This window comes from Quercus robur, chromosome 5, assembly GCF_932294415.1.
Source record: "Quercus robur chromosome 5, dhQueRobu3.1, whole genome shotgun sequence".
Lineage (NCBI taxonomy): Eukaryota > Viridiplantae > Streptophyta > Magnoliopsida > Fagales > Fagaceae > Quercus > Quercus robur.
This window is the reverse complement of record NC_065538.1, coordinates 476,828-609,613: the sequence shown is the minus strand read 5'-3', so window position 1 is coordinate 609,613 and position 132,786 is coordinate 476,828. Positions and strand designations below refer to the sequence as shown.

The 132,786-nt window shown below is 36.0% G+C and overlaps 6 protein-coding genes and 1 long non-coding RNA gene across 20 annotated transcripts; 3 read left to right on the top strand and 4 right to left on the bottom strand.

Moving 5' to 3' along the window:
- Nucleotides 1-2,356: 2,356 nt before the first annotated feature.
- Nucleotides 2,357-6,101, top strand: LOC126724750 (uncharacterized). Of its 4 annotated transcripts, none has more exons than XR_007655112.1 (3): nucleotides 2,357-2,375; nucleotides 5,689-5,805; nucleotides 5,898-6,101. XR_007655112.1 is itself a non-coding variant. In XM_050429126.1 (3 exons), exons 1-3 carry the CDS (start codon nucleotides 4,782-4,784, stop codon nucleotides 6,088-6,090), a joined length of 336 nt encoding a protein of 111 aa, XP_050285083.1. In that variant the 5' UTR covers nucleotides 4,547-4,781; the 3' UTR covers nucleotides 6,091-6,101. The 4 variants fall into 4 exon arrangements, 1 of the variants encoding a protein (XP_050285083.1); XR_007655111.1 differs by lacking the exon at nucleotides 2,357-2,375 and adding an exon at nucleotides 4,546-4,846; XM_050429126.1 differs by lacking the exon at nucleotides 2,357-2,375 and adding an exon at nucleotides 4,547-4,807.
- Nucleotides 6,102-15,020: 8,919 nt separating this feature from the next.
- Nucleotides 15,021-109,286, bottom strand: LOC126724745 (probable disease resistance protein At4g27220). 7 transcript variants are annotated; one of them, XR_007655105.1, is made up of 6 exons: nucleotides 108,926-109,286; nucleotides 108,557-108,712; nucleotides 103,918-106,760; nucleotides 103,774-103,822; nucleotides 16,271-16,399; nucleotides 15,021-15,376 (listed from the first exon to the last, which is right to left on the bottom strand). XR_007655105.1 is itself a non-coding variant. In XM_050429118.1 (4 exons), the coding sequence occupies exons 2-3, from the start codon at nucleotides 106,748-106,750 to the stop codon at nucleotides 103,800-103,802; spliced, it is 2,856 nt and encodes a 951-aa protein (XP_050285075.1). In that variant the 5' UTR covers nucleotides 106,751-106,760; nucleotides 108,557-109,286; the 3' UTR covers nucleotides 17,028-17,209; nucleotides 103,774-103,799. The 7 variants fall into 7 exon arrangements, 4 of the variants coding, with proteins under 4 accessions (XP_050285075.1, XP_050285077.1, XP_050285074.1 ...); XR_007655104.1 differs by having other exon boundaries at nucleotides 108,557-109,286; XR_007655106.1 differs by having other exon boundaries at nucleotides 103,774-103,819; nucleotides 108,557-109,286.
- LOC126724808 (disease resistance protein SUMM2-like) lies at nucleotides 23,802-25,057 on the bottom strand. The gene is made up of 2 exons (XM_050429201.1): nucleotides 24,535-25,057; nucleotides 23,802-24,394 (listed from the first exon to the last, which is right to left on the bottom strand). Exons 1-2 carry the CDS (start codon nucleotides 25,055-25,057, stop codon nucleotides 23,802-23,804), a joined length of 1,116 nt encoding a protein of 371 aa, XP_050285158.1.
- On the top strand, nucleotides 60,056-61,908 carry LOC126724749 (uncharacterized). 4 transcript variants are annotated; one of them, XR_007655109.1, is made up of 3 exons: nucleotides 60,056-60,329; nucleotides 61,208-61,324; nucleotides 61,417-61,908. XR_007655109.1 is itself a non-coding variant. In XM_050429125.1 (3 exons), the coding sequence occupies exons 1-3, from the start codon at nucleotides 61,111-61,113 to the stop codon at nucleotides 61,691-61,693; spliced, it is 408 nt and encodes a 135-aa protein (XP_050285082.1). In that variant the 5' UTR covers nucleotides 60,415-61,110; the 3' UTR covers nucleotides 61,694-61,908. The 4 variants fall into 4 exon arrangements, 1 of the variants encoding a protein (XP_050285082.1); XR_007655108.1 differs by having other exon boundaries at nucleotides 60,057-60,347; XR_007655107.1 differs by having other exon boundaries at nucleotides 60,057-60,389.
- LOC126724751 (uncharacterized) lies at nucleotides 81,384-83,541 on the top strand. The gene is made up of 2 exons (XR_007655113.1): nucleotides 81,384-81,536; nucleotides 82,139-83,541. It is a non-coding gene; the product is annotated as an uncharacterized LOC126724751 (long non-coding RNA).
- Nucleotides 102,712-124,269, bottom strand: LOC126724747 (uncharacterized protein C23H3.12c). Of its 2 annotated transcripts, none has more exons than XM_050429123.1 (8): nucleotides 123,586-124,269; nucleotides 123,430-123,494; nucleotides 123,246-123,344; nucleotides 122,734-122,781; nucleotides 121,909-121,978; nucleotides 121,695-121,766; nucleotides 120,561-120,595; nucleotides 102,712-102,817 (listed from the first exon to the last, which is right to left on the bottom strand). In XM_050429123.1, exons 1-8 carry the CDS (start codon nucleotides 123,790-123,792, stop codon nucleotides 102,721-102,723), a joined length of 693 nt encoding a protein of 230 aa, XP_050285080.1. In that variant the 5' UTR covers nucleotides 123,793-124,269; the 3' UTR covers nucleotides 102,712-102,720. The 2 variants fall into 2 exon arrangements, with proteins under 2 accessions (XP_050285080.1, XP_050285078.1); XM_050429121.1 differs by lacking the exon at nucleotides 102,712-102,817 and adding an exon at nucleotides 119,148-119,494 and having other exon boundaries at nucleotides 120,467-120,595; nucleotides 123,586-124,263.
- On the bottom strand, nucleotides 112,242-118,612 carry LOC126724748 (mediator of RNA polymerase II transcription subunit 9-like). Its single transcript, XM_050429124.1, has 6 exons — nucleotides 118,118-118,612; nucleotides 117,969-118,031; nucleotides 117,757-117,837; nucleotides 117,266-117,324; nucleotides 117,096-117,176; nucleotides 112,242-112,443 (listed from the first exon to the last, which is right to left on the bottom strand). The coding sequence occupies exons 1-5, from the start codon at nucleotides 118,433-118,435 to the stop codon at nucleotides 117,119-117,121; spliced, it is 579 nt and encodes a 192-aa protein (XP_050285081.1). The 5' UTR covers nucleotides 118,436-118,612; the 3' UTR covers nucleotides 112,242-112,443; nucleotides 117,096-117,118.
- Nucleotides 124,270-132,786: the final 8,517 nt, after the last annotated feature.

The following is a 132,786-nucleotide window of genomic DNA, read 5'->3' as shown; positions in this document are numbered from 1 at the left end:
TTTTGTCTGAGCCTTGAGGACTTATATACACTTATTTTTTTATTTGATAAGTTATATATATACACACACTCAACAAAAAAAGAGTTTTGTATTTTTAATCAAAATTTAGTGAAGACACTTGGTGCAACCACAGTTTCTAAACCCAACTTTTATTATATAGTATATGATTTATAAACCACCCTCCTCTCCTGTTTTTCTTTCTTGTAAGTTTTAGAGCAAATTATAACTTACCCATACGAGGTTTGCTCAATTAGATTTCCTTAACCAACATTTATTAAAAATATGACTAAATATGTAATTTTGCTCAATTTTTATGTCTTTCTCCACTAAAAACACAAAAAACAAAAAAAATACGAGATCAAATAAGATAAAAAAGAATCTAACAGAACACTTGCATTATGAGATTTCAAATTACAGATAGACAACTTAAATTTCGATCAAACTTTAAGTGGGTAAAGTGTTAAATTAAATTATAATTGAACTCCAATTTTTTACCAAGTGTCTTTAAATTTTAAATACGCTCTAGTTTCATATTGGTGTCCTTTCATATTTAACGACGTCTTTTGTCTTAGTTTCTTTATCCATGTAAACAAAATCAGAAATAAAGGAAAAATGTATCAGGGCCAACATGAATAGAGAAACGGGGGAAAATACTTTTTTGAAGCTAGTGAATGCCATGGTTTTTTTGAAGCTAGTGAAAATTAAGGATCTGATTCAGTATCTCTATTTATCAATTTTCATCACCCCCTTTCTTTAAATACCAATCATGTCAAGCGTTGTCCTTAATGGGAAGAGAAGAGTTTCAACATCATCATTGACTTTGGAAGGGGTAGATGGGAAGAGAAGAGTTTCAACATCAATGAAGGGGTAGAGCTAAGAATTTTTGTCTGAGCCTTGAGGACTTATATACACTTATTTTTTTATTTGATAAGTTATATATATACACACACTCAACAAAAAAAGAGTTTTGTATTTTTAATCAAAATTATGTTTGATGGCGGTATTTTAGAAAATAAAATTTATTTTTATCATTTTTATAATGAAATTCTTAAAAAGTTTCATTTTCATGTCAAATTATTAAATTTTATACTAAAGTAATTGAAAAATCTTTCAATTAAACTAATAAAATTAAGCATGGCGCAAGACAAATATAGGTGGAGGTGGAGGTGAATTTAGGGTCATAAAATTGTACAGTTGATGAATTAAATCTTCTAACTATTAATAATGCATTATAGACATCTTTTTGTTCCTATAGTCAAACGAACTTTACGTAATTTTTTTAGAGAAAATGATAAAAGTTAGAATTTTAATATAGTATTAATTGAGTTGTATACTTATATATATATATATATAAATTTATTGTGAATTCTTAGAATTTGTTGAACATAAGTCTCTTAAAAACAAATTAAGAATAATTTTGAGAGGTAAACCAATTATAATTATTTGCGTTTTCTTTTGTTGTTGAGGGAGATAAACTAGAAGTAAGTTAAATGATTCAGAATTATTACTGTAAATTACCTAGTTAATTAAATGACAAAATCCCACATAGGATAGAAATAATAAAGATGAATGGTTAATATATGGTTGTGAGTGTTTGTAACATTAACGTATTTATTTGGTAGTTCCCGAACATTATCGGTTAATCACTTAATCGACCAATAATGCGAGCGTCCCTTATCAGCAAAATAAAATCAAAATGAAACGACTACTTTGCTTGGAACGATAAAATCAAAAGAAAATGACTACTCAAAATGAAAATGAATACAGCTACAAAAAAAAAAAATGAAAATGAATACGGAAAATGACTACGGTACCCTTGCCAAGGTCATTTGACTACTTTGCTTGGAACGAGTTGAATAATGGCTCACGGGGACATCACAACTTACAAATTCGAAATAATGACTACGCTACCCTGGAGATAATGACTACGGTACCCTTGCCAAGGTCATTTGTCGATCACCCTTGCCAAGGTCATTTGTCGCCGCATTTTTGATGCTGACCCTTGCCAAGGTCATTTGATGCTGCTTTTTGGATTTTTGATGCTGCTTTTTGGATGCTTCATGCAACATTCCTACGGGGAAACAAATTGGAATTACATTCACACCCTAACTATTATAAAAGAATGGTTCAAAGGTCTGGTCTAATAACCAAAACCCAACGTCCGAACCAAAATGCAGCCTATGCAGCGTTCTCTACTGGGTGAGAATGAATATATCTTTTTAACAATTTTTACTTTTGTTGGTTTCAGCATTTCATACAATTAATTTTCTCTTGGTTACTACAGCGAACGAGCTTAATCCAGAGGTTATACTTGCTGCTCAAATAGTTCTTGGACTGTTCGTTCTCATAATCACACTCCTTCTCGCTTTTCCCAGGTTTTTAATTTTAACTAACAACACTGTTATGTTGATACCTACTATGTGTGTTTTAATTTTACATAACTTGGAGCTTCCAATATAAATAAGTTGAAAGTTGAAACAAAGTGTGCTTTGCTTCATGCTCTGTTTTTATTGGTTTGTTTGAATTGCGTAGCTCGAATTGTCCGTCCGTGGTATGAGGTTTGCATTTTCTTTTTTCATTTTGCAGAATCTATATTGTTTAGATCTATTGTGGTTTGTAATGTTCTTTGAATAAAGTGATTTTAGTTCAATACTTGTTGAGGGCTTAGGAAAATTTGAACCATTTTTTTTTGCGATTGTGTTCGTGCAAGTCATGCCTTGTTTTTCCTTTTTCTCCAAACTTGGTGAGGTTTATGAATAATAGTGTGGATCCAGGCCTTTCTCTTTCTGCTGGCCAGTTTGGGAAGTTTGAATTTTCCTGTGGTTGTGAAATTTGAACTGGTTTTCTGATTGTTTTCGCGCAAGTCATGCTCTGTTTTTCTTTTTCCTCTTATACTAGTTAAAGTTTATGAATAATGGTGTGGATCTGGTTTTATCAAAAATAAAAAATAAAAAAATAGTGTGGATCTGGGCCTTTTTCTTTCTGCTGGCCGGTTTGGGAAAATGTTTTGGGCCTCCATAACCAAATCTTCCATTTTGGGCTCATAAACAAAAAAGATTTGGATTTGGATATATTTTTTAGAAGGCCAAGTCAATCTGGATAAGCCACTCTTTTTCATCCCCTCTTTTGGGAAATGGTTTTCAGTTGTTTTTCTAATTGTCAGTAAGAGATTATGATTGATGCATATTTAATTGCTCTTTTGTATGATTTGGAATTGAGTTTCCATATTTTGGTTTCCCTGACAAACCAAATAAGGGTTGTCTTTTTGAAATAAGTTTGTCTTGTCCATTTGAGTTATCTTTTCTTTGTCCTATTTTCTATGTGGTACAATAGATTACTTTTCAAAAACCAGATTTGGTTATAGCATAAGCTTCAAGTCCAAATACTCCAAACCATTTGGTTGACCCTAACACATGTAGATAATTGGTCCAAAAAATTAACATCTTTGGTGGATGAGAGTTGAAGACGTCTAGATTTAATGGGTTGACCAACATTTTAACCCAACTAGTAAATTTAATTTTGGGCCATTTAACTCAATTAAAAGTACAAATAATTTTTTCCCCCCAAAAAATAATCCAAACACTATTCCAATCAATTAATTGCCAATATGATCATAAAAATAAAAACCATAGTAAAGGAATATATATATTTTTTCAAAAAAAAGTATATATTTTGTTGTTGTGATTAATAACACATTAATTTGTAAATATTATATAATAAAATTCATTGTAACCTTAGCATCACTCGCACAATAAATCTGAGGACAACATTTTTCATGATTTATTTCACAACTCTTAATATGACTTATTGTATAACAAAAGTAGTATTGGAGTATAACAAAAGTGGTATTAGTAATAAAGTTTATTGAAAATAATATTATTCTAATCATAACCGGTTACGTCAACAATTACCAGTTGAAAAATATTATATCCTTAACATTACTCTTTTTATTACATGAACATTAGCAACATGTGTCAAGATGCTTAAATTAGAATAGCTTAAAGGGAGTGCTACTTACTCTAAATAGTAGTATTACTCTTTCTTCTTATAAATATGAGAGTTAATTAACAATTGTGTTACTCTTCCAACTTCCAACATCCATTTTTATTGGATACCTTACTATTGTGTACCATTGGAATGATTAGCATTATTATTATAATCTCTCTAGCAAGGCAGGAATTGTTCTCATAGATATAAAGCCTCAAATAAAAATATTTATTAGTGTATGACATTGTTACGGGTTATAAGAGGATAAAGGTGTGAGGTTCTTTCTAAAATTCAGCTTGTTCGGTATTGTATAAACTTCTTGTCATTCTCTATTTGATTGAATACATTCTTATTAATTAAAAAGTCCCGGGGGGTGGGGGGACATCCCATGACATTGGAAGATATATTTAAAAAAGAAAAAAAGAAAAAAAGAAAATAAAAAAAGAAAGAAAGAAAGAAAAGGGTAAAGGGAACAAGTTTATTTGGATCGTGAGTCTTGTGCCCATTGTTGTTGGGCTTAAAGTGAATTTGCCGCAAATTCACTCTCATTTTCTCTCAACTCAGCTGCCTCTCTCACCTCACCCTCACTCTCATCCGCCCCTTATGGTCTCACCCAGTCACCCTCACTCTCACTCTCATTCACTCACTGACCCACCCTCATCCTCACTCTCATCATGTGGTGGTTGCTGCTTGTCATGGAGGAGCACAGATCTCGTGGTGGTTGCTGTTTGTCACGGAGGAGCACGAGATTGTTTGATCAGAGAGAGATATGATGATCGAAGGAGCTCTTGGTCATGTTGAGGTCAGACGAAACCCAGAGGTGGGATTGATGGCTGAAACCTCCACCGTTGGAACTTTGGTGGTTTGAGTTCTTCCTTTTTTTTTGGGTTCACTTGACATTTTAAATACTCTGTACTGCGTACTAAATCATAATTTGCTTGTTATTGATCTTGTAGTTTAGTGGTAGCGTCTAATCTCTTCCATGACAAATATTGGATTCGAATACCCCTCATTTTTATTTTATAAAAACGTAAAAACAAAAAAAAAATTTATTTGCTTAAAAATCATAGCTGGTGTGTAATTATGTGTATATATACCTATATAAGTGTTAGAATAGATGCATCAAACTTCTTCTTAACCACTTACTACACTTGTGTAGAGCAATGGGGAAAAATGCACATGATATACTGATTTTTTTCCCTATCTAGGAAAATGCATACCAGTGTAAAAAATGGAATATTAGGGATGTAATAAAAGATTCTCATTCACATCAATATTATGAAAGTTTCATTATTCAATTTAATATATATTGATCAACTAAATCATCCGATTGCTGGGTATTTCGTAATTACATTTTGACGATTTGAGACCTCTTAGTCATAAAGACATAAAACATAGCAAAACGAATTTTACATGTTTTTCTTTAAAAAAAAATAAAAAATATTCTTTTAATGCAGAATTTAGTTAGTTACATAACGAATTTCACATAATATATGTTTATTTATTTTTTAACCTTTGTTTTTTGGTAGCTGTTTGTAAATAACTCTTTTTAGAACACATCAAGAATAATTTTGAAAAAACAGATTAGATCCTCTCAATGGCACATGAATTATGATGGGTGAGAGAGTTTCGACTTCTTCCTCTCCACAACCCATTATTGACGCTCTGTAAATTTTTTCTAACAATCTGTTTTTGTTTCAGATTTGAGTTGGTCCTAGAACTCATCTCTGAAGCAGTTGGGACCCTTGTCGGCATTGTTGTTCTACTCCTACAGATAATACACGATCTTCACCAAATAATCTCAATAACACATGAAGGGTGAGAAAGTATTTCAACTTCTTTCTCCCCATAACTCATTATTGACGCTCTGTCAATTTTACTGTTATTCTAACAATTCCATTTTGTTTCAGATTTCAGCAAGTTGTGCTGGTCCTAAAACTCATTGGTAAAGTAGTTGGGTCCCGTGTCAGCCTTGTTGTTCTACTCCTACGGTTGATACGTATATGCAGAAGGATTTGGTCCATTTTGACTGAAAGACAACCTGTTGTTGTTGCTAATGACCACCGGAACGAAGTCCCACTTGCTGATATTAACCATGGCTAGAATGATATCCCACCTACTGATGCTGAAGCTGATGCTACCAATGGGCAAATTCTTGAACTGGTTTGCGCTTATACTTGAGCTCGCTACATTTTCTGATTTTGAGCTGTTAGGCTTCTTGGGTTATATTGATCTTAATTAACCTGTGCCTTGCTACTTTGTGATTTGTCAGTTTGTGCATCAGCAGATAGATTTGGTTTTGATCTTGGTATTCTTAGTTGGGTGTGGGGGTTATTATCATTTTTGTGGAATATATGTTTTATTTTCCCCACCTGAGTTAAACTATTTGATTTTCTGGGTGCTTTATTTATTTACTATTACAAAATTTCATTCTTATATACTTTGTTTGATTCTAGGAGGAAAAATACGTCACTGGTTTTTAATCATTGCAAGTTTGGCTTTGATGTATTGAGAGAATTAAATTTGGGCCGGAAAGTTGGGGTTAGATATATACGTCCCTTTTTTTGGGGCAAATTGTAATTACAGGCTTATTGTGAATTTGACAACAGACTTTTCAAAAAGTAGTCCTTGAAGTAAAAATATCTTTCAACATTAAATTATTTTAACCCTGATACATAGGCTGTTTAAGGAACCATAGCTTTATATGCAACGATTGATTATTTATGGTAGGGAAATGGGTGATTGCTATTTGGTTCCTCAAGTTCTTTTGCCTGTGTCATTTGAAGACTATTGTTTTTGGATGTTGAATTTGTTATTCTAGAGCTTTTCTACTTTGGGAATATTGAATGCCTTGAGCCATTTTAAAGTTTTGGTAAGACTAATTGATGTGCTTTTATGCTTATACATGGTTGTTCTAGAAACACAGACACATCTTCCTTCTATGAGCAAAACATAGGCATTTAAACTCTGTAAGATATGTTTGGTTGTTTAGAAAAGGTAATCAAAGTTCTTAACTTTGCAGTTTGGATAATTTCAGTATGTGAAAATAAGGTACTGAACAAATAGTATAAGAAAGGTCAAGATTGATAGATTCACATATGAGTGGTCTGGCCATGTTATTGTGTTTAGTGGATGGCAATGAGTGGGTTTTTGAGTGTTGTGATGTTCACTTTCCAATTCTGGGTAAATCCTGTTGAGCTAAGTGAACATGGTTGGTTATCTTATATGATACTGATAAGTATCTAGGAAGCTGGTTTTAAGTCTTACCATTGCATGGATATGTGATGTGGACATCTAATTTGGTGTAGTTTAATGGCTGTGGGAAATTTCATTTTTGCGTGGCTTGATGTTGTGGACTTATGGTGATGACTGATGAGTTTACTATAGATTTAGGTTTTCACATATTTCTATTCACAATCATATCGTTGGTCTTGATCTATACGTTTACTGTCAAATCATAATCGTATAATTTGTAGCCAAAGGCTATGTAACTTAATTCGCATCTCTTGGTATTTTCAACGGAGATGTTTAGGGTTCAAATCTCATCTCTCCTATTTTAACTATCAAATTATCATAATTGTAGAATTTGTATGTGAGGAATCAACGGTGGATAGAAACGTTTCTAAAAAGTTTGTGAAAACGGCATCTCTCTATGGGGTTCTCTTGTAGCTTTCCAGATCTAGAAAAATGAAGTCTTTCTGATTGACCAACATGATTTTCTTCTAGCCTTCAATTTCTTGTGGGATTTTGCATTTACTCTTTGCTCATGCTTTACAGTGTTATTGCTGTATGTTTGCATTCTAGATTTGACACGTATATTTGCAAGACACTCTTAATTTGACTGACATGCATAACAACATTTCTTCCTTTTGGTGCCCTCCTTCCCTATCTGTATTCTTCATTTTATTTGCTTGCCAGTTTCATATTTTTGGCATGAATAAATTTTTGCTTATTCTTGAGCTCACTGTTTTTCTGTTTAGAGCTTTTTGGATATTTGGGTTAAACTTATTTTATATGAGCCTTACTTTGCTGTTTATCAGTTTGGGCATCAAAAATAGCCATGGTTTTGAACTTGGTAATCTATGTTGGGTGTGAGAGTTAATATGAATCTAGTAATCTACTTTGACCCGGATAAGTAGCCTCGCTTTAAGCAATTGTAGCTTTTGTAAAATGTTCTAGAATGCTAGTTTTGAACTGTCCTCAAAGTTAATGCATAACCAATCATACTATCCTAATCGTGTTGGATAAGAATTAATATATAACATAATTGGGTTTAAATCCGTAGGCCTAAATTTTTGGGTTAAGGTGTTATCACCCTAACACGCGGTACAACACTCACTCAAAGAAATGGTCTACTCCTTGTCATTTCAAAGGGGACATAGAACTTCAGTGAAAATTGTATGATGAATCAATTTTTCCCTCACTGCTAATGCGTTGCTGCATTGCTTATTTGGAGTTTGAACGTTTGACATTCAGAGAATGATGAAGCTGCTTGCTCATGAATTATCAGTTTCACATTTTGAACGAGATTGTTTTGGATGCGTCTCTAATAACTTGTTAACTTTCAGGAGTATTTAAACCACAAAAATACATATAGAGGTAATCTCTTTAATTTTGGATCCCAAAAAAAAAAAATCTCTTTAATTTTTAGTGTTTGTGTGTGTATATTTTAATATGAAGGAAGGCCGATAAGTATAGTTTACTCATAACTTAAACGTTTTGTTAGCGACTTGAAGGGAGTGGAGAAATTATAAAAATAAAATTAAAAAAAAGGGAGTGGTGAGAAATTTCCAAAGGCAGGGGGACCATGGTTAGCTTTTTTTTTTTTTTTTTTTTTGAGAAGGACCATGGTTAACTTCCTATTGACTTTTACTCAAAATTAAAAAAAAAAAAAAAAAAATATATATATATATATATATATATATTATCAACTAAATGATTAAAGTGCAAATTCATTGTCTGTACTTTATATTAAAAATCATTTTGTGTTTTGATTAGATAATATAAAAGGTAATTATTATGAAATTAATACTCTAAGTTTTAATCTATCATGTCTATTTATTTATTTATTTATTTTTTTAAAGAGGAATAAATAGAGATTTTGAGAGTGCTATCATCCTCTTCTAATTTCGATCCTTCAATGAAAGCCATGGGAACGAACAGAGAAAGTGTTGAAGTTCAATGCTAGATTAATTGATTCTTCTAACGGAAAGTAGTAGTTTTAACGCCCGTTTGCTAATATATGTGAAATAGCCACTTGGCAGTTTTTTAAAGAGGGAACCTAATGCATAGTATGTAAAATACTGTATTTAAATTTTACTCTATATATATATATATATATATTAATAAAAAAAGAAGTACGTTTTGTTTCTATAAAAGGAGCACAAAGAGCGCCGAATGTACAATGTACAAATTGTACATTCGGCCTTTCCTTGTTGGGAATTGGGATTTGGTCCATTTGGACTTACACCTCGGCCTCGCTGACAGAGTCACAAATTATTTGTGATTTTGTTGTTTGTTTCTATTTGTACTTTGTATGCCATGCCCATCTGTTTTTGTTTGGGTTTGCTCTTTTTATAATGGTTCCTGGGTAAAAGTTAAAAATCTATAAATATATGAACTATAGTGCATATATGTATATATATATATATATATATATATTTTTTAAATAATATAGGCGTCATTCATTGACTCATGCATGTAAACTTATTGCGATTATATGTCCGTTGGCGTTTAGTAAATATTATTTTTGTCAATTTATTTTCTTATTCTTTTTTTTTTTTACTATTTATGGGTCTCATTGTAATTTTTTTTTTTTATATTATTCATAAGTCCCACTATACTATTTCAACTAAATTTTACCTTTATCTACAGTACTTTTAGCAAAAAAATTTTAGTTTTAGCAAAATTAGCGGATCCCAAACAAACTTTATAGGTCTGTTTGAATATCGCTTCTTTGCTGAAAACTGAAAACTAATTGATGAAAACACTGCAGTAAAATAATTTTTAAATATGAATAGTGTCATATGGTACCTAGTATTAAAGGTTTTTTTTTTGCTAAATTCCGTACTTGCAAGTTCCGTGAACAGTGCACAAGACCCACCATTTTTCAACAAAACACAGAAACTCATGTTCAACGTGCGTTCCAAACGCACACTATGTGTACTTTTTTAGATATATTTTTACAATTTGACCCTCTTTTTTTTTTTTTTGAAAAATGTATAAAAAAATTATTTGAGTAATACTACGTCAATAAAATTTTTTCAGAATAATTTCACAGTAAATTCCAAATGACAAATTGTTATTGATTCTAATCTGGGCTCACCATTAACATCATTTTTTTATTCACTAATAATAACTTACTATTTATAATTTATTGTGAAAATATTATGGATGTAAATATAAAGTATTAAATATATTTTAACCATTGTCCTTTGGCCATTAATTAACAAAATCTTTGACATAAATATACTTTTGGTCCCTACATTTTGGACCAATTTCTATTATGGTCCCCACTTTTTTTTCCTAGATGAGGTCCCTAAAATCGAAAAAATTCTCATTTTAGTTTCTACCATCATCTTACTAATGAAAATAGACTATGTGTTAGACGGAGTGCACTGCTGGCACATTAGATGCTGATATGACCATTAAAATAATATTAAAATTTTTAATTAACAAAAAAAAAAAAATTTACATGTCAACATTTAAATAAATAAAAAAAGAGAAATGTTATATTCACAGCTTTTTCATAACAAATTATAAGTGACTAGTTGTTATTGATTATTATTGGTGAGCAAAAAAGTAATTTAAGTTATAAATTTAAATTAGAATCAATAACAATTTACCACTTATAATTTATTGTGAAAATATTGTGAATATAACACTTCTCTAAATAAAAGCCACATTAAAAAATTAAAAACAAAATACCACTGGAAAGGATATGCTTTTATTTGCAAAGATCGAAATGGCTCTAGACTATTAAATGGGTGTTTCTCCTAGCCCGTTAAAACCTGGCGATTGTCCTTGCTATCAGAGTGACACTTTATGAGATTTGAAGGAAGGGCTATAGAGAAGCTATAGTTCTTTTACAGATGGACAAGATTTGTAATATATTACACCGTAAACAAAAACTAGGCTGGGAAACTTTGGCGGTTTTTGAAGTTTTTTTTTTTTTTTTTTTTTAAAGATAAGTATCAAATTTTAAACTACAGATAGACAACTTAAATTTTGACCAAACTATAGGTGGATAAGTTACAATTAGCCCCTTTTGTGCTCCTTAAGGGTAATCACATGATTTTCAGCTATTTTCATGCATTTACTTTTCTTCCTTTTTTATCATTTTGCCTCTCCTACTTTTAGTTCTCTATCCTTGTAATTATTAAGTGTCGAACGTTCTACTACTGTTTTTGTTTGTTAATAATAAAAAGGGCCTCAAATACACATAAATTGATTCTTCTTTAATATATTTGTTTCAAAATTCCAAAAAATTGGAAAATGTTGTTGCGAAAAGTGAAAACTCTGTTATTCTACATATAGGGAAAACAAAATTTTTTGTTAAAAAAATCCATTTAGAAAATTCTACAAAAGCAGACCAAAAAATATAAAAGCAATAATTGCGTCTCAAACTTTATCACAAAACTGGGATTTGAAAAATCAAAACTTTACAGAAAGTCAGATGCATCCTGCAATGCACAAGTAGACCGGACAATCACTTCACAGACAAGAAATAAGTTAAAGAAAAAGCTCAAAAGGGTGAGCCCTTACAATATAGGCTCAAATGCATTCTGCATCAAAGAACATGATGGTAGTACACTTATTCAGGCTGAAGATTTTACCATCAATTAGCTTTGTGACTGCACTAGCTAGCTCAGCTGAACAAAGTCCATTAGAGTGATGCAGCCATTACTAAGCAAATTTGCTTATTCAAGAATTATTTTACTGGGTCCATGTGTGAAGTCCAAATGAAGTAAAAGTTGTGAGGTTTTAAAGGTATACGTATGAGTCTTTTAAGGTTATAGTAGTTTTTTTTATTTGGGTATTAATTTTATGGTCACTTTTGCAGTCAAGGGCAAATCTGTAGTCTCTGTAATTCCTGTGAACTAAGGGTATTTGGTAGTTTAATTGAGCCTAAAATTTTCTAAAATCCTAACTATCTCAGATTTTATTTTCTTTGGATCCAAATTAGTCTTTTATTAGGTTTTAGTTTACTAGTCAAACTATGGGTGCTATACTACTAGGGTCTAGGAGTCATTTTTTGATAAGTAATAACGATTTTATTGAAATCAAGACAGACCCAAGTAACCACTAGAGTCCTAATACTACTAGTACAAGAAATGAGATGGAGACGAGTAATAAAATTATTGAGTGTTTTGAGCATTAAGGCATGTTGTCCTTTGTTTGTTCTTTTCTCTCTTTTCTTTTTCGTCTATTTCTTATAGTATTGTTCACGTTTATTGTTCATACAACCCCTGAACACCATAAAAACCTCTCTTTTTCTTCTTCCTTATAACCCCAAATCAAGCCCTTTCTTTTACGTACCAAAACACTGAACCCATCACAAGCATATGTAGGGATGGCAATGGGGCGGGGCGGGGCGGGGCCGAAGGATGGGATCTTCGTCCCCGCCTTGCATGGTTGTTGCCCTTCCCTGACCCCGCCCCGCCCTGGGGTGTGGGGCAGAGTACCTTGCCCCATCCCCGCCCCTTGGGTCCCAACGGGGACCCGCCCTGCCCCGCCTCTAATACAATTTTATATATATAAATAAATTTTTTACTACAATAATATAAATCACAACAAAACAAAATGTTTTAAAATCCAAGCATTTAAATAAACCAAGGACTTAAATAGTCTAATACGTAACAACATAATTCAAAATTTCTTATAACAAAATAAACAATGTCTTTGCATGAACAAAATCATCAAGGATAAGTGACCATCCTTTTTTCTTCCTTTCAACTGTGCTCCTTTAATAGCTACAAACAAAAATACTAATTTTAGATAGAAAAAAAAGAACCAAAATTCAAACTGAAAAAAAATAGATTTAAGAAAGACTAAAACAAAAGGAATGAGATGAACCTAAAAAGTAAAAAGCAACGTCTTGGACTTGGAGACTTGGAGTGGAGTTTGGCTTAAAATTGAAAAACGTGTATAGGCTATAGAGAAGGGAGAAGGGTCAGCAGCAATAGCAGTAGGTTTAGAATAAAAAATATTTTATCTAATGTCTTGTGTTTCCCTTTAAATATTAGTGATTTAGGGTTTACTAAATTTACAATTATAGTCCATATTAATGCGGTGCAGGGATGGGGCGGAGCGGGGATAAAAATACTAAACCCATCCCTGCCCTACCCCGGGGTGCAAGGACAAAATATTGCCCCATCCCCGCCCCACCACCTTTGCAGGGCGGAGAAAACCCGTGCAGGGTGGGGGGGGACGGGGTTGGTCAAAGGGGGGCAGGCGGGTCAAAGCGGGGCGGGGCAAAATTGCCATCCCTAAGCATATGTAGACAAATTCTCCAATTTTTCCTATGTCATAGAGGTTGTACCACGTACCTCTATTCTCAAAAACAATGAAACTCCAACCCCAAACAGCTTTCTTTCTTCATTTATGTTTCAGTTTGTTTCCTAAGAATAACTTTTACGATGAAAAGGCCAAAGTAGGTCATCAAGAAACAAGAAGACCATTTAGCAAAAAATCTTATGTAAATTGGAAGGACCAAAAATAGTCACTAAAACTAAAGCAAAGATTGATGTCATTTACTTAGCATTCATTCCCCATTCAACTTACATGGCCATTAAACAAAATATAACATATATCTTACCACATATAACAAGGGTGATAGGGTTATGGCTCAGACTTGGTAAGTCCTTCAACAGAGCTTCGGTACTTTGCAATCAGATCCCTGGTAATGAAATAAATTAATAAATAGATAACACATATTGAATTAAAGCACATATTTGCAACAAATTTCAAATTATCAAGCAATACAGACCTCCGCTGATTCAACAACTGCTCACTTTCCTCCAGCTTCCGCTTCTGACTGTCAACCGTCTGTAAACAAAACAATAACTTTCAAATTCCCCAAATACACAAACAAACTAAAACACAAGGTAAAATGAACCCCATAAAAATCTTTGATTATGCCCAAAAAAAAAAAAAATAATAATGATAACGGTGCAATGTCATCCTCAAACGTAGAATGAAAACTAAATAAGCCCACATTACATAATAGGTTATATACATGGTTTAGACTTGAGAAACGCATTGTAAATGAACAATTCAACATGGTTCGTTGAACCATTCTCACCACAATTGATTCCAAATAATGGATTCGTATACTCTTCAATACACATAACATGGAAAAACAAACACCATATAATCAAACACCACCAATAATTCGTAAATCACATAAATTCATATAAAACCCAAGGGGATAAAATAAATGAATAACTTTGATTTAAAAAAAAAAAAAAAAAAGGAGTTGGCAATTACCATAGCCTTGGTGGGAATTGAAGACGCAATTGAATTCAACAGAAGCTGGCACTTCTCAAAGTGGGTGTTCAACTCAGCCACCTTTCATAACAATTGCATATACTAATTAAAACCCCCCAAAAAGAAAGAAAAAAAAAAGGATTTTGCAAAATATTAGAAAAGAAAATAGTAAAATAGAAATGAGAAAGCGTAGCAATAGCAATAGCAATAGCAGAGTACCAAAGTATCTGATTGCTAGTCCCTGGTTCCATGGTCAATAACTTCCGCTAAATTCTCCACCATCTGTAACCACCAACATAATAGAGATGTAAATAAGAATGTAAGTAAAGTAAAAGGGGTTATGGTGTTGAAAGAAAGAAAGAAAAGGGGTACATGTACATGTAAGAGGTGGAAGTGATTGGTGCTGATGCTGTTGTTGCTACTCTATTTTATCACATCCATTTTTACCAAATGCAAACACAATCTTACATTATCAAAGCCTTCACTTTAGCAAATACAAAGCCTCAAGTAGATCAATCAAATATTATTCATGAGCCCTCCTCAAGTATCAGGAAAAACCTTGAATGGTTGGATACTTTGATCTAAGCATTTCTTGTATATTCAAAATTTCTTCTGTTCGTTCAAGGTTACAAGACATGGCATAGTTATTCCAACAACAAATGTCAAAAGAAGGGAAAGAAATTGAAAGTGTATTTCATTTCCATGAAATGCCATATGACAATCACAATTCAGATGGCAAAGGATAAAATGATATTAACTACATTGAATCCCTGTACTTTAGAACATCATTGGTGTTCAAATCAAAGATCTTGCAAATATCTGAAATGGCACATTTACTAAGACCGTCATGCCCATCTACACGATGAAGAAGTTCTTCAAGTTCCTTTGATGGTTGCAAAACCTGATTACAAAGAAAGATATTAACAAACTTTAGCAAAAGCAGCCCCAATGGAAGTCTATATTAACATTAATTGGTCCAAAGCATTCCAATTATACATATGCTGAATTGTTATATAGAATTAAGACCAATGCAAATAATCAGCTACCATAGTTGGCATATCAATTGCCTGTTTGGTTTGGTAAATTCAATGACAAGGTATAAAAAGAAGGCTTTTTTATAACAGTTTTTAAGATTTTTTTTATTAGTAAATAAATTCATTAAAACAGAAGGCAATCCCCATACACTGACTGCGTAAAGAAGAAAACACCAAAAAAAGAAAAAACAGCAAGCAACTAAGAAATGTACAAGGACTCCGCAAAGTCTAATAACCCCTGTACTGAAAAGGATATTTCAGCTTCACCACGCTAAGCTCTTGGCCCTCAAAGAATTGAGGGCTATGTTCTTTCTAAATACACCACAAAAGGAGGCACAAAGGAGCAGTGTGTCATACCTCCCTACTACTTATCCCACCAAACTGCCAGATCCAACACACCAGCAACTCCAACACTGAAAAAGGCATCACCCAAGAAACACCCAGGAGACCACATATCCCTCGCCATGTCACAATGAAGAAACAAGTGGTTCATGTCCTCCTCTCTATGTTTACACACATGGCACCACTCGGGAACAAAGAGACCCTTGCTCTGTAAGTTTAAGATTTAACCTAAAAAGTCCTCATCAAACAAGCCTAAAAGATAGTGTGTCAGATCTAACCCAGCATATGGAGACCAAATGAAAATTTCAAATATCAATGGTCAAAGCAACAAAATAATGGACGATACAAAGATATATGTCAAGACAACTGGTAATAAATGAAGGGGTGCCTGGGGCAACCCACAGGGGTCATTAACTTACCCATGGAGTACCAACTGAATTATGGATACCATATTTAGAGCCATCATGCTTGGTTTCATTCTCATTCCCCGTAGAAGAGTTGAGAGTTGAAGAGCTATCTGAGACAAGCTGAAGGAGCTTCTCACTTCCCTGGAGGACAATATAAAAACATAAAATAAAATAAATAAGACATTTTGTTTTTTTGATAGATAAAAATAAGAAGACATAAAGAGGGAAATGTAAATTCATGCATAATACAGCCACAGAACCAAAACATTGATATTAAATGAGCTCCAAAATCTTTTAGAACTAACACTGGGGTCAACAGTGACACCATCCAAAAGAAAAACTAAAAACTAGGGGCAAGGCAAATCATAGAAACAGGAGAGTCAACATCTAAACGCAAGTGAATTGGAATCAGTGCTTTGCGTACTAAGATTTAACACTCAAAATAAAATCTAAATGTCAGTACTCTGTGTCTTCTCTGTAATGCAGAAGAAACACCGGATAATTTGTTTATTGACTGCAAGTTAGCTTTATATAAGTTGTGCAGTTCAGATCATAATTAACTCTCCAAGTGGAAAAATTTGGAACCAAGATCCATCAGTGCTTGGAATCATTCTAGCATGCGTCGTGTGCTCAAGAAATTGGAAACATTTGCGCGCAAACAGTCTATCTAGTTTACATTATCTCTAAAACAGACACATACAAGGTTTGAATCCTTGCACAATTACCGAACAAATTACCATCGAGTATCAATTATTACTGGAGATCATCCACTCAGTCAAAGAGAAGAACACACGTTCATAAATCACAACATAAACAAAGTTCAAATAAGAACGAAATCAGAACCAAAAGAGCTAAGAAAGTATACATAAACACATTTGAGAGCCAATTTCTCATTGCGAATCCACACCACAAAAATTATTTCTTGAGTCAGTTTTGGCTTGGTGACATATCCTATGTCAAACCAACGCAGGAAAACAAACCAATGAAAATAATTTTATAGGAAGAATAACTAAAATGGATATAAGCATGTATGTTCGGGGTTTGACTTACAGAAGAGGAGTCATGTTAAACTGCTCTCACCCACATTGAGATTTCACTGCTGGGCATAAAAGAAAAAGGGAAAAGAGATTAGAAAGAAAGTGAGGAGAAGAAGTAGAAAACAAATATGTAATGTGAATAGAGAGAGTCATACCCTTAAAATAAGAACTCACAACAAGGTTCAAGGACCATCTTCATATCATGATTGTCCCATTCCAGCAATTCCCACCATTCTTTCTCTATTTTGATTTGTAATGAAGAAGGCGGAGAAGATAGTTGTCCATTGATACGGCGCAGAGAAAGAGGTAATCTCTTAAGCTTCGGACACTCTTCTATCTCAATAGAATCAAGAGAATCACAAAGTATTACATTACTGCTACTGCATATGGTATTCAGTTCCGGTGAAATCACTAATGTCAATCTCCTCAATCGGGGGAATATTTCTACAATTTCTTTTGCTTCTTCTTCGTCAACTTCATCAGATGCTTTAGGCCTAGCTATTATTTCCTTTAATTGCAGACACCGAAAGACAGTAATCTGTTCCAGGCAAAGAGCTGCCTTATATTCGGACACTCACATATTGTAAATTCTTTGAGACGGGAAAAGGTGCCAGGTGGGACCATTGTAGGGAATTTAACCAAAAATTCCTAACTTGTGAGAAACAAAACAAATAGAGAAAACACACGTCAAAGAAAATAATCACACGCACAAGACAATATTTACGTGGTTCGGCAATTTGCCTACGTCCACGGAGTTGCAGGGATTTTACTATTATCAGGGAAAATACAATAGTGCACAAGAACACTCTCAAGAAACCCAAATCTCAATTACACCTTAGCACTCTCTCACATAAAAAATAAGAATAGAAGCTGACTGCCTCTCTTTTCTCTATTTTCTCTCATGTGGCTTGCTCACTAGGATTCTATCAACTTATGTGGACTTGGGCTTGACAATTCAAGTCACACATACAGCCCATTTCAACAAATCTCCACCTTGGCTTGAATTGATCAAGCTACACGAGCAAACTCCTCCATCAGCTCCACCTTAGCCCTTAAGGGCTCACAAGCTGCAAGCATTAGCCACAATCCTCCATAACACAGTCCCTCATCCCTGCAACTCATCCTCCTGTCCTCAAGCTAGAAGACCAATTGAAGCTGCGCACAGCTTCAACTTCTCAATAGTGACACCCTTAGTCAACATGTCTGCCGGGTTCTTAGATCCACAAATTTTCTCAAGCATTACCAGCTTATCTTCAACAAGATAACAGATAAAGTGGTATTTTGTCTGTATGTGCTTCGACTTTGAATGAAAAGCCGAATTCTTGGCAAGAAAGATTGCACTCTGACTGTCACTGTGTAGAATGCCCATCTCCTGCTTCTTACCCAATTCTTCTAAGAAACCATGTAGCCAAATCATCTCCTTTCCAGCTTCAGTTGCTGCAACATACTCAGCTTCTGTAGTAGACAAAGTAACAATCTTCTGTAGATTTGAAGCCCATGATATAGCTGTACCACCCAGAGTAAAAACAAACCCAGTAGTACTCTTTCTACTATCAATATCACCAGCAAAATCAGCATCTACATAACCCTGCAGTTTCAAACTTGCACCTGTGAAGCAAAGACATGTATCTGATGAACCCTTCAGATATCTCAGAATCCACTTGACTGCCTCCCAATGCTGCTTTCCAGGCCTACTCATGAATCTGCTCACAACTCCCACTGCATGTGCAATGTCTGGCCTTGTACACACCATAGCATACATCAAGCTGCCAATAGCTGAGGCATAGGGCACCTTGCTCATGTGGTCCCTTTCTTCTTCTGTCTTCGGTGATTGTTCTTTGCTTAGTTTGAAATGACTACCCAAGGGTGTGCTCACTGGTTTAGCTTCATTCATGTTGAACCTGCTGAGAACTTTCTTCACATACTCTGACTGTGAAAGCTTCAATGTACCATTAGCCTTGTCTCTAATGATTCTCATACCAAGGATTTGCTTTGCAGCTCCCAAATCCTTCATTGCAAACTGTTTGGACAATTGCTTCTTCAGATTATTAATCTCCTCAATGCTAGACCCTGCAATAAGCATATCATCCACATATAACAGTAATATGATGTAAGAATTGTCAAAAGATTTAACATAGCAACAGTGATCAGCTTCACATCTCTTGAACCCAATTCTATGCATAAAACTGTCAAATTTCTTGTACCACTGTCTAGGAGCTTGTTTTAGGCCATACAAGCTCTTTCTCAGTTTGCAAACTAAATTCTCTTGTCCTTGAGCAATGAACCCTTCTGGCTGAATCATGTAAAGGTCTTCCTCCAAGTCACCATGAAGGAATGCTGTCTTCACATCTAACTGCTCAAGATGTAAGTTTTCTGCAGCCACCATTCCCAGTACTAGTCTGATTGTTGACATCTTCACAACTGGAGAAAATATCTCTGTGTAGTCAATGCCTTCCTTCTGCTGGAACCCTTTAACAACTAATCTGGCCTTGTAACGTTTGCTACCATCATGCTCATTCTTTATTCTGTATACCCACTTGTTGTGCAAAGCCTTCTTTCCTACTGGCAATTCAGTCAGTTCCCATGTTTGATTCCCCAACAAGGAATCCATCTCATCCTTCATGGCTATCTCCCACTTGCTTGAATTCTCATCTTGCAAGGCTTCATCATAACATTCTGGCTCACCACCATCAGTCAACAGGAGATAATTTAAAGTGGGTGAATAACGCTGTGGAGATCTAATGTTTCTGGAAGATCTGCGGACTTCAGCTACAGGTGTACTCAGATCTACCTGTGAATTTACATTCTCCTTATCTTCTTCACCCCTTTTCTGGACAGTACCTTCAGTCAATTCATCTAAGTTGACAAACTCAGATTTCTTTTGATCTATCTCTGTAACATCTGACACTACAGTTAACCTGTCCTTGTACATAACCTGTTCATTAAATATCACATTTCTACTTCTGATGATTTTCCTGTTTTGTTCATCCCAAAACCTATAGCCAAATTTCTCATCACCATAGCCAATGAAAAAACATATTTTAGACTTTGCATCAAGTTTACTACGAGCATCAGAATCAATATGAACATAGGAAACACAACCAAAAACTTTTAAGTGTGAAAACTTTACCTCTTTACCGCTCCAAACCTCCTCAGGAAGTCTGAACTCCATGGGAACTGAAGGTCCTCGGTTTATCAGGTAAGCTGCAGTGCTAACAGCATCAGCCCAAAAAGTTTTTGGTAGTCCAGCATGCAACCTCATACTCCTAGCACGCTCATTGAGAGTTCTATTCATGCGCTCAGCCACACCATTCGGCTGTGGTGTCCCAGGAATGGTCTTCTCCATCCTAATTCCCTGTGCAGCACAATACTCACTGAACCCTCCATCTATGTACTCTCCTCCATTATCTGACCTCAAACATTTTACTTTTAAACCTGTTTCTGTCTCAACCATGGCCTTCCACTTCTTAAAGGTTTCAAATACATCTGATTTATTTTTCAGAAAATAAACCCATACCTTTCTACTTGAGTCATCAATGAAAGTGATGTAGTACCTTGAACCTCCAAGGGATGCAACCGGAGAAGGCCCCCACAAATCAGTGTGTACTAACTCCAATTTTTCAGCCTTCGGTGTCCTGCCAGTTTTCAAGAAGCTCACCGTTTTCTGCTTTCCTAAGATGCAACTTTCACACATGTCAAAATCAATGGACTTTAATTCTGGTAATTTTCCTTTTGACAGCAGCATCTTCATCCCTTTCTCACTCATGTGACCAAGTCTTCGGTGCCATAGGCTTGTATCAGTACTTGCATCAGCAACTGCAATTGTGTCTCTTGGACTTGAGGTCATGTACAGAGTACCAGTTTTCTTTCCACGAGCCAATACCCTAGCTCCCTTTGTAACCTTCCAAGTACCACCAACAAATAGTATTGCATGTCCTTCATCATCAAGTTGTCCAACAGAAATCAGATTCCTCCTCAGGTCAGGAATATGTCGAATCTTCTCCAGTAACCAAACAGACCCATTGGGCAACAATATTCGAACATCTCCCATACCCACAACATCCAAGGCTGAACCATCAGCCAAATACACCTTACCAAAATCACCTGCAACATAATTCTGTATGATTTCTCGGTGTGGAGTGGTATGAAACGAAGCTCCTGAATCCAAAACCCAATCATCAAGTGGACTGTCTACTGCAAGAAGTAATGCATCCTGTACCTCTTCTGTTACAGCATTAGCAGAATCATCTTCATTCTTCTTCTTAGGACTTTTGCATTGATTCCTAAAGTGACCTGTTTTCCCACAATTCCAGCATTGTACCTGTTGGCCTGATCTAGATTTACTTCTGTTCCGATTAGAATTTCTGGATTTTGATCTGCCCCGATTTGAATTTCTGTTATTACCTCTGCCTCTTGTCTCAAGGTTTAGGGCAGAACCAGATCCTGAGGTTTCACCTGCATCTCTTCTGCGAATCTCCTCAGCCAGAATTAAATCTCGTATATCATTGTACTTGAGTTTTTCCTTTCCTGTAGAATTGCTTACTGCCATCCTCATTGCCTCCCAACTGTTTGGCAAAGAAGCCAAGACGATCAGAGCACGAATCTCATCATCAAAATCAATTTCTACAGACGACAATTGATTTGTGATAGTATTAAATTCATTCAGATGTTGTGCTACTGATGCATTCTCTGCCATCTTCAGATTGAACAGTTTCTTCATCAAGTGCACCTTATTGTTTGCTGACGGCTTTTCATACATACCAGACAAAGCTTTCATCAGATCTGCTGTGGTCTTCTCCTTTACAACATTGTGTGCAACAGACCTAGACAGAGTTAACCTGATAACTCCTAGTACCTGTCTGTCAAGAAGAGCCCATTCCTCAGCCTTCATAGCCTCAGGTTTTTCCCCTAGAAGCGGTTGATGCAATTTCCTCCCATAAAGGTAATCCTCAATCTGCATCCTCCAATACGCGAAGTCTATGCTATCAAACTTTTCTATTCCAGACGCCTTTCCTGCTTCCTCTGCCATTGCTCCCACTCAAACCTAACCCTAGGCTCTGATACCAGTTGTAGGGAATTTAACCAAAAATTCCTAACTTGTGAGAAACAAAACAAATAGAGAAAACACACGTCAAAGAAAATAATCACACGCACAAGACAATATTTACGTGGTTCGGCAATTTGCCTACGTCCACGGAGTTGCAGGGATTTTACTATTATCAGGGAAAATACAATAGTGCACAAGAACACTCTCAAGAAACCCAAATCTCAATTACACCTTAGCACTCTCTCACATAAAAAATAAGAATAGAAGCTGACTGCCTCTCTTTTCTCTATTTTCTCTCATGTGGCTTGCTCACTAGGATTCTATCAACTTATGTGGACTTGGGCTTGACAATTCAAGTCACACATACAGCCCATTTCAACAACCATTGGTGCTGCTGTGACTTTCTCTTCCATAGTACCAGTAACTTATCCAATTTTACGAGTTGTACAATCTCAAGGCTTTGAAGAGGAAAAGTGAAAGAATAAGAAAAAACGTCTTCTATTTCTTCACACTCCCTGATACAAACGGACTTCATGGATTTGTAAAAAAATCTTAAATTCTGACCCCCGAAAATTGCTAGGGCCTGAACGTCCTTTGGGAGCAGTTTTACAGTTTCACCCAACTCGCTAGCTGGCTTTGTTTTTCTCGCGCAATACACGTAATGGCTAGGTCCTCCCTCTAAGGATTCAAGATATGTATTGAAGTCATTCAAGCCACAAAATTTGCCTTTAAAAAAATCTAATTTCTTCAACCTTACTATCTCCTCTCCATTCACTGTTAAAGAATTTGACCCACAATTAAGTTTGAGAACCTGGAGTTGAGAGAGTTTGGGTAAAATCCCAGGTGGCATCTCTTGATTGTATGCACGAAGACTGAGGTATCTCAAATAGATCAACTTTTCCAAACCATGAGGTATTTCTTTCGTTGCAGATTCCAAAAGATCCAAGCTCCTTAATGCTGTAAGCTTTGCTAATGAAGGCACACGCTTTAAATCAAAACAACGGTAAATTCTTAATGAAGTAAGATTCTCCAAGTCAGAGATCGAATTCGGCAAAGATTTAATCCTACCACCAAATACATGAAGAACTTTGAGTCCATGCAAATGCACAAAAAATGAATCTGGGATGGTTGCATATCCTTGTAGAAGCAAGGTCGAAAGCTTAGGACACTTTGGTGATATATAAAGAAACTCTGATTCACGGTTGCTTAACAAAGAAACCTTCTCCACATCCTTTCCCCATTCTTCTTCATCAGGAACATCTTCTGATACCATGAACTTGGGACCTGCAATCTGAAGGGCCATGTCTCTTATTAGATCGTGCATCTTCACAAATTACTCTTTTTCAATAAACTCATCATGAGACCCACCTTCTAATAAGCAGGCATTTTCAAGTTTATTCAACATAGTATGGCCCTTATCCAGCATTGCTTGCCTTTTACTCATGCTTTTTATTACTCCCTAATCAATCAAATGCACTATCAAATTGTCTCTATAAATCTCGTAGTCTTCAGGGTATAGTGCACAAAACAAGAGACAACGTTGGAGTTTCTTATCGTTTAAGCGTTTATAACTAAGTTGAAGCTTCTGAAATACTACATCTACATGTTCGAGACCCTTCACTGGTGTCTTCAACTCATTCAATGTGTTCCTCCACTCTGAAATATCGACTACATTTTTCAAACTTCCTGCTACAGTGATGATTGCAAGAGGCAAATGGGCACATTCTTTGACAACTCCTTCCACAACATCTTTTGGAATATTCGAAACATCACAGCCCACTGTTTTCAAAAACAAATCCCAGGACTCTTTTATTGAAAGAAGCTCCATTTTAACATTTACACAATTCATTCCATTACAAGCATTAACATCTCGAGTCGTCAATACCAATTTGCAACCATTTGCTGAAGTAGGCTCTGGGATCCCTACAATTTCCAAAGGAAATGCTTTCCACATATCATCTAGGATTAGCACATACCTCTTCCTTTTTTTCAATTCTGCATACAACTTCCCTGCCCTCGTTGTTTCATCCTTGAACTTAGAGAGTTCATTCTCTAGATTCAAATGGCATGCAATGTCATTTTGTAGTTTGATAACATTGAATGCCTTTGATACGTAACCCAAATTACACAATTGAACTCGTCTCTCTCTTTTAATAGGCGATTATTGATTTCTTTCATCACAGTTGTTTTACCAATTCCTCCCATACCATAAACACCAACTATTCTAAAATCTTCATCTAACAAGTGTTCCCAAATCTTTTCCAATGTTCTTTTGGCTGTACTCTCTCCCACTAATACTCTTGTTGGCAATTCGTCTCCATTCCTTACAGGTGGACCAATTACCAAACCATCACCGAAACCACAACTTTGATCAATTAATTCTGTCACCTCTAGTATCTTCCCGCAAGCAACTCTTTCAAAGTGCATACGTGAGAGATACTTCCCTCTGATAGCCTCTTGCTCAATCTTTTGTATCTCCTCATTAATCGTTTCTACCTTTTGGAGCAAAGATTTAACTTCTCTTTTTGGTTTCTTTCCTGGAACAAGTTCTCCCCTCATTTCTAATTCTATGTCCGACTTTTTGCATTCTAAATCATCTCGTTTTCTCTTTAGATTTTTCAAATGTTCATCAGCACCTCTGTAATGATTATAATATTCAATAATCGGAGCCAATATTATTTTCCCAAGCTCAAGAATTGAGCCTAAAATCTCCATTGGCAAGTACCTGTATGATATCAATATGTACCAATATGGACATCAAACATTTTCTCCATGTACAAAATGAAATTAGATACGAGGACAGAAAGCATTGTAGTTCCCAATTTTGATTTGTTAAAAATAAGTACCTTTAGTGTTGACAGGGCACATCAATAGTCTTACTGAGTAGATTTTTTTTTTTTTCCTTTTGATAAGTATTGATACATGGATTTTTTTTTAATTTTTTAATTAAATTTTTTTTTTTTTTTTTTTAAAACATAACATCTACTGATCTACAATGCAAAAGAAAAAGGGAGAGATGAAGAATGTAAATCAAAGATAATTCTAAGAGCATTAGCATTGAAGAATTCTAATGCCCTATGTAAGGTGTATTTAGCATTTTAAGCTTAAAAACCCACTGCATCAGAGAATGCTAAAGGCAACTATTGCAAATTTTTTTGCAATACTTAGCAGTATTGTAAAAATAATAATAATATTTTAAGCCTGAAATTTCTCTCTCCTCCCTCATTATTTCTGTTATCTTCTCTCTCTTCATTCTCTCTTTCTCATCTGCTCTCTCCTCTCTTCAGACCCAAATATCATTCTCCTCCCAACATCAACATCACACATCACAGTGGAGGAAACGTTGGTCTGGGTTGATCAACGATGGAGGAAACGTTGATCTCGCGGCAGCAGTCGCGGCGATGTTTGGGTTTTGATCAGGGTTGATATGGTTTTTTTTTTTTTTTTTTTTTTTTTTTTTTTTTTTTTTTTTTTTTTTTTTTTTTTCCTGTTGTGATTGGGGTTGATCGGCGATGCCTAGGTTTTTGTGCTGGTGGAATTTTGGTGGTTGATCTTTGATCAATGATGGAGGAAACATTGATCTAGCGGCGGCGGTGTTTGGGTTTTGATCGGGGTTTTTTTTTTTTTTTTTTTTTTTTTTTTTTTTTTTTTTTTTTTTCTGACCGGTTCTTAAAGGAAGAGGTGGGTATGGCTGAAGTGGGTTGTGGGTCGTGGTTGGGTCCGGTGTTTGGGTTGTGATTGAGTTGTGGCTGAAGTGGGTTGTTGGTCGTTGAAGATCGCCAATGTTTGGGTCCGGTGAGGTCATGGCGAGATCGGCATGGGTCACGGTGATCGGTTTGGTGGAAATCGGCGTGGGTCACCGCATGGTTGGCTGGTTCTTCTAGGTTTCCAATGGGTTTTTTTTTTTATTTTTTTTTATTTTTTTTTAATATGGGTTTTTGTTCTGGTGGGATTTTGGTGAGCAGTGAGCAGTGGGCAGTGGTGGCTTGGGTTTTTCTGGGTTGATCATCGACGTTTTCTGGGACGGCTGGGTTTTTCTGGTTGATCATTGGCTCCAACTGGTTTGATGTATTGTGTGTTGGCTCTGTTTAAGGTTTGATAGTTTGTGTTTGTGTGTGTGGCTGTGTGTGTGGGGTGATGGGTTTGGAAAAGCCAGGAAAATCAAAAGTTACGGTTAGAAAAAAATAATAAAGAAAGATTAAAAAATAATATTTTAATAAAAAAAGAGTTTTAGAACGTGGAAGGTATTGCAAAATGATATGGTATAAGTAATAAAGTGGCTTTTTGAGATGGTAAAATAGAATAGGATATCATTCTTTGATTCTGATGCTCTAAACGGATCCAGGGATTGTTGGACAATAGAGTCATTACTACCTCCACAGTCCACACCCACCAGGCCCACCACCCTAACCAATGCCAGAAATTAAAAGATTTGTTGGGAACTCCAAACCCATGTCTTTTACAAAAAATTGGTATCCAAAACCTACTCCTCCTGATATGCAGTTTGAAGAGAGATCTTTTCAAACACAGTTTTCTGTCTCTGCTGATAAGCTCTATGAATGGAATATTGATGGTTTGTCTGAACATGAAATCATTAATAAAATGAGCCACATGTCTATGGTCGGTATTGCTTATCAAAACAACCATGATCTTGATCAACCTGAAATTGTTAACTTGCTTCTTACTGGTTTTTCTGGTACTCTTCGTGGATGGTGGGATTCATACATCATTGAAGAATCCAAAGAGTCTATTAAACATGCCGTTAAAAAGAATGAAGAAGGTCTGCCTATTTTTGATGAAAGTATTGGTCGTGGTATTCCTGATCGTGGTCCAACTATGTCTGATTACAGATGGTATCAAGATGTTTTTACTTCCAGGGTGATGCTCCGGAAAGATTGCCATAAGCCTTATTGGAAAGAAAAGTTTATTGACGGTCTGCCTCCTATCTTTGCTCATAAGGTAAAACAAGAACTAATGGGTAAAAATGATTCTATTGATTATGATAATTTAACTTATGGTGATATGTTCAACACTATTAAAAAACTTGGTATTAATATGTGCAATGATGAAAAATTGTTAAAACACCAATTAAAGAATAAAAGAAAAGCTAAATATGAAATGAGAAATTTCTGTGAACAATATGGTCTGCCTCCTATTGCTCCTTCTAGGCAGAAAAGTAAAAAACATGATAAAAGCCATAAAAAATACAGAAATAACTTTATTAAACCTAATGATTTCTGTGCTAAGTAGAAAAATGTTTCTAAAAAACATGTTAAACAAAAACCAAGTAAAGGTAAATGCTTTAACTGTTGTAAACCTGGACACTTTAGTAAAGATTGTAAAGAAAAACCTGGTAAGTTAAAAAACAAGTTCAACATGTTAAACATTGATGATAATGTGCAAGAAGAATTATTTAGAATCCTTGAATCAAACACTCCGTCTGATTCTTTGGAAGATGATTTTTCTTCTTCATCTGATTCTTGCTATCAATCTGCTGATGATTCTTCTGATTCCCCTAATATTAAAATTGGTTGTAGAGATTCCTGTTGCAATGTTATTAATGCTCTCACCAAGAGTGAAGAAGATGAAAAACTGATAATTCAGCTAATAAATCAAATTCAAAACCCTGAACTCCAAAAAGATTATTTGGATAGGTTTAAGAAAAACTTGATAAGAGAAGAAATTGGTAAAAAACCAAAATCAACCATAAGTTTTGAAGAAACTTTGGAAAGATTTAATAAAAAGAAATCTAAAGATTTAACTGTTAATGATCTCCAAAATGAAATTCATATTGTTAAACAAGAGATAAATGAATTAAAACATGAATTTAAAAGCATGAAAAGTGATAACCATAATCTTAAACAAGAATTGACAATGCTAAAACTTGATAAAGATCTTAATAAATCTAGTAACGAACAAAATGAGCACAGTGATGGAAATGATTCCAGTCAACAGGCTCTTCTTTCTGATAAAGGTACTCCTGATACTTTCACTAATCCCCAGCTTGCTTTTGTTAATAAATTATTTCCTCCAAAATGGTTTACAAAAGTCAAAATTATTGTTTCTCCTGATTATCATTTCACTGTTATTGCGATGATTGATTCTGGTGCAGATATGAACTGTATTCAAGAAGGATTAATTCCCTCAAAATATTTTGAAAAATCTACTGAAAGATTGGTTTCTGCTAATGGTTCTCAAATGAAAATTAAGTATGAATTGACTAATGCTCAGGTGTGCCATGATAATGTTTGTTTCAAGATTCCTTCTGTTCTTGTCAAAAATATGACTGATAAAGTGATTCTTGGTCTGCCATTTATTAACGCTTTGTATCCCTTTCTTGTTGAACATGATGGAATTACTACTGATCCATTTGGACAGAAAGTAAAATTCAAATTTGCTTCAAAGTTTGAAATTGATATTGATAATCTGTCTTATAAGAAAGACTCTCCCATGAATGAACTTGTTCAAGAACTAATAATGAATTCTGATGATTTTAAAGGTAATTTTCATAACACCAAAATGTTAAAAACTATCCATTATCCTAACAATATTAATGATTCTTTGCAGGAATCGGATAATGATGCGTGGATAAATACCATTAATAAGTGGGACAATAATAATATTCATATTTATACCACTAGTAAGTGGATTATTATGGAAAGGAAAAACAAGGGAAAAGCTCCTGCACAGGACTATTCTCATAACAAAAGGTTCCCAGCGGGACGACCTTTTAAAATGCATGAAGGCGTATCTTCTGGTGTAAAACCCAGTGGATCAACATCCTTTCAAGGAGATGTCCCGGCAGAGGTGACATACTCTAATGGTGATATATTAATTGCTTTACAGGAAGTTTTGTCAAAAAATCTGCAATTCCACAATGGAACCTATTCAGAATTACCAGATTCTATTAAATTCATTCTTGATAACCTTCAGTTTGCTTTTACCAAAAACCACAGTAATGTTTTCCACAAAACCCTTAGAGCCCTTGAAATCCACCTTGTTAACCTTACTGCTCAAAACGAGATTTATATGAGCCATTATGGTAACCTTATTCCAGAAAATGACCTTGCTTCAAATATTGACTTTGTTCCAGAAAATAAACTTGTTTCAAAAAATGAGGCTCTTGTGAGCCGTCTTAAAGCCTACATTAGTCAACTCTTTGGCAAAGAGGAAATCCATTTGATGGATAAAAAGACTATAATGGGCACTGATTATGCTAGATTGAGTCTTAAGACCCAATCCATGTTAAGAAGTGTTGTTGCCAACTTGCCTTCAAATTTACAATCTCGTATTCTGGATAGCAAGGCTATGTCTAGGTCTTTTGACCTATGGTCCAAGTATTTCCGAAAACTTGTTACTGCTACTATTCCTCACCCTGATGAAATAGACGAAGGTGATAATGTCTTTATTCAGCTTGAATGGGAAGATCACTTTGGGAGCAGTCTCAGAGTATATGAAAAGAAACACCCATTTCCTGGTCTCCTTATTAATTTTGATGATGGTTCGTATTTCACTAATGAAGATTCAGATGATGATGATGATGATCCTAATTCTAGCTGGCTTTCCCAAATGTTTGAATATGGCTTTGTTCGGTTTGTAAAGTTGACAAGTCACAAACAGGCCAGCCAACTTCCACAGATCATTCAGAATGCTATTAAAGGGTTTGAAAACTCTTCCACTAGACCTTTTGTTACTATTAGATGCTGGAGCACTCTACCAAAATGGGAGAAAAATAATTGGATGAATGTTAACCCCTCAAAGCATCTCATTCTCATTAATGGTTATACTCACCAAGGGCCATGGTTCAAGGGAAATTCTCAATTGTCCTTTAAAGATCCTTTTGGTCTTGCAAAATGCTGGAGAAATTATTTTAATAATCAAATTCGTGAAGTTGCTCATGATCTATGGAAAAATTATCATTTCATAGGAAGCACAGGTAGAATTGCTGTTTTTGGCCCCAAACCCTATGCTGATGCCTTTGTTCACCTACAAACAAAAGATCATCCTAATCTAAACACTCTTCTTATCCCAGGAAAAACTCCAAAGTTTGAGCCAATTTTATATTGCGGATTCTGTAATAAGTATGCTATTTACCATGAGCATGTTTGTGATTCTCCACAAGGTCTTTTTGATCCTTTTGATGGTTATCCCTCCGATGCTCCCTCTACTGATTGATGAGGTCACTACTATTTCGAGACTGGTGTTACTTTATCTGGCTTACACAACAGCCAAGATAAAATATTGTTGCGGAAAATCCGGTACTGATTCATAATACTCCAGATTTTGCGGAAGATTTTGATTCTCTTATTTGTCTAGCCTGCACAATGGCCAATGCTCCAATGTTTACTACTGATAGAAGCTAGTTTTCCACAATGTTCACGTGAAGACAACAAAATGCATGCCTATTAGTTTCTTTTGTTGGCTTCTTTCTTATTGGCTTCTTTTGTCTTTAAAGGACACCAATAAGGAGGCCTTGTTCCTACACTTATAGGACACTACGGAGGATTCCCATAATCCTACAAGATTCCTCACAAGATTGGGTCAAAAAAGAGGAGAAATTCCAATTTTTACTATTCAGTCACTATTCACCTGTCACTATTCATCTGTCACTATTCACTGCTACTATTCATCCGTTACTGTTCATGACACTGTTCACTCCGAATTTTGCCTATTTAAGGGGGGTTGTCCCTTATGTTTGGGGAGTTTTTCTCAAGCAAAGTTAGAAGCAAAGTTTTAGTTCTGATTTCTCTTCCCTTAGAACTAGCCTTCTTAGAGAGAGAACCCATTTGCTTCCACTACTACTATTGTTCTACTACTACCTTGTTCATCTTTGTTCACTACAAGCCTTGTAATCCTACAAACCTTGTAACTAGGACTAGTTCAAGCTTTGTAACTGTTGAAATCTTGTATTCACTACTACTACTGTAAGTGCTTATCTTACTTTCAATAACAAGTATTTTCAGTTCTATGTTCATTACTTTACTTGTTGCTACCACCACCTTGGACGGATTACCGCCATACCGGATGGTTTTAAATTGCTTTCATTTATTTTGAACTATTGTTCTTATTTACTTTGAATTATTTTGATATATACTGCTTGGCTGGTTCTACCGCCTTATTATTGTTCTTACATTCAAGTTATTTATTTTCAAGCTATTTACTTTCAAGTTCTTTACATTATTTCCATTTACAATATTACTGTGCTTCCGTCTCCTTCTCTTCAGCAGCGTGTCCCCTTCCCCCTTTATAGCACAGTAATATTGTAAATGGAAATAATGTAAAGAACTTGAAAGTAAATAGCTTGAAAATAAATAACTTGAATGTAAGAACAATAATAAGGCGGTAGAACCAGCCAAGCAGTATATATCAAAATAATTCAAAGTAAATAAGAACAATAGTTCAAAATAAATGAAAGCAATTTAAAACCATCCGGTATGGCGGTAATCCGTCCAAGGTGGTGGTAGCAACAAGTAAAGTAATGAACATAGAACTGAAAATACTTGTTATTGAAAGTAAGATAAGTACTTACAGTAGTAGTAGTGAATACAAGATTTCAACAGTTACAAAGCTTGAACTAGTCCTAGTTACAAGGTTTGTAGGATTACAAGGCTTGTAGTGAACAAAGATGAACAAGGTAGTAGTAGAACAATAGTAGTAGTGGAAGCAAATGGGTTCTCTCTCTAAGAAGGCTAGTTCTAAGGGAAGAGAAATCAGAACTAAAACTTTGCTTCTAACTTTGCTTCAGAAGCCCTAAAACATAAGGGACAACCCCCCTTAAATAGGCAAAATTCGGAGTGAACAGTGTCATGAATAGTAACGGATGAACAGTAACAGTGAATAGTGACAGATGAATAGTGACTGAATAGTAAAAATTGGAATCTCTCCTCTTTTTTGACCCAATCTTGTGAGAAAACTTGTAGGATTTTGGGAATCCTCCGTAGTGCCCTATAAGTGTAGGAACAAGGCCTCATTATTGGTGTCCTTTAGAGACAAAAGAAACCAATAAGAAAGAAGCCAACAAAAGGAACTAATAGGCATGCATTTTGTTGTCTTCACGTGAACATTAATCTTTGGAATCCTTCGGAAGCATCATAGTGGAAAATCAACTTTTAGCAGTAGTAAATATTGGAGCATTGGCCATTGTGCAGGCTAGACAAATAAGAGAATCAAAATCTTCCGCAAAATCCAGAGTATTGTGAACCTATTTTTGATGAAAGTATTGGTTGTGGTATTCTTGATGGTGTTAATACCTTGATCTATACCATTCTCAAACATTTTGTTGGTACTCCATCTAATATTTCATCCCGTGTTTCTGATTATCTAAATAATTTGAGTTGTCCAACTATGTCTGATTACAGATGGTATCAAGATGTTTTTACTTCCAGGGTGATGCTCCGGAAAGATTGCCATAAGCCTTATTGGAAAGAAAAGTTTATTGACGGTCTGCCTCCTATCTTTGCTCATAAGGTAAAACAAGAACTAAAATTTCATGTTGTAAATCATTAACAGTTAGTTCTTTAGCTTTCTTTTTATTAAATTTTTCCAAAGTTTTATCCTCTTTACTCTTGGTGAGAACATTGGTTTTAATAACATTGCAGCAAGAATCTCTACTACCAATTTTAATATCGGAAGAATTATCAATATTTAGTATGTTGAATTTGTCTTTTAAATTTCTAGGTTTTCTTTTACAATTTTTATTAAAGTATCCAGATTTTCCACAGTTAACAAATCTCTTCTTAACATAGAAATAATTAGGTTTAACAAAGTTATATCTGTACCTTAGTTGGTGTTTTAACAATTTTTTATCATTACACCTATTGGTACTAAGTTTTTTAATAGTACTAAAAATATCTTCATAGGTTAAATTATTATAATCAATAGAATCATTTTTATCCACTAATTCTTGTTTTACCTTATGAGCAAAGATAGGAGGCAGACCGTCAATAAACTTTTCTTTCCAATAAAACTTAAGACAATCTTTCCGGAGCATCACTCTGGAAATAAAAACATCTTGATACCATATGTATTCAGACATAGTTGGACAACTCAAATCATTTAAATAATCATGAGATGAAATATTGGATGGAGTACCAACAAAGTGTTTGAGAATAGTACAGACCAAGGTATTGACTCCATTACAAACAATACTTTCATAAAAAATAGGCAAACAGTCATCATTCTTTTTATCAGCATGAAGAAGGTTTAACCCGTGTCGGCAATTTAAGATTTCTTTTATTATTCTGACTTATGGTTCGAACATTTCAAGATACTTGTTACAACTGCTATTCCTGATCCTGCTAATTCAGATGATTTTAGTGACATTCTTCAACAAGTTGATTGGAAAGAACACTTTGGGAGTAGTTTCAGAGTGTATGAAAAGAAACATCCGTTTCCCGGCCTTCTAGTCAATTATGATGATGGTTCAGATGATGATATGAGGAGTCTTGATTGGCTCTCCCAAATGTTTGAGTATGGCTTTATTAGGCTCATAAGACTAACAAGCCATGACCAAACCAGCCAGCTCCCACAAATCATTCAGACTGCTATTAAAAAATTTGAAAGTCCTTTTGTTTCGATCCGATGCTGGAGCACTTTGCCTCAATGGGAAAGAGATAACTGGATGAATGTCCAGCCCTCAAAACATCTCATTCTCATATGGAGATCCAACTCCTCTATCAGCTCCAGGACTAGTTGTCCTCCTGATATTGTAAATGAAGAAGATCACACTATTGATGATAATGAGGTGATCCCTGAATTTCGTAAATGGACTATTCCTAAAGTTGATACTAAAACCATTTATAAAACTAGTTTTGTTGAAAGTGCTTTTCATTCTGCTTACAAAGCTAGAACTATTGAACAAATTTTCTCAATTTCAAGAATTCATGAAAAATGCTGTTTGTTTACTAAAAAGAATATTAATGACTTCCTTGCTGCTAAAAAATTCAGTTATTTGCATATTGGTATGGTTCAAGTTGCTATCAAACCATTTGGAGTTCCCAACAAATCTTTTAATTTCTGGGAAATCATCATCAAAGATTCTTTTTGCAGGAACAGAAGAAACATAAGAAACAGTATCAGAATCTGTATTTTCTTCATAAACAATTTCTTTTTTAGAAATAGTTCGAGCAATTGGAGTACTTGTAGAAGTACTAGTACCCTCAGTTTTAATCTTTAGATTAGAAAGCATTTTGTCAACAATTTCAAGAGTCTTGGACTGAGAAGTTTTGAACATAACTTTTTCTCTTTGACTGGGTAAATCAATCAAAGGTTTCTCAGTTTTAACAGGAACAGGTTTTTCAGAAACAGAAACAGATTTTTCAACAAATTTTTCTTCAATACGGTCAAGCTGTTGACCAATAATATGCAAAGATTGATTAGTAAAATTGTTTTGTTCAATAAGGCTAACAATAGGAGTTTGATCAGCAACAATTTTGAAAGGAGAGGCCTTCACTTCCTCTTTTGTCACTTCATCTTTCTTAGTAGTTATCAAAATTGAATCAAGAGGAGGATGACTAGACCTAATAATGGTTTTATCAATCTTAACAAAATTTGATTTCTTTATCACATTTAAATGTTGTTTTGTAACCTCATTATTTGGAACATAATGGTTTTCAAAAGTTAAAATTGTTGTTCCTCCTGATTATCATTTCACTGTTATTAACAGCATGTTTTCATTCTGGTGCAGCATGAATCTTGACCAAGCCATGATATAATCATAATATGAATAGGGAATGGGGGAACTTGGCATTGTTCTAGTAGATGTAAGAGAAGAGCCCCATTGTTCTTCGGAAATAAAATTGGCCAAGTAAACACTGTGGTAAATAATTTTGGAAACATCTTTGTGATCAGAAATGGTGTTAATAATTATAGATCTTTCATGGCGCAGAAGATCAGAATAATAATTTAAATTCTTTTCCCTATGCTCCGGAATCCAATGAAACTTTGGAGGGAAATAACTCCTAGCAAGTCTGAGCGGATCAGAAATAGAGGCTCTGTTGGGTTCAATATAAAACAGGTGTTGGAAATATTGTTTTTTGATGTATTGAGGGGAATTTTTTGGATAAACAGTTTTGATGGGCCGGTTAACAGGGGTTAAGGCATAAGGATCATAAGATGAAGCAAGAACAGTGGAGTAATTAATCCTAGGGATGGTTCCTAGGGTGGTGAAACGGTTGGTTATTTCAAGAGGAGAAGCAGGTTCCTTTTTAACAATTTGTTTATCAGTTTCAGCAGGAGGATTATCTTTTGGTCTTCTACTTGTCATGGTGACACTGCAGGAATTCACGGGTAAGGAAATCAGGGATAAAATTTTGAGAACCCTTAATATATTCAATATCAAAATAAAAAACGCTTAAAATAGCTTGCCATCTAGCGAAAATATGTTTGGAGGCAATATTTTCAACATCTTTTTCAATAACATATTTAGCACTTTTGCAGTCAATACGTAACAAAAATTTTTGGTTTAACAAATCACTTTGAAATTTTGAAATACATAGTACTATAGATAAAATTTCCTTTTTAATAGTACTATAATTTAACTGTGCATTGTTCCAAATACCAGAATAGAAACGAACAATTTGTTCAGATGACTCAGGAGAAATTCTTTGTTTTAGAATACCACCATAACCAACATCAGAGGCATCAGTTTCAACAATTTTGAAAGCTCCAACAGTAGGAATACCAAGACAAGGCAATGTCTTAACATGAGTTTTGATTTGTTTAACAATAGAAGTATGAACATCAGACCAAGGAGGAGGATTACTTTTTAACCGATCAAACAGAGGTTTGCATTGTTTCCTCATATCTTTGTAAAAGTCTGCAACATAGTTTAATGACCCAAGAAATCTTTGGAGTTGTGTTTTGTCAATGATAACATCATGAAACTTATCGGCAAACTGGATGGCTCTATCTATAGGACGAATCTGTCCTTCAGAGATATCATAGCCAAGGAAATGAATTTTGGTTTGGAATAGTTTAACCTTCTTGGCTGAGACAACAAGACCATTTCTTTTGATAGTATCTAGAAACGAATTCAAATGTTTCCAGTGTTCGTCAATAGAGCTAGAGTAAACAAGAACATCATCAATATAAACAATGGTGAAATGACTGAAGGAGTTAAAAATATCATTCATGATATTTTGAAACTCGCTTGGGGCATTTTTAAGGCCAAATGGCATAACATTCCACTCATAATGTCCAAAAGGAGTGGTGAAAGTAGTTTTGTACCTATCATTCTCACTAATCTGAATTTGCCAAAACCCAGATTTCATATCAAACTTAGAGAACACCACGGCTTCATTCAACCTATGGACAAGGTCATTCTTGTTGGGAATAGGATACCGAATCCATTCTAAAACCTTATTCAGGGGTTTGTAGTTAATGACTAATCTTGGGGTTCCTCTTTCAATTTCAGCATTTTTCTGGACATAAAAGGCTGAACAAGACCAAGGAGACTTGCTATTCCTAATCAATTTTTTCTGCAACAAATCATGGATTTCCTTTTTGCAAAATTCAACAGTTTCAACATTCATTTGGATAGGACGAGCTTTAGTGGGAATATTTTTCTCATCAAAATCCTTGACATATGGCAAATCAACAATATGTTTTTTCCTATGCCAGAAAGCATTAGGAACATCGGAGCAAACATCATCAATCAACATTTTCTGAAAATTATCAATTTTGGATTGCAACAATTTATCAGAAATTTGTTCAACAATTTTCTTGTATCTAACTTCTTGCTGAAGAAATTGAAGATGTTTAATTTTAGCATGAATCATGTTTGAAGCAGTATTAGTGTCAATATCAAATTTCGAAGCAAATTTGAACTTTACTTTTTGTCCAAAAGGATCAGTAGTAATTCCATTTTCTGATAAAGGTACTCCTGATACTTTCACTAATCCCCAGCTTGCTTTTGTTAATAAATTATTTCCTCCAAAATGGTTTACAAAAGTCAAAATTATTGTTTCTCCTGATTATCATTTCACTGTTATTGCTATGATTGATTCTGGTGTAGATATGAACTGTATTCAAGAAGGATTAATTCCCTCAAAATATTTTGAAAAATCTACTGAAAGATTGGTTTCTGCTAATGGTTCTCAATGGGAAAGAGATAACTTTGAATAAACTAATACAATTTTCTTTTATCAGAATTGTATTTTCTTTTACAATAGTTACATTTTACAACATCTAATGGAGTGGTCATTTCAGACTGAATGGTAAAATAAGCTTAAGTTTGGTATTTACCCATTCCGTTGCTGATGCTCTTAGCTATCCGCTAACTTTTTATATAACATAATTTAAGACCCCACTGCTACCGGCTACCCGCATTCATAGTCGTTCTCGCACTTCGCACGCTCACAATTAACAGCGCTGCTACTATTTACAACGTAATTTGGAGCATGTTTGGAGAAAATCACGTTCATAAGTTGAAACAGAGTGGAGTCCATGCCTTTGTTGGTTAGTTTGATTACTAAAATAAACCGAGCGTACTACGAGGCTTGCTGTTTTTTGCTTGTTCTGTAGTACAACATAGTAATTTCTAAATGCCAGAATTGGGCCTCAGTGGACATACAAAGTTCATAAAAGTGAGAAGGATGAACTAAGAAGTGTGAGTGTAACCTAGAACATAAGCTTCCAATCCAAAGCCTCTAACTTGTTACGGTGTTACCTACTTTTTTTTTTTTTTTTTAATAGAAAAAATTTAAGTATACTTTGTTAACTTAAATCATTTTGGAATAGACATCTAAACTTGCAGATGAAAGAGCTCTTCTAGACAATATTTTGACAAGATTAAAATTAAACCATTGTAAAGTCAAGGACGCAAGTGCATGAGCTAAACAATTGCCCTCACTTTTAACATGCTTAAATTAAACTATTGTAAAGATCTTGACAAGATCTTTACAATTGCTTAAATTTAAGTTTTTGTAATTTAAAATAATACATAAAATATGAATTTATAAATTGAATGATAAATAACATCTACTTGGTAAGAAAATTTGTGTGTATGTAACATGTAATATAACGGTTAAATTTGCAAAACTAAAAGAAATTTCAATTGGAGTCTAATTTTAAGACATATGTCTCGTATAATTCTTAAATTTTTATGCCAAGTGAGTTATTAGGACAAATGCCGAAAAGTCAAAAATAGAAAATCCAATTAGATTTTTAATTAGAGTCTAATTTTGTGCCACATATCTTATATAATAATTTTTTAATTTTTGTGTCAAGTGAGTTACTAGTGCAAAAACCAAAAAGTCAAAAATAAAAATAAAAATGACAAAGAAAGGTTTGGTTTGACTTTGACCAAGTATTAACGTGATTGTCACCATGGGAATGGTGAAAATTAAAAAAGATAAATAAATAAGGCAAATGAAATTTATATTTATACTAGACTTAGAACATCAACAGCAGTTTTTCTAAATTTTTGCCCGTTTGGAGAGTGAACACTGACATTTATCTTTTACCTACCCACTCTTTCAAATACATTTTCCAACAGATTCTTTATCTTATTTAAATATTATTTCTTCATTCATTGTTTATTCTTTTTTTAATCATCATTTATTCTTTTTTTAACAACTATATTTTTCAATGAGAAGTGTTATGTTCACAACATTACAACATTTTACGCAATACTTTCACAACAAAATTTATGTGGAAAGTTGTTACTAATTCTAATTTGAACCCACTATTTAAATTATTTTTTTACTTACCAATATCAACTAATAACAATTTGTCACTTAAAATTTATTATGAAAATATTGTGAAAATATTGTAGAAATGTTACTCAATTTTGATTTCTTATTCCTTATATTATTTTCCTTTCTTTCTTTAGTTTTTTTTCATCCATACGTTTTTTTTTTCTTTTCTTTTTTCTTGTTTTTTCTCCTCCACACACATACACCTACCCCCAATATCTATCTTCACTCTTTGTTTGACTTTTTGTTTTTCTAGTTATCTCCAGAACATTTCTCCCCTTCTCCCTCTCTCTTTTGTTCTCTTTCTCTTACACGCACACACACACACAAATTTCTCTCCCTGAATCTCACACAAACAAATTCTCTTTCATAAACACATAGATCACCGGTAGAGAACAAAGATTAGAGTCCTCCCCACTTCTAAGAACATGCAGCTTAATCACCATATTGGTCAGATCGGCGTTCTACATGGTTTTTTTTTTTTTTTTTTGGTTGTTCTGGTTTGATTAGTTTTATTTTATTGTTCAGATTTCATTAGGCTTATGAGAAAGATTGTTTTTGTGTTTCAAATCTTTCGATTGGGTTTTTGTTTTGATTGTAACCATTGAGATAGAGAAGCACGAGAGAGTGAAGAAGAAAGAGAAAGGGAGGAAAGAGAAAAAAGTCTTTTTTTAATTCAACCGGTATTATTTTAAGGAGAAATATTCTTTAGATATGCTAAGTCTGGTGGAGGGATTTTTTGGGTTGAACAGTGGCTTTTCTCTCCAAAATTTGGAGATGCCGAGTCTGCTGGTGATGCTCTGTGAGAGTGCCTTTTTTCTTTGGCACACTGGCCCAAGGATTCTGGGCCAAATAGTTATAGTTTGGTGGACTGGGCTTGGTTCATCGTAGCTAAAGGGGCTGTTTAAGAACCAAGTGGTGCATAGGGCAAGCTTTCTACAATACACATAAACTAGCAAAACGAGAATATTTGTATTGAATAACAATGAAAATAGCAAAGGAATGCAAAGTAATCAGGAAATACACAAAACAATTGTTAGGGATCCTTGAATTAATAAGAAATACTTCATTAGTTTTCCTTAGTTATGGTTACAATGCGCTCACTAAGATGTGATACAAGGTTCAAATAAGCTCAAAAATTACAGACTTAGATGGCTATCTAAGCCTCTAAGACTTGCAAAATTTGAATCCTTTTGAATTCAAGTATGTGCTATAGTGGCTGTTTCTAGGATACCAGGAGATATTTCACTGTTTTCCCTTGAATTTGACAGAGTTTTCTTAATGATTTTTTATCGAGATTTTCTATTGCTCGACCAAAAATTTCCTCTTCTTTCGCTGGCTGCCTTCCCCCCTTTTTATAGTGTCATTCTAGGGTCCCAGGGAACTATTGATTCCCCTCATTTGCTCCCTGGGTACCAGAGCCCATTTTGTGCCCATCACCCAGAAGGTTGAGCCTTTCCCTATTTTTTATAATATCCTCCTTTTGGTGCTGTTTCTTTGAAAGCCCATGGCTGACTTTCCATTTCGGAGTGTGCTTGTTCTTAATTTCATGTTCCTCAGAACCTCTTATCCCTTTTTGATTCAGCTTTTGGCTGTCCTTCCTCTTTGTCATTTTTCCCAAGTGAGCGGAATCCATCTCTACTGGGTCGAAGGTCTTTCCTACTACTTCCTTTTTTATAGCTCCTCATTTTGGTTCACCGAGGTACCATTCCCTTGCATCATGAGTGGTTACTCTAGGCTTTCTGCTTTTCTTGCTGCATCTCTGGTGCTTGAGAAGGACATATTTGTCCTTTGTTTTTTGTGTTTCTTTTGGCATTTCCTTTTAGCTGTCTTAATCCTATCTTAGCTGTGCTACATGTCTCGGGGATCCCGACTTAGCTCTTTACATTGGACTTTCTTCAATCTTCTGATCTTGACAGACTGGGCTTTTTTTCTCTTTCTTCCCTCTTTTCTCATAGGCTTTAAGGCTTGTCCCTTTATGACTTTTAGGCTTCAAGTCTTTTAGGCTTACCACCTTTTTTTGTGATAGGCTTAATCTTTTTAAATTCACTTTCTATGGCCCCTTGCATTATTTCTTTGGGCCTGGTTGTTGTGATTTTTTAGACCTCAACATTTAGCCCTCCGAGCTCGTGGGTTGCCTGAAGCCCACGCGTGAGTAATTCAGGGTTTTAGTTTCCGTAGGATTTCCTTCTTCGCTATTTTAATTATCCTTGGGTTCCCTTTTTCCTTCTTCAGGATCCTGGCCTTCCCGTTGCTTTTGGGTATCCTAGTCTTTTCTACATGTTGTGCTTCCTTATTTTGTAATTTCCCCCCCCCCCCCCCCTTTGCACGAGACGTGGTAGTTGAGTTTTGGAGTAAAAACTTCCTCCACCCACTTTTTACGTTCCCCGTAACTTCCATTAATAACTGCTAATAAATCTTTCCCTTAAAATTAAATTTTTTGGCTACTGGCGCATCTTTCCATACATTGTCTTCTCCAACTGCTCTTTGTGTCTTTATTGCAGGCGCTTCATATTATCTCGTTGCTTCCCTGAATCTTCCACTCTCAGGTTTCTTTTCTCTCTTTCAATTAATCTGCTACTCCATTTTCTTTTTCCATTCTTCCAATTCTCCTTACTTCCCAACATACCCATTGTTTTGATGGCTTCTTCTTCTTCTCGAAAAAGAAGAGAGCGAACTCCCAGACCCTCTGAGGGTGAAGGCTCCTCTGGTTCTACTCAGGGCGAGTCTCATGAGGTCACTGAGCTCCCAACCTTTCCCCTACGAGACCCTTGGTACACCCCTAGTCTATTCTTCCCTCAGGTGTCCTATGGTGAGGCCCCTCTATCCCCTCACGCCTGGGTATTCTCCAGTCAGGCAGGTTTTGCTAGTTCTGCTAAGGTCCCAGACCCTAGAGAGATTTTTGATCTCCAGATCAGGCAGGGACTTCGAGAGGCGGTTCCTATCTTCTTTGATTTCGTTCTTGGGAAGATCCAAGGTTGGCCCATCTGGGTGGATATGGAACTCTCTGATGAGGAGTTCGTGAGTCGCTTGGAGCATGCTGGGGTCCTAAAAGCAATGGCGATTTTCAGGAATCTTGAGGGTTTTAGAGACACTAAGGGTCTCAGGCATCTGGTACGCCGTTGGTGCCCTTCTCTTCACACTTTTTTCTTCTCTGTTGGTGAGCTGATTATCACCCTAGAGGATGTGATCAACAACTTCCTTCTCTCGGTGTTTGGGGATGAGAATCCTTTTGATATTAATCCTTTTGAAAAGGATCTCAAGGTAGAAGACAAGTTATTTAGCCATTTTGGTGGGCGCACTACTTCTCTTGGTGGGAAGCCAGCCAGGATGGGGAGATAGGTTATGACTTTCGCGTGAGAAAGATAAGGAAGTCAGGTGAGCCAGTTTCCTGGCATTCTGGCTTAGTAAGTTCCTGTTTAGTGAGTACCCGGGTACAGGGTCAAGTCCACTTTCTTCCCGTTGGCAATTAAGTTGGCCCAAGGCACTCATTATCCTTTAGTCCCAATGTTTTTGGGCCATGTCTATTCTCAATTGGACCAGTTTCACGGAGACGAAGCCGAAAGCAACTCTTGTTATGCAATCACTTCATCTCTTCACTGTGCCATCCTTCAGATATTCATGTGGGACCATTCTTCAGCTACTTTAGCTAAGTGTAGAAATTTGAAGTTTGTGAAAGACAAATTCCAGGGATCCCCCTGATATAATTAAAGGTCTTTGTGGTAGTTCAACTGATACTTTTCCTATCATCTTCTGCTGGATTAGTCTGAAAGGTGGCAGTCTCAACCTAGTTGAGTTGTTTGATCAGGCAGGACATTTACATTGGCGTTCTCCCCGGGAGTTCAGCCCTGGTTTTGCTTGTGATTCTGTGTTTTCTTCTTTTCTTACTTCTACAGGAAACACTTTTGATTTGCGTAGTGGTAATGAGGGTAGTTTAGCCTACATAGTTTGTATTTGTCCCTCTTGGCTTCCCGTGCCCTCTTCAAGTGGCCTCGGGTATACTCATTACTCAGCACACCGGGCACTCCGGCAATTCTGTTTTGATTAGGATATCCCCCCGGTGTTTTAAGACATAGTACCATTTCTTCCTTCTTTGGACCTTTTTCTGAGACTCCAGGCTTTCTCCTACTGGTCACAGAGGAGCCCTCAGTTTGTAGTGCCCAATTCCCAAAGAGGAATTTTTGCCTCCAATGGTTATGCTGGCTATTGGAGGAGAGTACAAAAATCTTTTGTTGACTATGTTAGTTCTAGCACGATTAGGGAAGCCCCTAATCTTAGCATTTCTTCTGCTCCGACATCCAACAGGTGCCTATCCCTCCTTACTGTTGGAATTGTATCTGCTGCTATGAGTAGCAAGATAGGGTTTGCGGAATGGCATGCTTCCAGGGGAGGCTGGGTGACTTATGCACAGGATTTTCCAAAAACTTGGTCAGGATGCGACCTTATCATTGGTACTTCTTCCGGGGTACCCATTAAGAAAGGGGCTGTAGAGGCGATAGGTGTTGCCACTCTCGTAGGTAAAGGCAAGGAAAAAATGATTAAGCAGAAAAAAATTAAAAGAAGCTGAAGTTGAAGAAAGTACAAAGGGCACAGAGGCTGGTCCTGAGGCAAAAAAAAAAAAAAAGAAAGACTGGGAAATCCCAGAAGCAATTGGTGATTTCTGTGGGAAAAGAAGTTGGGCAAGCTTTAGCTACAAGGACCCGGATGAAGACTAAGGTAGAGTCTTCTTTCTTGCAAGTTCCTGTGACTTCTTCAGTCCATGGTCCTTTGGGATCCTCTGATTTTGTATCTTAGTCCCCCTTAGGTCCCTCTGGGTGTACCCGTAGTAAACAAAAAACCATCAAAGGATCTGTAGAGAGAGAGAGAGGGGTAAGACCTCTTTCCTTCTCTCTTTTATGTTTGTCATTGTTGATGCAGCCCTTTCCCCCTTTTCAGCTGATGAGTGGTTGTTTTCTTTGCAATCCAAACGCAATTCGGACTCCAAGAAAGGTAGAAGTCAGTCATCTAGTGATGATGTGGTATGGCCTTTTCTCATTCATGCCTCTTTCTGTTTGCTTTCATTCCCTTCTTTGGTATTGTGTGTTTGTGACACCTTGTTATCTACACTTATTATTGCTTGTTTGTTTTTTTTTTTTTTAGGAGGAAGTACCTCCTCCCACGGATGGTAGGACTTTGGAAGAGGAAACGGTTGCAGCCCTCTTTGTTGCATTTCCAAGTGTGGAAGAGGAGCCCTCTAGTGGTGGCATGACTAAGGAGGCCAGGCAGCCAATGCAGGGTGTCCAGGCTGCCAAGGATCCTGAGGCTTCCCAACTTCCTGCGTCCCAAGGTCTTCAGCCCAAGCAGACTCCTAGTCCCATCAGAACTGTGTTACCTTAGACGGTGTTAAGAATAGAAACTTTGGAAGGCGTGTCTCCGTCCAAACAAATGGGTGAGCCTTGTTCTCCTTTATAATAGTGTTTAACCCTATTTCTCTTTTGTCCCCTTTCTCTCTCCTCCCCCTTTTGAGTTCTTTCTTTCCTTTCTCTTTTTAGGACAAGCCAGTGTGAGGTCTGCTCCTAGCGCTGCCTCTTCTTTAGAATCGGAGGATTCTGAAGGTGGGTGTAGATCATTCTTACTGTGTTTCCTTTTCTTTCCTTCTTTTTATGCCTTGCCCCTGTCTTCTTCTTCTATGGCGAAGCCCCCTGCGTCTTTACCTTCTTTTAGCCATTTTGCTAAGGTTTCCTCACCTTTTCTTCAACTTGCTATGTGTCTTTTCTCAAAGTTTTTCAAGAAGCCAGAGGAGTAAGAGGAGGAGGCTCCACCCCAGGAGGCCGGTACTGGTTTCCCCTCTCCCCCTTTTTATTATTATTTTTTTTTTGCCGCCTTTTTTTTTTTTAACTAAGTCTGTTCCCTTTTTTTTGCGAGTGTTGATACAGGTGTTGGGGATTTTGAGTTTGTGGTTCCTGAGGGGGTTGTGGGATCTGTTCAGGTTGTTGATCTTCAAACTACCCAGAAGGCTGAAGGTTCCCCAACTCCTGCAGGTGGGGATACAACGATGGGGGAGGCCCTGGGAGTAGATGCTTCAGATCTTGATTTAAGGCTTCCCATCTTCTTGGCCCATTCTGATCTTCTGGAGTTCAACAGCCTCCCTGCTAGCCATTTCCATTACTTTGGGTCTTCTTATGACAGCTTCTTGCATTTTTCCGTGTCTGTGGAGGGTCTGCCGTTGCTAGAAGGGTTGCTCAAGAGTCATGGAGACTTTACCAGTGTTTTCAGGGGAGGTGTTTTTCTAGGAAACATCCTAATGGAGCTGCTGTGTGCTGTGCTGATTTCCTTGAGAAATTCTTGTCTAGACTCCTTATCAGAAGAAAAGCTTTTGGAGTGGAGGAGAGTGGAGCAGGACCTTTTAGAAGGTTAAAAGGCAAAGGGTTCTCTCTTCTTCAGCTGTCCCTGCTATTTCCCCAGATAGCTCCTTGTTGGCCGGCCTTATTCCCTAGCTTTTCCCCTCTCTTTTTTTTTTTTAGCTAGTTTAGATGTGTATAAACAATTTGAGGTTGTATAAGTTTCTATTTTTTCTTCTGCTTGAACACTGCTTCTGGTGTTTTTTTTTTTTTTTTTTTTGCATAGATCTGTAATTGTGTTTTGAGACTGCTTCTAAGCGTTTGTGTTTCAAGACTGCTTCTAATTTTCTTAATGGCATGTGGATTTGTTTGTTTCCCTTTTGTACATTGCTTTTTTTTTTTTTTTTTTTTTTATTGAGTCCTGGGCCATGGATCCTACAAATTTTACTGTAAGTCCTGGATCAGGTACCCTGGTGGTTGTTTTGTTGCGTAAGTACTGAACTGGGTACATTGGGCGCTCTCTTTCTCTTTTCTTTTTTTTTTTTTTTTTAGTCCCAGTTCATGAACTTGACAAGTCCCCTTTTTGTCAAGTGCTGGGCTAGGTATCCTGAGCACTTACTTTTGCTCGTGATCCTAGACCATGCATTTGAAACTAATTGTGAGATGGGTCCTAGGTCATGTGTTAAAAGATTTTTTTTTTTCTTTTGCCTTGGCCCAGATATCCTCCCTCAATTCTTTCCAGACTTGGACTTTGCAATATTTAGAACTTAATAGCTGAAGGGGAAAAAGAGATTTCATTGAATTAAAACACGATTACCATTTAAGTAACATAGAAAAAGTCATCAAAAATAGTAAGGATCACAGAGTGTCCTTCTATCATGGGTTCCTGAACAAAATCACTTAAACAAGAATTCATAACAAAAGCAAAGAAATGATGAAAAACACTTAGCAGGTTGGAGAGTTGGCAAAAGGATCTTGGTGTATTGAAACCCCTTCCTTCTTATGCATAATACTGTTTCAGCCACTTCCCATTTATGGGTTCTGTCAGGACTGTTCCATCTTCCTTTGTAAGGTAGTAATACCCACTATCATGGGCTTTTCTAATGATGTAGGGTCCTTCCCATTTTGGGGCGAATTTGGAGGGTCCTGAGAGGTTTTTCCTTACGTGCTCTGCTATCCTCAGTACCAGCTGCCCTTCAGTGAAAGCCCTTGGACGGACTACTTGTGCATATGCTTTAGTCATTCTTTACTGGTACCTCTGGCTTCTCCTTTTGACTAGTTCTCTTTCTTCCTCTACCCCTTCCAGATCTGCCATTATTTGTGTCCTTGGTGTCCTCCTGACTTTCTTCAAGTACTACTCTTGGTGTAGGAACAACTAATTCCACAGGACTGATAGCTTCTGTTCCATAGACTAGGAGAACGGTGAGAATCCCGTGGCTGTCTTTACAGAGCTCTTGTATGCCCAAAGTACATTTGCCAAGTGGTCATTCCATTTCCCTCCATATTCATGCTTCATCTTTTTAAGGATCTTCAGCATCACCCTATTAATGGCCTCAGCCTAGCCATTTCCTTGTGGGTAGTATGGCGTAGACCTTCCATGCTTAATGTAATATGCCTCAGTCAACCCCTTCATGTCTTTGTTTATGAACGAAGTCTCGTTGTCACTGATCAATCTCCTGGGGATCCCGAACCTTGTAATGATATGTTCTCGAATGAAGTTTGCTACGACTACTCCAGTGGTCTTTTTCAAAGGGATGGCCTCTACCCATTTTGTAAGGTACTCCGTGGCTGCTAAGATCTTTATGTAACCATTGGATGAGGGGTTTATAGGCCCTATGAGATTAAGCCCCCAAGGGTGGAAAGGCCATGGTGTTGTCATATCCTGCAACACATTTGGGTGAGTATGGATTGCATCTCTAAGGACTTGACAAGCGTGGCAGGTTTTGACTAGGTCCTCGGAGTCCCTTTTCATTGTTGGCCAGTAGTACCCCTACAGTAGTAACTATTTATAGAGCCTTCTTTTTCCTGGGTGACTTCCACAATCACCGGAATGGACCTCCCTGACTACTTCCCTAGCTTCCCTTGGCCCCAGGCATCTCAGGGGATCCCCACTGTATCCCCTTTTGAATAGAATCCCGTTTTGCAAGAAGTACCTATCCGCAAGTTTCTTAAGTTGGTGGGCTAGCGTCCTGTCAGTTGGTAGGATCCCTTGAGCCAAGTATTCCATGAAGGGAGTTCTCCAATCTTCTGTAACAAATACAGCGTAGCTTTCTTCCTTGTCTATTGAGAGTTGACATTCTTGACATTTTTCCTGTATAGTTGCTGCCTCTTTGTTCATATTTGGCTAGTAATATCTCATGTGTTACATTCTTCTATATAGACTGATCTTTTCTGCGATCCCGCAGGCATGGGTATGTAACTCTTTTAATCTCAATTTTCCTTCCTTCTCGTTGATATACCTGGATAGGATCCCTCCAAGCAGCCTCCTGTATAGTTCCCTTCTATCAGAGTGTAATCCCTCAGCTCTTTAATACTCCCTCCGGGTCCTGCCTCTTTCATTTTTTCTTTGACTTCGCTCCTCTAATCCCACTGCTTGGACTTTCCGGGATACATCTTTTGGAGAATCCTTATGATAGAATGTTCCTGCTTTCCTATCCTTACCAGCATGCCCCTTCCTTTGAATGGTACTTGGGATCCCAGTGTGGCGAGCGCATCAGCAAACTTGTTCTCACTCCTTTGAGTGTACTCTACACTAAAAGTCTAGAATTTCTGCTCCAGCCTTTGCGCCTGAGTCCTGTAGGCTGCTAAACTTTGTTCTCTTAGTGCAAAGTCACCTTTCACCTAGAAAACTACAAGATTGGAGTCCCCCAATACTCTCATATGCTTTACTCCTATACTAAGTACTATAGTTAACCCAGTCAAATATGCCTCATATTCAGCTGCATTATTAGAACAGGAGAACCCAAGCTTGAAAGATAAGGGTATGGTATCCCCATCCTCACAGCTTAGTACGACTCCTACTCCATTTAAGGTCGTTGTAGCTGACCCATCGAACCTCATTGTCCATTTCTTTCCTGAGATCTCTGCCATTGCCACCTCACCCAGGATCTCTTCACTCAGTGAGCTTTCTTTCTTTCCTGGGAACTATGCTAGTAGATTTGTTATGGCTTGGTTTTTGACAAACTTGAGGGTCCTGAGGCCTATATCATATTGAGAGAGCAGGACCAGCCACTGTGCTATCCTTCCTGTTAGAAGGGGCTGATGTAGGAGTGCTTTTATGGGGTGGGACTTAGTCACCAAAAGGATTTGGTGAGCTGAGAAATACCTTTTCAGCCTCTGGGATGCGTAGATAATCACTAGGCAGGCTTTCTCTATCCTGGGGTACCTGGTCTCAGCGTCTTTGAATGTTCTGCTTACATAGTAAATAGGTTGCTCATTCTCGTCATCATCTTCCTGTGCCAATAAGGCTTCTATTACTTGGGAATTTGATGCTAAGTACAGCAATAGGGGTCACCCATGTACTGGTGCTTGGAGAGGGGGCAAATGATTCATGATCTGCTGAATCCTTTGGAAGGCCTCCTGTTGCTTCGTTCCCCAAGTGAACTAAGTTCCCTTTTTCAATAGTTTGGATAAACTAGTTGTGACTGAAGCCAGCCCTGGCACAAATCTTCTAATATAGGAGACCCTCCCTAGGAAGCTTTTGAGCTCCCTTACCGTTGTCGGTCTTTTCATTATGGCAATGGCTGTGGCTTTGGCTGGATCTACACTTATGCCTCCGTGATGTACTAGAAACCCAAGGAACTTTCCAGTAGATACCCCGAAGGCACATTTCATGGGGTTCATGCGTAGTTTGTACTTCCTGCACCTTTCGAAAACTTGTTTAAGTACCTGAAGGTGTCCTGTCCTAGTTTTCGATTTGACCATAATATCATCCACGTAGTCTTCCATCTCCTCATGGATCATGTCATGGAAGATAGCTGTCATGGTTCGCTGGTATGTGGCCCCTGCATTTTTGAAGCCAGAGGGCATCACAGTGTAATAAAAATTCTCGATTGGAGTCCTGAATGTCGTTTTCTCTGCATCCTTAGCAGCCATGCGAATTTAATTGTACCCACTATACCCATCCATAAATGAGAACATAGAGCTTCCTGCAGCTGAATCTACAAGGAGGTCGATATTGGGCAGAGGGAACTCATTTTTTGGGCATGTCTTGTTCAGATTGCAAAAGTCCACACATCAACGGATTTGGCCATTCTTCTTTTTCACAGGTATGTTAGAAAGCCACTTGGGGTGCTGGATAGGTTTGATAAAACCAGCTGTCAGCAGTTTCTTGACTTCTTGAATTATCTGAGCTTCTACCTCGGTGTGAAAGACCCTAGCTGGTTAGACTACTGGTTTGACTCCTGGATCCATGTTGAGAGAATGAACCACCAATCCTAGGTCTAGACCAGACATTTCATCATTGGTCCATGCGAACACATCCCTGTATTTCTAGAGTAAGGCCACTAATTGCTCCCTTTCTTATGCCGTCAGCTGACTACTAATAAAAACAGGCTTCTGGGATCTCAGCTCGGCTCCCAAGTTTATTTCTCTTAATTCCTCCTTAGGCTGAATATGGGCCTCCTTAACTGGTTCTTCTAGGATCTCCCCTTGGGCTATCATGTAATCTAGAGGTCCGAGATCTTTTTGCGTGATGCATTCAGGCCCCGCGCTCCTTCATAAGCGATAAATCAACCTTCCCCTGGGTTCTCGCACAACCACACACTCCTGAGACCTTGAGGAGTTGAGCTCCCTCTTTTGCCTTTTCCTTTCCAAAAGGTTTCTCAGGTCACGGGCACCCCCTCCTTCTTCTTCTTCTTCTTCCAGGATAGGCGCTCTTGGGGTCCCCGGCGTGGGGTTCTCATCATCTGGTTCTAACTCGTCATAAAACATTGTTTCTACGAAGTTCACTTCTCTTTGGCTGAAAGGGTTATGGTTGGCAGGGATTCTCACGGGCCTTCCGTTCAATCTCCCTTTAACACATTGATGGTACGTGGATGGAATAAGGCGGTGTTTATGGAGCCATGGGCGTCCCAACAGTACATGGTAGGACAACTCTGAATTAATTACATGAAACCTTGTCAGGGCGACTATTGGTCCTACTCTTAAGGCCAGTTATACATACCTTTCAGTTGATTCTGCTGATCCTCCAAATCCTGTTATTTCCATTGGAGCTCCCAGGATCCTCTTGCCAACCAAGCCCACGGCTTCCAGGGTACTCGAGGCTATGAGGTTGAGTGATGCCCCTATGTCCACCAATGCTCTTCTGATTTGGACACCATTTATGGTGGCCTTTAGATAAAGGGATCTACGGTGGTCTGGATGCTCATCCTCCATATCCTCATCAATGAAGGTTATTGCATTAGTTGTCTCCAAGAAAGCTCGATTAGCATGTGATTTTGCTGTGAAACATTCCATTCCCGAATCTGCTGCTATATTCATGAGAGACTTTGTGGCCACCCTTCTTACTTTTGGTCTAAATCCCAGCTGGTTGAATACAGCTGGTTGAATAGTGACTTGAACTTGGGATTCTTCTGGAGGGTCTTGACTGTGCTCGGGTGGAAGGATCCTTCAGATTCTTCTACTTCTGCTGGGTTCCCCTGGATTACTACAGCCACCACCCCCTTCCCTTTGTGGTTGGGCAGGGGGTTCCTTTGCACTTCTGACTTCTTTTGAGTGAGCTCTAGGATTCCTTCTCTTAGTTTTTTGTGAAAGATCCTATGGAGGGTCCAGCAATCCTTGATGGAATGCTTAACATAATTATGGATCCTGTAAAACAAGGGGTTCTTCCTTTCTTCCTCAGTTGGTGGCCTGGATACGGTAAATGGCCTAACAACTCCATCCCCGATCCATTTGTCCAGGACATGGTTTAACTCCTTTACACTACATGGGATCACTGGTGGTTCTTCGAACACCTTCCCGTCAGGCCTCTTCCTTTTCTCTCCCATTGATGCTGTCATGGCTTGGGATACTAGCATCCTTTTTGTACTCATAGTTTATACTGTCCTTCTAGTTCTCTATAACAGGTCAGCAAATTGTGTGATGCATAGATTTTCGAGATTGAGTCTGTAATCGAAAAGCATGTTAGATATGCAGGTTTCTATGAGTTCTTTTTCTTCATGGTCCTCATAACAATCTAGAGACACATCTTCAAACTTCTTAATGAACTGGACGGGATCCTCCCTAGGCCTCTGCCTTACCATCTGAAGGCTTTGGAAAGTGATCTTGTCCTCACCGGGGTAATACTTTGCATAGAATCTCTCCATCATTTCATCCTAGGTTTTAATGGACCTAGGTCTCAGCGTGGTGTATCAAGTATATGATCTATCTACTAAGGATTTAGCAAATTCTCTTAAACACAGTTCTCGATCTCCTGCGTAGGGGCCCATAGTGTGACTAAACCTACTCACATACTCCAAGGTACTTCCATTTCTTCCATCGAAAGGATGGAACTTTGGGGGTTCATACTCTTTGGGGTATGGCTTGCTAAGGAGTTCTGGTGGAAATAGGGGATCTCAAGAGAATTGCTTGGGGATCCCAGAAAGTTTTTCCCTTTCTTGTTCCAAGAGGGCATTGACATCTGCCAGTATTAGGTACTAGAGGTTGGCTCCCCCTCTCACTGTTGACCCTCCTTCTGGTTGGGTTCTGTCTTGGTTGCCCACAGGGGGAACATTGTCTCTGATTTCTTGTGTCTTGCCTTCCTTGAGAAGGCGAACTTCTTGCTGCATATCCTTCAACATCGCTGTCGTTCGAGCCATGGGGTCTGGCTCTTGCCTTGCGTGCCTTTGTTCTGACACGACCTCCTACTCCATCAGGGGCACCTCGCCCCTCTACCTGAAGGCTACTTCATTTTCTCCCGCGGGCTCAGAGGCTGCGAGTGGCATATTAGTACCTTTGCTGTTCCTTGGTCTTGGAGGCATGCTCTGCGAAGGGATTGCTTCTTCCCTCTTCTTTACCCAGTCCCCAGTGAAGTTGCCAAAATGTGAGAGTGCCTTTTTTCTTCAGCATACTAGCCCAAGGATTCTGGGCCAAATAGTTGTAGTTTGGTAGACTGGGCTTATTTCACCGTAGCTAAAGGGGCTGTTTAAGAACCAAGTGGCGCACAGGGCAAGCTTCCTACAATACACATAAACTAGCAAAACAAGAATATTTGTATTAAATAACAATGAAAACAACAAAGGAGTGCAAAGTAATCAGGAAATACATAAAACAATTGTTAGGGATCTTTGGATTAATAAGAAATACTTTATTAGTTTTCCTTAGTTATGGTTACAATGCGCTCACTAAGACGTGATACAAGATTCAAATAAGCTTAAAAATTACATACTTAGATGGCTATCTAAGCCTCTAAGACTTGCAAAATTTGAATCCTTTTGAATCCAAGTATGTGCTATAGTGGCTGTTTTTGGGATACCGGGAGATATTTCACTATTTTCCCTTGAATTTGACAGAGTTTTCTTAATGATTTTTTATCGAGATTTTCTATTGCTCGCCCAAAAAATTCCTTTTCTTTCGCTGGCTGCCTTCCCCCTTTTTTATAGTGTCATTTTAGGGTCTCGAGAAACTATTGATTCCCCTCCTTTGCTCCCTGGGTACTAGAGCTCGTTTTGTGCCCATCACCCAGAAGGTTGAGCATTTCCCTATTTCTCATAATTTCCTACTTTTGATGCTGTTTCTTTGAGAGCCTATGACTTTTCATTCCAGAGTGTGCTTGTTCTTAATTTCACGTTCCTCAAAACCTCTTACCCCTTTTTGATTCAGCTTTTGGCTGTCTTTCCTCTTTGTCATTTTTCCTAAGTGAGCGGAATCCATCTCTACTGGGTCGAAGGTCTTTCGTGCCACTTCCTTTTTTATAGCTCCTTATTCTGGTTCCCTGAGGTACCATTCCCTTGCATCGTGAGTGGTTACTCTAGGCTTTCTGCTTTTCTTGCTGCATCTCTGGTGCCTGAGAAGGACATATCTGTCCTTCATTTCTTGTGTTTCTTTTGGCGTTTCCTTTGAGCTGTCTTAATCCTATCTTAACTGTGCTACACGTCTCGGGGATCCCCCTTTGGCAGCTTCTGGGGATCCTGACTTAGCTCTTTTCACTGGACTTTCTTCAATCTTCTGATCTTGACAGACTGGGCCTTTTTTCTCTTTCTTCCCTCTTTTCTCATAGGCTTTAAGGCCTGTCCCTTTATGGCTTTTGGGTTTCAAATCTTTTGGGCTTACCACCTTTTTTTGTGATAGGCTCAATCTTTTTAACTTCACTTTCTATGGCCCCTTGTGTTATTTCTTTGGGCCTGGGTGTTGTGATTGAAATGGTGAACGTAGGCTGGTGGAATCACCGAGGAAGACTCGCACCTTCTATATTTCGTGTGAAGGGTGACTTAGAAACCTGACTCAACGCCTTGTTCATGGTATCGTTCCCCAGGCCTCTGCGAGGCGGGCTCTTATATCTACGTCTATAGTGATACTCCTCGTCGTAGGAGAAAGTCTCGCTAGGTGGAGTTCTGGATCTCCGTCTATAACTAGCACCATCTGTCTCTTCAAAGGACAGCTCGGAGTTAGGCGACGAATGTCTTCGCCGTGCGTGGCGCAATTCCCTCTTCAATTCATCGATTTCACGTTGCATGTCCCTATCATCCTTTGCATGGGAAACACAGCTTTTCCCTCGGGACTGGCTTTTACTAGTACGAGCTGGGTGCATACTTCCCTCACGATCTCCTCTCCGTTCGAGGCTTCTACGTGGATTGCTATGTTGAGAACCTCTTGACTTCGCTTGGTGTAGATTAGCATCCACCTGGTGTGGTCCTGTCGCTGCCTAATATGGGCCTACTTCTTCCATCGTGAACATTGTACCCAAATCTCTTTTAGAACAGATCAAGCTCTCCCCACAGACGGTGCCAATTGTAAGGGCTGAATTTGGATTGGACCCAGTGTAGGATTGGGTTTAAGCCCAACAAGCCCAAACAATGAATTTATAGAGCGTGTGTGAAGGAACTAGTTCTACTCCAAAAGATAGACAATAAAAGCTGCTGAATTAAGGTTGTTGAACACAAGTAAAATAAGAAAATCTGTTATCGACACGGCTTGAGGAGCTTATATTATAATATCTTGTTGAAGAACACAGTTACATGGGTTCGCAATATATTTTTTTTATATTAGGATTTCATGATTTTTTCCGATCCCTTTCTTTAGGCCACCTTCTTATGCTATATACTACAATCTTGGTATCATCCCTACCATACACGTGTAGGTTGGATTCTAGGAACTCCTTCTTATCCTATCCAACACCTCCCAGATTCATCTACTAGTAGCTGTAAGGCTACTTGATCACTGTTAAGGTATCACCTCCACATTAATGCGGCCAGAGAGTTGGTTGAGAGGCATTTAATGTGGAGGTAGTAGCTTTTGAAGATATTTGTTACCACCCTTTGCTCATCGCTTATCCAATACCCAACTCTTAGTTGTGATGCAACCTTGAAGGATGCCTAGGATGATAAAACATTCTTACCGATCTCGGATCCCCATTTTCGAGATGAATTATCTCCTCGGACGTATTTTGGACTATCACATACAATCTTTATTTCTTCTTTTTATACCATTCCCATTATAACCTTATTTAACCATCTTCGGATTGGTTGATATTCATATAGTTTTAATATTACCTTCTAGACAGTTGGCCCCCACACTATTTATTGCTGAAAATTAAAAATTTATTACTGAAAACATTGTAATAAAATAATTTTTAAACTATGAATAGTGTCTGTGTGACCCAGTTTTATTGTTTTTTGCTGCGTTTTTCGTACTTACAAGTCCATAAACAATGCGTGGAACCCAGAAAATAACGCAAAATGTCTGTTGCGTTTGCTACGCAAACACACTAAATAGTACTGCTTGAGGATCCGCACTAATTTCATTTAAAATTTCTTTAACCATCCACTCGGTGGGACCTCAAAGACCACCTTCTTAGTAGTCTTAATCACCTTGCACATAAAATTTCCATCACCTTCCTTAGTTGCACAACAAATTTCCATCACCCCTAGTAAGACAACATTTGCATCATCTTGCATTTTGGTATGGCACATGAAATTTCCATCACCCCTGTAAGACATAAAATATACATAACCTTGCATCTTGGTAGCACTTATTAATATTTTCATTACAATTTCCCCCCATGTGATAATAAAACAACATAATAGAGTGCCGATTTCACCATCTCATATAGTTAGTGCTAGCCTGCTAGGTTGCAATCTTCTTATTCTACTTGGTTCTAGTTTGGGTTGTTCATTAATTCTGGATATAATTTTACTATCTGATGTGATTTTCATTCAATGAAAGAATTTCATTTCAGCCAAAAAGAAAAGTGCTAAATTAAATAGAACTATAAGGAAAAAAGAAGAAGCAATTGTAATGTAAATTAAGTGTCTATTAAAATAGGAGATTATAAAGATAAGCAACTAAAGTTTTAACATGAAATTAAAGTGAATCATCCCACTAAAATAAAGTTTTACCTATTTTTGCAAATACTTTTAGTTGTTACAAGACGTATATTTGTATGGTCTTCGTCCTTGTTTGTTTGGGACAGTTGTCAAATTCAACCCAAATCCTTTTCTGTTTTAAATTTAAGATTATTTTTAATTGTTTCTCTAACTAATGTTTGGTTATCACTTATCACTAAGCATATGTTGCAATTTGTTAAAAACGAAAGAAAAAAGAAGCATATGTTGCAAGTGTTACAGGCAATTTCGTCATTTGGCATGTATCATCCTCGCAACTTACAAGGCTTCTCCTCTCATTTCTATGTGTCACACCTAAAACACCAAAATCATGGTCTAGTTCTCTTTGAGAAGACAAAGCCAAAAGTTTTAAGATTGGATGATCTATATCCTATTTTAGAAAATGACAAAATTTGGCTGTAAACATAATTGTAGTCATTGGCTACAATTCTCACTAAAAAAAATTAACATGATTACATATTTGGAAAATTTAATCATTGAATTGCATGTTTTTTTGTATTCTTAATACACATGTCAAATTTTGTGTTAATTAGATGTTATTTATTATTTGATCCATAAGCTTATTTTTTATGCATAATTTTATATTACAAAAACTAAAATTTTAAATATTTGAATGATAGCATAACTGTTGATCTTTGATCTTCTAGAAACTTTGCAAGCATGAAGGATATAAGAAGAAAATGTAATAATGAATTTGTAGAAATTCACATCTAATTAAGAAATTTCTAGTGAGAGTTATAACCATTGACTATAACTAAACTTTGTCCTTTAGAAAATTCAAATTTCTAATAAGTAAAAACCGTGTTGGGTAAATTTATTAGGTCTAATTATATGTTATTGTATTTTGTCAATAGATTTCCTATAAGCATGGCGCAAGACCAATATAGGTGGAGGTGGAGGTGAATTTAGGGCCATAAAATTGTACAGTTGATGAATTAAATCTTCTAACTATTAATAATGCATTATAGACATCTTTCTGTTCCTATAGTCAAACAAACTTTATGTATTTTTTTTTAGAGAAAATGATAAAAGTTAGAACTTTAATGTAGTATTAATTGAGTTGTATACTTATATATATATATATATATATATAAATTTATTGTGAATTCTTAGAATATGTTGAACATAAGTCTCTTAAAAACAAATTAAGAATAATTTTGAGAGGTAAACCAATTATAATTATTTGCGTTTTCTTTTGTTGTTGAGGGAGATAAACTAGAAGTAAGCTAAATGATTCAGAATTATTACTGTAAATTATCTAGTTAATTAAATGACAAAATCCCACATAGGATAGAAATAATAAAGATGAATGGTTAGTATATGATTGTGAATATTTGTAACATTAACTTATTTATTTGGTAGTTTCCGAACATTAACGGTTAATCACTTAACCGACCAATAATGCGAGCGTCCCTTATCAGCAAAATAAAATCAAAATAAAACGACTACTTTGCTTGGAACGATAAATGACTATGGGACACAGATTTCCGTACCCTTGCCAATTGGGAAATACCTTCACAGTAAATGACTACGGTACCCTTGTCTTTAGTCAATTAAGGTCCCTAGTAAATGACTACGGTACCCTTGCCAAACAAACACAGAAACAAAAAGGTCATTTGACTACTTGCAATATGACAAGTTCGACAAGGTATTGCAAGTTCGACAAGGTTTTGGATATTTAGTCATCAATATGACAAGTTCGACATCGACAATGACAAGTTCGACATCGGACAAGGGGGTTTTGTTTGATGATAATAGTTCATCAAAGGTGTGTCATCAAAAGTGTGATCTAATAACCAAAACAACATCCTCGTCCTCGTCCTCTACTCTAAGAACCAAAATGCAGCCTTCTCTACTGGGTGAGAATGAATATATCTTTTTAACAATTTTTACTTTTGTTGGTTTCAGCATTTCATACAATTAATTTTCTCTTGGTTACTACAGCGAACGAGCTTAATCCAGAGGTTATACTTGCTGCTCAAATAGTTCTTGGACTGTTCGTTCTTATAATCACACTCCTTCTCGCTTTTCCCAGGTTTTTAACTAACAACACTGTTATGTTGATACCTACTATGTGTGTTTTAATTTTACATAACTTGGAGCTTCCAATATAAATAAGTTGAAACAAAGTGTGCTTTGCTTCGTGCTCTGTTTTTATTGGTTTGTTTGAATTGCGTAGCTCGAATTGTCCGTCCGTGGTATGAGGTTTGCATTTTCGTTTTTCATTTTGCAGAATCTATATTGTGTGGATCTATTCTGGTTGTAATGTTCTATGAATAAAGTGATTTTAGTCCAATACTTGTTGAGGGCTTAGGAAAATTTGAACCGTTTGTTTTTGCGATTGTGTTCGTGCAAGTCATGCCCTGTTTTTCTTTTTTCTCCAAACTTGCTGAGGTTTATGAATAATAGTGTGGATCCAGGCCTTTCTCTTTCTGCTGGCCAGTTTGGTAAGTTTGAATTTTCCTGTGGTTGTGAAAATTTGAACTGGTTTTCTGATTGTTTTCGCGCAAGTCATGCTCTGTTTTTCTTTTTCCTCTTATACTAGTTAAAGTTTATGAATAATGGAGTGGATCTGGTTTTATCAAAAATAAAAAATAAAAAAATAGTGTGGATCTGGGCCTTTTTCTTTCTGCTGGCCGGTTTGGGAAAATGTTTTGGGCCTCCATAACCAAATCTTCCAGGCTCGTAAACAAAAAGATTTGGATTTGGATATATTTTTATAGAAGCCCAAATCAACCTGGATAAGCCACTCTTTTTCATCCTCTCTTTTGGGAAATGGTTCTCAGTTGTTTTCCTGATTGCTAGTTAGAGATTATGATTGATGCATATCTAATTGCTCTTTTGTATGATTTGGAATTGAGTTTCCATATTTTGGTTTCCCTGACAAACCAAATAAGGATTGTCTTTTTTAAATAAGTTTGTCTTGTCCATTTGAGCTATCTTTTCCTTGTTCTATTTTCTATGTGGTACAATAGAGTACTTTTCAAAAACTAGATTTGGGTATAGCATAAGCTTCAAGTCCAAATACTCCAAACCATTTGGTTGACCCCAACACATGTAGATAATTGGTCCAAAAAATTAACGTCTTTGGTGGATAAGAGTTGAAGACGTCTAGATTTAATGGGTTGACCAAAATTTTAACCCAACTAGTAAATTTAATTTTGGACCATTTAACTCAATTAAAAGTATAAATAATTTTTTTCCCCCAAAAAATAATCCAAACACTATTCCAATCAATTAATTGCCAATATGATCATAAAAATAAAAACCATAGTAAAGGAAAATATTTTTTTTTTCAAACAAAAGTATATATTTTGTTGTTGTGATTAATAACACATTAATTTGTAAATATTATATAATAAAATTCATTGTAACCTTAGCATCACTCGCACAATAAATCTAAGGACAACATTTTTCATGATTTATTTCACAACTCTTAATATGGCTTATTGTATAACAAAAGTAGTATTGGAGTATAACAAAAGTGGTATTAGTAATAAAGTTTATTGAAAATAATATTATTCTAATCATAACCAGTTACGTCAACAATTACCAGTTGAAAAATATTATATCCTCAACATTACTCTTTTTATTACATGAACATTAGCAACATGCGTCAAGATGCTTAAATTAGAATAGCTTAAATGGAGTGCTACTTACTCTAAATAGTAGTATTACTCTTTCTTCTTATAAATATGAGAGTTAATTAACAATTGTGTTACTCTTCCAACTTCCAACATCCATTTTTATTGGATACCTTACTATTGTGTACCATTGGAACGATTAGCATTATTATTATAATCTCTCTAGCAAGGCAGAAATTGTTCTCATAGATATAAAGCCTCAAATAAAAATATTTATTAGTGTATGACACTGTTACGGGTTATAAGAGGATAAAGTTGTGAGGTTCTTTCAGAAATTTAGCTTGTTCTGTATTGTATAAACTTCTTGCCATTCTCTATTTGATTGAATACATTCTTATTAATTAAAAAGTCCCGGAGGGGTGGGGGCACATCCCATGACATTGGAAGATATAAAAAAAATAATAATAATAAATAAATAAAAAAGTGAAAGAAGAGAAAGAAAGAAAAGGGTAAAGGGACCAAGTTTATTTGGATCGTGAGTCTTGTGCCCATTGTTGTTGGGCTTGAAGTGAATTTGCCGCAAATTCACTCTCATTTTCTCTCAACTCAACCGCCTCTCTCACCTCACCCTCACTCTCATCCGCCCCTTATGGTCTCACCCAGTCACCCTCACCCTCACTCTCATTCACTCACCGACCCACCCTCATCCTCACTCTCATCATGTGGTGATTGTTGCTTGTCATGGAGGAGCACGGATCTCGTGGTGGTTGCTGTTTGTCACGGAGGAGCACAAGATTGTTAGATCGGAGAGAGATATGATGATTGGAGGAGCTCTTGGTCGTGTTGAGGTCGGGTGAAGCCCAGAGGTGGGATTGATGGTTAAAACCTCCACCGTTGGAACTTTGGTGGTTTGAGCTCTTCCTTTTTTTTGGGTTCATTTGACAGTCTAAATACTCTGTACTATGTACTAAATCATAATTTGCTTGTCATTGATCTTGTAGTTTAGTGGTAGTGTCTAATCTCTTCCATGACAAATATTGGATTCGAATACCCCTCATTTTCATTTTATAAAAACATAAAAACATAAAAAAATTATTTGCTTAAAAATCATAGCTAGTGTGTAATTATGTGTACATATACCTATATAAGTGTTAGAATAGATGCATCAAACTTCTTGTGTAGATCAATGGGGAAAAATGCACATGATATACTGACTTTTTTTCCTATCTAGGAAAATGCATACCAGTGTAAAAAATGAAATATTAGGGGTGGAATAAAAAATTCTCATTCACATCAATATTATGAAAGTTTCATTATTCAATTTAATATATATTGATCAACTAAATCATCCGATTGTTGGGTATTTGGTAATTACATTTTGACCATTTGAGACCTCTTACTCATAAAGACATAAAACATAGTAAAACGAATTTTACACGTTTTTCTTTAAAAATAAAAATAAAAAATATTCTTTTAATGCAGAATTTATTTAGTTACATAACGAATTTCACATAATATATGTTTATTTATTTTTTAACCTTTGTTTTTTGGAATCTGTTTGTAAATAACTCTTTTTAGAACACATCAAGAATAATTTTGAAAAAACAGATTAGATCCTCTCAATGGCACATGAATTATGATGGGTGAGAGAGTTTCAACTTCTTCCTCTCCACAACCCATTATTGACGCTCTGTAAATTTTTTCTAACAATCTGTTTTTGTTTCAGATTTGAGTTGGTCCTAGAACTCATCTTTGAAGCAGTTGGGACCCTTGTTGGCATTGTTGTTCTACTCCTACAGATAATACACGATCTTCACCAAATAATCTCAATAACACATGAAGGGTGAGAAAGTATTTCAACTTCTTTCTCCCCATAACCCATTATTGACGCTCTGTCAATTTTACTGTTATTCTAACAATTCCATTTTATTTCAGATTTCAGCAAATTGTGCTGGTCCTAAAACTCATTGGTAAAGTAGTTGGGTCCCGTGTCAGCCTTGTTGTTCTACTCCTACGGTTGACACGTATATGCAGAAGGATTTGGTCCATTTTGACTGAAGGACAACCTGTTGTTGTTGCTAATGACCACCGGAACGATGTCCCACTTGCTGATATTAACTATGGCCAGAATGATATCCCACCTACTGATGCTGAAGCTGATGCTACCAATGGGCAAAACGATGTAATTGTGAATGAGGAAGTGAACATCTGAACTCACCGATTTCAAGAAAACCTGTCTATGTTAATGTAATACCACTTTCACCACCTCCACCATTCATAATATGCTGTCTTTGTTCTTCCTGGTAGCTTTATTATGTGTAACAAAATGAACCAAATGTTTTTTGGTTTTAATGCTTTCTTTTCAGACTTTAATACTTGAGCTTTCTTTTCAGACTTTACTGTAATCAAAGTGTCCTGTTATGCTTTTGTTTGAGTTATTACTCATAGATTCTATCATATTTATCTGCGTGCACATGTGTGTATATTTTGGGTCTTTTGGCATATTCTGTCATTTTCCCATGGTATAAAAATAGAAAAAGAATGAAATGCATGTTTGCTTCTAATTTCTTCAACAGAAAAAAATAGCTTTAGAAGATTTATTTATCTTAATTATCTGTGTTTATTTTATTTTATTTTGGTTATCAGTGTTTGGCGTAAGATTTATATTATTAGTGAAAATTGAATGTTTTCCTTATTGCATTTGATTTTCTGGGTGTTTTTCATTATCATGATCATTATTAGACATGACATTCTTCTATGCCATCTGATTTTAGGAGGAAATAATATATTATATATGTTAAAGAGAGTGCGTGCACACACTGTTGAGCCTTTTGTGATTTGTCCATCTAGATTCTAGATTGTCGCACTTGACTCTTCTCTCTCCAAATTATTACTGAAAAAACATGTGTACACAACTTCTTGTGCTTTATCTTTTTTAAAAATAAAAAAATAATTTTTTTTTGCTTTATCATTCTATCTATAAAATGGAACCAGAAAGCTTAGAAAACATAGAGATTCGCTTCTTGAGTTCTTGGTCGTTTATCTATCTTTCTGCCTGTTTGGGAACCAGGTTGATACATATATACTTATGATTTATGCAGATCTGATTGTTATATTGGAACTTGGTTGATTTTAACATACATGGCGTAGTTTGTGTGGGTGTATACATCTTTAATTTCTGCCTTACAGCTTTTTGAGTTTATTTGTCATCAGATATTTAGCTGTGGTCTTGATCTTGGTAATCTGTGTTGTATGTGAAATTTATTTCATTTTTGTGAAGAAAAAAATGCTTTCTTTTTCTCAGCTCTAAGTTGTACTATATGATTTTCAGCTCATTTTGGTCTCACTGGGCGTTTTTAGAATATTTTGGATCTGATCTGGTATTTTTTTGGAGAAAAGTCTATATGGGTTTGTTATAATATTTTAATAGAATTACATATCAAAAAAATAAATAATATTTTAATAGAATGAATTGTAGAATAGAGAGTGAGATGTAGATTGGATTGTTGAAGTGGATCTGTAAATTTGAAAAGAAAAAAAAAATTTTAAGAGCTAAATTAGAGAAATTATAAAAGATAGATGTGCATGCTCGTCTACATATTCATTCTTATATATATGTCATTGAGTTAATTATTGCATGATATTTGGCTTTGTTTTTTTGAGAGAATAAAATTGTAGCCCTGGACAGGTTGGGTTATATTTTATATATCTTTATTTTTGGCAAATTGTAATTGCAGACATTATTGTGAATTTTACAACGATTCCTCAAAAAGTAGTTCTCAAAGTTATATATTTATCTGGATTCATGGGCTGTTTAAGCAATTGAGGCCTATTCATCCGTGTATGTGGTTGCTGACAGAGAATAATTAGTCTTATATGCAAATTTTCTAAATAAAGAAAACTTTGATTGTTTTGGCGTGGGCAAGTGTAGTTTGGTTCCACAATTTCTTTTGCTTGTTTCATTTGAAGACTAGTCAAGATGGCTTTACTTTGTTATTGAATGTTGAATTTGCTGTTCCTTAGTTTTTGTACTTTTGGGTAATAAGGAATGTTTTTAGCCATTTTAATCTTCTGGTTAAAACTAATTGATAAGTGTTTCTTTGCCTGTACATGCTTCTGCTAGGAACACTAACATCTTCCTTATGTGATCAAAACGCACAATTAAATCCCTAACTTATGTTTGGTTGCTTAGAAAAGTTTGTCAAAGTTCTTTCACTTTGTAGTTTGGATCATTTCAGGATGTATAAAATAAGGCACTGAACTAGGACAAACAGTATAAGAAGGGTCAATATCGGTTATTGAACATATGAGCAGCTCTTTCCATGTTATTATAGTGTTAAATGAATAAAAAACAGTGGTTTTTTGAGCGTTGTGATATTCATTTTCCAAGCTAAAGCCTGTTGGGCAAAGTGAACATGGCTGGTTATCCTATATGATAGACTGACAAGTATATAAGAAGCTGGTGTTGCATTAATTTTTAATGTGCTGGCATGGGTGTAGTTTGATGGCAGTAGGACACATCATTTTGAGGTGGCTTGATGTTGTGGGCTTACGTGATGAGTTTTCTTAAGAGTAAAGTGATTTTCACAAATTTCTGTTTACAATCATATTATTGACCTTGATTTATTGAAACTAAATGGTTTAATTATTGCATGATTGGATTTGTTGTATTAATAATTAAAATTAGCCCAGATAAATTGGGCAAATAGTAATTATAGACTTATTGTGAATTTTACAATGGACTCTTCAAAAAGTAGTCCTTGAAGTAAAAATTTGAAGGAAATTATTTTAATCCTGATACATAGGTTGTTTTAATAACTGCAGCCGTATAGGTTTTGTATCTGGTAGCTGATAGAACATAAGTAGAGTATCCCATACAATTTTTTAAATGCAACTTGTCAGCCGATGGGAAATTGTTGTTTGGTTCCTTAAGTTTGATTGCCTGTATCATTTGAAGACTAGTCAACATGGCTTTGCATTGTTTTTGTATGTTGAATTTGCTGTTCCATAGCTTTTGTACTTTCTGGTAATATGAATTGTTTTGGTAAAACTAATTGATGTGTACTTATTAGCTTATATATATGGTTGTTCTAGAAACTCACAAACACCTTTCTTTGATAAAAAACATGCACCTAAACCCTTAAACTTATGTATGTTGTTTAGTAAGGTAAACAAAGTTCTGAACTTTGCAGTTTGGATCATTTCAGCATGTGAAAAATAAGGTACTGAACTTAACCAGGAAAAATAGTATAAGGAAGGTCAAGATCAGTGGATGAATGTATGAGTGATTTTGTTCATGTTATAGTGTTAATTGGATAGCAATGAGTAGATTTTAAGTCTTGTATATTCTCACTTTTCCAATTTTGGGTATCTTATGTGCTACTACACTGGTGTAGCTTAGCAGTAGGAAACTTTATGTTGAGGTGGCTTGACGATGTGGACTTACGTGATGAGTTTACTATAGAGTAATGTTGTCTTAACAAATTTCTGTTCACAATAGTATTACTGACTTTGATCTATATAATTAATGCCAGATTACAATTGTAGAATTTTTATGTGGAGAATTATGATGGATTGGAATGTTCTAATTTTTTTTTTGAAAATAGTATTTCTTTTTGGGGTTTTCCTCTAACCTTAAATCTCCAGTGGATTTTTGCTTTTTCCTTTTATTTTAAAATTTTTTTCCATGTTTTGCAATGTTGTTATGGTTGTATAGTTGCATTTCAGGATTTGATACCTACGTTTGCAAGATAATCTAATTTGGCCTTCTTACCAATAACTCAACTTCCTCCCTATAGAATATAGTGCCACCTCTTCTATTTGCAATCTGCATTTTAATTGTTTGTTAGCTTCATATTTTAGGGATAAAACTGGTTTGCGCTTATACTTGAGCTCACTACATTTTCTGATTTTGAGCTGTTAGGCTTCTTGGGTTATATTGATCTTAATTAACCTGTGCCTTGCTACTTTGTGATTTGTCAATTTGTGCATCAGCAGATAGATTTGGTTTTGATCTTGGTATTCTTAGTTGGGTGTGGGGGTTATTATCATTTTTGTGGAATATATGTTTTATTTTCCTCACCTGAGTTAAACTATTTGATTTTCTGGGTGCTTTATTTATTTACTATTACAAAATTTCATTCTTATATACTTTGTTTGATTCTAGGAGGAAAAATATGTCACTGGTTTTTAATCATTGCAAGTTTGGCTTTGATGTATTGAGAGAATTAAACTTGGGCCGGAAAGTTGGGGTTAGATATATATGTCCCTTTTTTTGGGGCAAATTGTAATTACAGGCTTATTGTGAATTTGACAACAGACTTTTCAAAAAGTAGTCCTTGAAGTAAAAATATCTTTCAACATTAAATTATTTTAACCCTGATACATAGGCTGTTTAAGGAACCATAGCTTTACATGCAACGATTGATTATTTATGGTAGGGAAATGGGTGATTGCTATTTGGTTCCTCAAGTTCTTTTGCCTGTGTCATTTGAAGACTATTGTTTTTGGATGTTGAATTTGTTATTCTAGAGCTTTTCTACTTTGGGAATATTGAATGCCTTGAGCCATTTTAAAGTTTTGGTAAGACTAATTGATGTGCTTTTATGCTTATACATGGTTGTTCTAGAAACACAGACACATCTTCCTTCTGTGAGCAAAACATAGGCATTTAAACTCTGTAAGATATGTTTGGTTGTTTAGAAAAGGTAATCAAAGTTCTTAACTTTGCAGTTTGGATAATTTCAGTATGTGAAAATAAGGTACTGAACAAATAGTATAAGAAAGGTCAAGATTGATAGATTCACATATGAGTGGTCTGGCCATGTTATTGTGTTTAGTGGATGGCAATGAGTGGGTTTTTGAGTGTTGTGATGTTCACTTTCCAATTCTGGGTAAATCCTGTTGAGCTAAGTGAACATGGTTGGTTATCTTATATGATACTGATAAGTATCTAGGAAGCTGGTTTCAAGTCTTTACCATTGCATGGATATGTGATGTGGACATCTAATTTGGTGTAGTTTAATGGCTGTGGGAAATTTCATTTTGGCGTGGCTTGATGTTGTGGACTTATGGTGATGACTGATGAGTTTACTATAGATTTAGGTTTTCACATATTTCTATTCACAATCATATCGTTGGTCTTGATCTATACGTTTACTGTCAAATCATAATCGTATAATTTGTAGCCAAAGGCTATGTAACTTAATTCGCATCTCTTGGTATTGTATCTCTTGGTATTTTCAACGGAGATGTTTAGGGTTCAAATCTCATCTCTCCTATTTTAACTATCAAATTATCATAATTGTAGAATTTGTATGTGAGGAATCAATGGTGGATAGAAACGTTTCTAAAAAGTTTGTGAAAACGGCATCTCTCTATGCGGTTCTCTTGTAGCTTTCCAGATCTAGAAAAATGAAGTCTTTCTGATTGACCAACATGATTTTCTTCTAGCCTTAAATTTCTTGTGGGATTTTGCATTTACTCTTTGCTCATGCTTTACAGTGTTATTGCTGTATGTTTGCATTCTAGATTCGACACGTATATTTGCAAGACACTCTTAATTTGACTGACATGCATAACATCCTTTCTTCCTTTTGGTGCCCTCCTTCCCTATCTGTATTCTTCATTTTATTTGCTTGCCAGTTTCATATTTTTGGCATGAATAAATTTTTGCTTATTCATGAGCTCACTGTTTTTCTGTTTAGAGCTTTTTGGATATTTGGGTTAAACTTATTTTATATGAGCCTTACTTTGCTGTTTATCAGTTTGGGCATCAAAAATAGCCATGGTTTTGAACTGGGTAATCTATGTTGGGTGTGAGAGTTAATATGAATCTACTTTGACCCGGATAAGTAGCCTCTCTTTAAGCAATTGTAGCTTTTGTAAAATGTTCTAGAATGCTAGTTTTGAACTGTCCTCAAAGTTAATGCATAACCAATCATACTATCCTAATCGTGTTGGATAAGAATTAATCTATAACATAATTGGGTTTAAATCCGTAGGCCTAAATTTTTGGGTTAAGGTGTTATCACCCTAACACGCAGTAGAACACTCACTCAAAGAAATGGTCTACTCCTTGTCATTACAAAGGGGGCATAGAACTTCAGTGAAAATTGTATGATGAATCAATTTTTCCCTCACTGCTAATGCGTTGCTGCATTGCTTATTTGGAGTTTGAACGTTTGACATTCAGAGAATGATGAAGCTGCTTGCTCATGAATTATCAGTTTCACATTTTGAACGAGATTGTTTTGGATGCGTCTCTAATAACTTGTTAACTTTCAGGAGTATTTAAACCACAAAAATACATATAGAGGTAATCTCTTTAATTTTGGATCCCAAAAAAAAAAAAAAAAAATCTCTTTAATTTTTAGTGTTTGTGTGTGTGTGTGTGTGTATATATATATATATATATATTTTTTTTTTTAATATGAAGAAGGCCGATAAGTACAGTTTACTCAACTTAAACGTTTTGTTAGCGAATTGAAGGGAGTGGAGAAATTATAAAAATAAAATTAAAAGAAAAGGGAGTGGTGAGAAATTTCCAAAGGCAGGGGGACCAGGGTTATTTTTTTTTTTTTTTTTTATTTTTTATTTTTATTTTTATTTTTATTTTTTTGTGAGAAGGACCATGGTTAACTTACTACTGACTTTTACTCCTAATTATAAAAAAAAAAAAAAAATTATCGACTAAATGATTAAAGTGCAAATTCGTTGTTTGTACTTTATATTAAAAATCATTTTGTGTTTTGATTAGATAATAAATAGAGATTTTGAGAGTGCTATTGGCTTGAGGAGACTCATCTTTGAAAAAGGAAAAAAAAGAAAAAAAAAAGAAAAAGAATTGAGGGCACTTGAGCCTTAGCACCATTTAGAGGGGAAACCAAACGTAGGCCACGTCGGTCCAGGATGGTAAGCTTAAGAGTTAAGATAACTCACTTTACAAGTTTGACCGTTTGAGAAGTGAGAGGAAACAGAGCCGCTATGAGCTAACGTTTAAAAGCCATTGATGTTCATTGTATTTGTATTTTTCCAACCAGCATTTTATCCTCTGATCCTCAACAGGATCATTAAATTATTATTTAAATCAATGTCTTGTGATTAAATCTTGAAAGGACATCAAAGTGATTTTTTTTTGATACGTAGAACTTTTTAAAACTTTTAAGTTTGGCACAATAAGGTATAACTATACTTTTTATCAAATTAATTTTTATTTGATAATTGGGGGTAATGGAATTTAAATTTTGACTATCTTTATCGAAAATATGAGAAAGTGCTAACTAATTTTAGGCACAAAACTTTCGACAATTTACTTTCAAATATAATAAACCAACAAAATTAAACTATGCCAAAAATAATGTATTAGGCCTTGGGCCTTGTCCGAGGACACTAACAAGTCCGAGGAGAAAAAGATGACTTAGATGATCCACATTACAAGTCTTATCAGCAGGGGATGAAGGGAAGAAGGTCCAAGGAGGAACTCCTCCTTGGACACGACAAACGTAGATCAAGTGTGTACTCTAGTAAGTGGAATGCATCCCATGAACATGTGAGAGGGAAGAAAACTCAAAATATCTAAGGAAAAACTGTCATCACCACATTAAATGCACTACAACTACTTTTCTGGCCGCATTAATGTGGAGAAGACCCTTAAATAGTGCTGCCTTGGCTGCCACAACTCACAGAAGGCTGAAAAGGGTGTCTGATGGAATGAGTACTCAAGTGGGGACCCAGATGATCAACAAGTGTAAGGTCCAGATGATCAGAAAGGAACAATCTAATGTGGAAGAGCCCCCATGAAAGTGGGGGGGGGGGGGGGAGGGGGGAAAGAGAGATAGCAATCTAAACTGTCTTAATATTCCACTGTGATCAATATATGGTGATTGTGGCATTCTCAGGTTGAAAGTCCATTAAGATCAATGCCTATTATTTGTGCTTAACAGTCATTCTAATCCAGTACTAGCCATTGTTCAATTCACTAGGAACTAGTTCTTTGACCCATTCTCTATAAATTCATTGTATTGGGCTCATTGAACCAAGACTCATACACTTTTTAGCTTAGGCCTCAAATTGTGTCCATACAATTGGTGCCGTTTGTGGAAAGAACTTGTGCCTCAACAAGTGCAACGATTAAACATGGTGGGATCAAGGCCACACCAGGCAAGTCCACACCGAATGGAACTTGCAGGTTCTCAACAGCAGGACAACTTTCTTAACCTTAAGCAAGAAAGGGATCAAGACAAGCGTCGAGAGGGTAGTGTACGTACTACCCATACAAGCAAAAGCCGTTCTAAGGTGAGAAGTCACGTATCCCAAAAGCAAGATGATAACTGAGCCCTACGGCAGGAGATCGACGACTTGAAAAGGAAACTGCGTTGTGTGTAACGGAAGCATCCCCCTTCTAGCTCAGACACAAGCGATGAAGAAGACCACAATTATAGGCAAAGGTCAAGAACTCCACCAAGTGAGACCTTCTCCTATGATGAAGAACACCATCATAAGCACAGCCACAAAAGTCCGTCCCATAAAGGCTTGGTGAACGACACCATGAGCAAGGCCCTGGATCGAATCTCCAAGTCACCTTTCACACGTAGGATAGAAGGGGCTGAGCTCCCTTGACGATTCCATCAACCTACTTTCACTATGTACAACGGTCGAACAGACCCCGTAGAGCACGTGAGCTAGTTCAACCAAATGATGGCCGTCCACTCCAAAGATGAGGCTTTGATGTGTAAAGTGTTTCCGTCCAGCCTAGGACCGATGGCGATTAGATGTTTTTATGGCCTTAAGCCAAACTCCATAGACTTCTTTAAGCAGCTAACCCAGGCCTTTGGCTCTCGCTTTATCACAAGCAGCAGGGTTCCTCGACCCCTGGATTTCCTTCTGTCTTTGTCCATGCGAGAAGGGGAGACCCTGAAAGCCTACTTAGACAGGTATTGGGAGATGTACAATGAGATAGAGGGCAACAACGATGACGTCGCCATTAGTACTTTCAAGAGCGGCCTCCCAACTGAAAACGGTTTAAGAAAATCCCTAACAGGGAAGCCTGTCACCAGTCTATGCCAGCTCATGGACCGAATTGACAAGTATAAAAGGGTTGAAGAGGACCAGCAGTTGGGTAAGGGTAAAGCGAAGGTTGTCCCTCAGGAGAGGAGGGACTTCAGGTCGGACCGATTTGATAACAACAACCGACCGAGGAGAGTCTATATAGAGCAATCTGGATCTGTGTTCTGAGATCCAATACATCAGGTTATGGAGAAAATCAAGAGTGAGCCGTTCTTCAAATGGCCAAATAAGATGGCAGGAGACCCCATGAAGCGCAACCAAAACCTGTATTGCCAATACCACCAGGAACGAGGGCATAGCACCGAGGATTGCAGAAACTTGAAGAACCACCTGGACCAGTTGGTCCGGGAAGGAAAATTAAGTCACCTCCTACATCACTCTAGTTGCCAACAAGGACAAGCAAGTACTGAGACATGGAGGGACACCTCCTTGAGACCGCTCATAGGCACGATAAATGTCATTCTTGTCGCTCCGGGAAAGATCGGCTCTTGTCCTTCCAAAGTAATGTCCGTGGCTCGGTTTCCCACCGAACATGACGACCGGGAGTCTAAAAAAGCCAAGAAGATAACATCACTCGTATTGGGCTTCCAAACGAGGACAAGGTTGGAATCACCCAGCCCCACGATGATGCTCTGGTCGTCATGCTCAGGATTAGAGGATATGATGTGAGGAGAGTGCTAGTGGATCAGGGCAGCGTAGTGGAAGTAATGTACCCCGACCTATACAAGGGGCTGAATTTAAAACCTGAAAACCTAACGGCGTATGACTCCCCTCTAGTGAGTTTCGAAGGGAAAACCGTTACACCAAGGGGCCAGATCAGACTGCCCATACAGAACGGTTTGGACGTGGTGGAGGTGGATTTCATTGTGATCGACGCCTACTCGCCTTACACAGCTATAGTGGCCAGACCTTGGCTCCATGCCCTAGGGGCCGTTTCTTCTACACTTTACCAGAAGGTGAAATATCCGTCGGAAGGCCGAGTCAAAGAGATTGTGGGAAATCAGGCCATGGCCAAACAGTACATGGTGGCTGCCATCTCACGCCAATCCAATGCAGAGCCCTTGGCCTCTATTAGAAAAGACTTATAACAATCAGCCACCCTGGCATTACCTGCTAATGAGCCAGCCAAGGAGGTAAAATGCGAAAATCTAGAAAAAGTGATTGTTAACGCTGATCCAGAGAAGTTCTTTCAAGTTGGCTCAGAACTGTCTCTCCAAGAGAAGGAAGAATTGATCGGGTTTCTTAGAAAAAATGTGGACGTGTTTGCATGGGACGCCTGCGAGGCCCCAGGTATTGATTCGAGCTTCATTTGCCACCACCTAAACATTAACCCATCTGCCACTCCCAAAAAGCAACCACCCTGACGCCCGTCAAAAGAGCATGCCAACGCTGTTAGGGGTGAAGTAACAAAGCTCAAAAAAGCAGGGGCTATCAAAGAAGTCTTCTATCCCGAGTGGTTGGCCAATACAGTAGTGGTAAAGAATGAGAGTGGGAAGTGGCGAGTTTGCGTCGATTTCACAGACTTGAACAGGGCGTGCCCAAAAGACCCATTCCCAATGCCTCAGATAGACCAGTTAGTAGATGCAATTGTAGGCCATCCTCGAATAAGCTTCTTGGATGCCTTTCAGGGTTATCATCAAATACCACTAGCCCTGGGTGATCAAGAAAAAACGGCATTCGTGACTCCTATTGGAAACTACCACTACAAAGTGATACCTTTCAGTTTGAAAAATGCAGGGTCTACCTACCAAAGGATGATGACTAGAATGTTTGAGCTGCAGTTGGGTAAGAGTATTGAAGTCTACATAGACGACATGGTAGTTAAGAGTAAAGTGGTTTCCGAGCATGTAGGAGATCTCAGAGTCATTTTTGACATCTTAAGAAAACACAAATTGTGTCTCAATACCTCTAAGTGCTCATTTGGTGTTGGGTCTGGCAAGTTTTTGGGCTATATGGTAACTCACAGGGGAATTGAGGTGAGCCCAGATCAGATCAAAGCGATTCACAATTTGCAAGCTCCTCGGAACCCAAAAGAAATCCAGAAACTCACTGGAATGATTGCGGCCTTGAATCGGTTTATTTCCCGATTTGCAGACCGATGCCGGCCCTTCTACCTCCTGATGAACAAATGGAAAGGATTTGAGTGATCTGAGGACTGTGCCTTAGCTTTCTAGCAACTTAAAGAATACCTGTCGTGGCCATCCATCATGTCTAGCCCTGAGGCCGATGAGGTTTTATTCGCCTACATCGCGGTGGCCCCTCACGCTGTAAGCTTGGTGTTAATACAGATTGATGGTGGCATACAACGGCTAGATTACTATGTAAGTAAATCATTACATGAGGCCGAAGTGTGTTACTTACCATTGGAGAAGGCGATTTTGGCAATGGTGCATGCTACGCGAAAACTCCCTCATTACTTTTAGGTGCACACGGTCATTGTTTTTACACAGCTCCCACTTAAGTCGGTACTCCAGAGTGCCGATTACACAGGAAGAATTGCCATGTGGAGCACGGTTCTAGGGGCTTTCGATATTAAATACATGCCTCGGACCTTCGTCAAGGGACAAGTCCTCGCTGATTTAATAGCCGAATTTGCCGAGCCCCAAATAGAAGCAGTAGCAAAGAAGGAAAATATGGATGGAAAATCGGTTGGCACAATCTTTGCACAAGGAGCCTCATGCTGAAAAGTGTACGTTGATGGCGCGGCAAACCAAAGGGGGTCCTGAGTAGGGCTAGTTCTAATATCCCCTGAGAAGATTACCATAGAAAAGTCCTTGAGGCTAGGGTTCTCGGCCATGAACAATGAAGCCGAATATGAAGCTTTGTTGCAACGAACGGCCATAGTGCAGAAAATGGGAGAAAAGGTGTTAGAAGTGTTCTCGAATTCCAGATTGTTGTAGGCTAAGTGAAGGGTGAGCTAGAAGCCAAAGATGTGAGAATGCAGGAGTACCTGAGTTAGGTCAGGTGCTTGCAATCGGACTTTGAATTCTTCAACTTGACACACGTCTCTAGGAGTGGGAACACGCATGCGGATTCATTGGCCACTCTCGCCATGTCCTCGGAGCAGGGTTTACCTCGAATCATCCTTGTCGAGGACTTGTACAGGGCATGTAACGACCCAGTCAAAACAAAAGAAAATAAAAAATAAAATAAAAGGGTTAAGGTCAGATTTTTTTAGCTCCCACTTGCCCCACCTAACCCCACTACCCATCATTCTCAACCACTCATTTTCACACTATCCATTTTCTCTCTTGGCCGGCTCTTTCACTTCACTTCTTTCCTTTCTTTTTTTTTCATTCTCTCATATGCTCCTCTTTGCTCTCATCTTCTCCACCGGCACTTCCACACCACCACCACCATTTCCACCATCATTTTCCAGCAAGATAACTAGAAATTTTTGGGAACCCATAAACACCTTCACATCCTTCTTTTGAGGTAAAAATTTCTCATCTTTTTGGTGGGTTTTGCACTTTTGCTTGAGGTTATTTTTATCTAAGCTTTAACAATGTTACCCATGTGATTTATGAGCATTGGAAGTGATATTTATGTGTTTTTATGTATGGGTTTTGTATTGGTGGAATTATTTGATGAGTGGGTATATATTTTGTGCCATTGATGACTACTGAAGGTTTATGTATGGTGGAAAATTTAGGGGTTTTAAGTTATAACATGTGATGGTTGGTAAATTTAATTTTTCCATTGCCATTGGATTTATTTGGAGTTAGTTGAAGTTCTAAATTTCTTATCTTGGAGGATATATTGATTTTGCTTTCATGGGTCTCTTAATGATGTAGTGTAAATTTTATGGAAGCTAGTCATAATGTTGGTGATGATATTAAATGGGTTAACTTTGTAAATTGGAGTTTATGCCTTGTGAATCTAATTGTTGAGAAACTTTGGAAGTAGAATATATTATTATTGATGAGGTTAAATACTAGGTTTGCCCAATTAAGGGATTATTTGGCAATTCCTAAATTGTGGCTAGATGCAATTTCAAGCTCTATGCTTATTGTGATAGGTTTACTTGATATTGTTTAGGTTCTAGCTAATCTCCTTGAAGTTTGGAGAATTTGGACTTTGTGGTTGCGAGGTAAGTAGCATTTTAATGGGTATTTTTGGAAAATAACCATGTCTTATAAATATTGTTTTTGAGTCAAACACATTTTGGAAAATGACATATATGGATATATGCTTTCTTAAAAGTATTGTGTTGTGACCCTTACTATAAATGAAAAATGCATCATATTTGGTATTGTATTTGGGGAAATGCATGAATTTTTGATATGGAAAAATGAGCATCTTTTATTTAATCTTTGATAAGAAAATCATTGATTTTATGGTGTATTGAAAAATTTAAAGATGCTTATCTTGTCTTGTATTATTTGAGAAATTGTTAGAAAATCTTTTGACAAGAATGAAGTTTGAAAACCTTACAAACTTTGTAGAAGTTAGATTATTTAAGGTTTTCTGAAACTACTTGGATATGAACTATGTGTTCCAAAGTATTGCAACCTGTGAGTTTATGTGATTTTAGCCCTATGTCATGTGTGATTTCCCAGTGATCACCCGATTTGGTTCCAATAGTCTTTGTGACAACGGAATCAAATCCAGGTCAATGTCCTTTCACTTTGGATGACGAGTTCTTCCCTACTGTCCATTGGGGGAAGAGGTTCCTTGATTGTGTGTGGGTGAGGCTGCTGCCCATGGGGCCAAGAGACCACATGCAACAGAGGTCCTATTTGACGCGCTCTCTCTGCTACCCATGGGGGGAGAGAAAAACCTTGAGGGTATGGGTGAGGCTGCTGTCCATGGGGCCAAGAGTCTGCATACCAGAGAGGACAATTTTATGCTAGTTGTGAATGGGTGGATCCCCTGATCGGTTTATCTGGTAGTATGGTAGATTTGTGATAATTTATCTTATGCTAGACATTATGGCTTTGGAAATTATATTGTTAATGCTCACATATTATAATGTATAGTTTCAAGGTATTTACTTTGAGAAACTTTATGTTTTATTATTAGATCATTTTTGTCATATTATTATTATTGAAAATGAAACTTGCATTTCCCCCACCCCCATTAAATATGCTACTTACTGGGCTCTGTCTCATTCCATTATTTTATAAACTTTTTAGAGTAGGCAACAATCTTTTGAGACAGCTTTTTGGGTGGCTAATAGTAGTTAGACTAACTACTGATGGAGGCTGAACTTTTGTAATGGATATATTAGATGGTGTACATCTTAGACTAGGCTTGACTCATTCTTTTGTGTATTATAGTGGTTATGACTGTATTCCCACTAATGGGATAAGCTGTTGATATGTAATTGTTTATTCAGACCTCTATTCTTTTGTGGCCAATGGTCCTTGTAATTAATGCTTAAAACTTTGACTTACTTTGTGAGTATATTCTATGGGATTATTATGATAATTCTTGATGTTGGCACTTGATAGGATTTATGTGGATTGAATTGTCAAAAAGGAAAAATTTACTGGTATTTGAGACGTCTTTCTCATGCTTTGGACCCTTCTAGGTTTGGGGCGTGACAGTTATGGTATCAGAGTTTAGGTTATGATTCTGTAGACTTTGAAAATAGGAATTGATTTTGATTTAAGTCAGAGCATTAGGGGTTTGATGAATTCTTTATTTTGTACCTTTATTTCAGCTTCCACCTACTATTCTTTTTTCCTCATCTATCTTTTCTATGTTAACCTTTTATGTTGCCTTGTGATTTACTTGCTTGTTTCTTGGGTATAGGTATAAGTACCTTGGTACATTATGCCTCCTAAAAAGAAAGCACGTAAAGTAAGGCATGTGGATGAGGTTATAGCTCCATAGCATGGCCATAGGCAGCGCTAAGAGCGTGAGAGATCTGTCACTCCTGATGGTGGCGAGATTGATGAGGTGGCAGATAGGATTTATGCTAGGATTGCTAGAGCAGTCCAAGGTGGTGAACGTAGGAGGGAGGGTTGCCTTTTTGGGGAGTTCCATAAGCAAAACCCTCTAACTTTTGATGGGGGACCTGATCCGATGGCAGCAGAGAACTGGCTGCTAAAGATGGAAAAATTATTGAGAGCACTTGAATGCACTGATGCTCAGAAGGTGTTGTATGCCACTTATGCTCTTCAGGGTTCTGCTGATAGATGGTGGTCAAGCACGGAGCCATTGTTGAGTACGGAGTTGGGAAGGGGCACTCCCATTACTTGGGAGAAGTTTAAGGAAGTTTTCAATAGGACATACTTCCCCGATGTAGTAAGGGACTGTAAGGCAAGAGAATTTTCTGATTTGGTTCAGGGGGATATGACAGTGGAGGAGTATGTTGCTAAGTTTGTTGAGCCCTCTCGCTTTGCTCCTTACTTGATTCCGGATGAGTCCAAGAAGGTGAAAAAGTTTCGGGAGGACCTTAATGGTAGGATTCGCCCTCTCATTATAGCCTCTGGAGTGGATACTTTTACGGAGGCTGTGGGTTTTGCTGATAGGTGGTGGTCAAGCACGGAGCCATTGTTGAGTACGGAGTTGGAAAGGGGCACTCCCATTACTTGGGAGAAGTTTAAGGAAGTTTTCAATAGGACATACTTCGCCGATGTAGTAAGGGACCGTAAGGCAAGAGAATTTTCTGATTTGGTTCAGGGGGCTATGACAGTGGAGGAGTATGTTGCTAAGTTTGTTGAGCTCTCTCGCTTTGCTCCTTACTTGATTCCGAATGAGTCCAAGAAGGTGAAAAAGTTTCGGGAGGGCCTTAATGGTAGGATTCGCCCTCTCATTATAGCCTCTGGAGTGGATACTTTTACGGAGGTTGTGAAGCGGGCAATGAGTCTTGAAGAAGACTTTAAGTACAACGCCAGTTCCAAGGAAAGTGAAAACAAGCAAGGGCCCTTTAATTCTCAACATGGTAAGGGTCAAGGGCATAAGAAATGATTCTTTAAAAACTCGGGTAATAGAGGACAATCTTCTAGGCATAGCAAGAGTGCCTATCCTCAATCTGGTGATAAGAAGTCTTGCTCTCGTTATGGTAAACTTCATGATGGACAAAATTGTGATGGGGTCAAGATTTGCTTTACTTGTAAGCAACCCGGACACTTTGCTAGAGATTGCCCAAGTTTTAAGGGCTCGGGTTCCTCTTCCTCATCTCAAGTTGCAAAAGGTAATGACAATGGGAAGAAGGTGCAAGGTAGAGTGTATGCCTTGACTACTCAGGATGCTCAGGCCACGGATACAGTGGTGGCAGGTACACTTCCTTTGTTCTCTGCACATGCAAAAGTTCTTTTTGATCCTGGTTCTACACATTCTTTTGTTTCTTGTGCATTTGCTAAAAATCATGACAAGAGCCCTAAACTACTTGATTTTGAGTTATTGGTTTCTACCCCCGTTGGTGATACATTATGACTAATCTTGTGCTTAAGTCTTGTATTATTTGTATTGAGGGTAGAGAGTTATTGGCTGATTTGGTGTTGTTAGATATGCATGATTTTGATGTCATTTTGGGCATGGATTGGTTGGCTTCTTATCATGCTAGTGTGCATTGTTTTGAGAAAGAGGTGGTGTTTAGGCCTCCAGGTGAATCATAATTTCTATTTAAGGCTTCATGTTTTCCTTTTATGCCTCGTGTGATATCATGCATACAAGCAAACCGCTTGCTTAGAAAGGGATGCCAAGGATTTCTTGCTAGTGTAGTGGATTTACAAAGTGGAGAATTGGAGATAGGAGACATTCCCATTGTGAGGGAATTTTCGGATGTTTTTCCTGATGATCTACCTAGGTTGCCCCCGAATCATGAGATTGAGTTCTCTATTGATCTCATCCCTAGCACTGCACCTATTTCTAAGGCACCATATAGAATGGCACCCTTAGAGTTGAAAGAACATAAGGAGCAATTGGTAGAATTGTTGGACAAAGGGTTTATTCGCCCTAGTGCCTCGCCTTGGGGAGCTCCAGTTTTATTTGTCAAGAAAAAGGATGGGTCTATGAGGTTATGTATTGATTACCGTGAGCTTAATAGAGTCACCATAAAGAATAAATATCCTTTGCCTCGTATTGATGACCTATTTGATAAGTTGCAAGGAGCACAAGTCTTTTCTAAGATTGATCTCCGTTCTGGTTACCACCAGTTGAAGATTAAGGATGAGGACATACCAAAGACGGCCTTTCGGACTAGATATTGTCATTATGAATTTTTGGTGATGCTGTTTGGATTAACTAATGCCCCTGCTACTTTTATGGATCTGATGAATAAGGTATTTCATGAGTACTTGGATCGATTTGTGATTGTGTTCATTGATGATATTTTGATTTATTCTAAGAGTCAAGAAGAGCATGAAGAACACTTGAGAATTGTTTTACAGATTCTAAGAGAAAGGAAGTTGTACGCTAAGCTGAAGAAGTGCAAATTCTGGTTGAATCAAGTAGAGTTCTTGGGTCATGTGATATCTAAGGATGGAATTACAGTGGATCCTAATAAGATAGAAGCGGTGGTTAATTGGGATAGGCCTACAAATGTGAGTGAGGTTAGAAGTTTCTTGAGCCTTGTTGGTTACTACAGAAGATTTGTAGAGGGATTTTCCCGCATTGTGGCTCCTTTGACACAATTAGCTCGAAAGAATGTTAAATTCAAGTGGAAGGAAGAATGTGAGAAAAGCTTCCAAGAGCTAAAGCGGAGATTGGTCACAGCTCCAGTATTAACTATCCCTTCAGGTACAGGGGGTTTTGTCATTTATAGTGATGCTTCTCATAAGGGACTTGGTTGTGTGTTGATGCAAAATGGGAAGGTTGTGGCTTATGCCTCTCGTCAGTTGAAAAATTATGAGAAAAATTACCCCACTCATGACTTGGAGTTGGCTGCAGTTGTTTTTGCTTTGAAAATTTGGAGACATTACTTGTATGAGGAAAGGTGCGAGATTTTCACTGATCATAAAAGTTTAAAGTATTTTTTTACCCAAAAGGAGTTAAATATGAGGCGACGGAGATGGTTGGAATTGGTTAAGGATTATGATTGCTCTATTAACTATCATCCTGGTAAGGCTAATGTTGTAGCTGATGCTCTTAGTAGAAAGCCTTCAAGTTTTTCAGCTGCTTTGCTAACCACTCAAGAGGAAATTATTTGGGAGCTTGAAAGGATGGAGATGGAGGTTGTTATGGGCCATTTTGAGGCCTACCTGGCTAGTTTGAGTGTTCAACCAACGTTGGTGGAAAGAATTAAATTGTCACAGGCTGACGACCCACACTTAAAGAAAACCATGGATGAGGTGCGTAGTGGAAAGAAAACTGAATTTTCTATCTCTGAGGATGGTGCTTTGAGATTTGGGAGTAGACTTTGTGTGCCAAATGATCCATTGATTAAAAAGGAGATTCTAGAGGAGGCTCACTATTCCCCATATACAATATATTCGGGTAGTACAAAGATGTACCGTGATCTTCGTGAAAACTTTTGGTGGAATAATATGAAAAGGGAGATTGCTCACTTTGTAGAGCAATGTTTGACTTGTCAGCAAGTTAAGGTGTTGCACCAACGACCCTCGAGTTTGTTGCAACCACTTCCTATTCCCCAACGGAAGTGGGAGGAAATCACTCTGGATTTTGTTTCAGGATTGCCGAGATCTCCTAAGGGTCATGATGCTATTTGGGTGATTGTTGATAGAATGACAAAATCATCTCATTTTCTCCCTATTCGGATGAACTACTCTCTTGATCAGTTAGCTCAGCTCTATGTTGATGAGATTGTGAGACTTCATGGAGTACTTGCTACTATTGTTTCAGATAGAGATGCAAGGTTTACTTCTCATTTTTGGGGTGGTGTGCAAAAGGCCTTGGGTACTAGATTGAATTTTAGCACAGCTTTCCACCCTCAGACAGATGGACAGTCTGAAAGGACTATTCAAACTCTAGAAGATACGTTGAGAGCATGTGCTTTGGATCTTAAAGGGAATTGGGCTAGTCACTTACCTTTGGTGGAGTTTGCTTACAATAATAGTTACCATTCAAGTATTGAAGTAGCACCTTATGAGGCTTTGTATGGGAGAAAGTGTAGATCCCCAATTTGTTGGGATGAGGTTGGAGAACGAAAACTCTTGGGGCCAAAGATTATCCAGAGGACTTGTGAAAAGGTAAATATGATCCGTGATCGACTACGAGCAGCCCAAAGTAGACAAAAGAGCTATTTTGACATTAAAAGGAAGGCTTTGGAACTTGAAATTGGAGATAAAGTCTTCCTATGAGTTGCACCTATGAAAGGGGTAATGAGATTTGGCAAAAAGGGTAAGTTAAGCCCTAGGTTTGTAGGGCCTTTTGAGGTCTTGGAGAGAGTGGGTGAAGTTGCTTATAGAATTGCCCTACCACCGGCCTTGTCAGGAATTCATAATGTCTTCCATGAGTCTATGCTAAGGAAATACATTCCTGATCCTTCACATGTTTTGAGCTATGAGTCTCTTCAGATTAGTGATGATTTATCTTATGAAGAAGTTCCTGTAGAGATTTTGGATTGCAAGGAGCAAGTGTTACGCAATAGAACAATATCTTGGGTAAAGGTACATTGGAAGAATCATTCGGTGAAGGAGGCATCTTGGGAGCGTGAGGATGATATGTTGTCCAGATACCCAAGCCTTTTTCAAGATCAAGGTACGTAAAATTTCGAGGATGAAATTTTTGTAAAAGGGGAAGATTGTAACGACCCAGTCAAAACAAAAAAAATAAAAATAAAAATAAAATGGTTAAGGTCAGATTTTTTTAGCTCCCACGTGCCCCACCTAACCCCACTACCCGTCATTCTCAACCACTCATTTTCACACTATCCATTTTCTCTCTTGGCCGGCTCTTTCACTTCACTTCTTTCCTTTCTTTTTTTTTTTTTTTTTCATTCTCTCATACGCTCCTCTCTACTCTCATCTTCTCCACCGGCACTTCCACACCACCACCACCATTTCCACCATCATTTTCCGGCAAGATAACTAGAAATTTTTGGGAACCCATAAACACCTTCACATCCTTTTTTTGAGGTAAAAATTTTCATCTTTTTGGTGGGTTTTGCACTTTTGCTTGAGGTTATTTTTATCTAAGCTTTAATAATGTTACCCATGTGATTTATGAGCATTGGAAGTGATATTTATGTGTTTTTATGTATGGGTTTTGTATTGGTGGAATTATTTGATGAGTGGGTATATATTTTGTGCCATTGATGACTACTTAAGGTTTATGTATGGTGGAAAATTTTGGGGTTTTAAGTTATAACATGTGATGGTTGGTAAATTTAATTTTTCCATTGCCATTGGATTTATTTGGAGTTAGTTGAAGTTCTAAATTTCTTTTCTTGGAGGATATATTGATTTTGCTTTCATGGGTCTCTTAATGATGTAGTGTAAATTTTATGGAAGCTAGTCATAATGTTGGTGACGATATTAAATGGGTTAACTTTGTAAATTGGAGTTTATGCCTTGTGAATCTAATTGTTGAGAAACTTTGGAAGTAGAATATATTATTATTGATGAGGTTAAATACTAGGTTTGCCTAATTAAGAGATTATTTGGCAATTCCTAAATTGTGGCTGGATGCAATTTCAAGCTCTATGCTTATTGTGATAGGTTTACTTGATATTGTTTAGGTTCTAGCTAATCTTCTTGGAGATTGGAGAATTAGGATTTTGCGGTTGCGAGGTAAGTAGCTTTTTAATGGGTATTTTTGGAAAATAACCATGTCTTATAAATATTGTTTTTGAGTCAAACACATTTTGGAAAATGATATATATGGATATATGCTTTCTTAAAAGTATTGTGTTGTGACCCTTACTATATATGAAAAATGCATCATATTTGGTATTGTATTTGGGGAAATGCATGAATTGTTGATATGGAAAAATGAGCATATTTTATTTAATCTTTGATAAGAAAATCATTGATTTTATGGTGTATTGAAAAATTTAAAGATGCTTATCTTGTCTTGTATTATTTGAGAAATTGTTAGAAAATCTTTTGACAAGAATGAAGTTTGAAAACCTTACAAACTTTGTAGAAGTTAGATTATTTAAGGTTTTCTAAAACTACTTGGATATGAACTATGTGTTCCAAAGTAAGGTAACCTATGAGTTTATGTGATTTTAGCCCTATGCCATGTGTGATTTCCCGGTGATCACCCGATTTGGTTCCAATAGTCTTTGTGACAACAGAATCAAATCCAGGTTAGTGTCCTTTCACTTTGGATGACGCGTTCTTCCCTGTTGTCCATTGGGGGAAGATGTTCCTTGATTGTGTGTGGGTGAGGCTACTGCCCATGGGGCCAAGAGACCACATGCAAAAGGGGTCCTATTTGACGCGCTCTCTCTGCTGCCCATGGGGGGAGAGAAAAACCTTGAGAGTATGGGTGAGGCTGCTGTCCATGGGGCCAAGAGTCTGCATACCAGAGAGGACAATTTTATGCTAGTTGTGAATGGGTGGATCCCCTGATTGGTTTATCTGGTAGTATGGTAGATTTGTGATAATTTATCTTATGCTAGACATTATGGCTTTGGAAATTATATTGTTAATGCTCACAGATTATAATGTATAGTTTCAAAGTATTTACTTTGAGGAACTTTGTGTTTCATTATTAGATCATTTTTGTCATATTATTATTATTGAAAATGAAACTTGCATTTCCCCCACCCCCATTAAATATGCTACTTACAGGGCTCTATCTCATTCCATTATTTTATAAACTTTTCAGAGTAGGCAACAATCTTTTGAGACAGCTTTTTGGGTGGCTAATAGTAGTTAGACTAACTACTGATGGAGGCTGAACTTTTGTAATGGATATATTAGATGGTGTACATCTTAGACTAGGCTTGACTCATTCTTTTGTGTATTATAGTGGTTATGACTGTATTCCCACTAATGGGACAAGCTGTTGATATGTAATTGTTTATTCAGACCTCTATTCTTTTGTGGCCAATGGTCCTTGTAATTAATGCTTAAAGTTCTGACTTACTTTGTGAGTATATTCTATGGGATTATTATGATAATTCTTGATGTTGGCACTTGATAGGATTTATGTGGATTGAATTTTCAAAAAGGAAAAATTTATTGGTATTTGAGACGTCTTTCTCATGCTTTGGACCCTTCGGGGTTTGGGGCGTGACAGGGCAGATGTAGTCAAAAAGGATATGGTTCGAATCCATCATGTCAGAGTGAGTTCGAGCTGGATGGATCCCATAGTGAGCTTTCTTAAAGACGATGCACTACCAGAAGTGAAATCAGAAGCCGAGAAAATATGCAGAAAAGCTCCTCGATTCTGGCTATCTAAGGATCACAAATTGTACAAGCGCTCCTATTTTGGGCCGTATCTGCTATGTGTACACCCCGAAGCGTCAGAGCTACTACTCAAAGAATTGCATGAGAGAATTTGCGGGAGTCACACAGGAGGCAGATCACTGGCATACAAAGCCCTCACCCAAGGATATTGGTGGCCAGGTATGCAGAGGCAAGCTTAAGAATATGCCAAGAAGTGTGATCAATGCCAGACGTTTGCTCCAAATATCCATCAATCGGGAGGGGTCCTTAATCCCCTCTCCAGTCCTTGGCTGTTCGCTTAGTGGGGCCTGGATATTGTAGGCCCCTTCCCTAAAGCAGCAGGAAATAAAAGATACTTGATGGTTGGCATAGACTATTTCACCAAATGGGTCGAAGCCGAGCCCCTGGCCAATATCAGGGACGTGGATGCAAAGAAATTCATCTGGAGGAACATCATCACTTGATTCGGATTCCCTCATGCCTTCATCTCAGACAATGGCCTTCAATTTGATAGTAAGACCTTCAAGAGATACTGTTACGGTCTAGGAATTACGAATCAACACCCCGGCCTACCCCCAAGGAAATGGGCAGGCCGAGGCTGTTAATAAGGTCATAATCAATGGGTTGAAGAAGAGATTGGAGGATGCGAAGGGAAGATGGGTGGAAGAACTGCCACACATCCTATGGACCTATCGGACTACACCACGGCAATCGACGGGAGAGACTCCCTTCTCTATGACTTATGGGGCCAAAGCTGTCCTCCCCCTGGAGACTAGCTTTCCAACGCTGAAAACGGGCACCTTCACTCCAAGCAACAACGACGAACTGCTAGGAAGAAGTTTGGATTTAATTGAAGAGAAAAGAGAAAAAGGAAATGTTTCAATTGGCATACTACCACCAAAAACTCAAGCAGGGATATGATGCCAATATAAAACTACGACCACTAGTGCCAGGAGACCTGGTGCTGAGGAAAATTTTGTGTAACGCCAAGAACCCATCTTGGGGAAAGCTGGGGCCCAACTGGGTATCGCATCACTTCAGTAGTAGGAATAGGTGCATATCATTTGGAAGACTTAGATGAGAAAACTGTACCCTGCCCATGGAATGTAAATAACCTAAGAAGGTATTGCTATTAATAAAAGCAGTTTTGCTCACACTGTGTTTTATCATAATTGCGCGTCATACGGTTCACTACTATCCATGTGTTAAACAGAATCTAAGTTTTGCATGGCTCCTCGGACCACAAGCTTAGGGAAAATTAATAACTTATGACATTTATCCAAGTGTTAAACAAAACCTAAGTCCTGCATGGCTCCTCAGACCATAGGTTTAGGAAAAATTAATAACTTATGGCATCTATCCAAGTGTTAAATAGAACCTACATCCTGCATGGCTCCTCGGACCACAGGTTTAGGGGAAATTAATAACTTATGGCATTTATCAAGTGTTAAACAGAACCTAAGTCCTGTATGGCTCCTTGGATCACAGACTTAGGGAAAATTAATAAAATATGACATCTATTCAGGCGTTAAATAGTTCAAACGGGTCTTGAAGTGGGTGCATTTCATAATCTTAAACTGCATATATGTAGATTTTTAAATAGGACTTAAAGCCTAAACAGACCCAAAGCAAATTTAAACCTAAACTTACGCGCAATATACAGACTGTCTACATGTCAACCTTCATTACCTAAGATTCACTACACAGTTTTACCCCTAATTGAAGGCGTAATTATATTCATTCAGAACTATGCAATGAAATCCAAACAACATCAGGTAAAAGAATGAAGGATGAAAGGAAAAGCATTCACATTAAAGGATAAAGATAATACAATATGCTCAGACGAGATGTCTTTGAAAACAAAAACAAAATACACTTCTACTTCAAAATGATACTACAAAAAAAAAAAAAAAAAAAAAAAAAAAAAAAAAAAGAGAAAAACCCTAGGGGCTAAGCTTCAGCAGGAGGGTCTTCTTTTTGCTCCGGCTAAGAAGGAGGAACATCGTTGGCTTGGGCGTCAACCCCATGACCCACGGCCTCTGCAACCTTCTCCTTTGAGGGATCCTTTGACTTGGCAGAGGGTTTTTTCCCTTTACCCTTGCCTTTGCCTTTCTCTCCCTCGGCTTCCTGACCTTGGTTGGTAGTTTGGCTAGATCACTTTGTAGTTTCAGCTATCGGGATGGCATCCGGGATAGCCGCAGGTTGCTCGAAAGATTTTGGGGCATCAGCAGGGACCTCTCGGATCTTTGGGGGGTAGAAGACATTTTCAGGCAGCCTCCAAACAAAATTTGTAGGGAAACCCGCAACGTTGAGAGCCTTGTCCCATGTAACATTGCAGTTGTTCTTACATACTTCTGAAAATTCCTCGGCAAGTCTTACTTGCGTCTCCTCCATGCCAAGCTGAAAGGCGGCCCTTTTCTTGGCCTCGACTGCTTCCTTGGCCAGCTGGGTCTCCTCTTTAGCCTTCTGTAACACAGCCTTGAGATCTAAGACAGCCTGTTTCTCAGTGGCAAGATTGATCTCAGTCACGTGCAGCTTCTGGCATTGGTCCTCAGCTTGCTTCTTCGCATTTTTCAAGCCAGCCTTAGCGCTCAGACGACTAGATTGCGCCTCCTTCAGCTTCTCAATTAGCTCATACTGCTCCTACTTGATGGCCCTTAGTGTTTTCTCTATCTTAGTGTGAGAGAGGGCTTCAGCATTGGCCAGCTTGCGAGCATCGCGATACCACTCCTCGGCCATAAAAACTTGCTGAGTAATCTGCCCAAAGATCATAAAACAACATGAATTAGAACAAAATATGATTCAGTACTTATGATTGTAAAGGGATAAGTTGCCTTACCACCGCAAGGTCCCTTTTCAGGGACAAGAAGAGTTCGTTCTGCGAGAAACGCCTGTAAGCTTCCATGTCCCTGGGAAGAAGCATGGGCTGCTCCAGGGCTTCAGTAATGTGCCTTGCTCGGCCCTTCTGGTATTCCCGGACTGAGGCGTTCCAGGGAATTGGTGCCCTATCCACCTCGAGCTGAGGGCTCCAAGTATGTTGTGCCATGCGCATTTCAGCCCTATCCTGCTCGTCGCGGCTCTCCACGGACGGGGCCCTCTTGTCCTGAGGTTCCCGGGTCACCTTTTGGTGTTTTCCGCCATGCCGAGGGCGCACCTCACCTTCCTAGAGTGACTCGGCTGGCCTCTTTTTTTTCAAGTTAGGGTTAGCCTTCAGGCCGAGGTCGGCGGGAACCTGTGAAGGAGTAGGAGGAAGGTTGGAGGGAGATTGGGACTTAGTGGGTGCCTTCGAGGTCGACCCTTTGCCCCTGGTAGCCATAAGCTCCCTTAAGCTCTTATTGCCCTTGTTCAAGGCCATATTATCTTCCTTTTCGTCAGAGGAATCGTCTGGGCAGGCAATTACAAGGGGAGGGGCGCGAATGCCGGAGTTTCTGTCTGGCTCACCCTCGACGTCCGAGAGGTTAATCAAAGGAGCCTTTGGATTGTCTTCTTCAAAATAAAACTCATCTATCTCCTCCTCTAATGAAAGGCGAGACGAGTCAATCTCCTCTTCAATAAATGCTGCGGCTTCGGGATGGTCTTATGGAGGTGGCTGTGCAGCTGGTGGAAGGTTTTGTAGAATTGGTGAAGTAACTAGCGGAAGATCCTTTTGAGCCAAAATTCCGGCTTAGAGACATCGATCAGAGATAACCTTGAACTCCCTGCTCTAATTGATTGGCCAATGTCCTGAAAGACGTGGGACAAGGGCTCGTAATCCAAGATCAGATGAGCGGCACGTAATTGTCTGTCCTCGCTTACAAAAATCTCCGACCTCAGGAGGTAGTTAAGGGCCTGAACGTTGGTATGGCTAAGCCGCGGAGCAACGTGGGCTTTATCTGCAAAACAGTTGAGAAGGGAATTATGGTCAGATCGCTAAAAGGATATTTTCTACCAAAAAAAAAAAAAAACGAAGTGCCAAGCAAAAGGAATAAAGCTAAAAGGTTAAATCTCCTTCCAAGGGGATTGATCCTAAAAGTACCACACCTGGATCTCCTGCCTGAGTTGGACAATGAAGACCGTCGCTCCATTCCCCCGAGGCAATCAAGTAGTCATCCTTCATACCCTTATTGGACTTGAGAAGACAGGAAATTAGCCTAACGTCCTTGAACCGAGACTTAAGGTAGTACCCCGCACTGGCAAGCATGTGGCACTCGTACATGTGAACCACATCGTGCCACGTGAGCCCTAAGCCCATCTGCTCATTCAGGGCGTTTACGCAGCCCAAGACCCTAAATAGGTTGGGGGTGCACTGATAAGGGGTCAACCTATGGTTAATCAAGTAGTTTCGGGTAATCCTACGTATAGGAAGCGTCATTCCTCCCTCTATGAAAGCGATCATAGGAATGACGACTTGACCCATATCTCTATCGGTCAGTACTCGGCCCGGAGGGCAATATTCTAAAACCACCCCCTGTGGAATATGGTACCTAACTCTAAAAGCCTTCATAGCGGCTGGTGTATCTATTAAATGCTTGAATCTACCCATCTAGATGAACTGAAAGGCCGAGAGGAAAAATGGGTAATATAAATGAATGAGAACTTACGGGTACTCGTATAATAATCTCTGAAACTTTCAGAGATTTTTTCAAAGAAAAGCTTCTTACAGGAAATGACTACGGAAACTCAAGAGTTTGGTGTGTTTTATGAAGACTGGGCACTAGAGTTCTCTGAAATTCTTGGAGATTCGTAAAAAAGAAAGGCAAAGGGGTTTCCTTCAAGGCTTTATATAGTAGGAGAAGATGGAAAGGAGTACTCCTGCTCAAAATACTAGGAGAAACGCAAGCCATTGGATCTGCGCTTCGCCGTTGGATGCGGGGGACACAAAGTCACCTGGAGTAATTGATAGCGCCTCGTAAACTACGAAGCGTCAGAAGTAACCACTCCCACATGTGTGAACCAAAAATCAGTTGGTCTTATCTCTAAAAAATCAAAACCTCGCTCTTTCTCCTCGGATGGAAGGGAAAAATCGGAGTTTTGAAGGGTTATTGTAGGGGCTAGGGCCCAAAATAATGTATTAGGTTTTAGGCCTTGTTCGAGGACACTAACAAGTCCGAGGAGAAAAAGATGACTTAGATGATCCACATTACAAGTCTCATCAGCAGGGGATGAAGGGAAGAAGGTCTGAGGAAGAACTCCTCCTCGGACACGACAAACGTAGATTAAGTGTGTACTCTAGTAAGTTGAATGCATCCCATGAACATGTGAGAGGGAAGAAAACTCAATATATCTAAGGAAAAGCTGCCACCACCACATAAAATGCAATGTAGCTACTTTTCTGGCCGTATTAATGTGGAGAAGACCCCTGAATAGTGCTGTCTTGGCTGCCACAACTCACAGAAGTCTGAAAGGGGTGTTGATGGGATGGGTACTCAAGTGGGGATCCAGATGATCAACAAGTGTAAGGTCCAGATGATCAGAAAGGAACTATATAATGTGGAAGAGTCCCCATGAAAGTGGGGGGGAGAAAAAGAGAGATAGTAATCTAAACTGTCTTAATATTCCACTGTGATCAATATACGGTGATTGTGGCCTTCTTGGACTGAAAGTCCATTAAGATCAATGCCTATTATTTGTGCTTGATAATCATTCTAATCCAGTACTAGCCGTTGTTCAATTCACTAGGATCTAGTTCTTTGACCCATTTTCTACAAATTCATTGTATTGCGCTCATTGGACCAAGACTCATACACTTTTTGGCTTGGGCCTCAAATCGTGTCTATACCTGTAGCTATTTCAATATCCCTAAAAAAAAACATTCAAAGAAATTTCATCTATTGTAACAACATACATGTGTCCCTCTAAGGCTCCATTAGGCCAACATTTTCCTCTCTCTCTCTCTCTCTCTCTCTCTCTCTCTCTCTCTCTCGTTTTTTAGTTAGAAATTCCTAAGTCTACCCCACCACTACCCGCCCCAGCTCTCAAACTAGAGACCTTGCTCACTTCTAAGCACTTTAAGCACCTAAGGAGGTGCAATTAAACCATAAAAGTGGTTACCCCAACCATATGTTAGACCGTGGAAGATGATAAGATAATCATGGGTGCACTATCCTAATCAAAATGGGGTAAAGAAATTCCAAAGTATTGATAGAGTTTTATTTAGACCTTAGAGGCTAGGGTAGGTTTTGTTTAAAGTAGTACTTCAAAGTTTGAAATAAAATTTTCTTAAATCAGCTTAATATATGATGTTTAACCATATTCATAAAAAAATGGTGGTAACAAATAAAAGATTTAAATGAAGTGTATTTAGAAATGTTAAAGTGTAACTATTTAAGTGAAAAAAAAAGTCTTAAATATATAAAACATACTTAAAACTCTAGAATTAAAAGGTAATTAACAATAATTTTTTAAAATAAAAGTTGTGTACCTACCATTGTGAAAAATTGAAAACTATACCAAATCAATTTAATAAAAGTAAACTAAAACTATACCAAAGCAATACACCAATAAAAAATCATTCGACTCATAAATAACAAAGCAATACACCAATAAAAAAAATCATTTAAAGAAACTATCATTCTAATTATTTTCTTAAAAAAATATTTTTTTTCTTCCTAATTGATATCTCATGTGACTTGCATTCTTTTTCATCTCAAAGATTAAGAAAAAATTAGTAGTAAATAAAAATATATGAGTGTTCAAAAAAATTATAAAAACTATCACTACAAAAAACTGGACCTATAGTGGCGTTTTCTATAAACGCTGCTATAGGCATAGATATAGTGGTGTTTGACGTGTTCTATAGTGGCGTTTTAAAAATAGGTCTATAGTAGCGTTTCCAACGACGTATAGTGGCGTTTTTAAAATGCCACTATAGGTCATGGTCTTACAAGGGCCTATAGTGGCGTTTTTCAAACGCCACTATAGGTACTTTTTATTATTATTATTTTCCCCTGGTTGGGTAGGGCCTATGTTGGCGTTTGTCAAACGACACTATAGCCTAGCACAAAAAAAAAAAAAAAAAAAAAAAAAACCAACAACAACAATGTTAGGAAAAAGAATCCAGCAAAAAATTTAAAATAAGGGCCTATAGTTGTGTTTTGAATAGGACCTATAGTGGCGTTTATTAAACGCCACTATAGATCCAAAAGTGCATCTTAAAAAAAAAAAAAGGACTGAAAGAGTGTTAGCATACGTAATGGAATATGCCACAGAATATTCTATGGAATATCATATTCCAAAATATTTGAATATAATATAAATATATATATTTATTTATGAGATGGGTTCAAGTTACACCTGGTGTAACTTGACAAGAGTTACACCATTTGTAGACCATAGATTTGTAATTGATCTAATGGTTAAAAAAATAATATTAAATGCTCATTGACTTACACCTCATTCACTTAATTAATAGCAATTTTGTTTCTCTCTCCTTATTTATTATTTAAAACTTTTTACATATATTTCTTTTTTTGCCAATGACTTTACAAATATATTTGCAATACTTTTTTTTTTTTTGGTTGAGTTCATACTACTCTTTTTTCTTTTTTTCCTTCTTTTTAAGCTGGTCATACTCTTATAGTCTTATCAATTGTGAATATATATCCTGTCTCCTTAAAAATAAATAAATGGCTAAGTGTTGTTTAATGACTGACCAAGCTTGTAATTTTTTGATCTGAGATAGAATTTAATCTTCACATAGACAATGCGAGACCAAGGTACTCTGTATTTCCCTCAGCAGTTTTCAATCTAATGATTGACCAAGCTTGTAATTTACTCGATGCCATTAGTGCTAATCTAATTTCTGTTAGATTTTTTGTCCCTTTAGAAGATGTGTCTATCATTCGCAATTGTAAATGGGATGTGGCTGGGTTCCTCGAGCTATTTGGATGCCTTTAACTAGGCTTTCCATCTAATGTCTTGCAAAAGTTTGAAGAGAGCTTCCATGACTAAAATTAATTGGGCTTCTGACCTGGATTTAGTTCGAGAAGTAAAATATGACACTCGCATCCATTTTCTGTTTCGTACACTCAGGAACTCATGGAAATATTTTGAACCATCTGCTGATGTATTTGAAGACTTATGAGAGTATAAAAGACACTAGTGCAAATAGGCTACACAGACAACCCGTGTGCTCTTTTTTACCACCAAAATAAATTCTTTTTTGGCCAGCACACAACAATTTTCGTATCAAAGCTAAATTTTCTATTCCTATAAACTTGAACCTTAAACTTTGTCAGCAAATTCAAGTGAATCTACTTTCAACTATACCCAAAACAGGGTTCCTATTCTCATGAGTGAGAGCTATGTTTAAAGTTCACAATTGACAGACTTTTCATCTTACAAAATTTGTGGGTTAAAAGTGAAGAATATAATTTAGATCGGTCTAACTAAAATTACCTGACTAAAGAGAATGAGAAATAAAAAAATTATTGGGTGATTGCAATACTCATGGGAAAAATAGTAACACCAACGAACCCGTGTTTTTGGCAAAACAACCACTTATTTGGGCTGAAACAATGAGCAGCACACTAGAGGAGACAACTTGTCAACTACAAACATGTGAAGGTAATGCCATGGAGTTTCTTTTATGTGAAAGAATAAGCCCATTGTGTCTTAACAACAACAATTATATCCACTCTCCATACAAGTCTGCAAAAAAAGCACAACAATTCCAAAGCTAAGGTTTACTTAAAAATGATCTAATAGGAATATTTAAGATATTCTGGGGAAATGTGTAGTACGAACTCAACCCAAAAAAAATATATATATATATATATATATTGCAAATATATTTGTAAAGTTATTGGAAAAAAAAGGAGTATATGTAAAAGGTTTTAAATAATAAATAAGGAGAGAGAAACAAAATTGTTATTAATTAAGTGAATGAGGTGTAAGTCAATTAGCATTTAATGCTATTTTTTTTAACTATTAGATCAATTACAAATCTACGGTCTACAAATAGTGTAACTCTTGTTAAGTTACACCAGGTGTAACTTGAACCCATCTCTTTATTTAAATGTATATATTAATATATATATTTATATTTAAATGAGAGATGTTACGTTCACAATAATTTTACAACATTTTTGCAAAAAATCATAAGCGGTTAGTTGTTATTGGTTCAAATTTGAACTTAACATTAAGATTATTTTTTTGTCCCAACAATAACAATTAGTAACAACCTGTCACTTAAAATTTGTTGTAAAAATGTTGTGAAAATGTTGTTAATATATCATTTCTCTTTATATATATACATATATTATTTTTTTTATGTATGAGAGATGCTACGTCCACAACATTTTCACAATATTTTCACAACAAATCATAGGTGGTTAGTTGTTATTGGTTCAAATTTGAACCTAACACTAAGATTACTTTTTTGCCTTAACAATAACAATCAGTAATAACTAGCCACTTAAATTTTGGTGTAAAAATATTCTGAAAATACTGTGGATATATCATTTATATATATATATATATATTTTAAAAAATCATTAACCTCCCCCCCCCCCCCCCCACCCCCCATATCTCTCCCTTATCTTCACGCCAAGCCAGACTTTCTTTCTCTTTTTTTTTTTTTTTTTTTTTTTTTTTTTTTTTTTTTTGTTTTTTTTGTTTTTTTCTTTTTCTCCCTTAACTCTCCACACCAAGTCTCAGACTTCCTTTCTATTTTTTTTTTCTTTCCTTCTTTTTCTCCCTTATCTCCATTCCTCCGTCTTTCTTCTTTTCTTTTTCTTTCACTCTTCTTTCACTTCACACCTAAATTGATTCTTTCACTCTTCTTTCTCTTTTGTGGATAGTGTTTGAAGCCATTGGTTGTATAGTTGTAGGTAAGCATTTAAAAAAAAAAAAAAAATTATGATTGTTTTGGTCTATTCCTTGTTTGCTGTTAACTTTGCTTCGTGGGGTGGAGTTGCTATTTTTTTTTTTTTTTTTTTTTTTTTAACTTTTGGATGTGAGCATGTTGCATTTGATTTTGAATTTTTTTAGGTGGGTTTGTGTCTCATTTTGAATTTGCTAGGATAGCTATAGGGTTTGTATTTGGAGTTGCCATTTTTTTTTAAAAAAAATTTTGGATGTGAGCATGTTGCGTTTGATTTTGAATTTTTTTAGGTGGGTTTGTGTTTCATTTTGAATTTGCTTGGATAGATAGCTATAGTGTTTGTATTTTGTTTTATTTGTGTATTTTGTTTTGTTTTGTATATTTTAATTTAATTAAAATTGTAATATTAATTTAATTACAATCTTAATTCAATTAAAAAAAACTTTTTCACGTCAAAAAAAATAATTCTTTTAATTTTTGGTAATTAATTTTTTTTGGTGGTTTTCGGGCTATAGTGCCATTTGTAGAGTCTATAGTGGCGTTTGTGAAATGCCACTATTGTACCGTCACTACAGACCTATAGTAGTGTTTGTAAACGCCACTATAGACCAATTTTTTATTTTTTAAAAAGGCTTTAGTGGCGTTTGATAAACGCCACTATAGGTCTATAACGGTACAAACACCACTATAGCCAAAATGGGCATATAGTGGCGTTTCTTAAATGCCACTATAGGTCCAGTTAACCTTCTCTTTTAGAAAGAAATTGGAAATACCACTATTAGCAGATATTAATCAGTCCGAATACAAGTTATAGAACTTAGAAGCATTTAGATTTAGATAGGAAACTTCAAAGAACACTCGAATGAACTTGCAAAGTTGCAACAATTACAATGGACAATTATGTTTGAGCCTTTATCAAGTACACTACTACTTATAGCATGTGCACAACGCCAAAGCATTAGATTAAAGTCCTATAAAACCCCATATTCGGTTTCTCACAAAAAAAAAAAAAAAAAAAAACCATATTTAAAGGAAAAGGATTCAAAGCTTATGTGCACTATCCAATGGCTTTACCATGCAGCTGCCAAGACACTATCCAACTTGTAACTCTGAACGTCAACTCTCTCTGAATCTTTATCAATACTATATATGTAGGCTTCATCTTCATCACATCATTATTTTAAAGCTTGTTCTGGAGAAAATCACGTTCACACATAAAGTTGAAACAGAGTGGAGTCCATGGTATGCTTCTGTTGGTTAGTTTGATTACGTAAAATAAATTGTCTGTGTTATTAGGTTTGCAGTTTCCTGCTTCTGCTTCTTCTGTAATGTCTTGCTTTCTCTGTAATGTCTTGCTTTCTATCTTCTTTTTCTTTGGCTGAAACTGTATTGTGTTGATCTGTTATGCTTTGTAATGCTCTGTTTGATAGAATAATGAACATGGTGTGATTTTACTCCAAAGCTTCCTATTGGTCTGTATTTCTCATTCCTTTTCGTGCAACTCATGCGTTGATTTTATCTTACTACAAAACCGGCTGAGGTTTTCTTAGTTCATTTTTTTATTAATAAATTAAAGTTCATATAATACTTATTAGAATACACACGAAAATAGTAATAATAGTGTTTTAAATTGGATTTATAATATATTATATAACCAACGTACAATTACAAAAGAGCCTAACGATTGTAATTATAGACTATTTTTTCAAGTGGAGCCAAGCCCAAATATTCCGTTGGACCTCACAAGATAAATATGTGAATTTAGATGGCAATCAATATGAATGAGACTATCTTTTCCTATCTATTACATAAAAATGTATATATATTATTTAAAATAAGTTATATGATTTATTAGAAAAGTTTTTTTTAAAAAAAGAATTAGAAAAGTTATATAACTAAACCTATACATAAATGATATTTATAATTGTCACATAATATATTCGAGTAAAAGAGCTCCAAGTATATTTGAAATCAAACTTTTTTTTTTTTTGGGTAAACACAAAAATTCCATCACGTGCTAGTACATAAAATTTCCAAAGCCAAGAAGTGATTTTATTTACGTCCAACAAATAAGGAAGAAGAAAGACAAAAACGCAACATTTTTCAAAAATTTTCAAAGAATAAAACAACGCATCCTAACTCCTAGGATTAAGTAATGCACCTAAAATTTAACTAAATGGCTTGTCGTTTTTAGAATGCAATTTAGATGACAAATCTGTCAAATCGTTGGGTGTTTGTCGTCAACCTTGACCCAATTTTTACCTATTGACTACGGGTTGACTCGCCAACTGGATTTGAAAAAGAAAAAGAACCAGCCCACTGGACTACATGCCAATCCTTTTGGGCCCAAAACGACTCAATTTCACTAAAATAGACTACAAAATCTCATTTCAAGTCTGATTTTTGTGATTCAAAAGCTATTCTGAAACCCAGAAAGAGAAGAACAATTTTATTACACCTCAATACCAAAATTACACTTTCAAAATCACCCAAGTTTACTTGAAATGTTGAAGGTCCTTTGGTCCGAATCTCTGTTCTTCCTTCCCATTTTTTTCTTACTTTTTTTGGGTATTAATCTTTGTAAAGCTCATAAATGAGCCCAACAATGAAGGGCCTATTCTTCTCAGTTCTTGCTCAATTTGGCATATTTCAACTATGAATCGAGCTTTGAGCGTGTTAAGCATGGTTTAAACCTAAGAAATGCTCTGTGACATGATATACTTTGTGGCAACCTATTGAAAGAGCTCGATCACATTTTGGCCACTTTCGAAAATGGGCCTTAAGTGCAATAGTTAGTCTTTAGTTTTGATTTCAAAACAATTTATTCAGTTTTTTGCTGAAAGTACTATTAATTTAAAAAAATGAGACATACAATAAGCAAAAAAGTACTTGACATTTTGAGAATATTAATAGCGTGAGACTTGTATTTAATTAATTGTATTAATTTTTCTTTACCAAAAACATAATTGTGAGACTCACAAATAATAATCTACCGAACCAATAAAAAAAAAAAATTTACTACTTTTTTATAATACAAGTATATTTTAATACACTTTTAATAAAAAAAAACAATAACAAAAAGTTAAATAAACTAATGTCAAATACACACATAATACAACTACATGGGTTCAAGCTCACAAAGCTCATACTCTTGTAAGTATTGATGTTAGGATTGAAGAAAGACCACATTTGTTGTTGGATATTGTATTCAAAGATTTACTACGATGATCAATAAAATATGTTCTTAAATTCATATAAAAAAAACGTCACATTTTTTTTTTCCTCATTCTAAAATCTAGGCACAATAAAGTAGCTAGAAAGAGCTGAAGCACAATGAACTAAAATCAATAAAACTAGTCGCTAACCTGTGTAATGCATGGAAAAAATATTGACTCTGAGAAAAAAAAAAAAAAAAAGATCCAACAATGAGTAAATAAACATTTTGCTAGTTAGTATTTTTTTTTTTTTCAAAATGAAGAAATATTTAACTTCTATACTTTTCCATAGTTTAAAAGTGTTGTCTAACATTGAACATTATTAAGTTTCAAGTACATAGTTACCGAAACCTACAAAGTAATTTACAATTCTTAAATTAATAAAGCAAAACTCTCAATAGTTATATATACACACACACTCAAAACTAATATAAACTACAAATATATAAACAAAGACCATGATATGAGGAAGATACACCAATTTTCAAATTTGAGTAGCAATATGACTTTCTCGTAGTAATAACAATATAGAAAATTCAAGACATAGAACAATATCAAAATTATAATACCTAATTCCATTATCTTTTATGTTGAATCCAAAAAAATAATTAATTGAAATTAATCCAAACAAATAATTAATCAACCAAAAATCATAACTTTTAATAAGAAAACAAAAAATCACATGAACCTTGTGGGGCACAATAGTTTGTGGGCTCGGCCCGCTCGCTTATGGGGAGTCCACAGGCCCCAAACTGAAGGAGGCCAGGGCCCAAGCTCAAAAATAGTAAGCCCAAAGTGGCCCGAAGATACAGCCAAGGACAGCTTAGTCCTCGGCAGACCCAAAGTCTCATTGATGAAAGTGGCATACAAGCAAACTTAAAAGATCAGAAAATATCTCGGGGAAATAGTCCTTAATACCCTTCATTGATATGACATTGCACCTGACAGAACCAGATTCTTAGGCTTTATTGACCATCTCCAACCATTTCGGGATTAGATTGACGGGACAAATATCTGTCCTGGAAAAGTCGACCCTACACGTGGACGAAGGACAACGAACGTAGGCTAATATAAAAGAAAACGTAAGGTAACGAAGAGAGGGGGAGCCCCATCGCACTTCCTGGGAAAAAACTCCAGGGATGAGAATGACTGGATAATATAAGTACTCCACCACAAAAAACCCACCGCCGGGTAAACGGAGAAAGGCATTAGTGCTGCTCGGATATGATCCGAGGAGTCCAATCCTTCGAGAATACAAAGTTGTAGGGCTTGGATATCCAGGCTGAAGCCTTTTCTTATATGAATTTCCCTAAAGTCCGGTTTGGACCAACGCCCCGTGACCAGACGCTAGCCTTTTAAGCCCACTCTCTACAAATCTTATTGTGAGGGAACTATAACGTGCGAGCCCAACGTCCTTGTTGGGCCGTTTGAGAATCGTGTCCCTACAAACCTAAATAAAAAACATTTAAGGTGAAGAATTAAAATCAACTTACTAAGATGCAAATACCAAAAACTCCAAGACTAAAAACTTCAAAATTTATAAAATTCCCAAATTCTACTTCAAAACCAAACCAAATTCAATAAATTTATATATAACATACCAAATAAAAATTTATCGTTTCCTAAGCTGGAAGAATAGATCATGCTTCATCTGTCATGTACAATAATAATAATAAAAATTAGTAGAACCCAAAAACCAAGATTTTGGTTATCACATCTCTTAGATTTAATTTGGTTAAAAAAAAAAAACCTAACGTGGTGGTATAGTTGGCTTCTGATATGGCATAAAAAATAAATTTTTATCATTCAGTTTGATATATCAGTTTTTTCCATCCATGTGATAACGGCAGTACCAAATTAACACGACACTGAAAAGGTTAAGGACCAAATTGATACAATTGAAATTTGAAAAATTAGGAAGACATAGTAAAATTATAATTAAAAAACCCTAACAGTGATGTAGTGACCCAAAGATTAGAGAATGAGAGAAGGAAGAGTCCAAAACAAAATAAAAAATTGTATGAGAGGAGGTGTTTGCCTTTGAATACATCTTAAAAGTTCTAAATCATATTAAAAAATATAAATAATAAATATATAAGATATAAAACCTAAAAAAAAAAGAATAAAAAAAATAGTGATGACGTGAAAAATTGTGAAAGTTTCAGAAGTTTCAAAGGATTCTGCAAGGACATTGAATAATGGATTGAGATTTTGTCAAGACATGATGTATCTGGGTATAATGAAGGCTTTATGGTAGGCTGGAAATGGTATATTGTGGGTTGTGCCAAGAAGTATTGTGATTTAGTCAATTAGATGGTATTCCTATTGAAATGGGTTAGTAAATGTGTTGCTAAAATGATTATGACCTTCATCCTCTTCTAATTTCGATCCTTCAATGAAAGCTGTGGGAACGAACAGAGAAAGTGTTGAAGTTCAATGCTAGATTAATTGATTCTTCTAACAGAAAGTAGTAGTTTTAACGCCCGTTTGCTAATATATGTGAAATGGCTCCATGGCAGTTTTTTAGAAAGGGAACCTAATGCATAGTATGTAAGATACTGTATCTAAGTTTTACTCTCTATATATATATATATATATTAATAAATAAATAAAAGTACGCTTTGTTTCTATAAAAGGAGCACAAAGAGCCCCGAATGTACAATGTACAAATTGTACATTCGGCCTTTCCTTGTTGGGAATTGGGATTTGGTCCATTTGGACTTACACCTCGGCCTCGCTGACAGAGTCACATATTTGTGTTTTTGTTGTTTGTTTCTGTTTGTACTTTGTACGCCATGCCCATCTGTTTTTGTTTGGGTTTGCTCTTTTTATAATGGTTCCTGGGTAAAAGTTAAAAATCTATAAATATATGAACTATAGTGCATATATATATATATATATATATTTTAAATAATATAGGCGTCATTCATTGACTCATGCATATAAACTTATAGTGATTATATGTCCGCTTAGTGAAGATTATTTTTGTCAATTTATTTTCCTATTCAACTTTTTTTTTTTTTTTAACTATTTATGAATCTCACTGTAATTTTTTTATATTATTCATAGGTCTCACTGTACTATTTCAACTAAATTTTACCTTTATCTTCAGTACTTTCAGCAAAAAAAATTTAGTTTCAGCAAAATTAGCGGATCCCAAATGAACGCTATATGTCTGTTTGGATACCGCTTATTTGCTGAAAACTGAAAACTTATTACTGAAAACACTGTAGCAAAATAATTTTTAAATATGAATAGTGCCATATGGGACCCAGTATTAAAGGTTTTTTTTTTTTGCTAAATTACGTACTTACGGATCCCATGAACAGTGCACAAGACCCACCATTTTTCAGCAAAACATAGAAACGCACACTATGTGTACTTTTTTAAATATATTTGTACAATTTGACTCTCTTTTTTATTTTTATTTTTTTGAAAAATGTATAAAAAAATTATTTGAGTAATACTATGTCAATAAAATTTTCAGAATAATTTCACAATAAATTCCAAATGACAAATTGTTATTGATTCTAATTTGGGCTCACCATTAACATCATTTTTTATTTACCAATAATAACTTACTATTTATAATTTATTGTGAAAATATTATGGATGTAAATATAAAGTATTAAATATATTTTAACCATTGTCCTTTGGCCATTTATTAACAAAATCTTTGACATAAATATACTTTTAGTCCTTACATTTTGGACCAATTTCTGTCATGGTCCCCACTATTTTTCCCAGATGAGGTCCCTAAAATCGAAAAATCATTCTCATTTTAGTCTCTACCATCATCTTACTAATGGAAATAGACTATGTGTTAGACGGAGTGCACTGCTGGCACATTAGATGCTGATATGGTCATTAAAATAATATTAAAATTTTTAATTAACAATAAAAAAAATTACATGTCAACATTTAAATAAATAAATAAAAGAGAAATGTTATGTCCACAATTTTTTCATAACAAATTCTAAGTGACTAGTTGTTATTGATTATTATTGGTGAACAAAAAAGTAATTTAAGTTGTAAATTCAAATTAGAATCAATAACAATTTACCATTTATGATTTATTGTGAAAGTATTGTGAAAATGTTGTGGGAACTTTTCTAAATAAAAGCCACATAAAAAAATTAAAAACAAAATTCCTCTAACTTTTTTTTAAAAATTAATAAAATTAACTTTTTTATTACTTTCATTATTTTTTCGAAGAACATGTTCATGTTCTATGTTCTTTCTGCGTGTTCAAATTCAATCCTCATTTTCTTTTTCTTTTTTTTCTTGTTCTTTTTTTTTCTTTGTTTTTCTTGTATTTTTTTTTTAATCAAACACATCAAAATTCAGATCAATAATAGTTAAACAAAACATCATTTTATTAAGCATTTTCTGGAAAGAGCATATATCACCAAGCCCTTTTATAGAAAGTAGATGACTCATCATACTTTAATCTGGTTCAGGTGGATTGAACCAGTTGTGGTTGGATCTGTAGACTTACTTACTAGGTAAGAAAAGGCATAAGGATAATAATGAGTTAAAAATGACCCATTCCATTGCTGTTTAACTTTAACTTGCTTTGCGGGCTTTGACCCCAAAAGACTTTGTACTTTTTGTTTTTATTTCCTTTTTTGTTTGTTTTTGGTCCCAAGAATTTTGTTATTTTTTTCTTTTTGCCTTTTTTTCCCCTACTATACGAAATTCAAATACGAAGAAAAAACATAAAAAAGTTGAGGTCTATCTGCAGCTTTGATAAATAATTCATTACAACATGTTTAGGAGTATCATTCAGTTCTTCCACCAACTCTTTTGCTACGCACAAATTGACCAATCTTCTTGTAGGAATTGCATAGTCTCCAGGGAAAGAGCATAAAGAAGAAAACTTTTTTCCTAGATTGTCAGCCCAATCTTTACCTTCTATTTTCTGGCTTTCAAACCGTATGTTTTTCCAGATGAATTGCGTTTGTTAAAATTTTCAATCAATAAGTCAATAATTTAAAAAAAAAAATTAAAGCGAATCCAAATATACTATGCAATCAGTGATACGCAGAGTATAGTTTATCATATTAAATAGAAAAGAAATGCAGTGAACAGTATAATGGAGAATAATGGGAGGTCAAGAGTAGAATAGAAGTTAATTTTAAAATTTTAGCTCCATCCCTTTTTGTTTTTGTTTCTTTTTATAATAATTTTGTAATTATTAAAAAAATATGTTCATTTTCATTTTTCTCTGCAATCAAATTCATTAATTATATATATATATATATATATAATTTCAAAAATTTTATAAATGAAATCTAGTACCTGTTTGCATACCGCGTTTGCTGCGTTTGCTCCGTTTCTGCGTTTTCTACTGTTTTTTTTTTTTTTTTTTTTTTTTTTTTTCACGCGTTTTCCCCCTCACAAGCGGCTACTGTTCATGTACGGTACATGAACAGTAGCCGCAATACTTGACCAGTTTTCCATGAGCAGTGTATCATGCACTGTTCATGGACCCACAAATTTCATTTTTTATCAATTTTTTCATTAAAAACGGGTCCCACGGTACTATTCACACATTTAAAAATTATTTTGCTACAGTGTTTTCAGTTTTTAGTTTTCAGTTTCAGCAAAATAAGTTCTATCCAAACACACCCCTAGTATATAGGTGCTGTTTGTATCCAACTTAATTCACGGCTGCGTTTTCTTCTCCTAGGTTTTCTCCTTTTTTTTCTTTTTTTTAGCAGCTTATGTTGACTTTTCTTTTTTTTCTTCTCCTAGTTTTCACTTTTCATCAACTTTTTCATTAAAAATAGGTTCCACGGCACTATTTACACATTTAAAAATTATTTTGTTACAGTGTTTTCAGTTTTCAGTTTTCAGTTTCAGCAAAATAAGTTCTATCCAAACATACTCATAATATCAAACTTCATGTGAAATTAGACCACATTCTTAAAAAAGTGGTCTTATGGATACCATATTTAGAGCCATCATGCTTGGTTTCATTCTCATTCCCCGTAGAAGAGTTGAGAGTTGAAGAGCCATCTGAGACAAGCTGAAGGAGCTCTCACTTCCCTGGAGGACAATATAAAAACATAAAATAAAATAAATATGATATTTTGTTTTTTTGATAGATAAAAATAAGAAGACATAAAGAGGGAAATGTAAATTCACGCATAATACAGCCACAGAACCAAACATTGATATTAAATGAGCTCCAAAATCTTTTAGAACTAACACTGGGGTCAACAGTGACACCATCCAAAAGAAAAACTAAAAACTAGGGGCAAGGCAAATCATAGAAACAGGAGAGTCAACATCTAAATGCAAGTGAATTGGAATCAGTGCTTTGCGTACTAAGATTTAACACTCAAAATAAAATCTAAATGTTAGTACTCTGTGTCTTCTCTGTAATGCAGAAAAAACACCAGATAATTTGTTTACTGACTGCAAGTTAGCTTTATATAAGTTGTGCAGTTCAGATCATAATTAACTCTCCAAGTGGAAAATTTGGAACCAAGATCCATCAGTGCTTGGAATCATTCTAGGATGCGTCGTGTGCTCAAGCAATTGGAAACATTTGCACGCAAACAGTCTATCTAGTTTACATTATCTCTAAAACAGAAACATACAAGGTTTGAATCCTTGCACAATTACCAAACAAATTACCATCGAGTATCAATTATTACTGAAGATCATCCACTCAGTCAAAGAGAAGAACACACTTTCATAAATCACAACATAAACAAAGTTCAAATAAGAACCAAATCAGAACCAAAAGAGCTAAGAAAGTACACATAAACACATTTGAGAGCCAATTTCTCATTGCGAATCCACACCATAAAAATTATTTCTTGAGTCAGTTTTGGCTTGGTGATATATCCTATATCAAACCAACGCAGGAAAACAAACCAATGAAAACAATTTTATAGGAAGAATAACTAAAAAGGATATAAGCATGTATGTTCGGGGTTTGACTTACAGAAGAAGAGTCATGTTAAACTGCTCTCACCCACATTGAGATTTCACTGCTGGGCATAAAAGAAAAAGGGAAAAGAGATTAGAAAGAAAGTGAGGAGAAGAAGTAGATAAAACAAATATGTAATGTGAATAGAGAGAGTCATACCCTTAAAATAAGAAAACTCACAACAAGGTTCAAGGACCATCTTCATATCATGATTGTCCCATTCCAGCAATTCCCACCTTTCTTTCTCTATTTTGATTTGTAATGAAGAAGGCGGAGAAGATAGTTGTCCATTGATACGGCGCAGAGAAAGAGGTAATCTCTTAAGCTTCGGACACTCTTCTATCTCAATAGAATCAAGAGAATCACAAAGTATTACATTACTGCTACTGCATATGGTATTCAGCTCCGGTGAAATCACTAATGTCAATCTCCTCAATCGGGGGAATATTTCTACAATTTCTTTTGCTTCTTCTTTGTCAACTTCATCAGATGCTTTAGGCCTAGCTATTATTTCCTCTAATTGCAGACACCGAAAGACAGTAATCTGTTCCAGGTTGGCCAGGTTTAGGAGCACCCCAAGCACAAAGAGCTGCCTTATATTCGGACACTCACATATTGTAAATTCTTTGAGACGGGAAAAGGTGCCAGGTGGGACCATTGGTGCTGGTGTGACTTTCTCTTCCCTAAATAGTACCAGTAACTTATCCAATTTTACGAGTTGTACAATCTCAAGGCTTTGAAGAGGAAAGGTGAAAGAATAAGAAAAAACGTCTTCTATTTCTTCACACTCCCTGATACAAACGGACTTCATGCATTTGTAAAAAAATCTTAAATTCTGACCTCCGAAAATTGCTAGGGCCTGAACGTCCTTTGGGAGCAGTTTTACAGTTTCACCCAACTCGCTAGCTGGCTTTGTTTTTCTCGTGCAATACACGTAATGGCTAGGTCCTCCCTCTAAGGATTCAAGATATGTATTGAAGTCATTCAAGCCACAAAATTTGCCTTTAAAAAAATCTAATTTCTTCAACCTTACTATCTCCTCTCCATTCACTGTTAAAGAATCTGACCCACAATTAAGTTTGAGAACCTGGAGTTGAGAGAGTTTGGGTAAAATCCCAGGTGGCATCTCTTGATTGTATGCACGAAGACTGAGGTATCTCAAATTGATCAACTTTTCCAAACCATGAGGTATTTCTTTCGTTGCAGATTCCAAAAGATCCAAGCTCCTTAATGCTGTAAGCTTTGCTAATGAAGGCACACGCTTTAAATCAAAACAACGGTAAATTCTTAATGAAGTAAGATTCTCCAAGTCAGAGATCGAATTCGGCAAAGATTTAATCCTACCACCAAATACATGAAGAACTTTGAGTCCATGCAAATGCACAAAAAATGAATCTGGGATGGTTGCATATCCTTGTAGAAGCAAGGTCGAAAGCTTAGGACACTTTGGTGATATATAAGGAAACTCTGATTCACGGTTGCTTAACAAAGAAACCTTCTCAACATCCTTTCCCCATTCTTCTTCATCAGGAACATCTTCTGATACCATGAACTTGGGACCTGCAATCTGAAGGGCCATGTCTCTTATTAGATCGTGCATCTTCACAAAATACTCTTTTTCAATAAACTCATCATGGGACCCACCTTCTAATAAGCAGGCATTTTCAAGTTTATTCAACATAGTATGGCCCTTATCCAGCATTGCTTGCCTCTTACTCATGCTTTTTATTACTCCCTCATCAATCAAATGCACAATCAAATTTTCTCTATAAATCTCGTAGTCTTCAGGGTATAGTGCACAAAACAAGAGACAACGTTGGAGTTTCTTATCGTTTAAGCGTTTATAACTAAGTTGAAGCTTCTGAAATACTACATCTACATGTTCGAGACCCTTCACTGGTGTCTTCAACTCATTCAATGTGTTCCTCCACTCTGAAATATCGACTACATTTTTCAAACTTCCTGCTACAGTGATGATTGCAAGAGGCAAATGGGCACATTCTTTGACAACTCCTTCCACAACATCTTTTGGAATATTCAAAACATCACAGCCCACTGTTTTCAAAAACAAATCCCATGACTCTTTTATTGAAAGAAGCTCCATTTTAATATTTACACAATTCATTCCATTACAAACATTAACATCTCGAGTCGTCAATACCAATTTGCAACCATTTGCTGAAGTAGGCTCTGGGATCCCTACAATTTCCAAAGGAAATGCTTTCCACATATCATCTAGGATTAGCACATACCTCTTCCTTTTTTTCAATTCTGCATACAACTTCCCTGCCCTCGTTGTTTCATCCTTGAACTTTGAGAGTTCATTCTCCAGATTCAAATGGCATGCAATGTCATTCTGTAGTTTGATAACATTGAATGCCTTTGATACGGTAACCCAAATTACACAATTGAACTCGTCTCTCTCTTTTAATAGGCGATTATTGATTTCTTTCATCACAGTTGTTTTACCAATTCCTCCCATACCATAAACACCAATTATTCTAAAATCTTCATCTAACAAGTGTTCCCAAATCTTTTCCAATGTTCTTTTGGCTGTACTCTCTCCCACTAATGCTCTTGTTGGCAATTCATCTCCATTCCTTACAGGTGGACCAATTACCAGACAATCACCGAAACCACAACTTTGATCAATTAATTCTGTCACCTCTAGTATCTTCTCGCAAGCAACTCTTCCAAAGTGCATACGTGAGAGATACTTCCCTCTGATAGCCTCTTGCTCAATCTTTTGTATCTCCTCATTAATCGTTTCTACCTTTTGGAGCCAAGATTTAACTTCTCTTTTTGGTTTCTTTCCTGGAACAAGTTCTGTCCTCATTTCTAATTCTATGTCTGACTTTTTGCATTCTAAATCATCTCGTTTTCTCTTTAGATTTTTCAAATGTTCATCAGCACCTCTGTAATGATTATAATATTCAATAATCGGAGCCAATATTATTTTCCCAAGCTCAAGAAATGAGCCTAATATCTCCATTGGCAAGTACCTGTATGATATCAATATGTACCAATATGGACATCAAACATTTTCTCCATGTACAAAATGAAATAAGATATAAGGACAGAAAGCATTGCAGTTCCCAATTTTGATTTGTTAAAAATAAGTACCTTTAAGTGTTGACAGGGCACATCAATAGTCTTACTGAGTAGTTTTTTTTTTTTTTTTTTGATAAGTATTGATACATGGATTTTTTTTAATATTTTATTTTATTTATTTTTGAAAACATAACATCTACTGATCTATAATGCAAAAGAAAAAGGGAGAGATGAAGAATGTAAATCAAAGATAATTCTAAACGGATCCAAGGATTGTTGGACAATAGAGTCATTATCACCTCCACAGTCCACACCCACCAGGCCCACCACCCTAACCAACACCAGTTCACTAGCTCCTCTCCTGGCCCTTTAGCCCATTGCATACCCAATTACTTTTGTAGTTTGTAGCCACAAAGAGAGTTGTTGAAAAATCTTAAATTTCTGTGGCCCAGAAAGTGGATATAAACTTCTAGGTTGCACGGACACGCCATTTTTGGCGTCGTGTCGGTGTCGGACACGTGTCGGACACCGGAACGGGTACGACTCGCCAGATTCCGGTGTCCGGCGAGTGTCTCTTTTTTTTTTTTTTTTCGCTTCTCCGACACGGCTCCGACACGCCAGCGGTGAAAAAAAAAAAAGGAAATCACAGATTTTGACTTACCAATACCATTGATTTTGTGAAACAACAAGCCTGAGAAGTCCCGAAACCCACATCTCAAGTTCTCACTTCTCAACCCACCCACCCTCTGCTCTGCCCGCTGCTGCCGCTGCCCTCTGTTCCTCGCCGGAGCTAGATCGGGCCGATCGGCGGGCTCCATCGACGTCGACGCCGTGTTTGTCCCTTCCGATCTCTCTCTCTCTCGGCGTCAGGTCCTACCTCTTTAAGCTTCTCTCTGTTTTTTCTTTTTTTTCAGATATTCGGCCATTTGGTTTGGGTGAATGACTGAACGGGTTAGTGGGTTACTTATAACGCGTTTTTTTTTTTTAATCCCACTCTCACTGTCCCGTTACTGTGTTTCTTTACTCAGCCTTTTGTTTTGCCTCAAATTATAATGTTTATTATAAATGGGTCCTGTTAACAAATCTATTTTTGAAAAATTTTTATTAAGAATTAAAAAAGTTGTTAAAATTTTTTCAATTTCTGATAAACTTTTTTCAAAATTGGTTTAGTATTTTGTGCCTTTAGGATACACATTAGTAAAATCCATTATAAATTTAGTATTTTTTGTTTTTTATGTCCTGGTATAGTTTTATTTATTTATTTATTAAAGTTAAATATTATAGGTGATTTTACTAAAATGAATATTGAAAGTGAAAAATCAGCTCAGTCAGTTGCCTAATTTAAATTCTAGACATAAACGTATTTTATGTCTAAAAATATTTAAAAATATGCCTAAATATAAAATTTAATTAATTATTTAACCGCCGTGTCCCCGCCGTGTCGTGTCCTTATTTTTAAAAAATTGGCGTATCCCTGTGTCCGTGTCCGTGTCGTGTCCGTGTCCGTGTCCGTGCAACATAGATAAACTTAGAAGGAGCCGAAGTGTACGTAAAGGTAGAGCTAATGACTCTAGTGATTGGAACCACTTTATATATTTATCTGTTACTGATTAGCTTTAAAAATAAAAAATAAAAATCCCATCCCAATTTACATGCACGATAATATAGAATATCCATACAAGTACAATGAGTTTTAGAACACAAACTATGGGAAAACAAATGACACTAGAAAGAAGTGAAAGTATACCTGGATAGAAATTAGAAATGGTAATGTACTGGGCTTGAGCACCCGATATTCCTTCAAAGATACTGATTGCAGTGGAGATATAACGCTTAAAATAACGCCAAGAAGACAACAAAGATCAGCAGTTCTCCTATCTAAATGCAATCTTTTTTTCTTTTACTGCAAAGAGAGAGGTGAGCAGAAGATTCAGAGCATCTCCAATACGCTCTAAAGCCAATTTTGTAGAGCAAACAAACCAGAAATTCACTCCAACAGCTTCTCTATCTCTATATATTTTGGAATGGAGTTGCTACAGTACCTCTCTTGAAACAGAGAATACTGTAGCGTTTTACTGTAACACCTTCAAAAAATTTTATCTATTAAAATAATCACCTGGTTGAATAAAAAATAAAATTTTTTCTCTTTCTTCCTTGCTCTCTCTTTCACTTCTCATCAGAAAAAACTCTCTTCTCATCAGAAAACAAAGATAGACGAAGGCCAACTCTCTCTCTCTCTCTCTCTCTGCCGGCTGTGTGTGTGAGTGAAGTGAGATGAAGAAGAAAGACAATAAAAAACAAAAATGCAAACATAGAGGAGAAGTCAAAAGATCATGATCGGCTGTGTGCGTGAAGTGAGCCGAAGAGGAAAGAAAATAAAAACAAAAAGGTAAGCACAAAGAGGAGGAGAAGACGAAGAATAGGATTCATGTGTGGAGAAGAAACAAAAAAGTAGGTACGTAGGACAAGAATGGATATGTGTGTGGAGGAGAAAAACAAGAAAAAATGAAAAAGAAAAAAGAAGATAAAATGATTCTAGAAAGTTAAACCGTATGTATAGAAAAAAGCAAAAAAAATTATTTAAAAAAAACAAGGAATATTATATCACAATATTTTTATAAAAAATTTTTAATAATAAATTATTATTAACATTTATTAGTAAAAAAATAGTTTAAATGAATAAAAAAATATTTTAAAAAAATTAAAAAAATAATGAAGAAATAATATTTAAATTAAATAAAGAAATTATGGCAAAAATAACTAAATATCATTATTTAATAATGTTTTACCACTATTAATATTTTACTACTATTTTAGAAATGAAATTTGAATTTAAGAAAATCAAGTATTATAAAAATACCATACATTGAACTTTCAAATGTTTTAACTATTAATAACCTGAAATATCATATTTGTCCCTACACAAAAGACAAAAATATATATATATATATATATATCCAAATTAAGTGAATTCACGTTTCCTTTCCAGCTTTCCTAGTAGTAGTTCTACACCCAGTAGTAGTACAATTCTATATATAAAATCAATGGATCCCACTTAATAATCTTGACAGGCTAGACAAAGCCGCCTGTAGAATTTTTTTATGGTTTATACCAAGCCGCCTGTAGAAGTCGACTATTTAATGAATTCACATTATTCAATAAAACTGTGTGTCCCACTTGGTAATGATTAAACCAAAAAAAAAAACAACTTTGCTACATCTACACGGAATTGAAAACAGTACTAGCATAGAACTCTAAAAAAAACTATATATAATGCAATCAAAGCACGTCTCCCATCAAAAAGAAAAAAATAAATTTCAAACCAGTCTCTTTCTTTGGATCTCAGAGTTTCTGTGCAATTTTTAAAAGCATTCAAGTTGGGTTTTTAAGTCACACATTCAAATATTCATAAGTATGCATACTCTTAATACATTTGCATACTTTTTCAACCGTTCAAGTTTTTTTCTTCGATAACCAACTTGAGACATACATCCATGACATGCGATCCATTAAAGAGTTTTCAACACCTAAAGAAATTGAACAGCTTGCTGAAAAGATGGTAGAAATGAAAAAGAATATTTCATATCCATTGGTTTAATCATTAGTGACTTTGGCATTGATCTTACCAGTTGCAACAGCTACTGTTGAAAGAGTTTTTTCAGCAATGAACATAATTAAAAATCAATTGCACAATCAAATAAGAGATCAGTGGATGAATGATTGCTTAGTCACATATATTAATAGGAAGAGTCACAGTCCAATTCCTGGGGCTTCTCCTTTCTCGATCAGACGAAGGAGATATTCATTCCATTCAGGTGCATAAAGGCTTGGCTTCACCCCATGTTCTCTTCTGCTCTCGGTTCTTGAACATGTTGGGAGATTAGAAGGCAGTTGAAAGAGCTACTTGAAAGCTTGATGAACAAGCAAAAAAAGCCTTATCTATATTTTCTTAGCAAAGGGCTTTTCCCTTACTAGTCAAGTGGTAAGGTAGGGCGCTATTCGGTGAAGAAAACAGACTTTAGGAAAGTGGTTTAGGTAGCTTAGCTGGTTAGAGCAAAGGATTGAAAATTCTTGTGTCAATGGTTCAAATCCACTTCTAAGTAGGCAAAGGGTCCAAAGGATAGGTAGCCGAGAGTGAGCTTTTAGGATTAGGAAGTGAGAGGAAGAGTGAAGGTCACCCCTATCTTGCTAGAGGCAAAATTTCTAAAAAAAAAAGCTGTGGATTACTTGGATTGATTCTCGCATCCCTATGCCCAAAAGGATAGGTGAGTTCGGTGCAAGTGTTCATCGATCAGGTGGATCTATATGCTCCGGGGGCTGAGACGAGGTGTAGTGCAATCTAGTCAGCGCATCTGTTTTGGGTACAGAGGGCCATAGGTTCGAATCCTATCACCTTAAGTCTGGTCTTTTTTTTTTTTTTTTGGTGTCTTATCATGGGTTTGGATTTGAATCTTGTTTTCATTAAAATGGAATCCCTAATCCTTGCAAATGGGCTCTCCTTTTTTTACAAAGGATCGGGTTTATAGGAGGAATCCTTTTGGCAGATATTGGGGGTTTGTTTGATACTAAGATGACTCCGGCTAACATGATGGTGGCATCAGGAGCTTCTGGTGCATCAAGCCCAGGAGTCTACCAAGCGCCAATACCACTTGTTACATAGCCCCAACCTCTTGCAGTTGAACTCGATGGTGGTGGTGCCGCTAATAAGAACGTAGAGGTAAGGTTGTTCCGCCTGCAGAAAGCTCGGCAAGCCACAACTCTAACCAACCCATTTTGGATGTGCTACCTCCTCTAGAGGGGGACTAGGCATCTCACCAATTCTTACATACCACATCATCTTATCACAAATTTAAGAATGAATACAACCACACTTAATTAATTTTAATACCCATATATAAATCCAACAAAATTGGGAGTTGATTGAGATGTTATGAGATGTGATAGGATGTATTAAATTTTAAGTAAAATGTTGATATGACAATCTCTTATTGGATGGTGTAAAACATGAGTTTTATATCCCATCTTTAACAAATTTGACTCAATTCATTTATCTGAACCTTGAAAATATAAAAAAGCCTTAATTCAAATTTATTAGCATTTACAACTAGGTAGAAACTTATATATGTGCGTGTGTGTGTGTGTGTGATTGCTCTTAATTGTATATGTACACATGCACATAGTTACAAACTAGTTTCAAGTTAAATATGTCACTTGCATAACACAAATTATTGTGCTTTAAATTTTTTTTAAAAAAATTATAGTCATTGCCTATTAAATGACTTTTTACAACTTGTCCCGTTTACAACTTTTGATTTTACCCTAATGAAACCTCATCGTAACACTGCTACCAAAGCCATTACTCAAAATAATATGCTGTGGCGACATTGTTAGGGAAGATGGACAGAATAAATAGAAGCAATTTGGAGATAAGCTTTTAGGTCACCGAAGTGTCTCATTAAATCTGGATCAACCAATGACCATTTCATGGAGCTGTCATACATGTTAATAGGTAAACACAATAACAACATAGCACATGAAGAACTGCAGAAACAAATCTAATCCCACAGTTCTAGGACCTCTGGCTTTCCTTTAGAACTTGGGAGCTTGTATAGAATGCTCTGAAAGCAACTAGACCTGAAATGAGAATGCCAAGCAGAGAAAACATTAAATATTATCTCCAGACAAGTTTTATGTGAGCAAAATATGTCTGACTTTGAAATCAGAAACAATTATATCTAAAATCATCCCTAGGAAACATTAGGTGTTCTTGCAATTTCATTACAAGGGCATCGATGCTTTATTGACAGAAATCCTAAAACCATAAAATCAACCCCATCCATAATTTTTACCTGAAATTGCAAAGCCTTGAGGATATTATGTTATTGAAGGAGTCTGCCAACAAAATGGCCTAGAAAGGCTAGTTAATGACATTCAGCAGAAAAGATCCACTCCTTGGTAAGAACAGACAGGAAACGTTGTTCTTGCAAACCTGAGGTCGAATTGAAGGAAACCCTAACCAATATCTTAAGCGAAAGTTGCAAGCACTATTTGGAGATAACAGTGACCAATCTAAGTGCAACGAAACTGCCTGTGGTGCACATGGCTGGGAGATGAAATGTTTTGTAGTAATGGTAAGTGCATGGGGAAAGGGTAAGAGGTTTGAATTTATTCAAGGTAGTCACTAGTCAGTGACTGCCTCGAATAAAGTCACCCTCCAAGAGAAGAAGAATAAGGAATAAGAAGCGAGTCTAGGAAGAGAATAGGGAAATTTGCATCAACTTTCATAATAAGCCTCGAGTACACGTTTGCCTAGTATTTATACTAGGATTATACAAAGCTAACACCAAGAAAAGCTAAAGTTCGGTTTTTTAACTAACAACTCATACAACTACTTGTAACAATCTATTTAACATTTCTTGGTTAGACATAGTCTTGCACTACGTTCTTGATCCTAGTCTCATGTCTTGTCTTCCACACATGCATAGTGATGCTATTGGGCTGGATTGCAGCTTGGGTTTATTACACCAAGGAAATGGTGATTACAAGAATGGCACCTCCTGTTCTCCTTTTGTAAGAGTAAGGAGGAGAATGGGGGTGTGTAGGCGTCCAGGGTTTTACCCCTCGGGTGGTCCCACTGGCCCATACCCTGAGGGAGTAACTCATTATAATAAAGTAAGGTGGAGGGTGACATCATGGGTTCTAATCCCACCAAATGTGTAACTTACCAACAAAAAAATATATATCACAAGAATGACCACCAGGATTAGATCTTGGTGAGCTCTTTTCATCTCTTCCATGTTCCATCTAACGAAAATTTACCTTCCCAGTAAAAGAACATGAACTTAATACCTTAAGCACTCTGATAACAACATAAAGGGTGTGCAGATACAGAGCTTATAAACCAGGTTTTAACCTCAGCATTGTCCAAGACATCCATTGAAAAGTCATTTATCTGCATGATATTAAACTAGCAGTAAGACATTGGAGCCACTATTAGCGTCTGAATATTTCCTTGCAAAGCAATTTTGGAGAATTGTTCAGAAGCCAAGAACTTTGCTAGGATTGGCACTTAAAAGTAAATACTTTAAGAACCAAAATTTCATTTAGGACTCAAAGGCAAAGCCAAGTGCTACATGGAAATGGAAGGGAATTATCTCCTGTCAAGGCATCCTATTAACCCAACCTCAGTGGCAAATTGGATCAGGTAAGGAAATTGACTTGAACAATGCTAATCAATTCCATCCAAAGCTACAGATTTTATCTAGGGTGTCAAATAACCAGATGCATACAGTGAATGATTTGATCATCCCTGATTTAGGTAGCTGGAATGTTGGACTTGTTAAGAAGCAGTATCACAGTGGTGATTCTCGGAACATCCTAAATCAATGCTTTTCAAATTTTGGCTTTCCAAGCACTATAATCTTGCCATTTTGCATAAAGGTGATTGGTTAATATCTGGTTAAGAAGACTTACCAATTATTGATAAATAAGAACTTGGATGGAATTCACAACTAATGCACCGGTTTGTTCTTTCGAGGACTAGTCTGTGGCGTCTTAAAATTCATTTCAGAGTAATTACTTTCATGTGGCAGCTCCTTAGCAATAACGCGTAAACCATCAAAGTGAAACTACAGCATAGAAATTTTCCTGTTGAAACTTCATGCTCTTTTTTGTAAAAATGCATAGGAAACCTTAGATCAGCTTTTTCTGGATTGTGACTACATGCAGACTATTTGGTTTGGATCGGGCCAATCGATTCAGCCTGATGAGATTCAACTGCACTCAATTGCACAGAGGATCATTGTTTGACTGGAAAATCTTTCCAACAATGGGATTTACTAAAATTCTAGTTTTTTTTAAAGTGCTGTTTTGAAGGCAACATTTGAAGTACTAGTCAAGTACTGCTTCATTCCCAAAAGCTTGTTAACCTTAGGTCGACTGAGACTGAAACTACTTCCTCACATAATGTGGTAAATATAGGAATTACTGATTGCAGGGGATTTTGAAATTCGAAAAAAATACCATTGGAAAGGATCTGCTTTTATTTGCAAAGATCGAAATGGCTCTAGACTGTTAAATGGGTGTTTCTCCTAGCCCGTTAAAACCTGGCGATTGTCCTTGTTATCAGAGTGACACTTTATGAGATTTGAAGGAAGGGCTATAGAGAAGCTTTAGTTCTTTTACAGATGGATAGGATTTGTAATATATTACACCATAAACAAAAAGTAGGCTGGGAGACTTTGGCTGTTTTTGAAGGAATTTTTTTTTTTTTGGATATATAAGTGTCAAATTTTAAACCACTGATAGATAACTTAAATTTCAACCAAACTACAGGTGGGTAAGTTGCAATATGCCATTTTATTTATTATTATTTTTTTTAATACAAGATAGAATTCTACTCTAGAATAATCTAAGTGTATATGTGTGTGAAGCTCCCTCCTGGAGATTTAAACCCTGACCCTTACCCCCTACACCCCATACCCTACAAGCACTTATATTTGTGGAGTGACCATCGTACCAAGGGTGTGCGGTTTTTGAAGATCTAGAAGTGCTACCAGGAATGTTCCACAATCTACAATATTGAGTTGTGCCAGAAATACTATTTCGAGAAGTGCAGAAGGAAGTTGAAGCAGAAGATAAACTTTTGTGCTCCTTAAGTGGAATCCCATGATTTTCAGCTATTTTCATGCATTTACTTTTCTTCTTTTTTTCATTTTGCCTCTCCTACTTTTAGTGCTCTATCCTTGTAATTATTAAGTGTCTAACGTTCTACTATACTGTTTTTGTTTGTTAATAATAAAAAGGGACTCAAATACACATAAATTGATTCTTCTTTAATATATTTGTTTCAAAATTCCAAAAAATTGGTAAATGTTGTTGCGAAAAGTGAAAACTCTGTTATTCTACATATAGGGAAAACAAAATTTTTTGTTAAAAAAATCCGTTCAGAAAATTCTACAAAAGCAGACCAAAAAATATAAAAGAAATAATTGCATCTCAAACTTTATCACAAAACTGGGATTTGAAAGATCAAAACTTCACACAAAGTCAGATGCATCCTGCAATACACAAGTAGACTGGACAATCAACTTCACAGACAGAAAATAAGTTAAAGAAAAAGCTCAAAAAGGTGACCCCTTACAATCTAGGCCCAAATGCATTCTGCATCAAAGAACATGATGGTAGTACACTTATTCAGGCTGAAGATTATACCATCAATTGGCTTTGTCACTACACCAGCTAGCTCAGCTGAACAAAGTCCATTGGAGTGATGCAGCCATTACTATGCAAATTTGCTTATTCAAGAATTATTTTACTGGGTCCATGTGTGAAGTCCAAATGAAGTAAAAGTTGTGAGGTTTTAAAGGTTTATGTATGAGTCTTTTAAGGTTATAGTAGTTTTTTTATTTGGGTATTAATTTTATTAGTTATGGTCACTTTTGTAGTCAAGGGCAAATCTGTAGTCTCTGTAATTCCTGCTAACTAAGGGTATTTGGTAGTTTAATTGAGCCTAAAATTTTCTAAAATCCTAACTATCTTAGATTTTATTTTCTTTGGATCCAAATTAGTCTTTTATTAGGTTTTTAGTTTACTAGTCAAACTATGGGTGCTATACTACTAGGGTCTAGGAGTCATTTTTTGATAAGTAATAAAGATTTTATTGAAATCAAGACAGACCCAAGTAACCACTAGGAGTCCTAATACTACTAGTACAAGAAAGAGTGAGATGGAGACGAGTAATAAAATTATTGAGTGTTTTGGGCATTAAGGCATGTTGTCCTTTGTTTGTTCTTCTCTCTCTTTTCTTCTTCTTCTTCTTCTTCTTCTTCTTCTTATAGTATTGTTCATGTTTATTGTTCATACAACCCCTGAACACCATAAAAACCTCTCTTTTTCTTCTTCCTTATAAACCCAAATCAAGCCCTTTCTTTTACGTACCAAAACACTGAACCCATCACAAGCATATGTAGACAAATTCTCCAATTTGTCCTATGTCATAGAAGTTGTACCATATACCTCTAGTCTCAAAAACAATAAAACTCCAACCCCAAACAGCTTTCTTTCTTCATTTATGTTTCAGTTTGTTTCCTAAGAATAACTTTTAAGATGAAAAGGCCAAAGTAGGTCATCAAGAAACAAGAAGACCATTTAGCAAAAAATCTTATGTAACTTGTAAGGACCAAAAATAGTCACTAAAACTAAAGCAAAAATTGATGTCATTTACTTAGCATTCATTCCCCATTCAACTTACACGGCCATTAAACAAAATATGACATATATCTTACCACATATAACAAGGGTGATAGGGTTATGGCTCGGACTTGATAAGTCCTTCAACAGAGCTTCGGTACTTTGCAATCAGATCCCTGGTAATGAAATAAATTAATAAATAGATAACACATATTGAATTAAAGCACATATAGCAACAAATTTCAAATTATCAAGCAATACAGACCTCCGCTGATTCAACAACTGCTCACTTTCCTCCAGCTTCCGCTTCTGACTGTCAACCGTCTGCAAACAAAACAATAACTCTCAAAATTCCCCAAATACACAAACAAACTAAAACAAAAGGTAAAATGAACCCCATAAAAATCTTTGATTATGCCAAAAAATAATAATAATAATAATAATAACGGTACAATGTCATCCTCCAATGTAGTATGAAAACTGAATGATCCCGCATTACATTATAGGTTATATACATGGTTTAGACTTGAGAAACGCATTGTAAATGAACAACTCAACATGGTTCGTTGAACCATTCTCACCACAATTGATTCCAAATAATGGATTCGTATACTCTACAATGCACATAACATGGAAAAGCAAACACCATATAATCAAACACCACCAATAATTCGTAAATCACACAAATTCATATAAAACCCAAGGGGATAAAATAAATAACTTTGATTTAAAAAAAAAAAAAAAGTTGGCAATTACCATAGCCTTGGTGGGAATTGAAGACGCAATTGATTTCAACAGCACCTGGCACTTCTCAAAGTGTGTGTTCAACTCAGCCACCTTTCATAACAATCGCATATGCTAATTAAAACCCCCCAAAAAGAAAGAAAAAAAAAAAAAAAGGATTTTGCAAAATATTAGAAAAGAAAATAGTAAAATAGAAATGAGAAGGCGTAGCAATAGCAGAGTACCAAAGTATCTGATTGCTGGTCCCTGGTTCCATGGTCAATAACTTCCGCTAAATTCTCCACCATCTGTAACCACCAACATAATAGAGATGTAAATAAGAATGTAAAGGGGTTAGGGTATTGAAAGAAAGAAAGAAAAGGGGTACATGTACATGTAAGAGGTGGAAGTGAGAGGCGAGTGATTGGTGCTGATGCTGTTGCTGTTGCTGTTGTTGCTGTTGCTGCTGCTGTTGTTGTTGTTGAAGGATACGCTGTTGTTGTTGTTGTTGCTGCTGCTGCTGCTGATAGTGCATTTGTTGTTGTTGTTGTGGATGAAGTTGAAACTGTTGTGATTGTGATTGTGGTTGCTGGGGATTGAGGTAGAGGTGGTCTTGATTGGAAGGTGTGGAGGTGTTACTGTGGCTGTGGGTCGGGATGGATGGGATCATACTCCAATTTCCTCCTCCTCCTCCTGCGTTGAAATTATCCATCTCTCCTCTCTCTCTTCACTCTTTCTTATTCAGATACACAAGAAGGTTGCAAAGCAGCCTTTGTATTGTCGGTCAAAATTTTTAGTGTCACTGGGGTTTGAATTGATGAAACACCCCTTAAAATAGTCGATAATTTGGACTCCTTTTAGTTTTATGGGAAATTTTTTTTTTTTTTTTAAAGATAAGAAGGAGAAAAATGAGAAGACAACACTTCCAATACTAGCTGAGTTATGGCAATAAAACTCCTATCTCACCTTTAAATTTGGTCAATTACAATTTTGTCTTTCTAAATTAACTTTCTCTTTATCAACATACTCTCATTCCATCAAATACCACTAATAAAACTACTATTAACTATTATAAATTAATTTTTATTACCCCAAAAAAATAAAAATAAAAATAAAAATAAAAATAAATTTTCTTTATTTTATATATACTATATATTACCCCCAGAGAATCTCTATACTCCCCCGAACTGATTTGTAAAGGTTTTTTTTTTTTTTGATAACGCTCCTCCAACTAATTTGTTCAGGTTTGAACAGTCTTTTTATTATTTATTTATTTTTTTATCACAATCTTTGTCTCCTCTATTTGATCACATCCATTTTTACCAAATGCAAACACAATCTTCCATTCTTATCAAAGCCTTCACTTTAGCAAATACAAAGCCTCAAGTAGATCAATCAAATATTATTCATGAGCCCTCTTCAAGTATCAGGAAAAACCTTGAATGGTTGGATACTTTGATCCAAGCATTTCTTGTATATTCAAAATTTCTTCTGTTCGTTCAAGGTTACAAGAGTTATTCCAAGAACAAATATCAAAAGAAGGGAAAGAAATTGAAAGTGTATTTCATTTCCATGAAATGCCATCTGACAATTGCAATTCAGATGGCAAACGACACAATGATATTAACTACATTGAATCCCTGTACTTTAGAACATCATTGGTGTTCAAATCAAAGATCTTGCAAATATCTGAAATGGCACATTTACTAAGACCGTCTTGACCATATACACGATGAAGAAGTTCTTCAAGTTCCTTTGATGGTTGCAAAACCTGATTACAAAGAAAGATATTAACAAACTTTAGCAAAAGCAGCTCCAATGGAAGTCTATATTAACATTAATTGGTCCAAAGCATTCCAATTATACATATGCCGAATTGTTATATAGAATTAAGACAAATGCAAATAATCCAGCTACCATAGTTGGCATATCAATTGCCTGTTTGGTTTGGTAAATTCAATGACAAGGTATAAAAAGAAGGCTTTAATCAGTTTTTAAGAATTTTTTTTTTTTTTTATAACAGTTTTTAAGATTTTTTTTTTATTAGTAAATAAATTCATTATAACAGAAGGCAATCCCAATACACTGACTGCGTAAAGAAGAAAACACCAAAAAAAAAAAAAAAAAAAAAAAAAAAAAAAAAAAAAAAAACAGCAAGCAACTAAGAAATGTACAAGGACTCCGCAAAGTCTAATAACCCCTGTACTGAAAAGGATATTTCAGCTTCACCACACTAAGCTCTTTTCAGCTTCACCACGCTAAGCTCTTGGTCCTCAAAGAATCAAGGGCTATGTTCTTAAATACACCACAAAAGGAGGCACAAAGGAGCAGTGTGCCATACCTCCCTACTACTTCTCCCACCAAACCACCAGATCCAACACGCCAACAACTCCAACACTGAAAAAGGCATCACCCAAAAAACACCCAGGAGACCACATATCCCTCGCCATGTCACAATGAAGAAACAAGTGGTTCATGTCCTCCCCTCTATGTTTACACGTAGCACCACTCAGGAACAAAAAGACCCTTGCTCTGTAAGCTTAAGATTTAACCTAAAAAGTCCTCACCAAACAAGCCTCAAAGATAGTGTGTCAGATCTAACCCAGCATATGGAGACCATATGAAAATTTCAAATATCAATGATCAAAGCAACAAAATAATGGATGATACAAAGATAGATGTCAAGACAACTGGTAATAAACAAAGGGGTGCCTAGGGCAACCCACGGGGGTCATTAACTTACCCATGGAGAAACAACTGAATTATGGATACCATATTTAGAGCCATCATGCTTGATTTCATTCTCATTCCCCGTAGAAGAGTTGAGAGTTGAAGAGCTATCTGAGACAAGCTGAAGGAGCTTCTCACTTCCCTGGAGGACAATATAAAAACATAAAATAAAATAAAATAAATAAGACATTTTGTTTTTTTTTTATAGATAAGAATAAGAAGACATAAAGAGGGAAATGTAAATTCATGCATAATACAGCCACAGAACCGAAACATTGATATTAAATGAGCTCCAAAATATTTTAAAACTAACACTGGGGTCAACAGTGACACCATCCAAAAGAAAAACTAAAAACTAGGGGCAAGGCAAATGATAGAAACAGGAAAGTCAACATCTAGAGGCAACACATAAATTACTTATGTGATGATCCCCATACATCTCAAATGAACTCAACAGTGCCTTACAATCTACTGCCTTGAAGGAAACCTTTTTATCCACCACTTGGGAGGATCTGGTACAGTTCTGTATATCCTCTGTTATATTATGGGACAATACTTTTTGCCAGCTGTTTTCAAACCGTTTTCTTCTGCTAGTCAACTTAAAAGTTGAAACAAATGACTTCCTTTACTAGTGCATTCGTTAATTTATATTTAACATGACAACTTACAAGGTAGCTAGCTATAAGGCCTACCTGTTCTCTACTATGTTGATATAATATGGTTGACAGCCCAAGAAACATCATGCCACATGAATTCAGTTGTAGATACAAATATTCTTCTTAGAAAAAGTGGAAATTAGTTACATATACACATGCATACAAGTATGTCAAAATCCAATTTTTCTCATCTATCCAAAGACCATTGGGTGCACACATGATTGAAGTAATATATATGCCACAAAGATTAGGGAAACATGTTTTAAGACTACCCATGAAAAAGACATTCTAGTGCATAGTTTCTAAGTGATAATTGCCTAATTAGAGCAGGGTTTCAAGGCATCATTCATGTAAGGTCATCCAAGCTTTTGGGATAAATATTTGTTGTGTTAAGTTGAGTTTCAATAGGAAAAAACAAATATTTCAACAGATTTACAATATAGCTGTTACTTGCAAGTATTAGCATGTGAAGAATGCAACTCCAAGTCCCATTTTTTAGAACTTCCCTAACGTACTTTTAGATTGTTGCATGCATCATAAAACAAATTAGGTTGCAAGTCGCAATATGTAAGAACGTGAACACACCTGGAGAGCCCTCCAGTGAGAGTAAGTCCGGAATAAAATCCAGAAGAATGGGATATTAGGCAAAGGTAAAACCTATAATAGAATAAGAAATAAAACAAGTAAGAATTATGATGTAATGCTTTTGAAAAAATAATATGGATATTGAGATGTCTCGATGTATATAACTTTAAAAATTGAGAATCCAAAATCTTAGTGAAAGTAAACACATACGTACAGTAAATACAGTTGACAAGGGAAGCAATGCAACTGAACCATAGAAGTACTTCTTGTGGATGATATTTCCCCTGATAATCAGATAGCACTTCATATCAAATGTCCACCACTTGTAGAAAAACAATAAAATCTAAATCAATTTCATCCAATCAGAAATTAAATATAACAGATCTACAAGAATGTCAAGAAACAAATATAAATGAAACAATAAGCAAATGAGCTTGTTAGTTCTTAGGGTCATTATCCAAGAAGCTTTACTAATGGATCTTAAAGTCATTTACAGGACATTAAGCTCAGCAGCCCTTGAAAAAAAATGTGCCCCTACTCTACATGCCCTTTAACAAAATGGCTAAAAAGATCACAGAAATACTCAAGAATATAATGCCTCAAACTACTTTAACTGGGGTATGTGCATTCTTTTTGGCCCCTCTACTCAATTCCCCTCATTGCTCCATAAGATAATTTTTCACAGATGATGAGTGTCTAAAAGGTTGAGGTTAAGCAGGACTATGAAAAAATTACACGGAGTGTAAGTCTAGTAAAATTTGAAACAACGAGGAAGGGATTGGGTAGGAATATAAAAAATGTTTCAATAGCATTCATTATCTTCCTACATATTCATTCAGGAATCCAAGGTCTGCACTGCTTTTAATTTCCAGTATTGGAGAATCTAGTGGTAAGTAGCTGGTAAAAGAGTATCTTTTGGGGGTCAACCAAACTCTAGTTTATTACCAAAGAGAAGTAGCGGTGACACAAACAAAGCTAGCAGTAATTTTCAACTTCTGACTTATCAGATAGACAAGAAAAAGAAGGGAAAATAAATTACCTCGTGGCAATATGCCGTAACCTTCTACGCACAAGTCGTGCATTTAAACTGCAAGATTGTAAGAACAGTGTAAAAAGGGCATGATTACAGAACAGAGAAATAATACAAAAAGAACCAAAGTTAGAGCTCTGAACCTGCATACTATAGCAGGTAAAAAAAAAAGTGTAAACTCCATATGATTATTAGTTATAGGCTAAAAGTGGTAACATTAACTGAATTAACATGTTATTTGCAAGAACATAATTGCGTAGTGTATGCCTCTTTGCCAACTTTGTTTCAGATTAGATATCAGCCGGTAATGAAATGTAGAAGAATTAAAACCGTAGAACACACAGTATAGCAAAAAAAGGTTTAATTTTTCATTTTTCATTTAGATATAACAATTAACAAGCAATGCGAATGATTGGTTTAGTGGGTAACTCAGTAAAAACCCATAAATGATTGCATAGAGAATAATGAAGTGAAAAACATTTAATTTTAATAGAAACAAAAAACGTGGAAAAAGATGAAACCTTGACGGGTAGGTAATTTGAACATCTGTAATCTCCTTAGATATAGACTTCAAGAATATCTCAGAGGGCTTAACCCGAGACAAAAGCCGCAGTCCCAACCTATGTATATATAAATATAAAACTCGAGAGTAAAGAAAGAAAACAGTAAGGTCAAAAGAAAGAATGAGGAGTAAAGGAAGCTCACAAATGAATCTTGTTCTTGAGAGTTCCTTGAGGAGCTTTTTCTAGACCAATCCAAGCGTTATTCATCTTTTTGAAAAGAACCCAGAAGAGAAAAGGTGAGAATCAATGAGATTAGTGATGAATCTAAAAAAGAGAAAAGGTGAAAAAAAGGAGGGACCTTGAGAGAGACGAAATCGATGAGGAGTTCTGCATTGGCGTTAAAGGGTTTGGAATTGGAGGAGATGCTGCGCCAAAGTTCTCTGAGTGTAGAAGGTGTTTGAGAAGGACCTGAGCCGAAAGTAGTAGAAGCAAGCGAGTCGTTGATTGATCGAGTGAAGCACCAATTCTTCCCTTTAATCGGGAACACTACCAATCTCGCTCTCATGTTTACCAAAATCAAAAAAAAAATATAAACTTTACCTCTGCTCTGCCCCTTAGCCCCTTAGCCCCTTAAACCCTTACCCTACCCCACTAAGCAAAGCAGCCTACACTACACACTAGACTTTGATATCTATTTATGTATTTTCAATTAAATTTTTGAATTTGAGAGTAAGGAAAGGAATCAATCATCGTGGATCTGTATATTCCAAGTCAGTAATATCAATATTGTTACTTTAAATATTTAGACAAAGTCAATGGAATTTTTTATTTTTTTTTACAAAAAAAAGAATAGAGAAAGGAAAATGAAAAATAGAAAAAAAAAAAAAAAAAAATTTTGAGAGAGAGATCTGGGCTGAGTCGGCGAGGTTGCAGTTCAGATTTAATTAGGTAGTGTGTAGTGCAAGTACTAGTGGGACATCACTAAACCTAAACAGAAGAGAGAGACGGGGAAACCCGAAACCGAAAACAGTCAAGTGTTAACAAAAAGCGAAGCTGCGACGCGCTTTTACTTTAGTTATAGAAGCCCACGCCTACACACTTAACACTTGTTAGACTTGGTGGACTGTGACTCACTTCCATGAATAAAAAAGGCTCTAATCCTATCCCACGATGGAAGTCCACTAATTGCTTCTGTTTCCGGCCCAACTGGGGCCCACTGCTTCTACTATCATTCTTGAGGATCATTTCGGGAAAGACTGAGATAAGAAAAACTAACCCAACCGCTCCTCAGATTCTTTAAAATGTGATGAAACGAGAAGGGTCAAGCCCAAGATTCCGATATTTAATAAATAAAGGTTATTAGTGCATGACAAAGAACACACCTAAAGTGCTAAACACCAAAATGATGGACAAACATGAATAGTGCATTAAACCTATATTGTTTTACACGTATAGCAAGACTGAGAATTTAATAGATATTAAAAAAATTGAGAGAAAGTGAGAGAGTCATGACTCTACTATGCTGCCACGTTCACTCTCAAGCCTAATATTGTACTACTTTGCTGAGAGGGCTAAGTGTAGTGAGTATTGGTTCAAGTACTAATGGATGGTTTTTTTTATTTATAAGATATGATGTGAGGTTTTATAGTAGGCTTGAAAATTTTACCACGTATTAAAGTTATTGACCCCCATGTTGTTAAACAAGTAGTAAAGGTCAAATTTGCCTTATGGCCCTTATCTTAGATTTTTTTTTTTTTTTTTAATAAAAATAAAAAGGAAAAAGAAAAAAGAAGCAAAGTTATTGACCCCATAATGTTAAACAAATAGTAAAGGTCAAATTTGCCTTATGGCCCTTATCTTAGATAAAGAAAGGACCTACTCTAATCATTGTAAGGAAATTTGTTGGGCAAGCTTGATTGTTTGCTCTTTCCCAGACTCATTTGATGAATAACAGATTTCGCAAATGGCCCTAGCTCACATAGTAAAATCCATGTTCTAAGTTCATGAAAAGGCTTAAATAGACCCAATCGTACCCACCAAACCACACTCTTTTAAATCTCCATAAATGTTGCATGGTGTTGGGTCGTGCAAGAAACTAAAATGTTATAAAAATACATAAGAGCCATGAGACAAGCCTAAATGGCCATCAATATTAGCCTCGTCACATGTATCACTTGTGGTATGCGCGTGTCTAAAATTCTCGCGGGCTTCAACTTGTCTTCTGCCTTGAAATAAACGGCTGATTTTGGTGTGAACTTGAACTTAAACTGAGATAAAAATTCAACTGGGTCTCCACTTTGCACAATCAAGTACACTATGTACTTTTTTTTTTTTGGCACATAAAGTGCCTTTCTTTTTCTTTTTTCAAGTCTCCCCAACTAAAACCATGGATTTCGGGCTTCCAATTTCATTTTTTGGGGCCTTGTGACTAGTATTCAGGTTAAGAACAACCGGCTTAAAACCAAAGGCATTTAGGCCTTTTTCAAACTTCAGTCATACCCAAAGAAAACTTCTTTTCCACTCTTTGTAAAAACGCAACTCCCTCCTCCTACGTTAGTTTGTAACCACGACCTCACTCAAGACCAAATCTTTGCATACCTGATACCACTACCACTGCGACTAGAAAAAACTCAAAAAGAGAGCCCCAACCTTATACCATCACAACCAATTGCTACCAACTGCTATCAAGCCAAAATTTATAATTCATATTTTGTAAAATTAATGACGCAAGACATACTAATAGAAAGATGCTTGATTATCAAACTATACAAATCAATGAAAATCAGTCCATGTTGCATGTATGCCTGGTGCCAAAAGTAGTAAAACAAGTGGAAATGATCTTAAGAAACAAGATTAACATGAAATTTAATTTAACTTTAAACTTTAAAGCAACATGCTTGGGCTGTATTCAGTGGTATAACAGAAATACGTAGAATAATCCAACATGAATTAATAAAATTATAACTAATCTGAGGCCTAAAACAAAAGTAAGAAGATGACATGCATCAAATACAAATTATACAATGCACTCTATGTGTACAGTGTATATCATTGCCAGAGTCTAGACAAACATAAATACGAATATAGAGTTGATACATGCCTATCCAATGCAATTCAAGAAACTAAATGGGCATTTGTTATCAAATGCAATCCAAGAATTAAACAAATATGGACGAACAATTATGTAGGAACTTTTTTGAAAAGAGACTATTAATTGGATCTGGCTTCTGTCCAGTGGCCAATGGCCATTGGATCCGTTAGGATATGGACACGTGTCCAATCTTGGACACGTGTCCGCATCGCAACGTGTCCAATGATCACTGACACTGGACACAAGCTGCTCCCTTATTAATTTGACTAATTCATAGTTTACCATCACCACCCTTCGAAGTGGCCTAAATAATCAATTACATCGTCTCCTTCATTCCTATCAGGCCATCATTATCAGCTAGCTTGACTGCCTCGTCCTTATCGTTTAGCCGATCTTTTTCTACGTCAACCTTATGCTCCTTTGTATCTTTGCCATCACCCTTATGCTCCTTTGTATCTTTGCCATCACCCTTATGCTCTCTAAGGCCTCTCCATCTTTTCATTAATTCTCGTGATGCCTAATGTCATTAGTAGACTTCCTCACCTCACCCTGATTCATTTTCTTTTCGGGCTTATCAGCAGATCAATCTCCAATAAATAAGTCTATGATCCTCCCCATCACCTCACCCTGATTCATTTTCTTTTCGGGCTTATCAGCAGATCAATCTCCAATAAATAAGTCTATGATCCTCCCCATAAGATTGTTTCCTTTTATTAATTCCATCTTGCCCTAAACTCTTTGGCTCTTTTACCTGAATGGATAGAATTTGAAGCCGAATTGTTGGCATCGATTGGCCTTACGTGTTCCAAGATGGCCAAGATTGTATCGTCTCTATTAATGCCTTTTACGCCTAATTCTCCATTTGTTCTTTAAACCAACAGAACAAAAATAAAAAGAAATCAAAAGGTATGTATTATACTCACTTTATAAAAGAAAGATGGTGTGTAGATATACCAAATTCAACTGGTTTCCTTTGAGTTTATAGGTTTCAAGAAAGCGTTTGAATGTAATATTTGTTCCAAATTTATTGCAAGAATGCAAAATGCCTACCAAGATTGATTGTGAAAATATTTTAGACTTAAGATCTCCAAACAAATAATAGGAATGAAGAAAATTATCCCAAAAAAAAAACACAAAATACTAAGAATTATGTGATTTGACAATAGCCTATAGTAGGAGACAAAAATTTGTCAAGCCAATTACAAAGTGCCAAGTCAAAATTTAGTGACACATTCCAAATTTATGTGTCATTAAATTAAATAAATCTGTTGACATGTGGCATTTAAATTGACATCACAATAGTGAATTAAATTTTACCAGGGGCAAGTATCACAGCCAACAATCTGATCTACATGTGGAGGTTTGAGATGAAGGAAGGAAGGGGAATATAAAGGAGAAAAGCCCCATTACAAAGGGGATCATAAAAAATCTAAGGAAAAATCACTGTAGATTCAAGAACTGTAATTTTGTATAAGTTTAAGAGAGATATATAAGAACAAACCATCTTCGGACTTCACCGAGGAGGACTTTTCTTGAATAAAATTGTTGTTCTATTCTTTCTAATAATAGTTAACCTACTGTGATTACTATCCACCTAACTCATTGAAAGTTTATCTTTAAGCCCACTCTCTAATAAATTCTTTGTTTTGGGCTCTTTGGGTCATTGACCCTCCATTTGGGCTTTAGGAGCTAACTGTGCCCTTACATATGTCATTTCATTTTAAAGGTTTTTTTTTTTTTTTTTATATTAGAATTATTTATATTTTTGGTGTAGACGGGGATTGAATCTCAGATTTCTTATACAACCATCAGAGACTTTACCAAAGACCTATTTTGATTTATTTAGTAATAACTGAAACCTATTTTGATTTATTTATGAAATTTATCATAGCTTTACTATACTGGCACATTCAAAACTAAACCATAATATTTTATGGCCCTCCCTAAGTAAGTATTTTCAAACTTGGTCATACCCAAAGAAAACTTCTTTCACACTTTTTGCAAAAACATGACTCTCACCTACTCTCATAAAGACCAATTTTTTGCTTTTAAACATATCTAAGATTGTACTTGATTTTGTTTATAATGTTGCAGCTATGGTAGTTAGAATACCAAATACATAACAGTTGGGCTAATCCAACTTCTTTTGTAGACTGATAACTTTGTATTTTCCTTTTGTGGTATCAAAAAAAAAAAGATAAATTTTTTGCACACCACCCACTACTACAACCAAATAAAGGAAGCTCTTAATAGTGGTATTTCAGTCAGGAAGAGGTTTGGAACCCTGAGTACAGTGTTCCTAGTGTAGCAGGAAAAGAAGCTGTACGCAAAACAGTGCTCAGATGAAAATGCTCTTTCTCGGCCATTGGATTAGCAAGGGTGTGATTTAGATGGATCAAGAGAAGATCAGGTTTGTTGTGGACTGGGAAGTGCCGAAGAAGGAGAGAGCAGGCAGTAATTAGTGAAGCCAGATGCTCGAAGCCATTATAGATACGACAAGATAGCTCAGGAAGAGTAGAACCACCCACTACTACAACCAAAAAGAGAAAGCTCTTAACCTTTCTCAGGAGTTCGTGTGTCTCGTCCTATACAATACTATGTGAGTCTTTGCATACCACCCGCTACTATTATCAAAAACCAAATAAAGAAAGCTCTTAACCTTTCTTAGGAGTTCGTGTGTCTCATCCTACTCACTACTATGTGAGTCTTTGCATACCACCCGCTACTACAACCAAATAAATAGAGTATTAGGAGCTTGTGTGTCTCATTCTATACACTACTATCTGAGTTGACGCATGATATGCTATACATTGCAATAACTTGTTATTAGTTTTCTCCAATATTTCAATATTTTTTTTTTGTTGAAAATTGTAATATATTTAGTGTTCTATTTTATATATAAAATAGAAAGACAATATCAGATGTGTAGTTATTTAATCATATTATATGTATTTATAAATTTCAAAATTACATGATATAGTGATTGATATAGATAGACATGTTTCATGCCTACTCAAGAATGACAATATTGTTTTGTTAAAATAAAAATACAAATAACATTCAATTATTTTTTACATTTTTATTGTGTATTAATATATTTTTTTTGTTAGACTTTATTTCAATTGTTGTAAAATTAATTAATTTTGAACAAGAATATAATATTTCAAATCATTGTTTCTAATAAAACTCTTAGAAAAATGACATCAAAATTTCATTATACTTAAACTAGCCTCTATGCACATGCATTGCACGTGCTTAGAGACTTTTCTATTTTTTTTTTCTAAAAATTTTTAAGCAATAATTGTAATTTCTTTTTTGAATGTATGTTTGAAAGTGATTTAGTGATATAGAGAAAAGATTGAGTAGGAAAAATAGGATGAATGTGAGGGGAAAGAAGGCTAAATTTTAGGAGTTCTCTTAGTTAAAAAAAAAAAAAAAATGGTGGTGTTTTATTTGGATGAAAAAGGAAATAAAAAATGGCTAAATTTTAGAGAATAAAAAGATGAACCTAAAAAAAAAAAGCCTAAATTTTAGGAGTTCCCTTTTTGAATTTAAAAAGATAGTAGGTTTTTTTTTTTTTGATATAAGATAGAAATTCTACTCTAACCTAATCTAAGTGTATATGTGTATGAGTCTCCCTCCTGGAGACTTGAATCACAATCCTCGACCCCATTCCCCACAAGCACTTATATATGTGGAGTGACCATTGTACCAAGGGTGTGCGGTGGTAAAGATAGTAGCTGTAGGTGTTGTAGAAAGTATAGATTATTATTATTATTTTTTTGAGGAAAAAAAAAAGTATAGATAGATTGATTATTTGTTTGATATTTATGACCCTATTTTTAAGAGAAGCTACCCTTTATCAATGAGAGTATTTTTGAACTACATAAAAATCCAGTTCAAAGAGGTGAATCATATAGATAATGAATTCACCACTTTTTTTTTTTTTTGAGAACAATGAATTCACCACTTAAAATAATTAATATAAAAAATTAAATGTATTTATCATAATCCTATTAGTACTTTTTCAAATATATAAAATAAATACAACAATGTTGGTTTAGGATTAGGATAAATATTAATTTTATGTATTAAAAAAGCTACTCATATTATTGAAACTAGTCGCTAACCCGTGCGATGCACGGGAAAACTTTGCATAAATGTATAATGTATTATGAAACAAATGATATATTAATTAATAAGTTTTAATAAATAAGCTCCTATGATTTGGCCTATGGATCATGTCAAATTCAGCTCAATTACCAACACATGACATGAGAAAAAGTAAAATCTATTAGGTTATACTAAGTTTAATTCATATTTCTTAATCTCATACAATGCACACAAAAACTTTACATAAAGGTATAATATATCATTACAAAATTCAGAGCTGAAATTATCAAAACAAAATGAAAAATATATGACTACACTACAAAAAAATATAAAAGAAAGATGGAATTATCCTTGGAAGACTAATACATTGCTATAGTTGACAGGTTCAGTTATTGCAAAAAATGAACCCCAAAATTCAAATGTTAAAACTTCCAAAAACCTAAAAATATTAAAGAATTAAATATACAAAGCTTATAAATTATTGAAACAAAATAAAAAATATATATATGATTGTGACTACTCTACTCTACATTGAAATATAGAGAAATACGTGTTACCTCAAAAGAATTTAAAAAAAAAAAAGTGGAAAATCAAAGAACCCGATGTCAAAACTTCCAAAAGTAAAAAAAAAAATATATATATATATAATAATAATAATAATAATAATAATAAGAAGATGATTCAGAGCCAGAAATTATTGAAAAAAAAAATGACTACACAATAGAGAAATATAAGAGATAAGAGACCAGTTCAAGATGTTACAAAAATGAACCCAATAATTTAGAAGTTAAACTTTCAAAAGGCCATAAAAATTAGCAAATCAAAAGATTCAAAGCCTAAAAATTATCAATATATATATATATACACCAAATAAATATAAGAGAGAGAGATAAGGTACACTTAAGAGAATAATCCATGACTATAGCAATTAAAATTAAAAGATTTAGAGTCTAGAGAAATATATGACTACACAACAGAGAAATATAAGTGAAAGATTGGTTACCCTCAAAAGAATAATCCATGGCAGTGTTCGTGAAGATAGCCATAGCAAATAGTGGAGCCATATCAATCGCATTTAATTTCAAGCATTACTTCGAACCAAAAAAAAAAAAAAAAAAAAATCTCAATCATACATCAATGCATGCAATTGCTCAGAGGGTATACAAAATATCGTATTTGATTATATGGGCAACATAAGGAGAATTCCTATCAATTTATGCATCATCTTCCAATGTAACTCTACTTTTCCTGCAATATACACCCATTATTTTAACAATAATTTGAAGTTTCAAAAACACAATATGAAAAATACTCTCTGTGTTTAGAATATAAAGGTACAAAATTGTGCTACGAAAACTAACCTTTTTGAAAACCAAAAAAATAAAAAACTGAATTGTTGGTGTATCAGAGACAAAGTTAAAGAAGGAATTAGTTGAGTAGAAGATTGTTTCTATTTCCATCTTAAGCTGTTTTTTGATGGAGCAATCACTTAAAGAGGGCAATATCAACAAACATAATTAAGATAATCACAGCTGAAAGGTAAATTTTCTAACCGTCCTCTCCCTAAATGGACGAGTCTGAGATAATATAATGCCAAAAAAATGCACTAAATTAACAACGACATGATGGTTCAAGACTCTTATTGCACAATATTGAAAAAACGTGATAAAAGAATCGTATAGAGATACTGACCACAATCTTCATTAATAAATTTTCTAGCTCTTTCAATTAAAAAGATACCTTAACTTGAGGTTGGTACACCAAACATCAAATACCAAAAGCTTTAACGAAACTGGTCGGAAGAGATTAAGAGAGATCTTGATACTGCAGGGAAGAGAGGCTTTGATGAGAAGGGAGTGAATGGAATAAGCTAGTTATATTGTTCTAGGTTTAGGGTTTTATTTTTCAGTAGTGGCGTGTTCTAGGTTTAGGTTTAGAATTTCACTCCTTGTTAAGTTTGGACTAAACAAAAATAATTAATAAAATGATTATTTTATTTTATTTAAATAAATATTGTGCTGATGTGGAAAATTGTGAGGACTTCAGAGGCTTCGGTTTTATATATATATATATAGATTACACATATGATTGACATTGGTGAGCTTGAAACTAGAAGGAGACTTAATCATATTAGCGTATTATAACTAGTTGGAGATACTTGTCGGAGTTCTCACTTGAAAATTGATTTATAACTTGATAAAGATATTCAGTCCAACATGTGATCGTTTGCATAAGATCATTGATGAAGGATCTACTCTTTCCCAAATAGGAGATGCAAACTTAGCTTATAGGTATTCACTTCATTTGAATTTGTGTTTATTTTGCATCTCATGAAAGAAACTATGAAGATCACTT

What these genes read in the sequence shown, in the direction of transcription:
- LOC126724747 (XM_050429121.1), bottom strand. Translation starts at nt 123,792, where the DNA reads ATGAGAGCGAGATTGGTAGTGTTCCCGATTAAAGGGAAGAATTGGTGC. An exon ending in TCGATTTCGTCTCTCTCAAG is followed by an intron (nt 123,495 to 123,585) that starts GTCCCTCCTTTT and finishes CTTTTCAAAAAG; the next exon opens with ATGAATAACGCTTGGATTGG. An exon ending in CTCACTGGAGGGCTCTCCAG is followed by an intron (nt 120,596 to 121,694) that starts GTGTGTTCACGT and finishes ATTGTCCTCCAG; the next exon opens with GGAAGTGAGAAGCTCCTTCA.
- LOC126724745 (XM_050429118.1), bottom strand. Translation starts at nt 106,750, where the DNA reads ATGGAGATATTAGGCTCATTTCTTGAGCTTGGGAAAATAATATTGGCT. An exon ending in TGAGTTTTCTTATTTTAAGG is followed by an intron (nt 103,823 to 103,917) that starts GTATGACTCTCT and finishes TTTTATGCCCAG; the next exon opens with CAGTGAAATCTCAATGTGGG.
- LOC126724748 (XM_050429124.1), bottom strand. Translation starts at nt 118,435, where the DNA reads ATGGATAATTTCAACGCAGGAGGAGGAGGAGGAAATTGGAGTATGATC. An exon ending in CTCACTTCCACCTCTTACAT is followed by an intron (nt 118,032 to 118,117) that starts GTACATGTACCC and finishes TGGTGGTTACAG; the next exon opens with ATGGTGGAGAATTTAGCGGA. An exon ending in CAGTTGTTGAATCAGCGGAG is followed by an intron (nt 117,177 to 117,265) that starts GTCTGTATTGCT and finishes TTTCATTACCAG; the next exon opens with GGATCTGATTGCAAAGTACC.
- LOC126724808 (XM_050429201.1), bottom strand. Translation starts at nt 25,057, where the DNA reads ATGGAGATTTTAGGCTCAATTCTTGAGCTTGGGAAAATAATATTGGCT. An exon ending in TTATGGTATGGGAGGAATTG is followed by an intron (nt 24,395 to 24,534) that starts GTAAAACAACTG and finishes ATTTGAATCTAG; the next exon opens with AGAATGAACTCTCTAAGTTC.
- LOC126724749 (XM_050429125.1), top strand. An exon ending in ATCTCAATAACACATGAAGG is followed by an intron (nt 61,325 to 61,416) that starts GTGAGAAAGTAT and finishes ATTTTATTTCAG; the next exon opens with ATTTCAGCAAATTGTGCTGG.
- LOC126724750 (XM_050429126.1), top strand. Translation starts at nt 4,782, where the DNA reads ATGTTGAGGTCAGACGAAACCCAGAG. An exon ending in AGGTCAGACGAAACCCAGAG is followed by an intron (nt 4,808 to 5,688) that starts GTGGGATTGATG and finishes TTTTTGTTTCAG; the next exon opens with ATTTGAGTTGGTCCTAGAAC. An exon ending in ATCTCAATAACACATGAAGG is followed by an intron (nt 5,806 to 5,897) that starts GTGAGAAAGTAT and finishes ATTTTGTTTCAG; the next exon opens with ATTTCAGCAAGTTGTGCTGG.